This window comes from Podarcis bocagei, assembly GCF_964188305.1.
Source record: "Podarcis bocagei genome assembly, chromosome: 13".
Classification (NCBI taxonomy): Eukaryota; Metazoa; Chordata; class Lepidosauria; order Squamata; family Lacertidae; genus Podarcis; species Podarcis bocagei.
This window is the reverse complement of record NC_138138.1, coordinates 56,825,964-56,928,196: the sequence shown is the minus strand read 5'-3', so window position 1 is coordinate 56,928,196 and position 102,233 is coordinate 56,825,964. Positions and strand designations below refer to the sequence as shown.

At 50.3% G+C, this 102,233-nt stretch overlaps 5 protein-coding genes, 3 long non-coding RNA genes and 1 pseudogene across 10 annotated transcripts in view; 7 read left to right on the top strand and 2 right to left on the bottom strand.

Moving 5' to 3' along the window:
* The first annotated feature begins 4,690 nt into the window (after positions 1-4,690).
* On the top strand, positions 4,691-6,643 carry LOC308571600. Its single transcript, XR_014001547.1, has 2 exons — positions 4,691-5,559; positions 6,326-6,643. It is a non-coding gene; the product is annotated as an uncharacterized lncRNA (long non-coding RNA).
* Positions 6,644-15,186: 8,543 nt separating this feature from the next.
* On the top strand, positions 15,187-28,014 carry LOC308572142 (2-acylglycerol O-acyltransferase 3-like). 2 transcript variants are annotated; one of them, XM_081168069.1, is made up of 8 exons: positions 15,187-15,322; positions 15,549-15,644; positions 16,888-16,995; positions 21,556-21,626; positions 21,806-22,010; positions 23,396-23,567; positions 26,995-27,197; positions 27,732-28,014. In XM_081168069.1, the coding sequence occupies exons 2-8, from the start codon at positions 15,578-15,580 to the stop codon at positions 27,884-27,886; spliced, it is 981 nt and encodes a 326-aa protein (XP_081024195.1). In that variant the 5' UTR covers positions 15,187-15,322; positions 15,549-15,577; the 3' UTR covers positions 27,887-28,014. The 2 variants fall into 2 exon arrangements, with proteins under 2 accessions (XP_081024195.1, XP_081024194.1); XM_081168068.1 differs by having other exon boundaries at positions 16,801-16,995.
* A 1,913-nt stretch (positions 28,015-29,927) lies between these two features.
* LOC308572322 lies at positions 29,928-31,589 on the top strand. The gene is made up of 2 exons (XR_014001717.1): positions 29,928-30,323; positions 31,416-31,589. It is a non-coding gene; the product is annotated as an uncharacterized lncRNA (long non-coding RNA).
* LOC308572306 lies at positions 31,033-36,141 on the bottom strand. The gene is made up of 2 exons (XR_014001694.1): positions 36,059-36,141; positions 31,033-31,559 (listed from the first exon to the last, which is right to left on the bottom strand). It is a non-coding gene; the product is annotated as an uncharacterized lncRNA (long non-coding RNA).
* Positions 36,142-36,308: 167 nt separating this feature from the next.
* Positions 36,309-41,767, top strand: LOC308572167 (2-acylglycerol O-acyltransferase 3-like; annotated as a pseudogene). Its single transcript, XR_014013406.1, has 7 exons — positions 36,309-36,906; positions 37,217-37,324; positions 38,506-38,576; positions 38,767-38,971; positions 39,612-39,784; positions 40,784-40,986; positions 41,542-41,767. The product of XR_014013406.1 is annotated as a 2-acylglycerol O-acyltransferase 3-like (transcript).
* A 5,205-nt stretch (positions 41,768-46,972) lies between these two features.
* PSMB6 (proteasome 20S subunit beta 6) lies at positions 46,973-54,088 on the top strand. The gene is made up of 6 exons (XM_081168204.1): positions 46,973-47,124; positions 50,188-50,255; positions 51,498-51,629; positions 52,730-52,859; positions 53,035-53,179; positions 53,845-54,088. Exons 1-6 carry the CDS (start codon positions 47,041-47,043, stop codon positions 53,970-53,972), a joined length of 687 nt encoding a protein of 228 aa, XP_081024330.1. The 5' UTR covers positions 46,973-47,040; the 3' UTR covers positions 53,973-54,088.
* A 1,770-nt stretch (positions 54,089-55,858) lies between these two features.
* Positions 55,859-57,303, bottom strand: LOC308571634 (uncharacterized protein C17orf114 homolog). Its single transcript, XM_081167269.1, has 3 exons — positions 57,148-57,303; positions 56,713-56,808; positions 55,859-56,456 (listed from the first exon to the last, which is right to left on the bottom strand). Exons 2-3 carry the CDS (start codon positions 56,795-56,797, stop codon positions 56,284-56,286), a joined length of 258 nt encoding a protein of 85 aa, XP_081023395.1. The 5' UTR covers positions 56,798-56,808; positions 57,148-57,303; the 3' UTR covers positions 55,859-56,283.
* Positions 57,304-63,576: 6,273 nt separating this feature from the next.
* Positions 63,577-97,894, top strand: PLD2 (phospholipase D2; the record flags this gene model as incomplete). The annotated part of the gene is made up of 24 exons (XM_081167773.1): positions 63,577-63,931; positions 64,032-64,159; positions 71,889-72,031; positions 73,662-73,758; positions 75,163-75,228; positions 75,478-75,536; positions 77,176-77,268; positions 77,356-77,508; positions 79,211-79,360; positions 80,061-80,144; positions 81,630-81,708; positions 81,921-82,031; positions 83,577-83,756; positions 85,325-85,457; positions 86,125-86,243; positions 88,309-88,425; positions 89,680-89,784; positions 90,899-90,987; positions 92,559-92,672; positions 93,608-93,657; positions 95,029-95,163; positions 95,283-95,436; positions 96,711-96,822; positions 97,670-97,894. Exons 1-24 carry the CDS (start codon positions 63,592-63,594, stop codon positions 97,892-97,894), a joined length of 3,036 nt encoding a protein of 1,011 aa, XP_081023899.1. The 5' UTR covers positions 63,577-63,591.
* Positions 97,895-100,073: 2,179 nt separating this feature from the next.
* Positions 100,074-102,233, top strand: part of MINK1 (misshapen like kinase 1) — a 59,155-nt gene continuing 56,995 nt past the window's right edge. Inside the window, exon 1 of the mRNA XM_081165709.1 lies at positions 100,074-100,234. Coding sequence (XP_081021835.1) covers positions 100,178-100,234 — 57 coding nt within the window. The 5' untranslated portion in view covers positions 100,074-100,177. The remainder of the gene's footprint in view (positions 100,235-102,233) is intronic.

The following is a 102,233-nucleotide window of genomic DNA, read 5'->3' as shown; positions in this document are numbered from 1 at the left end:
TGAAATAAGGTATTAATTTGCTGTTTATTTTTATTGTAAAGAAAGCAGGGGATGGAGGACGTGGGGAAGTCCGGTTGATCATGAAAATTGATTTGAAAAAGTGAATTTTCTTCTATAATTTCTTCTTTTCTTTGTAAAACCGCTTTTGTTGTGTTACTGACGATGTATTCTGACCTTGGAAAAAAAGCAATAAAAAATTATTATTAAAAAAAATAAAAAAAAAATGAACAGTGGCTTCAGGCAACTAACTCCTCCGCCTCCTCCCCTCGCACCCTCCCCTCGCCCCCGCCCCTCGCCTCCTTCCCTCGCGCCCTCCCCTCGCCCCTCGCCTCCTTCCCTCGCGCCCTCCCCTCGCGCCTCCGCCCCGGAGCCGCAGCAAAGGCTTTAAAGAGCCGCATGCGGCTCTGGAGCCGCAGGTTGCCGACCCCCGGTCTATACATTCCTTAGTAAGAAAGTCAGCCAAATTCTCCTTCTCAAGTTCAGGTACAGCTCTGATTCTCAAATTGGTTTGTTTCTCCTTCAATTCAACCATGGAAAGCATCAAGCCGTAGCCGTCCAGTCGTCTGTGTATCGGTGGTATCTTCTCTTCAGTGGCAGTTGCTATCTCCTTTGCTTCCTCAGCAGTCTTTCGAATCTGAGTAGATTTTTGAAGCAATTTCTCAATAGCCTGTGTATTGGTATTCACCTGCTGTCCCAAGTTATTTATGCTTGTAGTATTCTGGTCGATTTTTGCCGATGCTTCAGCTACTTGTTTATTTGTTTCGGCCACCTGTATATTTGTTTCAGCTACTTGCCTGGTTAATTTTTCCAATGATTCATTAATTTTCCCTAATGCCAAAGCTAAAACCTCCTCAGACGACATTCCTTTTGACTGCTCTTCTTTGTGGTCCAATGTCTGTACGAATTCTGCCAGACCTCAATATTTTCTCTTGAGTCGAATCTAACTTTTCTTTCCCGTCTGCCATACCACTCCAGATAAGTCCAAGGTCGCTCCCACAGCTGGGCTTTGTTATGAAGTGGAAAATTCCCTGGCTCAATTATTTTTGTAACAATGTTCTACTTCCTCTAGGGGGACACAGTTGCAGCCAAACTTGTAACTTTAAAAAATATTTTTTTTAAGTCCCCCAGTTCATCAAAAAAGACTACTGTATCAATTCCAACTATTTTAAAGTTACTCTAAAACCAGGAGAAGTCAGCCAGAAACACTGTATCTTTTTTTTTGCAGAGTTAGCTGTCAAAAGCAGTTTATTGCGTGGCTTTCACAATGCGGCATTCATTTTCAAGGCAGTCCGTTCCCAGGATCTAAGCAGTGGATTTCCAATTCCTTTCCCCACTTTCTTTACAGGAAAATAAAGTTCAAATCTTTTCCCCTCCTTTCCTGCAATCCGGAGGGGAAATCTTCTGTCTGACGTTCGGATTTTGACCCTTTTAAAAGTTACTTTCAAAGCTCTAGCTCACAGTCTCTTTGCTTTGTTCTGTATACAAAAAAGGGGAAGCAGACTTCCTGTTTATACTTCCCCCGTTTCGGTGCCGAATTTGCTAATTTCCTTTATAATCCAATTTAATCCTACTCACAGGTAGTTGTTTCTTGCAGCCAAATTGTCCAGGAAAAAGTCAGCGCTCTCCGATAACGGCTGTGCGGCTTCGCTCCGCGGAAGAAGCAGTCGTCGCTCACAGCACCGCGCCACTCTCCCCGCTTTGCTCCGGAGCCCAAAAACAGGGTCCCTTCGCAATTTGGGGGGGCGCTAAGGGTGCCCGCTGAGTCCCACGCTCACAGGCTTCACCCGCCTGTGATTTTAAATGGGTCCCCGCTTCGCCGCAGCGGTCAGACCCGATCCCACGGAGCTGGTCCCTCAGAGATCAGAGGGAATCCGCCATTATCGCTGGCGCTAACCCGGAAGCCCCCCCATATGCAAGTTCTTTGTGATCTTGATGGTCTTCTGTCTAGGACCATCAGGGTTGGCATAGCAACTGGGCAGGGCTCCTGTGGATGTGCTGAAATGCTGAAGGGATTATGGCTGGCCTTATCAAACCTTCCCCATTTTGTAGTCCTTCCTTCATGGAGTCAAATAAAAGTGGAACAGTGCAAATCCGATGTATGGTTGGTTTTCTATGAATTTATAACAGAAGCGCAGCGTATGTAGTGTGTGAGTGTGTGTGTGAAGTTTGTACAAACTGAATGATTGGGGGGGTTCCTGCTACACTTTCAGGGTGTGTGGCAAAGGCCTCTGGGCGTGCTGAGAGGTACTCTGCTTTTAAAAACTTTTTAATACATGCAGAGAGCATTTTGCTCAGGGCCCTTCTCTTTCCCCAGCGAAATGCAGAGCTTGCCAGCAAAACTCCATAAAGGGAGCCCACTGACTGAATTCCTATATTAAATGCTCTAAGCTACTTTTTGGTATAAGTAATTCACAACAGACTACTTCATTTATTAGTGAAATGCTTGTTTTATGTTTAGGAAATACAACCGGACAGCTGTCGCTATTCAGTGTACAGTGGTACCTCGGGTTAAGTACTTAATTAAGTACTTAAAGCTGGAAGGGTATTGAGAGACTGTGCAGATCAACTAGCAGGAGTTTTCACTGGGATTTTAAATCGATCCCTAGCCCAGGCTATTGTTCCATCCTGCTTAAAGTCCTCTATTATCGTTCCAATAGCAAAAAATCTAACCCAGAAGATCTGAATGACTTTCGTCCAGTAGCACTCACACCTATAATCATGAAGTGCTTTGAAAAGCTGGTACGAAATTATGTCATTGCCTGCCTACCAGAGGGACTGGACACATTCCAATTTGCTTATAAAATGAAAAGATCGTCAGAGGACGCTGTGGCAATTGCCCTCCATGCCGTCCTTGCACATTTGGAGCAGCGGGGGGGTTATGCCAGACTGCTTTTTTTAGATTTCAGCTTGGCGTTTAATACCATTCTACCACAACGTCTGATGTCTAAACTGGAAGATCTGGGGCTTCCGTTATCACTTTGTGGTTGGATATTGGACTTTTTGTCAGACCGCCCCCAGAGGGTTCGGTTGGGCCCTTATACCTCTAGTATGCTTAAGACTAACACAGGAACACCACAGGGATGCGTACTCAGTCCGCTCCTTTATATTCTCTACACGTACGATTGTGTCGCTACTCACCCTAGTAATAGGGTTGTTAAATTTGCAGATGACACAACCGTGATTGGGCTCATCCCTGAAAGGGAGGGTGAAACGGACTATAGAGATGAGGTGGAGCGGCTGACAGAGTGGTGCAGAGCTAACAACTTGCTCATAAATACAAGGAAGACAAAGGAGCTTGTGGTGGACTTCAGGAGACAGAAGAGCAATGTCCAGCCACTTTCGATTGATGGGGTCTGTGTGGAGAGGGTAACAACGTTCAGATTTTTGGGCATTGAATTACAAGAGGATCTGTCCTGGAGTGTCAACACAAGGGGGCTTGTGAAGAAGGCGTAGCAGAGACTGTACTTTTTGAGAATACTAAGGAAAAACCATCTTCCGCAGAAACTGCTGCTTGCCTTCTATCACTGTGCCATTGAGAGCGTGCTCACTTGTGGCTTATGTGTGTGGTACGGAAGCTGTACTACCTGGGACAGGATGGGGTTGTGCAGAGTTGTTAAGGCAGCAGAGAGCATTGTTGGCTGCCCACTCTCCACCTTAGAGCAGATCTATGCCACAAGGTGCCATAGGAAGGCACTGGACATAGTAAAAGATCCATCGCATCCTGGTCACTGTCTCTTCGAGCTCCTGCCATCGGGACGGAGATACAGGACGATGAAGACAAGAATGAGTCGTCTTAAGAACAGCTTCTTCCCCAGAGCGATCTCGGCCCTGAATGGGAAGCCTGGACTTTGAAAGTCATCTAATCTTCCTTGCTGTACTATACTGTATTGTTTTAATTAGTGTTTTTATGGAGCTGTGAAGTAATTTCGTTGTCCCCGAAGGGGGCAATGACAATAAATATATTATTATTATTATTATTATTATTATTATTATTATTATTATTATTATTATTATTTCGTTCCGGAAGTCCGTACTTAACCTGAAACTGTTCTTAACCTGAAGCACCACTTTAGCTAATAGGGCCTCCTGCTGCTGCCGCGCTGCCGGAGCAGGATTTCTGTTCTTATCCTGAAGCAAAGTTCTTAACCTGGGTTAGCGGAGTCTGTAACCTGAAGCGTCTGTAACCTGAAGCGCGTGTAACCCGAGGTACCACTGTATCATTCTTCTTACTAAGGTGCAGGAAGAAAGCATGTTGGTGTCAGTGGATGTGAAAAATAAGCCAGTTTGGCTGACTTTGGTTAAACAGAGCACACACACAAGATTAAAGATTAAAGATTTGGTTAAACAGAGCACACACACACACCCTTTAGGCTTTCCCCATTTCCTTCCTCCTTGCGGAGGAATATTCGAGGTCAATTTGGGAGAGTCGAAATGGCTTCAGGATTGCTCTCCTGTACTATTTCAGACACCTGGTGTATATACTTAGGTAGGTGTTTGCCTTGTACGTTTATGTGCATTTAATTTATATTTGAGACCTTAGAATTCTTACAAGAATACCCTCGCCTTGAAACCCTAAAAGGGGCAGGAGGCTGTCCGTTCCCCCGCTCAGCCTCTCCTACAACCGCCCCCCCTCCATGGCAGCCATTTTGTGACCGGCACCCATGGCACACCCCCACCCCCTGGGGTGAAGGAAGGTGAGGACAGGTGACCTCACCTAGGCCCGAAGTCACCCCCCACCAAAGCAGGCTCAAAGCTGCTCAGAGCTTTTTAAAATCATTTTTCTCAGCAGCTAAAAGGCATTAGCTAAGCATCAGAAACATTCCACTTGCTGTAACTAAAAAGATTGCAACAAAGGTAGGGAACACAGTCCATTGTTTCTCAGGCCTTTCTCATGCCTTCTGGCCTTGCTAAAGAACCACATTGCAACTTACTTTCTGTCCGGGAACCGTGCCAGAACAAGAGATTGAAACATATCTGAACACTCTGAAACCCCTTTCCTGCCAAGAGTCCCAAGAGTCCCAAGACAGGAGCTTTCTGTTCATGCTCAGAGGACTCCTGAGGGAGGAGAAAGGAGGAGGGAACTGGAAAGGGGTATATATGCTTGTGCACATGACTGTGAACTTTGTGCATGCTTTTTGTGACTTATCACACTTGCTCCTTCTACTAGTTCATGGATGGTAGAAATAAAAGCCTTTTCTCCGAAACTATTCCTTGAGTGTCTGTTGACTCCCACTTCCCTTTCCCAGGCGCAATATTTTTCCCACCCGAGGGCAAAGCCTCATAAGGCTACATTTCTTGGTGCGTTGGCCGGGAAAAACTGATTCCCTGAGGATAAGGGATGTGGGTTCAAGGCGTCCCTGCAGTGAACAGCTCGGTTTGTGTCAGCAGTTCCAGTGCACATCCTGCCAAGTTCGTGGGAGGAATTGCCACCCATTCCTGAGTGGAGACACTGCAAGGACCGGAGAAAAAGCAACGGCCGAAAGAAGGTACCTCGAGGACAAGATAAGCTCCACAGGGATAGGTGGGAGCAAAGAGAGTTTGATCAGCTCCACCAGTAGGGTAGAAAAAGTGCCACTGGTTTTGGTGTTGCCCAGAAAAGCAGCAAAAAGGGTGCTGCTGGGCCCCGGTCGAAGTCTAAGCGCTGCCGGCTGTGGTTTTGGTGTTGGTAAAAAAGGGGATTGGGGGAGGTGCATGGGTTTTTCTGAATCACCATCCCAGCACATCCACAGGAGCCCTGCCCAGTTGCTATGCCAACCCTGATGGTCCTAGACAGAAGACCATCAAGATCACAAAGAACTTGCATATGGGAGTGGATTCAGCAGAGACTGGAACAAAGGACAATGATCAGATCTTCCCTGTGGGGGCAGGAAACTGCAAACTCCCCTCTGTCACCTGGAAAGTACTCATGGGGAGGGGGAAAGGGGGAACCAGCCAGGTGACAGGACACTCAGGTTACCTCCACAACCCCTCCCTCAACCCCTCCTTTCTGTGATGTAGTTGTGATGTAGTCTTAGGGGTGTAGTTTGGGGGATTAGTAACTAATAAAAGCTGGGGTCTTCTTTTGTTCTGGGCTTCCATTTTGCTTCATCTTGTTGCGGGTGGGAGTCCTGTTGCGACAGTTTCCAATAAAGGCCAAGCCTGTTCGTGTCAGCAGTTCCAGTGCACATCCTGCCAAGTTCGTGGGAGGAATTGCCACCCGTTCCTGAGTGGAGACACTGCAAGGACCGGAGAAAAAGCAACGGCCGAAAGAAGGTACCTCGAGGAACAAGGTAGGCTCCACAGGGTTAGGTGGGAGCAAAGAGAGTTTGATCAGCTCCGCCAGCAGGGTAGAAGAAGTGTCGCTGGTTTTGGTTTTGCCCAGAAGAAGCAGTAAAGGGTGCTGCTGGGCCCCGGTCGAAGTCTAAGCGCTGCTGGTTGTGGTTGGTTGTTGGTTTTGTGCCCAGAAGAAGCAGTAAAAAAAAGGTGCTCTTGGGCCCCGGTCGAAGTTGTGAAGCGCTGCCGGTTGTGGTTGTGGTTTTGGTTTTGGTAAAAAGGGGATTGAGGGAGGTGCATGGGTTTTTCTGAATGTGGGTGTGGGGACACTCCAGTGAATGTTTTGAGTGTGAGAGACGTTGAAAGCAACGTCTGGCCTGTGACTGAGTGAGAGAAATGACATTAGCAGGACGGGGTGTCCCAGTAGGGTCGAAGGGTCCCAGGGTCACGGAGAAAAAGCAGTAAAACAACTCCCACGACCCCCCTGCGATGTTTCCTGAACAAATTGGAAAGATGCCATGAAAGTAGATGATTGAGGATTTAAAACCTGATGAAAAATAGGCTCCAAACACTTATGTGAAGTTGCCTGACCGTCCCCCATGGCTTAGGAAAAGCAAAACTGTGATTAACCTAAGCCAAACTGTGCCCAGTGATACGGAAGGGGGGGGGCATGTCTTCTTCACCTTCTTCTTCGCTACAATATATCCATTTATTTCCAATTGTCAATGTCAAAAGGGACTAAAATCTATAAAATTCATAGAAAATCAACGTGCCAGTTTGCTCAATTTCTCTAGGACCCCATGACACCTCCCCTGTCCTCCATAATCCCTCAAGCAAGGTGGTCAAGACCCTAATCTGGTCAAATCGCTCTGCCAAGCCCTTCCTCCGGGCAATGCCAGGTGACAGACTATGCATACATGGACCATTGTCTTCTCAGGATGTGCTTATCTGCGCATATCTCCAGCTCTCTGCATATTCCCCCCTCCCTCCTCCATATGTTAATCCGGTGTAACCCAACCTCTTCCTAATGTATTCATGATGTAACTGGGATGTATTTTGCACTGTATTCTGGGATATGGAGGGAAATTTCAAAAGTTCATGTCACCCCTTTCTCGCTGTGCAATCTCGCCTTGAACCTGTTGCGCAATAAACTTGGATCTTCTGTAGTTTGCTCCTGCGTCCGGCTGAGCTCATTTTCTTCCGCAGGGACCCGCGGACTTAGTCCGATGAGCTGGGTGGCAGAGTAACCCCGCACCCAGATTTTTCCGTAACACCAGTATGGCAGCAAATACAAGGAAAAGAACCCCAGCAGTCTTGCCAGACCCAGAAGGTGAAGGAGGAATAATTACCCCCCCCCTCCACCCTATGCAGCAACTGCACCAGGGCTAATGAGGTTCCCCCTACCCAACCCCCAAAAGCGAAGAGACTGAGGAAGAAAGAGAAGAGGAAGTTGAGAATGGTGAAATTCAGAAGGAATCAGGTGAAATGGACAAGCCGACAGTCCCAAAGAGTATTTCAGTATGTGAATTGGCAGAAAGAAAAGAGGAGAAGATTTTAAAGAGCCGCGTGAGATAGAACCAGGAAGCAATCCAAAAGAGTGAGCTGGATGTGGCTTCTTGGTTCTAGAAGCAGCACAATGCAAGGATGTGAATTGGCAGAAAGAAACAGAGCAGAAGGCTTTGAGAGCCGCATAGGACAGAACTGTTAAAAAAGAGACAATTAAAACCCAAGGGATTTAAAACCCTAGGATTACAATTACTGATCATTGAGGAAATCTGCAAGATATATGCCCTCAGGGCAGCGGACAATACTGATGTTGCAATTGAGGCAGCTAAACCGCCACTTTGATGGCCCCACCCCACTGAGTGTACGACCCCCTGGAGTCATCTGATGCCCAGGACCACAGACCTCCACGCACCTTAAATCAGAATCCTTCTTTCGAAGAGGACCCAGCCAAAATAAGCTTTTCCCCCCCCCGCCGCCCTTGTGCCAGGGGCTTGGAGGTAGCTTCAGAGCGTTATCTCTTGGCTGCTATCCCAAGAGGAAAATGCTGCATTCTCACCAACCAGCTACCCTGAACCTCACACTGTCTGGATTTACAGTTAAGCGACAAAAACCCAGAATGCCAAAGGTTACCCACCCCCCTGCCCCAAGCACTAACCTGGAAAGTGACTTTCTTAAAAGCAAGTGAATGCTTTCTGTGAACTTTGTCAAGTTTTTCTTTTTAAGGTGCAATTTTACTCTGAAAAAGGAGCCGCAACATAACATAGGAATTTGAAACTTTGATACTTTTCCAGAAGCCAGGGAACACAGTGCCCCTCCTGCTTAACACTGGCAGTCTTTGGCAGATGAACTGAAATTTTGCAACATGTTTTACAGGCCGCAAAAGCTCTGAAAAAAATAGAGCAGAGGAAAAGACTTTTTAAAAATCTCAGCTGGCAAAACTTAACCCAAGGAACAGAACTGTTAACCCCTTGCGAAGTTTCCTGCCAAGCATACCCTTTTGAGTTAATATACCTTATGTGCAAATGTTATCTATCAATTTGTTCTGTGCAATCGCTGCCGTCTTTGTTATCTCTTCTCTTAACAGGTGAGCTTTTGCCAAAACGCCTTGTGCCTTGGTCGAGCCTCTGCATCCCTATGAACCAGATTGGACCCAGACGCCCAGACATCACTCCAGGCTTGTTGGAAGGGACCCAAGATGCCCAACGCCCACCAGACGCCCCGACGCCTGTGAGATGACCACCCTGCCTTCCTGCATCACCCCTGGCATTTTTGCACGGCTCAAGAATCCAGGATGGATTGAAAGAGGACATTTTCTCATTTTCTTTCCCTTTGCATAACTGAATTGTATAGAAGGTTGCAGGGCCCCTGGATAGCTTTACAACACCCCTGCAGAGAAGGGTATTTGTGTGGGAAGTTCAATCATGGAAATTATGCCCCAGCCGGCTTCCACCTGACTGAGCTCCACCCAGCGCCACCAGAACCTAACTGAAGCCCCCTTGAACCCGAAGCCCCCTTGAACCACAGCACCAACTTGGCAATGACCCTGTGCACAAATGGAATGAATTATCAGTTACAACCGCAATCATTCCATCACCGAATTACTGGCTGGCTTTGTGTCAATAAATCAAAGAGCGCCAGTGACAATCTGCAATCGTATCTTCTCAGCCCAAATCGTTACACCTGAGTCCACGCCAGGAACTTTTTCTGGCTGCAATGTGGGCTTCAGAAGGGGGGGGGGTATCTGCACGCATGCTTCGCCCCCAGATTATAGCGCTGGCCCAAGTATACCAGCCTGTACCTTCTTGGGACGAGCAGCCTGTGCCTTCCTGGGACGAGCCTTTTTAAGAAAAAGGCTGTCCAAAGATTAAGAGGGGGAATGAAGGAAGTTGAGGACAGGTGACCTCACCTAGGCCCGAAGTCACCCCCCACCAAAGCAGGCTCAAAGCTGCTCAGAGCTTTTCAAAATCCTCTTTCTCAGCAGCTAAAAGGCATTAGCTAAGCATCAGAAACATTCCACTTGCTGTAACTAAAAAGATTGCAACAAAGGTAGGGAACACAGTCCATTGTTTCTCAGGCCTTTCTCATGCCTTCTGGCCTTGCTAAAGAACCACATTGCAACTTACTTTCTGTCCGGGAACCGTGCCAGAACAAGAGATTGAAACATATCTGAACACTCTGAAACCCCTTTCCTGCCAAGAGTCCCAATAGTCCCAAGACAGGAGCTTTCTGTTCATGCTCAGAGGACTCCTGAGGGAGGAGAAAGGAGGAGGGAACTGGAAAGGGGTATATATGTTTGTGCACATGATTGTGAACTTGTGCATGCTTTTTGTGACTTATCACACTTGCTCCTTCTACCAGTTCATGGATGGTATGTGGGAAAATGATTGCTTGTACATAAGAGCATGAGCAGAGTTCTTATTATTGCAGGGTGATTTTCATAGCTAAAAGCATCCTTGGAGCATGAACAGCGCGTGAATAGCTCGTGCTGTCCCAAATGATTGGTCAACTAGCATGGCCTGATCACTTGCGTGGTCTAGTGTGATGGCCCTTATCTGCTGGCTGAGAATAAGTTGCTTTGCTTGTATTTTGTATCATTCTGACTTCACACAATAAAGGCTGTGCTGCAGTAGCTCTAAAGGAGCCAGGAGCCAAGGGCCAGAGGAGCCAAGGAGCCAGAGCAGCCATATTTCTTCAACCTATCTTGGTGTGAGACTGATTTTCTTACTGATGTCGAGCAGGCTCTCGACAATGGTAGAAATAAAAGCCTTTTCTCCGAAACTATTCCTTGAGTGTCTGCTGACTCCCACTTCCCTTTCCCAAGCGCAATGTTTTTCCCACCCGAGGGCAAAGCCTCATAAGGCTACAGGGGGACCTACCTGGACCCCACCTCGCCAGCCGGGAGCATATGGGGCAATGGCACTGAGAGACTTACTAGGATAGACCGGGCCCAAAAAAAACAGGTTCCCATGAGGTCAACATTGTAACAGGGAACACTGGGTCCTCATGAATCCGTAGATAACCCCCTGGGCATGGCTAGAAATATACCCATGTTTGTGAAACCCAAACCATTTGCTAATCCCATAGCTGCTAGACAGTATCCCATCCCACGCCTAGCGGCAGAAGGGGTCTGGTTCCAGATTCTTCTTTGCGTTCCCCTTCGTTAACAAACAAACACAGTGCCCCCCCCCGCCACTGTCCCAGAAACTGGATAATCCTTTGCTGAATGGTTGGTAATACTTTGTCTCAAGGAAGACTATGGGCTTCTGTGTGGGAAGACTATGGCCCTGATCCAACAATGGTTGTTCAGCATACGGAATAAGGTTTCTACAAATGATTCAATCTCATCTGTTCTTGCTAAAGGCTGTTGCAGCAACAGCACAGCACGGCTTGGATCTAAAGGCAGTACAGATTCATGCAAGTAGGACATCAGTTTTGCACGCTTATCTCTTGGCTGCTATGTCATCATCCTGAACTGCTGGTCATACTGCCTGGAGCTAATTAGGAGCTACAGTCCCACAACATAAACCCAGAAGGCCAAAGTTTACCCACCCCATGCTCTAAGCAAGGACCTCAAGAGTAACTTCTTTTAAAAAAAAGCAAGTGAATTTTTTTGGGAACTTTGTCAAAGTTTTTTTTTCAGGTGCTTTTTCACTCTGGAAGCGTTGTAATCGCACCTTCCCAGCCCAGACAACCGTGACTGAGTCCGCACTAGGAACTCTTTCTGGCTGTAATCTAGGTGGTGTCTCTGCTCAAGAACATGATGTGTATTGGGTGTGTGGAAAGCTGGCTTATCATATCCTGCCAAAGGGATGGTGTGGAGTGTGCTTTCCAGCCTCTTTAATTCCTCCCATGTGGATTTATGAGCCGATTGCCACTGCACCCCGTTGGAGGAGACGCTCGGTTGACCTAGTAGCAGTTGGAGGAGGCAGCTCCCAAAATTGGGGCAAGGATCAGTGGCCTCCAGAAATCGCCCATTACGATCCGGCCTCATGGAATCGGGGAGAAAAAATCACAGGGGCAAGGGGGCCAATTTATAATTTAAACTGCATAATAAGACTCCAAGCGGTAGTAGAGATGGTCGCCAATGCCACAGCCACAGCCCTCTGGTTAATCGCCACCCAGTCCTTCAGCTCCGCTTAGGGCTGGACTTTCTCCTGGCACGACAGGGCGGGTTTTGTGTTGCGTTAAATTTGACGGGTGGGGCCTGTTGCTTTAACATCTCTGACCATGCTGAAGCTATTCAAAATTTGGCAGCAGAAATTGAAAAAGTGGCCCATGTCCCTGTCCCTACTTGGAATGGATGGGACATGTCCTGGTGGACTGATTGACTTACAAATGATGTTACTAGGCCCATTGATAATTTTGCTTCTTTTCTGCTCCAGTGTACCTTGCTTCTTGCAATGCTTGAAGAAGAAGAAGAAGAAGAAGAGCTTGGATTTGATATCCCGCCTTTCACTCCCCTTCAGGAGTCTCAAAGCGGCTAACATTCTCCTTTCCCTTCCTCCCCCACAACAAACACTCTGTGAGGTGAGTGGGGCTGAGAGACTTCAGAGAAGTGTGACTGGCCCAAGGTCACTCAGCAGCTGCAGGTGGAGGAGCGGAGACACGAACCCGGTTTCCCAGATTACGTGACTACCGCTCTTAACCACTACACCACACTGGCTCTCACAAAATATGATGCATAAAATGGTGTCACGAATGGTTCGGCCCCAGATTATAGCACTAGCCCGAGAATATCAGCCAGTGCCTCCTTGGGACGAGCTGGAAGGCTGTCCAAAATAAAAGGGGGGGGGATGAAGGGACAGGATACCCAAATCCTGACTGTGTGGTCACCCCAATTAGTGTGTAGTCACCCCAACTAGGCCTCAAGACTTCCCTAGGCCTCAAGACTTCCCAAATTCTTTCTTTGAAGATGCAAACCTAAAATGCATTAGCTCTGCTGTATAACACAGAGTAGCTGAAAGGAACAAAGCTTTCTCCCCTTCTCAGGAAAAGATGACCCAGCCGCCAGCAGCGCATCCACCTGATCAGCCTTCTCGCAACTTTCTTGGCTCGCCAATGCAAAAATCCTGAGGATCCATGTGGATCTGTGCTTTGTAACCACGTTTTTGCTGCATTGCAGCCCCACAAAACAGTGGGTGGGTGATTTTTTAGGTGCAGGCTGTCGTCATGGACATGCTATGTGATCTGGTGGTGAATTTGGGGTGACCCAGTGCAAAAATCCTGAGGATCCGTGGGCTTTTACCTCCCCCCTCCCAGGCAGCCTCCTTTACCTCTAGCCTCCCTTATCTCTCCCCCCGATCGCTTGCCGATCAGCTGCTTCCTTTCAACACCCCCTTCCCTCTTTCAAAAAAAGAAGCATGACCTGCTTTTCGCCCCTGGGCAATTCGGCTCCAGGGACCACGCATTTGCTCTGTAAGACGCATAGACATTTCCCCTTACTTTTTAGGAAGAAAAAAGTGCGTCTTATGGAGCGAAAAATATGGTAGGTGGGAATCCGTCTTCCCCCTCTCCTCCCCCCCTCCTTAAAAACCCTGCTCTTCCTGGCTGGGGTCTCTTTCCTCTCTCTCCCCACCCCCAGCCAACCCACCTCCCCATTCCTGGGTTATGGGTTCGGGCCCCACGCTGGGCCAGATATTCCTGCATTGCCCGTGGGAGGGTAGACTAATGACCCCCCCCTTCCAGCTCTGCTATTCTATTATTGTATATATGGGCAACTTATGAACACTGATAGGATTGTAGAGCTGGAAGGGAACCCTGGGGGTCATCTAGTCCAAACCCCCCTGCACTGCAGGATTCGTTGGAAGAATCAGGAGCCAGGAAGAATCAAATTTCAATAAAGAATGGGGAGAGTTTAAAATGCATTTGAAAAATTTTATTGTAAACAACTACAATCCTTTGTAGGTTTGACAGAAAACGTGTAGTAAATATTCAAATCATGGATTGGAGTAAGGACTTATAATAACTGGAGTCAGGGAAGAGATGCAGAACAAAAATTGTAACCTAAGGATCCACAAAGGGGGGGGGAGAGTCAAAGGAAATATGATGCTTGTATTTTGATTCTTTGTAAAATTGAAAATGAAAAAGAGGAACCTTTGGCCCAGCATGGGCTCGAACCCACGACCTTGAGATGAAGAGTTTCCTGCCATACCTTCCAAGTGTCTTGATTTTCCAGGGACAGGCCCAGAATTCCGAAGGCCCACCAGGCTTCTGATCTTTATTTGTGTATTTTAATTGTGGGTGTTCATGTTTTCATTGGATTGTTTTGATTTCTTGATATATATTTTTTTGTAAACCAGTGTTTTACCTTCTGTGGCTAATGTGCCAATAGATTGTAAACTACGTCTTATACAACCAAAAATAATATTGGGCTCCGAAACATGAGTATAGAAAGGGATGATCTACAAGGACGTCTTGCTGGAGGGGCCAAAATGAGAATGCCTCTTTGAAGCGTCTCCTTATGCAATGTCTGATGCTTACAGATTTCTGGAGGAAAGTATTTGGATATATAAATGCTAATTTGTAGAGAGGCTGCCCTGCCCTGAGGCAGGAAGCAATGTCATTGCCAGGAAAGGTTTGCATAATTTCTACCTTTGCCCCCCCCCCCCCGGTCAAGTCATATTGGACCTCACTGCCCTGCCTGGCAGGAGACGGAGGAGGAGGAGGAGGGGGCAACCTTTGAACTGCACCCAACACCCCCACCCACAGGCTGCTTCAGAAATCCCAGTGATTTCTCACCCTGTCTTTCTTCCAGGGGCACCTAAAGGCCATCAGGAGGAGCTGTGCTTGATCCCTTTGAAAGGGAGGCAGCTGCAGCTGTGGATCCTCAGAGCACTCTTCACCTGCTCAGAGGCACTCTTTCTTCCCTAGAGCTACAGTACCACCAAAGCTGCGATTCCTGCCTTGCAAGGGGCTGGGCTGGATGACCCCTGGGGGTCCCTTCCAACTATACCGCTTTATGGTTCTACCAGAAGTCCCACTGTTTTTGAAATGCGTCTGTTGTTTTGAAAACGGTTCTTCTCTGCTTTTTATGGCATTTTATGCTGCTCTGACCCCGGCTTTGGCTGGGGAGGGGGGGATATAAATAAAATTTGATGATGATGATGATGATGATGATGATGATGATGATTATCTCCTCGAGAGCAGCTTCCTCCATTCTTCGTGGTTTGGAGAAGGGAGACAGGCAGATGGGGCAATCGATCCTGGCACCCCAACCTTTGTCTTGTGGGCCAAGAGGGCGGGGCGGCCCTGGAATGAGGGCCAAGGGGAGGGAGCCGAGGGCCAGCAAGGCAGGTGCCAGGCAGGGCTGCGAGTCAAAAGAAACGAATCTGAAGGTCCTCTGGGCACGCCCAGTTTGGGAGCCACTGGGCTTAACCTTTATAAGGTCAGGAATGAAATGACACACCTTGTCTCCTTTCGGAGGAGAGCTCAGCCAGGTCCCCTTTGCCTCACCTGAGTGCCAGCAGCATCCTTATTGCCAACTCACCTGGCTACCAAAGTGCAGGCGGCAGAGAGAGACTTGTGAATTGCAGCCGCGGGCAAGACAACATCTTCTCCTGGACAAGTGAGCCTCTTTCCTCCTCCTCCTCCTCCTGCCCCACATGCTGCCCCCTTCCTGAGGGCACGGCTGAAGGGGAGCAGCTGGGCTTTGGGATGCAGGTCAGAGGCCACCTGTGCTGAACACACCTGCGTCTTCACGCTCTCCCTTCTGCCAAGGCAGGGGCCCCTCCTGGCTGGAGTCCTGCTGCAGATCCGCCCCACAACCCCCCCTGTGGATTCCCCCCCCCCAGGATCTCTTCCTGAGACCCAGGGTCAGAAGATGGCTCTGAAGAAACACCTGGAGGCTCTTAGCGTCTTCCAGTGGGTCCTCACCTTCCTCTTCTTTGGTAAGTTGGGAGCTGGGGTGGGAGGGAGGGAGGGGCAGGGGGAGATCAGGGAAGAGGGGCAGCTTGGCCTCCTCCTCTTCCTGGGGCCATGGCCCTTGGGAGGTCCTCTGGCAGGCCAGGCCCCTGTAAGAAACGTAAATCTGCCCGTATTTCCTTATGGGGGACACAAGAGCCCTTATGGAGTCCTTTGCAGGTTCTCCATCGGTCGGAGAAAAGAACAGAGGCCAAGCAGAGAATATTGAGAAGCAAAGCAACTAGTAAGTCTGATCTTTATTGATCTGTTGCAACAGGGTGCCCCCTTCACACGCAGGAGGAGGAGGAGGACCCCGAACCAAGGTGTGCCCGACTTTATATATTCATTTTAAATTGGCCACCCTGGAGTCCAAGACCACCCCCAGAAACATCACACCTACATCACAGAAAGAGCGGTCTACAGCAGAAATCTGAGTGCGTTGTTTACCTCCTGTCTGGCAGGTTACCTGTTAATGCTCACTTGATTGGATACCCTGGGGAGCCTGGCCAGTCTTTTGTGGTGACAAATGCTTCGTTCCTGAGCCAGGTCACAGGCTCACCCTATTCATACACAGACATACCCTTAAGGCAGGATTTGTGAAGGAAAAGACAATGGGGAGGCTTTTCCATTTTCCTTCGACCTTGCAGAGAAATTGTTTGGTCAGTTTGGGGGTCAAAATGGTTTCCGGGCTGTTTTCCTGTGCAGCTTCAGACATGTGGTTTATATATTTATGTACGTGTTTGCTTGGTACATTTATGAACATGTATTATATATATATAAGACCTATTTTTTTTTATTTCACCCCCCTCCCCCAAAAGCCAACTCCCCTCTTCTTTTCAAAGCACCTTTCCGCCAGGTGTGCCTGGACTAGGGAGTCAGCACCGCAGGGGGTTGGGCTAGATGACCCTGGGGTGCCCCTTCCAACCTAAAATGTTCTTCTAGGTTTAGGGGGGCTTCAGATCACATCCTCGGGGGGTCCCGTGAAATCGGGGTTGTGGTCCCAGGCAGGGCTCTGAATCCGAGCGCTGCTTGTGGGTAGTGTTGGGCGATATATTGATATATCATCCACAACCAGTTTGAAGTCCACATTGTGATATTGGTTTCGGTTTTTAAAAAAATTATTTATTTGGTTTTTCAAATCAGAATTTTGCAATCACATATGCAGAATACAACATAAAAACAAGATTCCACAGAATCTCCTGGACTTCTTCCCTCTCCCCCCCTCTCCAGGTGTCTCCTTCTCCGTTCTCCCGGTCTACCTGCTCTTCACCTCCTTCTGGCCTATCAGCGTCCTGTATTTCGCCTGGTGGATCTTCGACTGGGACACGCCACAGAGAGGTGAGTTTGATTCCCCCCAACCAGGGCCAGATTGGGGTTTGATGAGGCCCTAAGCTACTGAAGGTGATGGGGCCCTTTATATGTCCAGCTGTCCTTTGTCCACAACAAATTGTCGCTGTTTTTTGTGCTGAATATATGCTATAAGGTAATTGATGGACCTCATAGGTATCTAAAGCCATGCAAACAGTCCATGCAGATCGTAAGGTAAAGGGACCCCTGATCATTAGGTCCAGTCGCATGACTCTGGGGTTGTGGCGCTCATCTCGCTTTATTGGATGAGGGAGCCGGCGTGCAGCTTCCGGGTCATGTGGCCAGCAGGACTAAGCCACTTCTGGTGAACCAGAGCAGCGAACAGAAATGCCGTTTACCTTCCTGCTGGAGCGGTACCTATTGATCTACTTGCACTTTGACGTGCTTTTGAACTGCTAAGTTGGCAGGAGCAGGGACTGAGCAACGGGAGCTCACCCCGTCACGGGGATTTGAACCGTGACATTCTGATCGGCAAGTCCTAGGCTCTGTGGTTTAACCCCCAGTGCCACCCGCGTCCCAGATGCAGATCGTAGGTACCCTATATATTGAAATGAGCAAACCAGGGATATTTTAGGGAACAGGCTAGCATGTGGGGCCCATGACTTACATCACAGGAGCCTACACAACACAAAACACTGTTCCTGTAGGTAGGCTTTATTTTATTTGTTTTTTATCTTATATTTCGGATATGTGCATCCAGCTTTTTTTCCTTTAATTTTTTTGGGGGCCCCCAAGCGACTGGGGCCCTAAACTATAGCCTGTTTAGCTTATAGGTAAATCTGTCACTGCCCCCAACCCTACCCAGAGGCCAGGTGAAAGGCGCCTCTCCTTGTCTGAGAAGGGTGCTGAGCCCCACACCCAGACCCACACAGCTGGAGCTGCTGCCTCGACCTGCCCCTCTTCCTCCAACTCACCCCTTTCCCCTGGGGCAACTTGCAACCATCCCAAACCTGTTTTCCTCACTGCTTTTTACTGTTATCTACCGTATTTTTCGCCCCATAGGATGCACCAGCCCATAGGATGCACCTAGGTTTTTTTTTGGGGGGGGGAATAAAGAAAAAAAATTATTTCCCCCCAGGCGCTTGTGGAGCCAGCAGCGGGCAGAAGCGCTCTTCTCCCCACCGCCATAGGCGCCGACTCCATGGGGCTTGAGGGGGCCCGAGCCCCCTCAAAAATTCGTTTGGCGGGGCTCAGCCCCCCCAATAATCTCGGGCGGCGGTGGGCGCGTCCGCGGCTTTTATAGGGCGCCCGGCGCGCACCAGCTCGATAACGGGCACCGGCGCGGCGGGGGGCGCCGGGCCGGGGGAGGAGGGCGGCCAGCCTGTCTCCTTGGCAACCCCATTGAGCAGCGCCGGCTCCCCCGGGAGGGCCATCCCCCCGCGCCGCCGATCGCCAACACCGCCGACGCTGTGGCTGCCCGAGCCCGAGCCTGAGCCTGAGCCCGACCCGGAGCCCGAGCCCGAGCCCGGAGCCCGAGCCTGAGCCTGAGCCCGACCCGGAGCCCGAGCCCGAGCCCAAGCCCGTCAATCAGTCAGTCAGGAAGGAAGGAGAAATGGGGAGGGAGACGAGGGAGGAAAATTGCGCGCAGGGTGAAGAAAGGAGAAGGGCGAACGAGACGAGCTTCCAACCCAAAAAAGGGCTGGAAGACTGGGAGGATGAAGGATCGGGAAAGAAAGCGACGCCTTCCCCGCCCGCGACGTCGCCCGCTTGTCATTGGCAGCGCAGCGGGCGCCCAGAGGGGCTGGGCACCGGCGCAGGGCCGCTCCACAGCCGCGGAGGACAGCTGCGCGGCTAGCAAGGTGTGCCGCGTAGAGCGCGGCCCTTGTGTGGCCCGGTGGCCAGGCAAGCTCGGGCGGGGACCCCCATGCAAATCTAAGACGGGAGAAGAGGGCAGAGCAAAGGGGGTCCCTTCCCCAACCTCCGGCTCTGAGACTTCCCTGAGCCCCAGAAAAGCGAAAGGATTTTCTCTTCTTCTTTTTTTATAAATATTTTATTAAGGTTTCAAATACAAAGTTAGAAACATACACTGAAGAAAAAAGTAAAAGAACAAGAAAAAGAAAAAAAGAAAAAGAAGAAAAGAAAACCAACCATTCAACACATTTTTTATATAACTAACTGGACTTCCTCGCATCTCCCTTACCCTGCATTCTTTATAATAAAGATATCAGCAAATTATTACCTTGTTTCGTACCTTATTTTGTACTTTTCAAATACTATACCTCTAAATTTAACATACTTTTCATCAGTTACTTATATCTTAAATTAAACATAGTATTACCTTAGATTTTGACCTTTTCTTACTTAAAATATAATTTCCTGTTTCCCAAATCTAATTGCTGAAGCTATAGTTTCCGAATCGTGTAAATTTTTAACATTCATACAACTTATATTGTTTTTGTAAATAGTCCTTAAATTTTTCCCAGTCCTCTTCCGTTGTTTCTTCTCCCAAATCTCGGATTCTGCCAGTCATTTCAGCCAGTTCCATGTAGTCCATCAATTGCGTCTGCCACTCTTCCAGTGTGGGCAAATCTTGTGTCTTCCAATATTTTGCGATAAGTATTCTTGCTGCTGTAGTTGCATACATAAAGAAAGTTCTATCCTTCTTTAACACTTTCTGGCCAACAATGCCCAAGAGGAAGGCCTCTGGTTTCTTGGGAAAGGTATACTTAAATACCTTTTTTAACTCATTATAGATCATTTCCCAGAAGGCCTTCACTTTTGGACAAGTCCACCAGAGGTGAAAGAATGTCCCTTCAGCCTCCTTACATTTCCAACATTTATTATCAGACAGGTGATATATTTTTGCAAGCTTGACTGGGGTCATGTACCACCTATAAATCATTTTCATAATATTTTCCTTCAAGGCATTACATGCCGTGAATTTCATTCCGGTGGTCCATAACCTTTCCCAGTCCTCAAACATGATGTTATACCCAATATCCTGAGCCCATTTTATCATGGCTGATTTGACTGTCTCATCCTGAGTGATTTTCTCTTCAACCTGCCCTCCATCCTCTTGCAGAAAACTCTTTGTCTGCCCTGCCCGTATCTCGTTTTTGCTTTTTAATTCCACACACGCACCCTTCGGACTTCGTGGCAATCGGGCGCGCGGGTGCGTTTCCTAAGAGAGTGAGGACCCCCGCCTCCTCCCCACCTGCTCCCTCGCCAGCCAGCCAGCCGCGCGCCCTAGCCGGAGAGCCCCGGCCGTCCCCGTCGTGCAATCGGCTGGATCTCCCTTCAGCAGGCCGTGCTCACAACTCGGCCCAGGGACCCCCAGCAGCGGATCTCCGGCTCAGCTGAAGAATCCGGCAACAAGCCCCCTCCTCCCCAATCGCTCCGCCGAAATACGCTCCAAAACCCCCCAGATAGGCCGCCGGCCGCCAAGTCTAGTGGCGCCCTGAGCGAGGGTCTCTCCCCAACACCGCCACCTCGAACTGCGTTCTCCCAGCTACCCGAGCGAACCAGCGGCAGGACCCCGGTATGGGCCCCCCCAATATTTTTTATAAGTCGGCGCCCCTGCCCACCGCCAGCCTCCAAACCACGTCGGGAGACAGTGGGATGGCGCGCTGCGCCTCCCCGCTGTCCCCGGAGCTTGTGGGGCTGGCGCTGGGGCTCTCCAGGCGTCCTCCGGAGGGCGTCCCGTGCTTCAGGCTGCAGGCTGCTGCCCGTAAGCCTTGTGAGCCCGTGGGAACTCCCGCCGGGCTTGCAAGGCTTGCGGATAGTTTCCTGAAGCCTGGAGAGCGAGAGGGGTCGGTGCGCACCGATGCCTCTCGCTTTCCAGGCTTCAGCGAAAGCCTGCATTCGCCCCATAGGACGCACACACATTTCCCCTTCAATTTTGGAGGGGGAAAAGTGCGTCCTATAGGGCGAAAAATACAGTATTTTCCAAGACAGTTTCCAATAAATGACACAATGGCAGAAGGCATTTCATTTCTCTCTCTCTCTCTGTATGGAGGGCAGAAAAATCAGCTGCATTTATTTATGTATTTATCATTATTTATTAAATTTTGCTATAAAAACACACACGAAATCCTGTAATTGACACGAATCAAAAGAACCCTCCCCAAAATATAACATGGAATCAGAGTTGGAAGGGACCCCAAGGAGCATCTTGCTCCTCATGATTGATTAATTGATTGATTATAATTTTATTTATACCCTGCCCATCTGGGTGGGCTGCCCCAGCCACTCTGGGCAGCTTCCAACACACACACACAATAATAATAAAACATCAAGTATTAATAGTAACAATCAGATCCTACATAACAAGTCACAATAACTTTAAAATAACTTACACCAAGTAAAGCAATATGCAATAATCCATTAGAATCTAATAATAAACGCTAAAATTAAACACCAGCAAGTCATAATTAAATGAATTTTTAAGCAGAGGTTGGGTGGTCACCTGCCAGGGATTCCTCAGCTGCGATTCCTACATTGCAGGGGGTTGGGCTGGATGACCCCTGGGGGTCCCCTTCCAACCCCACAGTTCTCTGACTCCGTCCCCTGCCTGAACCCTTGTCTTCGCAGGTGGGCGCCGCAGCGACTGGAAGAGGCGCTGGAGAGTCTGGGAGCTCCACCGGGATTATTTCCCTATCAAGGTATGAGAAGGGGGCTGGCAGGGCTCCTGAAGGATGCCCAGGGTCTCTGGAACCCCCGGAGACCAGATCACAGAGAAGGAGGAGGTGGCAGCCGTCAAAGGCTGCTGGCCATGGAATCTGCGCACTGACATTCATGTGGGGGTCCAAATGCCAAAGGCCTCGCCCCTCTTGCCTTGCAGCTGGTGAAAACGGCCGAGCTGCCCCCGACGCGGAACTACGTCCTGGGCTCCCACCCCCACGGGATCATCTGCGCGGGGGCTTTTTCCGCCTTCTGCACCGAGGCCACGGGCTTCTCCCGCGCCTTCCCTGGCCTCCGCCCCAGCCTGGCCACCCTCGCAGGGCTCTTCCACATGCCCGTCTACCGGGAGTACCTGATGAGCTCAGGTGAGGCCAATGGGGCGAGGAATGGTGGGGGTGGGGAAGTGGGGTGGCCCCTCCCCTAAGGACCATCTTCAAGAACCCTGCCTGGCCCATCCAATGGGAGGAACCACCCCAGTCTCAGGAATGCCCTCCCAGAGCCCCTCGGAATAGAATTCCCCAGCAAGAACGTCTGTTTTTCCTCCCATTCTTCGCTCCTGTGCAAATGAAAAGGGGCGTTTGTTTGTGCAAATGATGATGATGATAATTAGTATTATTTATACCCCGCCCATCTGGCTGAGTTTTCCCAGTCACTCTGGGTGGCTTCCAACAGAGAATTAAAAACATGATAAAACACCAAACATTAAAAACTTCCCTCAACCTTCAGATGTCTCCTAAAAGTCAGATACCATAGATTCTGGCATATAAGACGACTTTTTAACACCGGAAAATTCTCTAAAATGTCAGAGGTCATCTTATACGCTGGGTATGGGTTCGCTGGGCAGCGGCAGCAAGTGGCAGGCTCTACGCTGGGAGGAAGCTGCCCAGCAACGCTAAGCTCACTTTGCTGGGCGGCTTCCTCCTGGTGTGGTGTGGAGCCCACCGCCCACTGTTGCTGCCCAGCAAAGCTGCCGCGTATAAGACTGGGCCTATAAGTCAACCCCCCGAATTGGCAGCTGCCCAGTCGCCTAATACACCATAATCTACGGTAATTGTTTTTCTCTTTGACATCTGATGGGTGGTCGTCCCACAGGGCTTTCAAGGTCAGCACCAACACTTTGAATTGTGTTCAGAAAAATACTGGGAGCCAATGTAGGTCTTTCAGGAAAGGTGGTATGTGGTCTCCCAGTCACCAGTCTGGCTGCTGCATTCTACATTAGTTGTAGTTTCTGGGTCACCTTCAAAGGTAGCCCCACATAGAGCGCATTGCAGTAGTCCAAGCGGGAGATAACCAGAGCATGCACCACTCTGGCGAGACAGTCCAGGGGCAGGTAGGGTCTCATCCTGCGTCCCAGATGGAGCTGGTAGAAAGCCGCCCTGGACACAGAACTGACCTGTGCCTCCAGGGACAGCTGTGAGTCCAAAATGACTCCCAGGCTGCGCACCTGGTCCTTCAGGGGCACAGTTGCCCCATTCAGGACCAAGGAGTCCCCCACACCTGCCCGCCCCCTTTGCCCCCCAAAACAGTACTTCTGTCTTGTTCAACCTCAATCGGTTAGCCACCATCTCTCCTCCAACCACTTCCAGACGCACTGATCCTTTGCCAGCGACCCTTTTGCCCTTGAATAGACTCGCATAATTTCAGAGTTGGAGGAGAATCGCGAGGGTCCTCTAGTCCAACCCTCTGCAAAGCAGGGAACCCCTGGAAATGTTTCACACCCACAAGAATGTTTGCTTTCTCCCACTTCCAGGGTTGGTCCCGGTCAACAAAAGGTCCCTTGACTTCCTCCTGAGTGGCCCCCCCGGGCACGCGGTGGTCATCGTGGTGGGGGGCGCGTCCGAGATGCTGTACACCACCCCCGGAGAGCAGCGCATACTCCTTCACGGGAGGAAGGGCTTCGTGCGCCTGGCGCTGCAACACGGGTAGGGGCACCAAGGGGGCAAGCGGGGGTCCGGGGGGGCGTGTTGGGTGCAGGTCAGCAATATCTCGGGCCTCGTGAGCATGGCAGTGCTTCCTGGTGGATTTTGCCCCAATGAGCAATTGCGAGGACTGAAGATCCCTGCCCTTCCTTGCTGTGTAATTTTTTATTACATTTCCCCTCCGTTTTCAGATTTACTAAGCCTGTCTGGACACTCTGACATACATTTTGGAAACGTATGTCTAAATGTTTAGTCCTGGACTTGAACTGTCCAGACTCTGCCAACGTCAAACAGGGACTCCTGTGCCGGCTGAGATTCCTCCGGATCGCTCTCAGACTCGGAATCCCAGGCCATCACAGTTCTCATCCTGAAGCAAATGGTGATGGGCAAGCAACACTCCCCACAGATCTCTTGGACCAAACACTTGTAGAACTCTAGTTCCCTACAAAGCTCTGACAACGCACTGAATTCAGCTTCTGTAGAGGAAAGCGCAATGAGACTTTGCTTTCAGGACTTCCACCCAACTAGAGATTCTCCAAACTTCACTACCAACCCAGACACTGATTTCCTGTCCCCAAGATTTGCCCAATCACTGTCAGTCCAGCATGTGAGCAGTGTGTCACCCTCAGCTGACAATTTAAGGCAGAAACCTTTGGTATCCTGCAGATACCACAGCACTCTCTTTATGCCATTCCAGGCAGTCACGCTTGGCTTTGTAGCTTCCCTGCTGAGCAGATTTGTAGCAAACGCTATGTCTGGTCTGCTCCATTGGGAAAAGATACAACAAACTCCCTAGAGCTGACTGAAGGATCTCAGCGTTTTCGAACTCAGAACATTCCCCGAGCTGACTGTCTTTCACATAGCTCGTTTCCATGGGTGTTCTGATCCCTGCACACTCAGCCATCTTGAACTTCTCAAGCAACTGCTCAATCTTGCGTTTCTGACTGAGAAAGAAACTTTCGTGCTCGGTTCTATCTACCTGGACGCCTAGGTACACCTTTACCAGTCCTAGGTTCTTGAGTTTAAAATGCTTTTCAAGTTCTTTGGCAAAACCTTGCACCTGTTTACCAGTCTTAGCCACATGTATGGTGTCATCAACAAACACCAACACTAGCTCCTCTGTCTCTCCTGAACCCTTCAGGTTGTTGTTGTTGTTTAGTCGTTTAGTCGTGTCTGCCTCTTCATGACCCCCTGGACCAGAGCATGCCAGGCCCTCCTGTCTTCCACTGCCTCCCGCAGTTTGGTCAAACTCATGCTGGTAGCTTCGAGAACACTGTCCCACCATCTCGTCCTCTGTCGTCCCCTTCTCCTTGTGCCCTCCATCTTTCCCAACATCAAGGTCTTTTCCAGGGAGTCTTCTCTTCTCCTGAGGTGGCCAAAGTCTTGGAGCCTCAGCTTCAGGATCTGTCCTTCCAGGGAGCACTCAGGGCTGATTTCCTTCAGAACGGAGAGGTTTGATCTTCTCGCAGTCCATGGGACTCTCAAGAGTCTCCTCCAGCACCATACTTCAAAAGCATCAATTCTTTGGCAATCAGCCTTCTTTATGGTCCACCTCTCACTTCCATACATCACTACTGGGAAAATAATAGCTTTAACTATACGGACCTTTGTTGGCAAGGTGATGTCTCTGCTTTTTAAGATGCTGTCTAGGTTTGTTATTGCTTTTCACCCAATACCCCTTCAGGTACAGGCAGCTATCTGCAAGACTCTTCCGGAAACTCATACTTTCCAAAGTTTCATTCAGACACAAATTCCAGTTTCTGGCCGATTGCTTGAGGCCATAGATGGATTTTTGTAACTTCCGCACTACATCTGGCTTATTGCCCTTGAACCCTGGAGGAGGTAGCATGTACAGATCGTCCTTCAGATCAGAGTTCAAATAAGCAACATCCACATCAATATGATGTACCTGACAACCCCTCTGGGCAGCAACTGCTAGTAGCAGGCACAGAGTTTCACTCCTAGAAGTTGGAGCATACACTTCAGTGTAATGCAGCGCTTTTCTCTTAATGAAACCTCTAGCTACTAGCCTAGCTTTGTACTGTGGTGCTCCTGTTGCTATGGGTTTAATTCTGTAAACCCAATGACAGCTCATGGCCTGTTTACCTGCTGGCAGTGTTGTGGTGGAGAACACACCTAGAGACTTCATTGAGTTCAACTCGTTCTCCATTGCCTCATGCCATTTCCTGGCTTCTGCCTGAGGCAACTGTTGCACTTCCTCAAAACTTTCTGGTTCACATTGAGCCAAACCAACCCACATGCTAGTGACTGAGAACCTTTTGGGTGGCTTCCCTTTTGTAGTGCGTGTAGAACACCTTGGCACTACATCAGATGCCCCCTCTTACCCTGAGGTACTGGGACCAGCACGTGTGTCCTTGTCCTCAGCAGACTCCCCCTCTGACTTACTGCGTCTTCTGAACTTAGCTGGACTGGTAGGAACTGGAGATGGCCATTCCTCTCCTGCTCCTGGTCAGGGACCTGATGCTCAGCAGGTTCAGTTACTAACTCTCCCTCTTCAGCAGAGTCAAGCAAACTCTGAGAGAATGTCAGGATTCCCATGGATGCCTGTCCACCCACTTTGCTCACAAAACTCAGCACTCCTGCTGACTAGAACCTGTGACTGGTTGCCCTCTGGATAAGCGAATCTCCACCCCTTTGTCCCTGGCTCATTCCCACAAAAGATCATTTTCTGGTACCTGGGGCCACCCTTCCTGCATTAGCTTTCGGCACAAGAACCAAAGCCTCACACCCAAACACACGAAAGAAATATACCTTTGGTGTCTTACCATGCAAGAGAAAATAGGGTGCGCCCCCTACAACAGAGTTGTAGGAACAATTCAGAGTGAAATTCTCCATTTTCCAAGCTTCTGCCCAGAAGCGTTGTGGTAAGCCTGAGTCGAAAAGCATCGCTTCCACCGCTTCCTGGAGCGTTCTGTTCCGCCTTTCTGCCACCCCGTTTTCCTGTGGTGAGTGCAGAACCGTCAACCTGTGATGTATCCCTTTCTGGCGAAAGTAATTCTGCAAGGCAGTGAACTCCCCACTGTGGTCTGACTGGAAACTGGAAACCCTCAGTGAGAATTGGAGCTCCACTACAGTGACCCACTCCCTCAGCATGGTGGCAGCTTCACCCTTGTCCTTCAGAGGTATCACCCAGCTGTTTCTGGAGGAATCATCTGTCAAGGTTAAAACCTATTTAGCCGCACCCAGACTAGCAAAAAGGCATAAGGCCAAAATATCTGCATGAACCAACTCAAAAGGTTTCTTGGTTATGCTGTCAGACCTAGGATAACATACGCAGCTCCTTCTAATCTAAGAAGCGATTTATTGTACAGCAGCAAAATAAATCAACGACCCGGGAGAGGGCACCGACATGCTGTCTCTCCCTCTCTCAAAACAGAAAGTAAATTCTTCCTCCTCTTCCTCCTCGCAGGGCTGACCTGGTGCCCGTTTACACCTTTGGGGAGAATGACATTTACCGACTGATCCGGTTCTCCGAGGGCAGCTTCGCTCGCCGCTTCCAGCTCGGTTTCAAGCAGCTGATCGGCTTCACCCCTTGCCTCTTCAGCGGGAGGGGCCTCTTCTCCAGCACCTCTTGGGGGCTCCTGCCCATGGCTGCCCCCCTCACGGTGGTGGGTAAGGACCCACAAGGCTCCCCATCCCTTCCTTAGCCTTCGCCCTGCACCCCAAAATCCCCCCCAACTCACCAACCTGATTGCAAAGAGCCATAAACTCTTCAGCATCGTACAAAACAGCATGTTCTGGTGCATCTCCCTTTTGCCCTCTCTTCGAACTGAATCGGAGACCTGTGGAGTTGAATGGGACCCCCAAGGGTCATCTAGCCCAACCCCTCTGCAATGCAGAAATCAAACGAGCCGCCTCGTTTTATGGGGCTTGCTATGGAGGGAGCTGCAATTGTGTGTGTGCATGCACACACACACCGACTTCTCCCCTTCCTTGGAGGTTTCTAAGCAGAGGTTGGCTGGCCATTAATCAAGGGGTTGGGCTAAATGACCCTTGGGGTCCCCTCCATTCCTGCACTTAAGCCACCCCTGAAACCCAAGGCCAGAGTGCAAAGCTGCTGGGGTGGGGAGGCCCTGGCTGCCATGGGGTGGGGGCGAGGGGCAGAGCAGACCCCCCAACTGTCCATGCTTCTTCTCCTTCCTGCAGTGGGGGAGCCTATCCCGGTCCCGCTCCGCCCGCGCCCCACCGAGGACGAGGTGAACAGCTTCCACGCTCTCTACGTCGAGGCCCTGAAGAAGCTCTTTGATGCCCATAAAGAATCCTGCGGCCTCCCGGCCTCCCAGCAGCTCCTCATCACCTAGAGGGACCCAGACTTGACCCGAAGCAGCATCAGGGGACACAGGGTTGTGATGGAGGGAGACATGCGGGAGTCTTTGTTCCCCCATCCCCATCTGTACACACCGTTTCCAAGAAAAGGCGCCGTGCCTGATGTCTGATCTTGGGTCCTTGGTGCCCGAACCCCCTTTTTGTGCCCGCCTGCGAAGCCCAAGGCTGGTTGTCTCATTCACACATGCATTATGAAGGCAAGGTCTGCAGGGCCCGGCAGCCAGAGAAGCAGGCCGTGACCCTGTTAGAATTCCTGCTCCATGACTGCAGTCATGGGATTGTTGTCTTTTACATGACGGTGTATGTTTTGACTCCACAGAGTGGGAAGTGACGGAGACAGGATGTTTGTGTTCTGTGAAGTGGGACTATTGTCCTTTGTTCTTCCTCTTTGCTGTCTGATGCTAGAAAGAGAGGGAGCCATGTTGCAGTGCTCCGTGTGTTTATATGTAAATAAAGTAGATTAGCCAAAATGCTGAGTTCTGTTACGCATGATGTGCATACTCTGTGGATCCAGACATGCAAAGGAACTTCTATTGTACTTTTGGGTGGTGGGTACTTAAGACATACCGTATTTTTCGCTCTATAACACGCAGATTTTTTCTCCTAAAAAGGAAGGGGAAATGTCTGTGCGTGTTATGCAGCGAATGTGTGGTCCCTGGAGCCGAAAAATGAGGCAAAAATCAAACCGCGCTTCAGGGAGAAGGGAGCTCCGTGAGAGAGGAAGTGGCAGCATTCCTGCATTCTGCCTCAGGGTCTTACTGCCCACCCTCTCTGTTTCGTTACTGTGTTTGCTCAAACGGAACAAAGAGCAGGGAAAGCCCCTCCCCTCCAGGCAAGAAGAGAGGAAAGGAAAGGAGCGTCCCTCCTTCTATCCTCTCCCTGCTCCGGAGGGAACAATGTTTGTGAAGGGAAGAGAGATTACAGGTTCGGCTTAAAATTCTGATTTGACTTCCTGCTTTTTGTTTTTGGAGACACACAGCATTCAAATATGCTTTCTTCCATTTAAAAGGATGAAATCCTTAAACAGTGTTTTGCCTGTAAATTCATGCGATCTGGAAGATTACAGTGTCTGTACCTCTTAAGGGATGGCAAAGCTTAGGTTTCGCTGCTAAATAGTTCTTAATGCAGTTAAAATGCTTTCTTCTGTCATGCTGGTGGGAGGGAGAGGGAGGGAGGGAGGGAGAGAGAGAGAGAGAGAGAGAGAGAGCGCACGCTTGCTGGCTTGGGTGGGTGGGTGGGGGGAAACTTTTGCCTTCCTTTCCTCACGTTATAGCCCTCTCCTGCATTCTTAGCCTTCTGTGTTTTTCCTTCCCTCCCCACTTAAAATGTGGTTACAAAGCATGGATCCACATGGATCCTCAGGATCTTTGCATTGGGTCACCCCAAATTCACCATCAGAGCACACAGCATGTCCATGGCTACAGCCTGCCCCCCCAAAATCACACACCCATTGTTGCCTGGGGCTGCAATGGTGCAAAAACGTGGTTACAAAGCATGGATCCACATGGATCCTCAGGATCTTTGCATTGGGTCAGCCAAAATTCACCATCAGAGCACATAGCATGTCCATGGCTACAGCCTGTCCCCCCCCAAAAAAAAATCACGCACCCACTGTTGCCTGGGGCTGCAATGGTGCAAAAACGTGGTTAAAAAGTATGGGTCCACATGGATCCTCAGGATCTTTGCATTGGGTCAGCCAAAATTCACCATCAGAGCACATAGCATGTCCATGGCTACAGCCTGCCCCCCCAAAAAAAATCACGCACCCACTGTTGCCTGGGGCTGCAATGGTGCAAAAACGTGGTTACAAAGCATGGATCCACAGGGATTCTCAGGATTTTTGCATTGGGTCACCCCAAATTCACCATCAGATCACATGTCTGTGGCCACAGCATGAAGCACAAAAATGATACGTCCACTGTTTCATTCAGAATATTTTTTCCCTTGTTTTCCTCCTCTAAAAACGATGTGCGTGTTATGGTCAGGTGCGTGTTATAGAGCGAAAAATACGGTATTTGTCTATGCTAGTCTTATACCTGAGTCTTGCCCTGCCATGTCTGCTTATGCTAATCTTGTACCAAGGACTTGTCTGGCATGTTTGCCAAGGTTAACCCCTCCCCTTTTGTGACATGTCAGTGATGTAGCAATGATGCTGTACGAACTGTATTCTGGGATATGGTGGGAAAGTTTTAAAAGTCTTTGTCACCCCATCCTCGGGGTTCAAAATTTGCTCTTTGAAACTACTGTGCAATAAACTTTGGTCTACAGCTATTTGCCCCGGTTGGCTGGACTCCTTCCTTTATTCCGCAGGGACCCGCGGGCTCTGCCCGACGGGCTGGGGGACTGAGCAGCCTCTCACCCAGATTTTTCCTTAACAGGGGCCCTGCTCTTTGGCCAGGAAAAAGAGGGAGGGTAAGCTGGGCTTACTGCCCACCTAGCAGTTCGAAAGCACGTCAAAGTGCAAGTAGATAAATAGGTACCACTCCGGCGGGAAGGTAAACGGCGTTTCCGTGCGCTGCTCTGGTTCGCCAGAAGCGGCTTAGTCATGCTGGCCACATGACCCAGAAGCTGTACGCCGGCTCCCTCAGCCAGTAAAGCGAGATGAGCGCCACAACCCCAGAGTCGGCCACGACTGGACCTAATGGTCAGGGGTCCCTTAACCTTTAAGCTGGGCTTGGGGATCTGTTTTCCCAAGGGGCTCGAGGACCCTTCTCTGACTGCAGGAGCAATGCAGGACATGCCTGGGTCAGGTGGAGGAAGGGCAGGGGGTGCCAGGAGTCTCAGGCCAAAGGGGGATGGGAGAGAGGGACCGCAGTTCAGCATTCCCCTTTGCCCACCCACCGTGTGCACTCTGTGCATGCCCGAAGGCAACTCCCAGTTTGCACCCTGGTTTGAGTGGAAATCTGGGTACTGTTATCCCCAGAGGTCAGAGAAATAAATGCCAGCAACTGTTATCCCCTCACGCAGGTCAGAGAAATAAATGCCAGCAAAAAGCGGCTATTCAGCCCCATCGTCCTTTCGTGGTTGCCAAGGTGACTTGAAATCTGGGTATCCCTGGTTGCAGTGCGCCCCGTGAGGTCCTTTCCCCAGTCAGGATAAATCAAGAGACCGCACCCAGATATAGGAAAGCAAGAAGCAGCTATTAAGCCTTGTCTTTATTGTTGCAATAAGGTTTCAACCTCTAAACCAGGAAAGAATAAGCCCCAAACAAAGGCATGTAACTCCTTTTAGAAGTTACATTTCCCCTCCACAATTCATTTCAGAGAAGCTTCATTCAAACTTCATGCCCTGCCATAAAACAGGTGGAGTGACAGACAGACCTTTGAGGCCATGACCTGTCACCTGTCAGTCAAGGTGTCAGTGTATTGTCTGCCTTTTCCTCTCGGAGCAAATATTTTACGTTCCTTTTGGAATTACAGTTATGTCAGCTCAATTCTGCTCATCCAGTCTCTTGTGCCAATATTATGAGTATACAGTATTATTTTTCTGTCTGTCCTTTATCAGGTCTTGTGTTGCCCATTGACAGCTGAGAGGAAAAGGTCCGAGTTGGTGCTCTTCTGCTTCTGGGATTATGGCCACCCCTGCTCTGCCCAGCACTGCGGCTCAGAAACACTTTATTTATGCTTTTGTATTTCTCGTTTTACCCTCCTGTACAAAATAAAACAGTTTGTTTGGATATTTACAGTGTTTTTCCATTGCTTTCCATTCATACAACAGGGTTTTATTGACTTAATTGATGATTTCCACCAAACCTCGGAAAGCTCAGTCGGTAGAGAACGACGTTAAATAAATTGGAGTTCTTGTTATTAAATATACCAAGAAAAAAGCGCACCAAGAACTCTGGCCAGTATAAGTTTCAGTAGTGGGAGTGGTCCCTACTCGCAAATCAATAGTCACTTGTAACAAAAACTAATCCGTTCAAAAGTATGTATTCTGACAAGGATTACAAACTCAAATAGAGATTACAAACTGAAACAAAGATTACAAACTCAAACTCATAACGATATGTATAACACAATAATTCGTTGCAGTATTAGAGATAAGAGTTCATGAGTAGAGAAAAGTTCATGTTAGTCCATAGTCAGATTCGACGTGAAGGTCTGAGTTTCAATCACTGAACAGAAGTCAGAAGTCAATTATGGATCAGAAACCAGAACAGGGCCCTGTTTCAACGTATTCATCTTCATCAGCTAATTTTTAAAGGGTTGTGTAAGTTTGAAGAATTCGTGTACAGTGGTGCCTCGCAAGACGAAATTAATTCGTTCCGCAAGTTTTTTCTTCTTGTGAGTTTTTCGTCTTGCGAAGCACGGTTTCCCATAGGAATGCATTGAAAATCAATTAATGCGTTCCTATGGAAACCGCTTGCCAGGCTGGCGGTGCGGAGAAGGGCTTTTCTCCCCACCGCAAGCCTTCAGGACAGGTACGGGAACAGAGGGGAAGGCGCGCAGCGCTTCTCCTCTGTTCCCGGGGCTTGCGGTGGGAGGAGGGTTTTTCCTCCCCACCGCCAACATTCAGAACAGCATTCTGAATGTTGGCGGTGGGAAGGAAAACCCTCCTCCCACCGCAAGTCTTCAGGAAAGCCATCCGAAGGCTGGCGTGGGGAGAAGGGCTTTCCACCCCACCGCCAGCCTTCAGAGGAGCCTTCCGAAGGCTGGCGGCGGGAGGTCTCTCCGCCCCACCGCCAGCCTTCGGAGGAGGTCCGAGGACAGTGGGGAAGACGCGCTGCGCTTCCCCGCTGTCCCGGAGATTTCCCTATGGGCTTTCGTCTTGCAAAGGAAGCCCATAGGGAAATTCGTTTTGCGAAGCGCCTCCAAAACGGAAAACCCTTTCGTCTAGCGGGTTTTCCATCTTGCGAGGCGTTCGTCTTGCGGGGCACCACTGTAAATATATCCTGTTATTTTCTACGTTTCTCAGAGATAACAACTAAGTGTGGGTAGATCAACGTGTATCTTGAGCTTTTCTGTAAAGCAAAAGATTCCTGTGTTGCACCGGGTTGGACTAGATGACCCTCGTGGTCCCTTCCACCTCTACAGTTCTATGATTTCATGCTTCTGTTTTAAGCCCTGCTGTTTGATGGGTGACCTGCTCTTTGCAGAGGGTTTTTCTGAGCGCTGCACAGTTTGTCTGCTATTTGCCCAGCTCTTCTTATAAAGGCCATTGTCCATTAAGGGGTTTGAAGTTTAAGGGGCTGCCAGCGCTGTTTCTGATTGGGTGGCTGTCAAACGAAGCGGCTCCTGATTGGTCAGTTTTCAGGTTACAGGGGAAATGGAGATTTCTCGCCATATTTTGGCATGTTGTGTATTGCCAGAGGCTTAGTGCTGTCCAGCTGGCCATAGATAAGACTCCGGGCTCCCAGCCAGTTCCAAACAATTGATTTATTTGACAAAGTTCAAACGTACATCTCCAGCATTTCCATTAACCTCCTTCCTCTTGAGAGCCAGTGTGGTGCAGTGGTTAAGAGCGGTAGTCACGAAATCTGGGTAACCGGGTTCGCGTCTCCGCTCCTCCACATGCAGCTACTGGGTGACCTTGGGCCAGTCACACTTCCCTGAAGTCTCTCAGCCCCACTCACCTCACAGAGTGTGTGTTGTGGGGGAGGAAGGGAAAGGAGATTGCTAGCTGCTTTGAGACTCCTGAAGGGGAGTGAAAGGCGGGATATCAAATCCAAACTCTTCTTCTTCTCTTGTGCGCAGTTGCTCCCACTAGTTATTTCCTTCTTTTTTTTACCTAGCATGCAAACCTGCGAAGACTCCTCCCCTTACTTCCTCTGTGTACAGCATGACTAGTCCCAGGCTCACACTCCTCCTCCCCCTCTTCTTCAGACTGACTCTCTGACTGGCTGCTGATAATCTCTCTAGGCTCCCTATAACTGCTGATTTCTGTCCTTTCCTCTTTTCCCGTTTGCCTCTCCCTGACATCCACCCCCTCCTCAAAGGCCCCCTCCCGCTCACGAGACCCGACTACGTCCCCTTCTCTTTCCTCAGAGGTGGTCGGGGAGAACCCCTCAAAACTACCCTCTTCCTCATCTGTCTCTTCGAACACACTCATCCAACCCCCAAGTCCGGGTGTTCCCCAGTCTACGCCTTCGTCTTCTTCCTCCTCATCCGGCGCTGGGAAACCTTCGAATTCCTCTTCGTCATCTGTTGTTTCGAACACCTCTTGTAAGGACCTCACCTTGCCTTTTGGTTTGTCCGGAAAGAAATTGCTCCTCTACCAGCTCATTGTTAGACATACTATCTTCCGGGACCCAGGTATTCTCCGATGCCGGGGCCCCTTCCCAAGCCACCAAATATTCCACCCTTCCCCCTCTCCAACGAGAGTCCAGTATTTCCGTGACCTCGTTGCACTGCTCCCTTTCCTCCATTTCGGGTGGTGAGCCTTCCACTCCCCCACTACCCGCTCTCCTTCCCACCTCCCTGTAGGGGAACAGCAGTGACCTATGGAACACCGGGTGGATTCTCATGCTTTCCGGCAACCTGAGCTTAAACGCCACCGGATTTATTTGCTGGATAACCTCAAAGGGCCCCACCTTCCTGGGCTTGAGTTTCTTACAGCCCCCTTTCCAAGGCAATCCTTGCGTGGTGATACGGACCGCAAAGGGGGGGGGTACCCCCTTTTCCCTTCTTCCTGAACAGCCGGGGCGATGACCTCGAGGGTGCCCGCGGTGCACCCACCCTCAGTCCCCTCACTGTTGCACAAGCACCACACTTCTCCCGTAACCCCTTTCTACTCCTTCCTTTCACGGGCGAAATAAGCTCGCTTATAAATATCTGCTCCTATCTTCCCCTATACCTGCTTACGCTCCATACTTAGAACGAATAGACCGGGTGTCCCTGTTTTCCCCCGTCTATTCCTATGCCTGCGCTTTAGCCAATCACAGCCATGCATTCATCCTGCAGAGGTGAGCTCAGGGAACCCTTGCACGCCTCATTTAACCTCCTGACGAGCTGCTGACGGCCCCCCACGGCGAGAACAATGGGACTGAAACTCCTGATCTCGTAAAACTGTCAAACCCTTGTTACAATGTATCCAGTTTTACAAGAATGGATACATTCTGCTTCCGCTTTTGATCTAGGCTACGGAATAGGCTGAAAGTCATCGGAACCTTTCTAAAATCATATAAAATCAACTACAGCTCCGCTTTTCTTGCTCTTGGTGTCATTCGACTCAGTTTCCCCAGGACTCCATGATGCTGCCCAGACTCCATAATCCCCAAGACGGCAAGTCACGTACACAGGAACTCTTTAATCCCGTCATATCGTTCTGCCCAGCCCTTCCTGCGGGCAATACCAGGTGGCAGACGGTGCATATCAGTAACCCATTGTCCACCGGTACTCAGGAAATGTATATTCGTGTACGACCCTTCTCTGCATATTCCACCCCTCCCTTCCCTCAAATGTTAATTAGTGTAACCCCACCTTTTCCTGAGATATTCATGACGTGTGTAATATATTCATGATGTAACCCATGAAACCAAACCTTCCCATAATGTATTCGTGACGTTTCGTGCACTGTATTCTGGGACTTGGAGGGAACTTTTAAAAGTTTATGTCGCCCCATTCTCGGGGTTCAATTCCACTTTGAACCTGTTGCGCAATAAACTTGGATCTTCGCATTTGCTCCTGCGTCCGGCTGAGCTTCCTTTTCTCCGCTAGAATCCACGGACTTGGTCCGATTGGCTGGGTGGCAGGGTAAATACGCACCCAGATTTTCCGTAACAGTGGACAACCACACCTTGTCCCCAATCTTGATGACCTCCCCTGCTCGTTGATGTTTGTCGGCTTCCTTCTTGTATAACTCCTTAGCCCTTTCCAAATTCAACTGCAGCTGTCTGTGGATCGCTTCCATTTCCTCCACAAACTGTTCGGCCGCTGGAACATTCCACGACTCCTCCCCCCTCCCCGGGAAGGCCCTTGGATGACGCCCGTGATTGGCAAAGAACGGTGTCATTCCTGTGGATACATTCTCTGCATTGTTGTCTCGGGGATTTGAACCACGACCTTCTGATTGGCAAGTCCTAGGCTCTGTGGTTTAACCCACAGCGCCACTCACGTCCCACTGTCAGCTGGGGGCCCATAAATCTGCCTAGCCAGCCCTCCCCCTGGGCTCACACCTACTGAAGGACCGTAGCAGGTAGGGGCACCTACCTGGCACGCAGAAGGGCCCAGCTGCCAAGCCCCCAGGGCAGCATCTCCCAGCGAGGCAGGGAATTCATGCTTCTGGAGAGGCACAGATGCCGCTGCCAGGCACAAGGTGGATGGGCAAAGGTCTCCATCTGAGGCAGCTTGGAGAAGGGAGGCGGGCAGACAGGCCAATCGATCCTGGCACCCCAACCTTTGTCTCATGGGCCAAGAGGGCAGGGCAGAACTGGGACGAGGGCCAAGGGGAAGGAACCGAGGGCCAGCAAGGCAGCTACTGGTTGTTGGGGATGGAGCGACTGGCTCTAGTGCCCTGGCTGGGGGTCAAAATAAATGAATCTGAGGGTGCCTCTGGGCACACAGAGTTTGGGAGCCGCTGGGCTTGACTTTTTAAGTTTCCTGGAGCCCGGAGGAGGAGAGCTCAGCCAGGTCCCCATTGCCTCACCTGAGTGACAGCAGCGTCCTTATTGCCAACTCACCTGGGGACCAAAGTGCAGGCGGCAGAGAGTGACTTGTGCATTGCAGCCGCGGGCAAGACAACATCTTCTCCTGGACAAGTGAGCCTCTTTCCTCCTCCTCCTCCTCCTGCCCCACATGCTGCCCCCTTCCTGAGGGCACGGCTGAAGGGGAGCAGCTGGGCTTTGGGATGCAGGTCAGAGGCCACCTGTGCTGAACACACCTGCGTCTTCACGCTCTCCCTTCTGCCAAGGCTGCAGAGGCCCCCCCAACTCCCCCCCCCCCGTGGATTTTCTCCCCAGGATCTCTTCCTCTTCCACTTCCTGCGACCAAGATGGCTCTGCAGAAACACCTGGAGGTCCTTAGCGTCTTCCAGTGGGTCCTCAGCTACCTCTTCTTTGGTAAGTTGGGAGCTGGGGTGGGTGGGAGGGAGGGGCAGGGGGTGCTCAGGGAAGAGGGGCAGCTTGGCTTCCTCCCACAGCTGTCAACTTTCCCCTTTTCTTGCGAGGAATCCTTTTCGGAATAAGGGAATTTCCCTTTAAAAAAGGGAAACGTTGGCAGCTATGCCTCCCCCTCCTCCTGGGACCTAGAGGGCCGAGGTTGAGGAAGCCTGTCTTAGATCGACCCCTTCAGACCCCTCCCCGCCACCCAGGGAGCTTTCAGCCTGGAGGGCCGGCCTGCCCCTCACCTGCCTCTGGCCTCCCCCCCCAGGTGCCTTCTTCTCCATTCTCCTGGTCTACCTGCTCTTCACCTCCTACTGGTCTATCAGCGTCCTGTATTTCGCTTGGTGGATCTACGACTGGGACACAACAGAGAGAGGTGAGTTCGATTCCCCCCAACCCTACCTGGAGGGCAGGTGAAAGGCGCCTCTCCTTGTCTGAGAAGGGTGCTGAGCCCCACACCCAGACCCACACAATTGGAGCTGCTGCCTCGCCCTGCCCCTCCTCCTCCAGCTCACCCCCTTCCCCTGGGGCAGCTTGCGACCATCCCAAACCCGTTTTCCTCACTGCTATTTACTATTATCTATTTTCCAAGACAGCCTCCAATAAATGACACAATGGCAGAAAACATTTCATTTCTCTCTCTCTCTCTCTCTGTATGGAGGGCAGAAAAATCAGCTGCATGTATTTATGTATTTATCATTGTTTATTAAATTTTACTATAAAAAACACATGATATCCTGTAATTGACACGAATCAAACGAACCCTCCCCAAAATATAACATAGAATCAGAGTTGGAAGGGACCCCAAGCATCATCTTGCTCCTCATTGTTGATTGATTGATTGATTGATTGATTGATTATAATTTTATTTATACCCTGCCCATCTGGCTGGGCTGCCCCAGCCACTCTGGGTGGCTTCCAACACTAACAACAACAACAACAACAACAACAACAACAACAACAACAACAATAATAATAATAATAATAATAATAATAATAATAATAATAATAATAATAATAATTTAAGTATTTGAAATACAAAAATGTCTCCGTGACTTACATTCCAAGCGGTGTACAAACTCGTAAAATCCAAGAACTTAAAACTGCATTGCTGTTCCTAAAAATAAAATAAAATACACACATTTGGACAACAACAATGCCAAGGCTTTTGTAGGAAGGAAGGTCTGGCGGGGGGGGGGGGTCCAGCCTCAGCCAGACCTCCTTCCTTCAAGGGCACCACAGGACCATGGAAGGTGGAGCTAGCAGGTCTCCTGCGGCTCCAGAGGGCAGGATCTGAACACATGACTTCACTTGGCAAGAAAGAAGATTCCGACTCCACATCAGGAAGTACTTTTTGAGGGTTAGGGCTGTTCCTCAGTGGAGCGGACTCCCTCGGAAGGCTGCAGGCTCTCCTTCTTGGGAGGTTTTTAAGCAGAGATCGGGTGGTCACCTGCCAGGGATTCCTCAGCTGCGATTCCTGCATTGCAGAGGGTTGGGCTGGATGACCCCTGGGGGTCCCCTTCCAACCCCACAGTTCTCTGACTCTTGTCTTCGCAGGTGGGCGCCGCAGCGACTGGATGAGGCGCTGGAGAGTCTGGGAGCTCCACCGGGATTATTTCCCCATCAAGGTATGAGAAAGGGGCTGGCAGGGCGAAGGAGGGTCCACCTTCCTCAGAAGGATGCCCAGGGTCTCTGGAACCCCTGGAGACCAGATCACGGACAAGGAGGAGGCGGCGGCTGTCAAAGGCTGCTGGCCTCTGAATGTGACATTCAGGTGGGGGTCCAAATGCCAAAGGCCTCGCCCCTCTTGCCTTGCAGCTGGTGAAGACAGCCGAGCTGCCCCCAACGCGGAACTACGTCCTGGGCTCCCACCCCCACGGGATCATCTGCGCGGGGGCCTTTTCCGCCTTCTGCACCGAGGCCACGGGCTTCCCCCGCGCCTTCCCTGGCCTCCGCCCCAGCCTGGCCGCTCACACAGGGATGTTCTGCATGCCCGTCTACCGGGACTACCTGATGAGCTTAGGTGAGGCCAACGGGGCGAGGAATGGAGAAGGATGGGGGCAAGGGAAGTCCTTAGGAACATGACACATGGAGTGCACAGGCGGCCAAGACGTCCTCTTGTGCTTCTAGCCGGTCGGGGTGGGGAAGTGGGGTGGCCCCTCCCCTAAGGACCATCTTCAAGAACCTGCCTGGCCCATCCAATGGGAGGAACCACCCCCAGACTCAGGAATGCCTTCCCTGAGCCCCTGGGAATAGAATTCCCCAGCAAGAATGCCTGTTTTTCCTGTCATTCTTTGCTCCTGTGCAAAAGAAAAGGGGCGTTTGGTTGCGCAAATAATACACAGAATTGACCTGCGCCTCCATGGACAGCTGTGAGTCCAGAATGACTCCCAGGTTGCGCACCTGGTCCTTCGTGGGCACAGGACCAGGGAGTCCTCCACACCTGCCCACCTCCTGTCCCCCCAAAACTGTACTTCTGTCTTGTCGGGATTTAGTCTCAACCTGTTAGCTGCCCTCCAACCGCTTCCAGACGTGCTGATCCTTTGCCAGCCACACTTCTGCCCTTTAATACTCACAGAATTTCAGAGTTGGAGGAGAATTGCGAGGGTCCTCTAGTCCAACCCCCTGAAAAGCAAGGAACCTTTGCTTCCTCCCACTTCCAGGGGGTGTCCCGGTCAACAAAAGGTCCCTGGACTTCCTCCTGAGTGGCCCCCCCCGGGCACGCGGTGGCCATCGTGGTGGGGGGTGAGTCCGAGATGCTGGACAGTTTCCCCGGAGAGCAGCACATCCGCCTTCACGGGAGAAAGGGATTTGTGCGCTTGGCGCTGCAACACGGGTAGGGGCACCGAGGGGGTGTCTGAGGGGGTGTTGGGTGCAGGTCAGCAATATCTCGGCCTAGTGAGCATGGCAGTGCTTCCTGGTGGATTTTGCCCCAATGAAGCAATTTGCGAGAACGGAAGGTCCCTGCCCTTCCTTGCCGTATAATTTTTTATTACCAAATCTTTCATACATTTTCACAGTAACCTTCCTAACAAATAATTCCGCTGACTTTCCACCTACACAGTGTTTTTTACTCAAAGCTACTGTGCTGTATCTTCATCTATTACAAAAAAATTAGTACAATTATTTTGTCATTTTTCTTCTTCTGCTTTTATCTTGAGTCCGGTTCGCGATTTCATTTGACTGTAATGTTTTTTAAGTAATCCACAAACGGCCTCCGTCCTTCTGTAGAAAGTTCATCATTCTGATCTCTTAATTTTGCTGTGAGCTTTGCTATTTCTGCCTAGTCCATTTCCTTCAAAGGCCACTCCTCCTTCGTTGGGACCTTCTCTTTTCCCCAATTATTATTATTTATTATATTATAAGAAATATTATAATTTAATATAATTCTGTGAATATAATATTCTAGCTGCTGTTGTCACAAAAATAAATAGGTTAGTCATCTTCTATGCTACATTTCTCCCTATTATGCCTATAAGAAAAGCTCCTGGTCTTTTGGGAACGGACCACTTAAACATTTTCTCCATTTCATTATATATCTTTCCCCAAAAGCCTTTCGCTTTCCTAGGTCTCCACCACATATGGAAGAAAGACCCATCTAACTATTTCTAGCATTTACTTGACACATTTTTATAAATCTTGGTCAGTTTATCTGCCATTAAATACCACGAGTACAGCATTTTAAGATAGTTTTCTCTTAATGTATAACAGGCCGTGAATTCCATATGCTAAGGTCCCTGCCTTCCCCCGGCCTAGCCTCCCTCGCAAGGTTCTTGGTTGGGTTAAAGGCTCTCCCTGACCCGGCATTCCTTCTTCCTCCTCTTCCTCCTCGCAGGGCTGACCTGGTGCCCGTTTACACCTTTGGGGAGAACGACATTTTCCGACAGATCCGCTTCCCCGAGGGCAGCTTTGTTCGCCGCTTCCAGCTCGGTTTCAAGCAGCTGATCGGCTTCGCCCCTTGCCTCTTCAGCGGGAGGGGTCTCTTCTCCAGCACCTCTTGGGGGCTCCTGCCCATGGCTGTCCCCCTCACGGTGGTGGGTAAGGACCCAGCAGGCTCCCCATCCCTTGCTTAGCCTTCGCCCTGCACCCCAAAATCCCAACCCACCAACCTGCTTGCAAAGAGCCACAAACTCTTCTGCATCGTACAAAACGGCAGGTTGTGGTGCTTTCGCCCTCTCATCGAACTGAATCGGAGACCTGTGGAGTTGAATGGGACCCCCAAGGGTCATCGAGCCCAACCCCTCTGCAGGAATCAAATGAGCAGGCTTGTTTTATGGGGCTTGCTGTGGAGGAAGCTGCGATTGCGCGTGCGCACACACACACACACACACACACACAAACAAACACTTCCTTCTCCCCTTCCTTGGAGGTTTCTAAGCAAAGGTTGGTTGGCCACTAATCACGAATTCCTGCATTGCAGAGGGTTGGGCTGGATGACCCTCGAGGGTCCATTCAATTCCTGCAATGAACCCACCCCTGAATCCCAAGCCAGGGTGCAAAGCTGCCGGGGTGCAGAGGCCCTGGCTGCCATGGGGTGGGGGCAAGGGGCAGAGCAGAACCCCCAACTGTCCATGCTTCCTCTCCTTCCTGCAGTGGGGAAGCCTATCCCGGTCCCGCGCCGCCTGCGCCCCACCGAGGACGAGGTGAACAGCTTCCACGCTCTCTACGTCGAGGCCCTGAAGGAGCTCTTTGACGCCCATAAAGAATCCTGCGGCCTCCCGGCCTCCCAGCAGCTCCTCATCACCTAGAGGGACCCAGACTTGACCCGAAGCAGCATCAGGGGACACAAGGTTGTGATGGGGGGAGACACGCGGGAGTCTGTCCCATTAAACTTTAATTAGTTTAATGCTAAGCAAATGTCCAGTGCGCTTCCAATGCCACAATGTCCCATTACAGCAGAGCATTTCGCACAGCGGCTCAAGAAGGGCTGGAGAGTCAGCATCTTTTCAATAAAGGAATCTTGGAGCAAGCGGTTTGGAACTCAAATAAAAGGTTTATTTACACAAAACAAAAAAAACCCTGGTGAAGGATCACACATTTCAGCAAACACGCCCCAAAAGAAAAGAAAGGGGAAAAGGGGGAGAGGGGCAAACACACGAGTGAGCTGACTATTTATACAAACTCACATTCCTGGAAGCTTAATGACCTCCAGCTGCTCAGTGATTAGAGCGTCTTGATTAGAGCCTCTTAACCCTTTAATACCAACACCCCCTCTCGCTCGTAACACTGAGCTGTACCAACCTTAATTCAAATTTAAACCTGAACAGAAGCATTTATGAGATTGCGGACTCAAAGCTTTTGTAAAACCGTCTGCGATATTTTCTTTGCTTGGACAATACTTTAGTTCAATTAAACCTTGTTTTACACTTTGGCATACATTTTGATAACGGATATCCAAGTGTTTTGTGTGTGCCTTGAATTGACCTGATTTAGCTAGTTTAATACAAGGTTGATTGTCTTCCCACACTCTGATAGGTAGGGAACATTCTCCAAACAATTCTTGTACCAGTTGCTTATAAAATTCCAGTTCTCTACATACATCTGATAATGCATTGAACTCAGATTCAGTTGAACTTAAAGCTATAAGTGATTGCTTTCTTGATCTCCAACCAATTAGTGCATTTCCAAATTTTATCGCCATTCCTGACACTGATTTTCTATCTGGTCCAGCATCTGCCCAACTGCTGTCGGCCCAACATTCAAGTTGTGTGCTGCCCTCTGCTGGTAGTTTTAATCCAGGGGTCTGCAACCTTTAAGACAAAAAGAGCCACTTGGACCCGTTTCCGAAGGGGGGGAAAAACTGGGAGCCGCAAAACTCGTCATTATAAAAATAACTTTTTTGTCACTTTTTTATTATTTCTTTGTTTGACCCCTCAGAATTACTCCTCCTCATAGAAATAAACGTTAAATTAACAAGTTACCTTTATTTGTGTGTGTGTTCTTCACTCCCCTTCAAAACAGTGACCAGAATACATGCCCCCTTTCAATGCAGTGACCAGCGTACATGCCCCTTACAATGTAGCGGGCAGTTGGGCAGGAAGGCGACGTCGGGACAGTGCGTGACTAACGCACGCACCACCCCCATGCGACGTCACAGCCAGTACAGCGCCCGCCAGAGTGGGGAGTGTCGGGGCGCACAATGCGCCTCCTCCCCTCGCTAGTATCCGCCCCGGAGCCGCAGCAAAGGTGTAAAAGAGCCACATGCGGCTCCGGAGCCGCGGGTTGCAGACCCCTGCTCTAAGCAATCCTACCTGATCACTACAGGAACAGGCTTGTTTTCCGCTGCTCTGGAGAGCAGGACTCACATGGCTTCAAATTGCAAGAAAGGAGATTCTGACCTCCACTCAACTGCCCCGTTTTAAGTGGGACATTCTGGAATTACAGAAGCCAAACCCGGCTTCTGAAGCGATGCCAGAACGTCCAGCGTTCTTGGTCTGGCACTCTGTTGTTGTGGTTTTTTTAATAAATTTTTTATTAGGGTTTTTACAATATTACAAAATAGAAAAAGGAAAAAGAAAAAATACAAATAAAAACAGTTAAAATCAGTCAATCTTTTCATCACTTATTTTTCAATTACTTGTTTCCTGGACCTCCTCATACCTCCCTTTTTTGTATTCCAGTTGTATTTATTAGTTCAGCAATTTCTTTCCCTCTTTATTTTAACCTGATCTTTAATCTTAAATTATTATAACCTTGAATTTTTACTTATAAAAAACCATTTTTTCATATTCTTTTATACCATTATAGCTAGAAACCACTTAATTTCAATCTAACATCATTCTAACATTCATTAATTTTACAATATCTCTGTAAATAGTCCTTAAATTTCTTCCAATCTTCTTCCACCGACTCTTCTCCCTGGTCTCGGATTCTGCCGGTCATTTCCGCCAATTCCATGTAATCCATCACCTTCATCTGCCATTCTTCCAGGGTGGGTAGATCTTGTGTCTTCCAAAACTTTGCAATAAGTATTCTTGCTGCTGTTGTAGCGTACATGAAGAAAGTTCTGTCCTTCTTTAACACCGATTGGCCGACTATGCCCAGGAGAAAGGCCTCTGGTTTCTTCAGGAAGGTATATTTAAATACCTTTTTCAATTCATTATAGATCATCTCCCAGAAAGCCTTAATCCTTGGGCACGTCCACCAAAGGTGAAAGAATGTACCTTCAGTTTCTTTACATTTCCAACATTTATTATCGGGCAAATGGTAGATTTTGGCAAGCTTGACTGGGGTCATGTACCACCTGTAGATCATTTTCATAATATTCTCTTTTAAGGCGCTACATGCCGTAAACTTGGTCTGACACTCTGGCTTATACCAGAACGCTGGACCGAAACACGGTCCTTTTTCAGTCTAGTGCTCTGGCAGGAGTTTGGTGGGTTGCTTCAGAGCGCCGGAAAAACGAGCATCTCCCCCCCCCCCTTCACACAAAAACTCAGGGGATTTTGCTCCCCAGGATGTTGGAGGGTCTGCAGCCACTGGCAAAAAGGGCAAGGGATGAATCCCACCCCTCCATTTTAAAGCAAGGTTTAAAATCAAAGACTTAATGGTCCTGCAGCTCCACCCCCAATAGTGCAATAAAACTGCTGGCACATTTGCAGAGCTAAGCAGTGTGATAAACGAAAATCTGCCCGTATTCCCTTATGGGGGACACAAGAGCCCTTATAGAGTCCTTTGCAGGTTCTCCATTGGTCAAAGAACATAACAGAGGCCAAGCAGAGACTATTGAGAAGCAAAGCAGCTCGTAAGCCTGATCTTTATTGATCTGTTGCAACAGGGTGCCCCCTTCACACGCAGGAGAAGAAGGAAGACCCAGAACCAAGGTGTGCCCACCCTCATATAGACATTTTAAATTCCCTGCCCTGGAGTCCAAGACCACCCCCCAGAAACATCATACCTACATCACAGGAAAGGTGTTCTACAGCAGAAATCTGAATGTGTTGTTTACCTCCTGTCTGGCAGGTTACCTGTTAATGCTCACTTGATTGGATACCCTGGGGAGCCTGGCCAGCCTTTTGTAATGACAAATACTTAGTTCCTGAGGTTCCAGTTACAGATAGGTGTAAATAAAAAAATTCCTTCCAGTAGCACCTTAAAGACCAACTAAGTTAGTTCTTGGTATGAGCTTTCGTGTGCATGCACACTTCTTCAGATACACTGAAACAGAAGTTGCCAGATCCTTCTATATAGTGAGAAGGTGGGGAGGGGTATTACTCAGAAGGGTGGTGGGAATGGGAGATTGGCAGATAGCTGAGAGAGCCTGTTGACGACTCTTAACGACTGTAATAGGTCTTACAGGAAAAGGCAAGGGGTGAGAAGGTGAAAAATGGCTTAGTCATGTATAATGAGATAAGAATCCAATGTCTTTGTTCAGCCCAGGTCTTTTCATGGTTTTAAGTTTGGTAATGAGTTGCAATTCAGCAGCTTCTCTTTCCAGTCTATTTCTGAAATTCCTTTGTAGTAAAACAGCTACTTTGAGATCTTGTATAGAATGTCCTGGGAGATTGAAGTGTTCTCCTACTGGTTTCTCTGTTCTGTGATTCTTGATGTCAGATTTATGTCCGTTTATTCTTTGGCGTAAGGTTTGGCCTGTTTGTCCAATATAGAGAGCTGAAGGACACTGTTGGCATTTGATGGCATACACAATGTTAGACGATGAGCAATTAAATAGTCCCGAGATGGTATGTGTGATGTTGTTGGGGCCAGTAATGGTGTTGTCCGGGTGTATGTGGCAGCAAAGTTGGCATCTGGGTTTATTGCAGGCTCTGGTGCCAGTGTCTGTGTTAAGTCTGGTTGTAGTATTATTGTGGGTTAGGAGTTGTTTAAGATTGGGTGGCTGTCTGTAGGCAATGAAAGGTCTTCCTCCCAGAGCTTGAGAAAGAGAACTGTCATTGTCCAGGAGAGGTTGTAGATCTCGGATGATGCGTTGTACTGTTTTAACTTGGGAGCTGTATGTGATGACTAGAGGTGTTCTGTTGTTTTCTTTTTTGGGTCTGTCTTGCAGCAAGTTCTCTCCGGGTATCAGTCTGGCTCTGTTGATCCCCACCTTCTCACTATATAGAAGGATCTGGCAACTTCTGTTTCAGTGTATCTGAAGAAGTGTGCATGCACACGAAAGCTCATACCAAGAACTAACTTAGTTGGTCTTTAAGGTGCTACTGGAAGGAATTTTTTTTGTTTAGTTCCTGAGGACTACGCGAAATATGGCAGAGAAAAGAATAAAGGGAATTATTAGTGAAGGACTGTTAAAAGCAATAGTGAAATTAATGAAATACAGATTAAGTGTTAAAGATTAAATAATAATAATAATAATAATAATAATAATAATAATAATAATAATAATAATTTATTATTCGTACCCCGCCCATCTGGCTGTGTTTCCCCAGCCACTCTGGGTGGCTTCCACAGAGACCAAAAACACACTAAAATGTCATACATTAAAAGCTTCCCTAAACAGGGCTGCCTTCAGATGTCTTCTAAAAGTCTGGTAGTTGTTTATTGCTTTGACATCTGGTGGGAGGGCGTTCCACAGGGTGGGCGCCACCACCGAGAAGGCCCTCCGCCTGGTTCCCTGTAACTTCACTTCTCGCAGGGAGGGAACCGCCAGAAGGCCCTTGGGAGAGGGACCCCGGTGTCCGGGGTGGAGACGCTCCTTCAGATATACTGGGCCTTTGAGGCCGTTTAGGGCTTTCAAGGTCAGCACCAACACTTTGAATTGTGCTCTGTAATGTCCTGGGAGCCAATGTAGGTCTTTCAGGACTGGTGTTATGTGGTCTTCAGATGTGGTTGATGGAAGCCCAAAATATTGTATAAGATAAGAAAATGTGATGTTCTTTGGAAACTTTTGGTAAAAATTAAAAGAAAGCGAGAGAAGACATAAAACCCGGAGACTCGGCGCAGGCGCCCCCTCTATAATTTGTATCTCTGCGGCGCGACCCCTCCCCATCAATCGGGACCCGGAAACTGGCCGCAGAGGCCGCCCCTCTTCGCCCGCTCGCAGCTCTGGGTGCGCGGCTCTCCCTCCTGCGCCGCAAAGCGCGCCGCGCGCCATGGCTGGGCAGTTTCGCGACAGTGCCGTCGCTCAGATCCAAGATGGCGGCGCCGGCGATGCTGAGGCCGAGCGTCGGAATGGAGGCGCGCTGCCCGGACTGGACCCAGCAGGCCGTCACCACCGGGGTGAGTCCGGGAGGGAGGGGGGGCTCCCCTCGCCGCCTCCGCCCCCCCCGCCCCACAACAACCCCGCCAGGGAGGCCCAGGCCTGGGGGGGGAGCAGGTCCTGCCTCCTTTTCTCGTGGGTGGGGGGGAGAAGGAGGGGGTCAGGGGGCCCGGGGCCCTGCCCCGAAGAGGCTGCCCCCCCCCTCTGTGCTGCCTGGCTGGCCTGGGAGTCAGCGCCTCGTGTCCCCCCCCAGGGTGGCCCCCCTGCCCTGTGTAATGCGGGATAGCCCCCCCTTTCGATGCCAAAGAGGCCTTTGGTCTGGACTCAGTCTGACCCCGAGGTTTCCCTCCCCTTATGGTTTGGATCCGTGGGCTACTTTTTAAAAGGAGGCTGCATTTTATTTTATTTTAATATAATTACAGTGGTACCTCAGGTTACAGACGCTTCAGGTTACGCACTCCGCTAACCCAGAAATAGTACCTCGGGTTAAGAACTTTGCTTCAGGATGAGAACAGAAATCGTGCTCCAGCGGCACGGCAGCAGCGGGAGGCCCCATTAGCTTAAGTGGTGCTTCAGGTTAAGAGCACTTTCAGGTTAAGAACAGACCTCCGGAACAAATTAAGTTCTTAACCCGAGGTACCACTGTATTGTTATTATTATTATTAATAATAATGATAATTATTTATACCCCGCCCATCTGGCTGGGTTTCCCCAGCCACTCTGGGTGGCTCCCAACAGAATATGAAAATACAATAACCTATTAAACATTAAAAACTTCCCTGAACAGGGCTGCCTTCAGATGTCTTCTAAAAGTCTGGTAGTTGTTTTTCTCTTTGACATCTGGTGGGAGGGCGTTCCACAGGGCGGGTGCCACCACCGAGAAGGCCCTGTGCCTGGTTCCCTGTAGCCTCACTTCTCACAGTGAGGGTACCACCGAGAAGGCCCTCGGCACTGGACTTCAGTGTCCGGGCTGAACGATGGGGGTGGAGACGCTCCTTCAGGTATACTAAGTTTTCTGTATTTCATTACATATCAAAAATCAAAGAAAAATAGAATCCCTAACTTAAAGCATTGCTTAAATAAAGCATCAACTTCCTTCCCTCCCTCTAACAGACTTCCACACACCTTGACCAATTTCTTCGCATACCTGTATCCACTTTTTTTACCTTATGTCAATCTTTTAGCAATCACCTTCTTACATGTGAATCAGCTCCTTAATTTCCCATTACAAAACACTTCAACTCAAACCTACAAGCGTTTTCAACTGTCTACAATTTTCTTTCATATAAAGTATAAATTTACCCCAGTCTTTTTGAAACAGTTCATCACACCATCACACCGATTCCGAATCTTTCCCGGCATCTTAGCCAGCTCTGCATATTCAACCATTAAAATGAGGCTGCATTTTAAATTGCATTTTAACCTGTATTTTAAATTGTTTCCCCCCCATTATGGTTTTACTGTAATTTTACTGGTGTCAGCTGCCCTGAGCCCGGGGAAGGTGGGGTATAAATAAAATTTATTTTTATTATTACTATTATTATTATAAGGCTTCGTCGTGCTGCCTTGGAGGAGCTTCGTCCCGCATTTCGGGTTTCTTATCTCCCTCTCGATGGCCATTTAGGGACCGCCCCCCAATGTCCGTGTCTAAGCTCTGCATAGCCAAGCACAGACACATTCACAAATTCTTGTGCCTGTGTGTGTGATAGAGGGAGACAGATCACAGAGGCTGCAGTAGTTTGTAATGGATTGCTTTGAAGTCCCTTCAGAACTAGATTAAGAATAAAAAGCACCCCCCACACACACACTGTATTTTGCCAGAACAAAGGTGGCAACCCTCTCTCTCCACCCCGCACAGGCAGGCTTGCTCCCTGGTAGACTCACAGAGGACAACTTACCAGTTATTTATTATTACTGTCCTATTGTTATTTATTAAATTTGTATGCTGCGTGAGTGTACAAGCTGAGAATGTAAAATACATAATAAAAATAAGAAGAAAACAATGCTCCCCCCAAAAAGCACATTTAAAAATACATAGGATGGTAGTCAGCCCAAGGCCTGGTGGAAGAGGAATGTTTTCGCCCCCTAAAGCAGGCATCCCCAAACTTGGCCCTCCAGATGTTTTGGGACTACAATTCCTATCATCCCTGACCGCTGGTCCTGTTAGCTAGGGATGATGGGAGTTGTAGTCTCAAAACAGCTGGAGGACCAAGTTTGGGGGTGCCTGCCCTAAAGGTATGTAAGGAAGGCCCCTTCGCTGCGTTTTATATCCTGCCCTTTTTTTCCTCCAAAGACCTCAAGGCAGCATATACACATGGGTCTCTCTACCGCCGTCTTCTATTTTATCCTCACAACAGCTTTGCTGTGTGGGTTGGGCTGAGAGAGAGGCAGCGACTGGCCCCAGGAGACCTCCCTCCACAAGCGAGATTCATGGCAGGGTGCAGGAGTCGAACCCTGGTCTCTCCCAGAAGCCCTGCTCCATCACTGCCCCTGCGGCTGTCATCGTTTACCTGTTGAATTTGTCAGCCGCTTTTCCTTGCCCAGGGCAGCAGCCAAACATATTTGCAACTAAATGCTGTCACAATTAAGGGGGGGGGGGCGAGAATAGTGTTGGTTGGTTTGTGTATACCCGAAGCCATCACAAAGCAAGATGTGTAAAGCAAAATAAAATAAATCACACTGTGAAAATAATAACCAGAGCTTTGCACTCTGCCACATAAAAAAAACCAGCCTCTTAGAAACCAGCAGGCAGAATCTGAGCACAATAACTGAGTTATTCACAGCAATTCAGAAGCATTGAGGCCTCCAACCTCAAGAGCTCTCTTTTCCACCATTAATTCACCCAATCCTTTTTTAAAGCTCTGCGTGACATCGCCCTTCCTTTTCCCAACCCAGACGGCAGCAGTGGAAGAAGCTGCAGCTGGTGGGATTTCCTCCTCCCTTCTTGCATTGCGGGGGTTAGGCTGGATGACCCTTTGGAGCCCTTGCAGCTCTGCAAATCTATGATTCCAGCAAGCCCTCGAGATCTGGGCTTGGCCCCACGGTCCTTGCTTGTTCCTCACCCTCTTCCTCCCCTTCCTCAGACAACCATCATGGCTGTGGAGTTTGACGGTGGGGTCGTCATCGGTGCTGACTCCAGGACCACCACGGGGTGAGTGGGGGAAGGGGGGTGGCTGTGTGAAGGGCCTCCCAGCACCCTCTCAGAAAACCAACTCCACATTGCTTTCCCTGGGAGGCATTCCCCTCTGTTCTCAGGTGGCTGGGAGCAGAATGCCATCCCGGGAAGAATAATAAGAGGAATTGCAACAGCAAGAAGATGGCACTATTTTGTGAAGGGCCATAGCTCAGCAGTCGAGCACCTGTCCTGCATGCAGAAGGCCTTAGCTTCATGGGTAGGGCTGGGAATGGCACCTTGCCTGAAACCCTGGAAAGCCATTGCTTAAATAAAAAAAGAGAGTTTCAAAGCTTTACTGCAAGCAGCCTTAGCCTAAAGGTAAAGGGGCGCAATTAGTACAAGGGCTAGGTAAAGGTAAAGAGACCCTGACCATTAGGTCCAGTTGTGGCCGACTCTGGGGTTGCAGCGCTCATCTCGCTTTACTGGCCAAGGGAGCCAGCGTACAGCTTCCAGGTCATGTGGCCAGCATGACTAAGCCACTTCTGGCGAACCAGAGCAGCGCACGGAAACGCCGTTTACCTTCCCGCCAGAGAGGTACCTATTTATATACATGCACTTTGAGGTGCTTCCGAACTGCTAGGTTGGCAGGAGCAGGGACCGAGCAACGGGAGCTCACCCCGTCATTGCGGGGATTCGAACCGCCAACCTTCAGATCGGCAAGTCCCAGGCTCTGTGGTTTAACCCACAGCGCCACCCGCGTCCCTTTTAGCCTTAGCCTAGTTACATAACAAGCACTGCAAAATGCAAAGCAACTCATTGCTCTTAAACAAATCAGCAATGCAGTGAGCCATTTCTGCCGGGCATTGAGGTCTGAGTTAATGTGAAGCTGCTTTCTGGAGCCCTTTTCAATTCTGCGCTTTCTCCAGAGCAACGAGGACTGGAATCTTCCTCTGACTCTGAGGGAGGGGGCATCAGAGCCCCTTCATTGCACGCAGGAGGCCCCAGAGGCCCCAGCAGTATCCCTGTGTGGGGCTGGGAGAGAGACCACTTTCTTGAGACCCTTGAGAGGCAGGTCAGGGGGGACGCTGGCTGAGCGAGGTGGGTCGTGAGGAGGGGCGCGAGACGCTGTAATAGGACAGCTTCCAACGTGTGATTTCCCCTTCCGGCTCGGGAGGTTATGGGCGGCTTCTGGGCCCCTCGGACGCAGCCGCCCTGAAATCCTTTGTGGGCCGTGAACTCCCAACGCTGATGCCCCCCCCCCCCGCCTCCCTCTTGCAGTTCATACATCGCCAACCGCGTCACAGACAAGCTGACGCAGATCCACGACCACATTTTCTGCTGCCGTTCGGGCTCCGCTGCCGACACCCAGGCCATCGCGGACGCCGTTACATACCAGCTGGGCTTCCACAGGTACGGAGGGTGGGGGCGCTGGGGGCAGGGGAGGTAGGTGGGGGGGCAGCACATTTCTGGCCCCCCTGAGCCTGCAGACCTGCCGGGGCTCCACGGACCCACACTCTTTTTCACTTGGTGACAAAACTCGGCTCTGGAAGAAGGATAGGCCTGTTAACGTATGATCTTGCAGTTCTTGGGGAACGTTCTTCCCACCTGGAGATTCTGCCAAGTCAGGAGTTCTCATGGGGCAGGGCTTGAAGAATCCAGAGACATGGATCTAATGCTTTAACTTTGGGGAATTGTAGAACCGTCAAGCGGGAAGGGACGCCCAAGGGCCCTCTACTCCAGCTTACGAACGAAGGCCACAGGAGAATAATTGTTGTTGTTTAGTCGTGTCCAACTCTTCGTGACCCCATGGACCAGAGCACACCAGGATAATAATAATAATAATAATAATAATAATAATAATAATAATAATAATAATAATAATAAAACCGGGCTCAGGGTGGCTAACAACAAATTTAAAACAATTATAAAATTATAAAAACATGAATAACAATAAAATTCAAAAATGAATTTAGGGGAAATAAACATTAGATAATCGCCAGGACTAGCTGGCTGAATTAGTCCTACTTGGGCCAGCGAGGAGCCCAGGGGAGAATTCGCTGTGGGATCCCAGAGCGGGTTATCTTCGTAAAAAGGGGAGAAGGAGGGAAGGAAGGGGAATAAAAGATCAGGCTGAATTCAAATTGAAAGCCAGGCGGAATAGCTCTGTCTTACAGGCCAGGCGGAAGGAGGTTAAATCCTGCAGGGCCCTGGTCTCATGGAACAGAGCGTTCCACCAGGTCGAAGCCACCACTGAGAAGGCCCTGGCCCTGGGGGAGGACAGTCTGACTTCCTTAGGGCCTGGACCTCTAAACTATGCATGGACCTTAAGGTCCTCTGTGGGGCAGACCAGGAGAGGTGGTCCCGAAGATTTCTGGGGAACTCAGAAGAAGCCTTTTCTACACCCTAGAGTTGGTGGTGTGGGGCCTGCGTGGGTGCCAGTCTCCGCCCTGCTTGCTCTGTGCATGACCCGTTTCTCTTCTCCCCCCCCCCCAAAAAAAAATTCTGCACAGCATTGAACTGGACGAGCGCCCACTGGTGCACACAGCTGCCAGCCTCTTCAAGGAGATGTGCTACCGCTACCGAGAGGACCTCACGGCCGGGATCCTGGTGGCCGGCTGGGACAAGCGTAAAGGGGGACAGGTGAGATGGGGGGGCTGCCCCCCTAGCAAGCACGCAGGCTGTGGGCCCACCCACAGGGCCAGGCCTGGATCCCCGGCACGGGCAGCCTATGCTTGACTCTCTGAGCCCTGATGGGAGGCGGGGGCTGTATCCTCTGGACTGGCTCATAACTGTGTCTCCCCCCCCCCCTTCCCAGGTGTACTCTGTCCCCATGGGGGGCATGATGGTCCGCCAGCCCTTCTCCATCGGGGGCTCGGGCAGCTCCTACATCTACGGCTTCGTCGACGCCACTTACAAGCCGGGGATGAGCAAGGAGGAGTGTCTGAGCTTTGCAGCCAACGGTAAGGATGCAGAACGGGGGCCCCTCAAATTGGGGTGGGGGGGTCTCCCAGTCCTCCTGGGGGTGTCCTGCCTCACTCTCATCTCTTCCTTTTTTTAAAAAAATAATTTTTGTTGATTTTAACATATAAATTATAAAGTGTACCACAAAACATATCACTTATACAGTCTTTTTAGACTTCCATCAGCACCTCTGATGATCCACCATTTTCACCACTTCTTACGCATTTCTTAACTTTATATTGCCTTTACATCTCTTAACAAATCATCCTTCTCCATTTTTGCAATACTTCCAATAATACTCCTCACAAAACTTCTTGGAAACCTACAAACGTCGTCTGATCTTCACAAATACTTTTCAAATAGTCTGTAAATTTACTCCAGTCTTCCGTGAATTTCCGGTCCCGCCGGTTTCGAATCCTTCCTGTTAGTTTATCTTATTCTGCATAGTCCATTAACTTCATCCTCCATTCTTCGATCGTCGGTAATTCTTCTTCCTTCCATTTTTGGGCCAGTAATATTCTTGCTGCTGTTATTGGTATAAAAATAGCTTACATTCCTTTCTGTTTATATCATTCCCAACAATGCCCAGTAAAAATGCTTCTGGTTTCTTTATAAATGTATATTTCAACATTTTTTTCATCTCATTCACTCTCCTCTCTTCCAGCCCTCGCCCTGGCCATGGACCGCGACGGCTCCAGCGGGGGGGTCATCCGCCTGGCGGCCATCACCAAGGACGGCGTGGAGCGCAAGGTCATCCTGGGAAACGACTTGCCCCGCTTCTCCACCCTCTGAAAAGCGGCGGGTTGGGGGGGCCTCAGGCAGGAAGCGGAGGGGTTCGGGGAGTCCGTATTTTGTTCTGCTGTCAGATTGGTTTGATGCCGCATTAAAATGTGGGAGTCGGAAACAAAGCCCCTTTGACGGTTCCTCTCAAACGCCCAGGTTTTGTCGGGATGGAATGGGGGGGTCAGAATTACCGTTGTGTTTATATCCCCCTTTTTCCCTGCAAGGAGCTCAAGGTAGCGAACGCAGTAGAAAACAGACCGAGAAATCGCGCAAAACAAAATGAAATGCCGTGAAAATCCCTGAAATGAGAAGGAATCGACTAGAAATATTATCTTATAGAAATAAACTAAAGAATAAAAATCAAAAAGTTTTATAGCTCGACCTAGGTGAAGGATTACAATACTTCAGAATTTTTGGGAGTTTTACCCCCCTTTTTTGAATTTTGGTCATTTAAGATTTATGATTTTTCTATTTCCTTCCGAGGAAACGGAATAGTTCAGTGAAGCGAGGTTTGCAGCCGGCATCCCGTTAAGGCCTTGTTCAATTTTAGGTTTTTCTAATTTTTTCCCTTAAGCTTTTTGATTTGTATTATTTAGTTTATTTCCATAAGATAATATTTCTAGTCGATTCCTTCTCGTTCCAGGGATTTTCACGGTATTTCATTTTAAGGTAGCGTACATGGTTCTCTCTCTGCTCCTTCAATAACTCACACGTCTTCTGCATTTTCAGCTTTTTCCTCGGCAAGCCGCCTCGAGTCTTGTCAGGGGGAAAGGCAGGGTAGCAAGGAATATATAACCATCCCCACCACGAGCCTGCGAGGTAGGTTGGGCTGAGAGGCCCTGTGACCCAGGCAGCTTCAGGGCCCAGTGGGGAGGAGTAATAATAATAATTTTATTATTTATGCCCCGTCCATCTGGCTGGGGTGCCGGATATGAACCCTGGACCTCGTCCATCCCTCCCTCCCTTCCGCACCACACTGACTCTCAGGTTTGATCTGCCCTGGCTTGGCATTGCTGGACTCGTAGTTTTGTGACACAGTTAATCTGCGGAACTCCCTCCCACAGGACGGCTTTGTGAAAACAGGATGTTGGACCTGATCCCTGTCTGACGGCTTCCTGGAAAGGGAGGGGTGTGACCTTTCTCTGTCCCTTTGAGGCTCCTGGCGCAGGAACCGCGTAAGAGCCCAGCACCTTCTCCCTGTGCCCCCCCAGGTGCCAGCAGGGGGCGCTGGTGCCCCCCCTCCCCTGTGAGGGTGGCTGACTCTGCATTGCTAGCTTTCTCCCTCCCTCTAATCCCGATTGAGGTTTCTCCATCCTGCCGCAATTGTTCCCAGGCTGTGATTACCCTGGTGAGATAAGGGGTTACGCCCAGCCGAGGAGGAGGAAGAAGGTGCCGCAAGCCTGCCCCGGCCCCCCTCTCCCAAACCCCACTTTTTGGGGGGCGGAGAAGGCGCCGTGCGGAAAACAAGGACCCTCGAACCACTATTTCTGGGCCCGACGTCCTTTAATTTCCACTTTTAACGGCCCGACATGTTTTCTTCTCCTCCGCCTGCCTGTTTTGGTGGGTGGGGTGTCTGGTTTCGCACTCGGCCCTTCCCTCTTTCCTGCTCCAGCCTGCCTTCTGCTTGGACCGGGCGGGCGGGCGGATTGGGCCCAGCGCCAGCGCCGGAGGAGAGGCGTTGACACGCAAGCAGCTCACAACACTGCCTGGGCCCCCTGCCCAGCAGCTCAACGTGGCAGAAAGAATTGGGGCCTGCCCCACTCCCCTCTCTTTGGAGACCCACCTGCCGCGTGTGAGCTGGGCCTGGTTTGAGAAGCGCTGGGGTCTTGGAAGGGCCCACCAAAGGTCATCCAGCCCAACCCTGACTCAAAAAAACCACACACCTGAAACGAGGGTGGGGGAGTAACACCTTTTATTGCTCTATATCCGCTGCTGGGGCTCTGGGATCGGGACCCAAGCCTGCAAACCTGTCTGTTTCAGGTTGCACCCATCTGGGCCCCACAACTAGTCCGCTCCAGTTTGGGGTCGCTGCCCATATCCTGGCTTTTCACACAGCTCTGCTTGGGTCTGACCCCTCACTTATTTGACCTCGGATCATTTTGGGGGGTGGGGGCTGGGAAGCAGCCACACCCCTCTTCTCATCCCAGTAGCTTCCAACACGCAGGCTGCGCTCGCTGTCAATGAGTTTGCTGGGGGGGGAGTGGGGGGCTTGCACTGACCCCCCACCCTATATTGCCGGGAGTCTCCTGTGGGGCCCAAGCTCAGTCTTCCTGCTCCAGGGGCACCTGTGGGGGGGCGAGGAGTGTCCCTCTGGGGGAGCTCAGCTGGTTACTTCCCTCTCGGAGTCCAGCTGGTGGCGGAAGGAGACCCTGGCCTTTCCGCTGAAGTAAGCCCTTCCACTCTGGGAGTCTGTCTCGCTGCTGGTGGACGGCGTGGAGCGTGTCCGCGGCGCTGCGGCTTCGGGGGCGTCCGAGGAGGAGGAGGAAGCGGCTGCTGCAGGTGGAGAAGGAAGAGGAGAGGCTCAAGCAGAGTTTGCAACCCCTGCTCTCCAGGGGGTTGGTTTGGATGACCGCCTGGGGTCCCAACTCTACAATTTGGTGATTCTCCCAAAAGGGAAACCTGGGATGGAGGGGCCAGGTCAGCTCACTGGCAAAGGGGCAAGGGATCCCCATGCCCCTGCCCTGGGGGGTGGGCTGCATCTAGGGCAGGGAGAAGTTGCCCAAGGGACTTGGGGGGGGGGTCTCCTTACCTGCGGGGGGCTCCTTCTGCTCCGTCTTGCTGTGGCGCCTGGAGCGCCTTCCCCGGGGGAAGCAGCTGGGAAACTTTGACCCCATCCTGTCCGATCCTGAGGCAGAAAGAGAGACGTGAGGGGGGGCATGTGGAATAGGGGGGGTGCTCTCCCTGCCCCCCATTGTCACCCCCCTGCAAACACAGAGGAGAATCAGGTAGGGGCCACAGAGAAAACCTCAAAAGCCTCAAAGCATGCCTGCTCTGTCTCCCCCCCCCCAATTTTTTTTTACAAAACCCCTTTCACATTTGCAAAGGGCGGGGTTCTGCCTCCAGGGCTCTGCCCCCCCCCTTGCTGGTCTCTTTCTCCCCCACCCCAAAGTAGAGACCCCCACCCCACCCCCGGTTTTCCTTCCCTTTGGGCCCGGGCTGGGGTCTCCCCTGGGTCCCTGCTCACCTGCCCGCGCCTCTCTCGCTCTCCCGGGGCTCCCGGAGTGTCAAGACGGGGAGTTCCCCGCCCCCCCCCCCGCCCTGGGTGGGCCAGGCCAGGGGAGACGCCCCCCTCCCGCCTCCTCTGGCAAACAGCGCCCGGCGCCGCCTCCCGAACTGCCTCCCTCCCTCCCTCCGACCAGCTGGAGCCTGCGGGGGGGGGGAGCACCCCAAATATACCTGCTCCTCTCCAGCACCCCCGGCAGGGCGGCGGGGAGTCCCCCAAAGGCGCGAGACACCCCCTTCTAAGTCTTTTTCGGGGGGCAGAGGATCCACACCTGGGCCAAACGTGGATCGCCGCCCGTTGCACTGCGCGGGGTCGGGCTGGATGGCCTCGGGGGGTCCCTTCTTCCAACTCTCCAGTTCTGCCACGAACTCGGGAGAAACAGGCGCAGGAAGGGAGCTTGGTAAGCGCCTAAAACAAACCGGGGCCCCTTTTTTTGATGGGGGTGGGTGGCATTCCAAAATCCAAAGTGGCCCTTTGAACCCCCAACCCCTGGCCGGGGTTGCTCTAGATGACCCTGCGGGGTCCCATCCGACAGCAGAAAAGCGCGTCTCGGGTTCCGGGGAGCGAAGGCGCTCTGTGCATGCTCGAGAGATGCCTCGGCCCCAGCCCCCCTTTTGGGGCGAGGGCAGTGGGGGGGGCCTCATCCTGCCTCGCCTCGGCTGGGGATTGGGCGGAAGGGCAGGGGCGGCGCCGGCGGCTCTCTGCACATGGCTCGGGGCCCTCTGGGCGGGGCTTCTTCCCCGCCCCCCCCCCGCGGCCGGTTTTCCCAGCTGCAGCAGCAGCGACGGCGCCCTGCTCGCCCCCCCCCCGGACCCTGCAGGTGAGACCCCCCCCCACACACACACCTGGCCTCCCTCCCCATCTGTAAATTTCCACCAGGTCCTGCGCGCCTGCCCCCCTCCCTCCCCACCCCACGGAAAATCCCAGTATCCCGACCCCCCCCTTGCAGATCAGAAGGGCTCCTGCTTCGGAAAGACCCCCTTCCCCACCCTGGAAAATCCCGAGGCCCCGCCCCCTTTCTCTTGCCCCCCCCCCCGTCCTTATGACTCAAAATCTCCGCTACTCGGAGAGGAATTTGGCAAGCTGGGGGGGGGGGCGGTACTTCCTTCTCCTCCTCGGAAACGGGGGCCGGGTGTGGGGGGGGGAGCACCGCGCATTGGTGGGACAGGGGCCCGGACGCCGGGGTTCTTTTTCTGGGGAGGAGCGAGGTGGGGGCGCCCCCCTCTCTCTCTCTGCGCCCCAGGAATGGGGGCGAGCGGATAGGTGCAGGGGCTCCAGCGGGGGGGGGGGGAGGAAGGGACGGGACGGGTCTGGGTCTGCTTTCGCCCCCTTTGCAGGGCTTTGGGGCGTCCCCACACCGCTCAGAGACACGTGTCTAACTGTCTAGCTTCCTGCTCCTTTTTTTAGGGGGGGGGCGTCCTGAGTCTATTGATCCATCCCTGGACTCCGGGGCTGGAGTCTCTGTTAGCTCCGGAAAGTGCTCTTCATTTATTGATTTATTGCGGGGGTCGGATGCGGCCCAATTGCCTTCTAAACGGAATCAGCGTGTTTTCACAGGAGTAGAATGTGTCCTTTTATTTAAAATGCATCTCTGGGTTATTTGCGGGGCATAGGAATTCGTTCATTCCACCCCCCCCAAAAAAAAAATATAGTCTGGCCCCCCACAAGCCCCCTGCTGAAAAAGTTTACTGACCGCTGATATATTGATATATTGCCCATTTTACCCCCTCCCCTCGTTTGATCTCCGGAACCACAACCCTGCAAGGAAGGTTAGATTGAAAGAGGCAGGGACTGGCCCCCAAACTCCCCCCCCCCGGACTCTCTCAGAGGCTAGCTCTAACCACTGCACCACGCTGCCTCTCTAGTCAGAGCCCCAGGGCAGCTACCTGAGCTGCTCTTGTTTGTTTGTTTTTATAAAATATTTATTGAGATTTTCAAAAAATTACAAAACAAAAAGAAAAAAGAAAAATACAAAATAAAAATGGTTAAAAACAATTCAATCTTTCCGTCACATATTTTTCATTTGCTTATTTCCCGGACCTCCTCCCGCCTCCCTTTTCTGTATTCCAGTTCAGATTGTTAGTTCAGCAAATCCCTCCCCTCTTTATTCATCTTAGACTTCAATTTTAAAATATTGTGACATTAAATTTTTACCTATTAATAACCATTTTCTCTTATTCCCTTATAACATTACAGCTAAAGACCACTTAGTTTCTATCCAACATCGTACTAACATTCATTAATTTTACAATATTTCTGTAGATAATCTTTAAATTTCTTCCAGTCTTCTTCCACCGACTCTTCTCCCTGGTCTCGGATTCTGCCAGTCATTTCCGCCAATTCCATGTAGTCCATCACCTTCATCTGCCATTCTTCCAGAGTGGGTAGATCTTGTGTCTTCCCTACCTGAGCTGCTCTTGGAGCTGCAAGCGGACCACCCTCGCTGCCTACTTCCGAGTAGACCGAGAGCATATCTCTGAGTCCTTGCAGGAATTGTAGAACTGTAGTGTCGGAAGGGACCCTCCAGCAGTCATCTAGCCCAACCCGCCTGCAAATAGGACAGAAGCAGCTGAGGTTTCGGAAGTCCTGGGCTGCTTTTGGCTTTCAGCCGTTCTGTTGGGCCTTAATGAAGTTTCACAACTGGACTTGCAGAGTCAGGGCTTGGGGATCCCCCAACGGGCCTACGAGATCCCTTTCGGGTTCCTGCATTTGGGGCCTATGATCCTGAGTGGTTCAAGTCAGATTTCCCCCTTTTTCTTGGGGAGAGGCAGGGACTCCCAGAGGTCATCTAGGGGTTGCCAACTCCCAAGAGACTGCCATCTACTCACAGAGTTAAAAACTGGCAGTGATCTGCTCCCCTTTTTTGGGGTTCAGGCCAAAGTTGTTCAGGTTTTTTTAGGGAGGGGGAAAGTCACATTTTTGGGGGGTGCAGGAAGCAAAAATGTTTTTTTTAGTTGAGCCAAACTTGTTGAGCTTCTTTTGGGAGGGCAGTGATCTACCAGTGATCTATCCCAGACGTCCAGTGATCTACCAATAGATCACAGGACGATCTCAGCAAAAGAATCCCACCCAAACTCTCTTTAAAAACCTCCAACGAAAAAGAAGGCCAGTCCCCTTCCAAGGCCACAGTCTTTGAATGGTAGAGCTGCAAGGGGGACCCCTAGCGGTCATCTAGTCCAACCCTCCCTGAAATGCAGTAATCTCCAGTTCCCCCCTTTTCTGGGCCTGGAAGAGACCCACATCCTCCAGGCAAGACCCGGAGGCAAAAGAACAGGGGTAGGCAAACTAAGGCCCGGGGACTGGATCCAGCCCAATCGGCTTCTAAATCCGACCTGTGGACGGTCCAGGAATCAGCGTGTTTTTACATGAGTAGAATGTGCTCTTTTATTTAAAATTAGTTCATTTATTTTATTCTTCAAAATCTAGTCCGGCCCCCACAAGGTCTGAGGGACAGTGGACCGGCCCCCTGCTGAAACAGTTTGCTGACCCCTGCAAAAGAGGAAGCCCTGCCTGAGGCTGTAGTAATTCTGGGATTCCCGGTTTCAGTTCAGGTCAAGAGGGGGGAAATCCTCTTTTAATCTTCCGGTGTGGGGATGTGTCGCTTGGAGGGCGCAGTGCCAACCAGGGGTGCAGGCAAGTGTCATTTTGGCTGGGCTTGCATGCTCCTGAGGTTGCCCGGCTGAGCTCCCAATTTGGGGGTGGACATGGGGCAGAAGATCAAGCGAGGTTCAATGCATTAAAGGGGGTTGGACTGGATGACCGTGCGGGGTCCCAACGCAAAATTCTGTGACCCTTATAGAGAGGGTGAGAGCAGACGCCATGCAGAGCTGAGACCTGCTCCCCTGGCCTTCCTCTTTCCCCCTCCGAGGGCTGCCCCTCCCAGCTGCCCTTCACCCCATAGAATTCCTGGGCGGTGGGAGTTTATCATGGCAGCAAAACCAATCTTCCCGCAAAAGACCCAAACCGTTGCATTGCTCCCAGAGAATTAAAGCAAGTCACTTTACTGGAGCGAAAGGATTTCGGGCATATTATTTGGCCTTCTCCAAGAGGATTTCGGGCAGCCAAGTGGGCTGATCATTGGGAGATTGTAGATTTGGGTCCCAAGTCATTCGTTCATTCGTTTAATTGCATTATCCTACCTTCCTTCTCCGCCCCCCATCTCAGGTGATGCCCTACAACAGCCCTGTTGGGTAGGTCAGGCTGAGAGAAGGCAGGGACTCGCCCCAAACGCTGCCGAGTGGGGGGATTTGAACCCTCGTCTCTCCCCGGTCCTAGCCTGACACTAACCACTACACCGCTTTGCCTCTGTCATATAGAGGTTTACGAACTCACACCAGCGCCTTGTCTTAGGTAGCCAGTGCGAATCCTGCAATATTGGTGTTCGGTTTCCTTGCACTCTCACGGGACCGTCTTCAAGGGTAGCCCCATACCCAGTGCGTTGCACTAGTCCAGCCAGAAGGTTAGCAGGACATGACTTGGTGAACCTAGTCTAGGAGCTGGCAAACCACTGGAGCTCACCCCCCCCCCACTGCTCCAAGGCAGCCCCACCTGTGCCCCTCCTCCAGCCCCACAGAGCAAAGGCTGTCCAAATATTATGCAGATATGGTGCCTCTTCCTCTAGTATCCCACCCACCGATTTGCAGAGTCCTCTGGCATCGGAGAGAGCCGCCTTGTTGAACCAGGCCCATTTCACCCCATAATGTCTGCACAGGCAGACAGCAGCGCTCCGGGGTCCCTGGATGGTTTTAAAAGAGGACAGGACAAATTCCTTGAGGAGGAAGCAGGGAATGCTTCTGAACACCAGAGGGGAGAGTGTTCCTCTTGCGACCGGATTCTGCCGGGGGGGGGGGGGGCTTCCCTTGGGGGTATTCCACGATGCCAGGCTAAGGTGAGGACCCCCTTTGGCCTCGCCTCTTCCAGCAGCCGTCCCTTCTGCCGTCCTTTTTTATTTCTTCAAAAATTCATTAGTTTTCCAAAAAAAAATTTAAACAAACAGACATATATCTCAACTGTATTTAAACCAAACTTTGTAGCATTGTTAAGTGACTTCCTCGTATCCCTCTGGTTGGATTTCACTGTATATCATTTTAACGGTTTTCCACAACCTAAGTTCTTTAAAAATTGACTTACTCACTTAACATCTTTCTTTCTTTACATTTCAACTTTGAACATATTAATTCATCACATTACACATTTAAATCCTAAGCCTATCGGGTACTTGCAGGCAGTCCAATTAATTTAATTTAACATATTTAACTAAACAGTCTTTGAATTTCCTCCATTCCTCCTGATACTCCTCCTCCTTCTGGTCACGGACTCTTCCGGTCAGGTCGGCCAGCTCCGAAAAGTCCATCATCTTCATCTGCGAATCTTCCACTGTTGGAACTTATTGTGTTTTCCAATTCTTAGCTAATAAGATTTGAGCAGCAGTTGTGGCATACAAAAATAATTTAAGATCTTTCTTGGGCAATTCCAAACCTGCTATTCCAAGAAGAAAGGCCTCTGGTTTCTTAATAAATCTATATTTCAACATTTTTTTCAATTCATTCTAAATCTTCTCCCAGAAGTCTTTCACCTTGGGGCAGGTCCACAACATATGATAAAAGGTACCTTCTATTTATTTGCATTTCCAGCATAGATTATCACTGTTGTGATACATCTTTGCAAATTTTACTGGGGTTAGTAAAGGTAAAGGGTCCCCTGACCATTAGGTCCAGTTGTGGCCAACTCTGGGGTTGTGGTGCTCATCTCGCTTTACTGGCCAAGGGAGCCGGCGTACAGCTTCCAGGTCATGTGGCCGGCATGACTAAGCCGCTTCTGGCGAACCAGAGCAGCGCATGGAAACGCCGTTTACCTTCCCGCCGGAGTGGTACCTATTTATCTACTTGCACTTTGACGTGCTTTCGAACTACAGTACTAGGTTGGCAGGAGCAGGGACCGAGCAACGGGAGCTCACCCCGTCACGGGGATTCGAACCGCCAACCTTCTGATCGGCAAGCCCTAGGCTCAGTGGTTTAACCCACAGCGCCACCCGTGTCCCACCTATACATTGTTTTCATAATATTTTCCTTTAAAACCGTACATGCAGTGAACTTGAACCCTTTCTTCCGCAGTCTTTCCCAATCTTCCAACATATTATGTCCCACATCTCTTGCCCACCCTCCTGCCGTCCTTAATTGAGCCTCCTGGCACAGAGGCAGTTTACCTCGCTCTCTAAGTCCTTGGGGACATTTAGCCGCGGGGGGGGGGCAGGAGGCTGGACCAAGAGATGGGGACCCCCTTTGGCCTCGCCCCGCGGGGACCCTCGGACGCCCTGGGCGAGGCCAGCCTGCGCTTCCTGCCCAACACGTCTGTCCGGCATCCAGACCCGCCTGGGACCAGCGGGGGGTGGGGTGGCAGGGAGGGATGCCCCCCCTTTCCCGGAGCGTGAGTCAGGCGGACCAGGCAGGGTGGGGCAGGAACTGGCTGCCTGGAGAGACCGGCTGCTGCCTGCGCGTAAAAATTTCCAGCGGAATCGGGGAAAGAGAGAGAGAACGAATTTCCTGTGCCGAAGTTTTTGGAGATCTCCGGGCCCGGCATGAGGGCTCGGACTCCTGGGTTCTTTTTGCTCCTCCTCCTCCCGCACCCCAGCAGGACGGCCCCATGCTGAGCTTGGAGAGACCCCACCCCGGCGGGGAGACCCCGGACGACTCGGACCTGGAAGCGGAGGACGAGAGAGATGGTCTCCGCCGGGACGAGGCGCCAGGTCAGTCGATGCAGGGACGCCCCACTTTTTGTAGGTTGTGGGTTGATTAGGGGCAGGAGTTTGGGGTCCCCTAACCGGTCCTGCCTCCCTCCCTCCCCAGGTGACCTCAGCCCCTTCCTGGCCATCTACGAGCGGAAGCCCCTCCGGTCTCAGGGACCCCTTTTTCTTAGGGGCGTCCCCGTCACTGCGCGCGTGGAGAGCGCAGAGAGATATGCCAGCGGTTCCAAGGTAAGGGGGCGCCTAAGGGGGGCGGGGGGGCGGAAATCGAAGGGGCACCCAAGGCTCATCTAGCCCGCCCCCAAGCGATGCGGAAATCACAGCAATTAAATTCACAGAGTCAAATGATATATATTATTTTCCGAAGGCAAGCTGGACTTCCTCATTCAGCGCATCCGCTGCAGAGTTGCATATAACTTTTATTTTAATTTTTTTCCGTGGGAATGAAAAACAGGACAGTAGGTACGGGGCTTTGCCAGCCGGGCAACCTTTGGTTTTGGGGAGGGGGGGCGCCGCTGCCTCTCCTCGCCCTCCCGGTTCTGCTCCGGGGAGGATCCTGCAGCCCTGAGCAGGCAAGTCAGAGCGGGGCTTTGGTGTCCTCAGAGTCTCAGGTTACAAAGAGACAAAGAGAATCCGGAGAGGGAGGGAAGGAGCTCTCTTTGCAAATCCAATTAGCAAAAAAAACCAGACCTTTCTCAATCACTGAGAGAGCAGCAGCAGCAGGATCAGGCCCAGGGGGGGGTGCCCAGCTAGCCCCGCCCCCTGTCCTCACAGGTGCCTCAGCGGGAAACCGTGAACAGGATTCAGGCGCAAACAGGATTCCCGAACTGCAGTGGGTTGGTATGGATGACCCCTTGGGGTCCCTGGTCCAACTCTGCATTTATACAGTTCTGTGAAATGCTCCCTGGCCACTGAGTCAGGAGTTGGCCAGGTGGCCTTATTTTCTCTCTTTGCTCGCTTATTGCATTGATAATCCCAAATTTTCCTCCCATGAGCTCATGGTGATCTATACCCCGTTTAATTCCCCATTCCTCGTTTAATCCCTGCAACAACCCTGTGAGGTGGTCCAGGCTTCGTGGCTGAGTGCAGGGATTCGAACCCTGTTCTCTCCCAGGAACTCGTCCCACACTCTAACCACTACCCCACACAGTTGCTCCACCCCCCCAATCCTTTTTATGAATCCATGAGCGCTTTAACTCCCAATTAGCTTAGGCTGAGAGGCAGGGACTGGCCCCCAAACTCACACCCGGTGGGTCCTCACTCCAAGGTCCTGGTCCTCAAGGAATCCCAGCAACAACCCCGTGAGGTGGGCCAGGCTGAGAGGTGAGTCCAGTGAGAGCTTTGTGCTCAAGTCGCGGGATCTGAACCCGGGTCTCTCCCAGGCCCTCAAATTACACTCCCCTCCGTGTAAACGGTGGTGGCAGACTTCCCTTCCTTGGAGGTTTTTAAGCAGAGATGGGGTGACCTTGGGTCATGGGTGCTTTAGCTGAGATTCCTTCGTTGCAGGGGGTTGGTATGGATGACCTCTGGGGGTCCCTGCCAACTGCACAATGCTATGTTTCCAAAGCAGGTCTTGTGCGGCTGAGCCTGGCATAGGAAAACTCAGCCCTCCAGATGTTTTGGGACTACAACTCCCATCATCCCTAGCTAACAGGTCCAGCGGTCAGGGATGATGGGATTTGTAGTCCCAAACCATCTGGAGGGCCGAATTTGCCTATGCCAGGCTGAGCCGTGGGCATCTCCTCTTGTCTGGCAACAGTATGCAAATAGTATGCAAATAGGTTCCCCCTCCACGTCCGTTACGCAAATGAGGTGTGGCTTTTGTTGACAAGCTGTTTCTCAACTAAACCGAAAGCGCTGCACAGATTTCTTAATCGGTCAACACCGAGAGACTCAGCTGAATGTTGGAGGATTCGGGGCAGAGGGAGAAAGTAAAGGGCTTCTTCGCTGCAGAGTTAGACTGTGGAACTCTCTCCCACTGGAGGCAGAGATGCTTCTCAACGCCAGTTTCTGGAAACCCCACGTCTGCTTGCTGGTTCCCCACCATGGGCCCTTGGCCGGCCCCCGTGAGAGTGCTGGCCAGGAGGGGCCACGGGGCCAGACCCTGCAAGTCTCTTCTGATTCTTGCAAATCGGTTGTCTCTCAGCCAAACAGCCATGCAGATTCCCTCCCCAAAAAACCTACCGTCTCAAAATCCTTTGCCTGCCGTGGATCTGGGCCATTGTGGGGCACTCTGCCCAGATCTCTGGACTGATCCTGCACCCAGACCTTTCCCCCCAACGCCTCCCCTTCTGCTCCCGCTGCCGCCAGCCGTTGCTTCTCCCATTATTGTTTTTTAAATGTGATTTTTATTGTGTTTGTCATCGTATCTACTAAAATGAGGCTGCATTTTAATGTTGTATTTTAATCCTGTTTTTAAGTTGTATTTCAATCAATTGTTTCTATACCTGGTGATAGCCGCCCTGAGCCTGGTCTTGGCTGGGGAGGGCGGGGTATAAATAAATAAATTTATACACACACACACACATACACAGGGTTTTATATATGCGCATATATATATATATATATATATTTGCTTTCGTAGATTTTCACGGGTACAGGAATGTAGGTTTTGGTGTCTTCGGGTGTCTTCCCGTGTAAGAGTTGGGGTGTCTAGGCGACGTTTCGACGAGGTCTCACTCGTCATCTTCAGGCTGGTGCTTTCGGCTTCTTGTTACTGGAACAGAGCAGGATCTCAGTGTTTGAGTTCCTATAAATACTGTTGAGGGGGTGTGGTGTATAGCCTCCAACGTTCTGGGCAGAGAGGAAGTTCCCAGGTTAGTGTGTCTTTTCTTCTTTTGTTCATTAATTACTTGAGGGATATCTTGAGTGATTTCTTGAGTGATATTCTGAGTACCACTTAGGAGGGTCATTAGGTGTGGATTAGTTGCTAAAGCTTTCGTGTCTTGACCTCTTGACCTTGTGAAGAGTTTTTTCTGAGAAGATGGCTGTACTGCACTTAGTTGTGCTCTGGCTTGGCTTCGTGTATAGGGGCGAGCTGTGGTTTTGTGCCCTGTGCCAGCCAGATCTGTGTAGGGATTGCAGGGGGGTGCAGCATCCGGAGGTGCCACTATGGTTTGGCTACTGGATGGTGTCTGTAATTTATCTGTGGAGAGGGTCTGGGTTTGGGTCTGGTGTGGTTGATTGGAGATGGCGTTCTGTGTGCCTCTGGTTCTGGTGTCGGTTTTTGTGGGGAGGGCTAATTTCCAGATGTCTGGCAGGCGGGACGTGTCGTCACGCTTGTTCATGTTGTGAGGGTGTTTCTCTATCTCGATGGCTTCCATGATTATTCTCTTGTGGTGGTGTTCCATGTTAAAGAGCAATTTGGAATCTGAAAAATTAATTTCGTGTCCTGTTTCTTTCATGTGTTGGTAAAGAGAGGAAGTTTTTTCTTCTTTTTTGACGGCATTCTTGTGTTCTGCGATACGTGCATTTATTCGTCTGTTTGTTTGTCCAATGTACGTGGCTGGGCAGACTTTGCAGGGTATTTCATAGACCCCTTGGTTTTCTAACTGGATTTTATCTTTGGGGTTTCTGAGGATATTGGCTATTTTTTGGTTGGTGCAAAAGGCTGTTTTGATATTGTGTTTATGGAGGATTTTGCTAATTTTATCTGTAGTGCCCTTGATATAAGGAAGGAGGGCCATGCCATTGTTTTCTTCTGTGTCTTGGTTTTTGGGGGGTGTTTCTTTTTGGATTAGCTTCGTAACCCTGTTTTGCTGGTATCCGTTGGCGATTAACACATTTGAAAGATTCTGTAACTCAGTTGTCAAGTGGTCTTTGTCAGCCAGGCGTTTGGTTCTGGAGATGAGAGTCTTGGCTACGGAGTTTATTTGGGCAGGGTGGTGGTGTGATTGTGCATGTAAGTAGCGGTTGGTGTGTGTTTTTTTCCGGTAGATAGTGTGTCCTAGGGAGCCATCAGGTTTTTTGTAGATTAGGACGTCAAGGAAGGGAAGTTGGTTGTTGGCTTCTATTTCCATAGTGAATTGTATTTTGGGGTGTAGGCTGTTGAGATGTGTGAGGAAGCTATCTAGTTTTTTCTTCCCGTGTGGCCAAATTACAAAGGTGTCGTCAACATACCTGAGCCAAAGTTTGGGTTTGTGTTCTGACTTGTCTAAAGCATTGGTTTCAAAGTGTTCCATGTACAGATTTGCGATGACCGGTGAGAGGGGTGATCCCATAGGTGCTCCTTCTATCTGTTTGTATCTGTTTGTATAAAATATACTGTATACATAGTTTCTTCTGGACTTCCCATCCACCCTTTCCTGATGTTTGCTTGTTTCTTCCTTTTTTCTTAGCTGTCTCATATCACATATGTTTGAATTATCTAAGCCCCGATATCGATTGCTGTTGTTTCTCCTTTCCGGAGCTCAAGCTGCTCTCCGGCTCCTCAAGTGGCAGGGAGTTCCGCGGGTGCCCTTTGCAAGCAGGCTCTGCCTCTCCGCCAGGCCACTGGGTCCCCTTTGAGGAGGGAGAGGGAGGCCTCTAATAATAATAATAATAATAATAATAATTTATTTATACCCCGCCCTTCCTGGTTTAGAAAACCAGGCTTAGGGCAGCTAACAACAAATTTAAAAACACTTCATTTAAAACCTCCTCTTCTTCCTTCTCTTCCTCTTCCTCCTTTTCCGGCTCCTCGTGACACTGAGCAGAGGCAGCAGCTTGTTTTGCAGACAACAAACCGGCCGGCTCTGAATGCACCACGAAATAAAGGGGATTGCAAGGGGAAGAGGAAAAAGAAACTGAACCTTTTTAGGGGTTGGGGGGCGGATGAGAAGGAAGCCCCCTTTCTGCTCCACGCAGATCTGACCTGTTGCAGGAGGGGAAAGCGGCTATGGGGGTTGTGTCCCCCTTGCAGGTTCGCCTCCTTGGCCGGATCCAGCAAGATACACCTTCAAGCTTGGTTTTTCGTAGAATCGTGGCGCCAGGGGGGCCCTCCAAAGGTCATTTAGTCCAACCCCGCTACCGCCACCTGTTTTGGGTTTCCGAACACAGAATGTCTCGGAATTGGGGGGTGGGAGGCGTGTAAAGGGGAGGGCAAACGGGAAGGGTCCCAAGGGCCATAGTTGGGGGGTGGGCTAGCCAGTTTTTTGCCCCCGGCGAAGCCCCCAGGAGAGCCAGGCTGGCGCATGAGGCCAATGGGGGGCCCCCTAGTCCAGCCGCCTCCTCTTCCCACGGGACCAGCCAGATTGCCATCCCGGGACCCGAGTGCGAGAGGAATGCTCTCCCTTCCCGTGGTTTCCTGCAACCCGGCATTCAGAAGCATCGCTGCCTCCGTCAGTGGAGAGGCCTTTCCTCCTCCATCCATTTCTCAAGCTCCCCAAGTTGGCCTCCTGTGGCAGGGAGTTCCACAGGTTATCCAAGAGAAGGGTTTTATTTTTGCATGTCACGAATCCCCCGCTGTTCAGCTTCATTGGGCGATGGTTCGTGAGAGAGAATTGCTGTTTTCTTTTGCATTTTGTCTTCTCCTTTTTACTCTTTGGCCTTTTCTGCGTCCCTCCCCTGAAGACTATAATCTCCTGGTTTCATAAGAAGTCTAGCAGCTCAATATCCGCTTTTCTCAAGGTGCCCGGAGCCCGTTGGCCAAGGCATCCTCTCTGGCCTTTCGCAGTTCCTCCGTAACCTTACAGCAGCCATCCATCTCTCTCTCTTTTTTTCCTTTCAATTTTTTGTATTGATTTTCCAAAATTTTTAAACAAACAAACAAACAAACAAACATCTTAACTGTGCTTGATCGAATCTTGGTAACATTGTTACCGTATTTTTCGTCCCATAGGACGCTCCGTCCCATAGGACGCACCTAGTTTTTTGGGGGGGAAATAAAGGGGGGGAAATTCCTTTATTTCCCCCCAAAAAGCAGGTCGGGGAAACAGAACCAGGTCGAGGAACAGCGGGATGGCGGCGCTGTGCCTCCCTGCTGTCCCCCGAGCTTGTGGGGCTTGCCGATGTTTGCCCGGCGCGGGGGGCGCGCTGCTTCAGGGCGCCTCACCCGCCGGGCGGCAGGCTGCTATCCGCAGCCTAGACATCCCTGTGGGACCTCCCGCAGGGCTGCCTAGGCTTCGGATGTGTTCCTGAAGCCTGGGGAGCGAGAGGAGTCGGTGCGCACCGACCCCTCTCGCTCTCCAAGCTTCAGCAAAAGCCTGCATTCGCCCCATAGGACGCACCCAGATTTCCCCTTCATTTTTGGAGGGGGGAAAGTGCGTCCTATAGGGCGAAAAATGCGGTAAGTGACTTCCTCAAATCCCCCTGGCTGAATTTCAGTGTATGTCATTGTAACAGTTTTCCAAAACCAATTTTCTCATAAAATTAACTTAGTCACTTAACATCTTTCTTTGTTGCTTATGGTGTTGTTGTTTTTTACAAATGTCATTTTAAACATTTTCATCCAGTCTGTCCCTTTTCCTTTTTTAAAAAAAATATTTTTATTAAGAATTTAAACAAAACATATTATCTTAGTACATATCATCTTTGATTCCCCCCATTTCCCCCCCATAAAATAACCCCCCTCCCTGCCCCCCCGACTTCCCTCAGTTCCAACCTCTGGTTTCTCTACAAATGCTATTCTCCTCATGTTACATAACTGTATAGATCCTTAATTTATCTGACTGATTATTGTCGATAAAGAGTTTGTGAGTGTTTAGTCAAAACCTGCCAAGGAGTCCAGTTCACTTTGTTGTTTCTTTAAATACTTTGTAAAAGGTTCCCATTCATCTTTAAAATCGCAGTTATCCTTGTCCCGTAGTTTATGTCTCAATTTTGCCAGTTCTGCATAGTCCATCAATTTCTCTTGCCATGATTCTTTAGTCGGTGTTTCCTCGTTCTTCCATCCTTGTGCTATCAAGACTCTCGCCACCGTTGTCACATAAATGAAGATATTTTTCAGTTTCCTTGGCAGGTCTTTTCCTACGATCCCTAACAAAAATGCTTCAGGTTTCTTTACAAATGTTAGATGGGACATTTTATTCAATTCATTGTATATCATTTCCCAAAACTTTTAAATTTCATTCCATTCCCACCACATAGGGTAGAATGTCCCCTCCTTTTCCTTACACTTCCAACACATATTTGAACTGGTTTTATACATTTTTCCTAACTGCACTGGAGTCATATACCATCTATACATCATCTCCATATAATATTCTTTCAGCAAAGAACAATCTGTAAATTCTAAATCAGTTTTCCATAACCTTTCCCAATCTTCTCACCTGATATCAGATGCACAGCCACCCTGCAAAGGGGGACCTTCATATCACAATTGCCCCCATTCCCGGTGGAATCATATAAGTGCAGAGTTGGAACGGGCCCTCCAGCGGCCATCTAGTCCAACCCCCTGCAATGCAGGGTTGGGGGGGGGAGAGGAGAGTTTGTCTGCCCCCACAAAGGGCTCATTGTGGTGATTTCAGCGGCCGGCTTCTCTCTCCTGAAAAATTGCACAAAGCAAAGCACAGTAATAAAGGACTAAGGACTCGAAAGTACAGTTTCTAATACTGAATTTACAAAAAAAAGTTTGAAAACCTAAATAGCAAGTTTTAAAACTTTGCTTTACCTCGGTCGAGCTAGGATCATAATACGTCAGAATTTTTAGGGTTCTACCCTTGTTTGAATTTTAAAGTTTATGATTTTTCTATTTCCTTCTGAGGAAACTGCGGAGATGTCTCCTGTGGGGGGCAGAAGGTCGGGGGGGGTCAGGTGAAACGAGGTTTGTAGGCGTCCCCCCGTTAAGGCTTTGTTCTGTTTTTTGTTTTCCTATTTTTTTTCCGTAAGCTTTTTGATTTTTATGATTTAGTTGATTTCCACAAGGTAATATTTCTAGTTGATTCCTTCTTGTTTCAGGGATTTTCGTGATATTTCATTTATTTTGTGCAATGTCTCAGCTCCGTGATTGTGTTTTTCCTTCTGGCCTCTCTCACCTGGGCAGGTGCGGCCAAACACTGTGTACTCCTTGCGCCTGACGCACGGCGAGTTCACCTGGACGATGAAGAAGAAATTCAAGCATTTCCAGGAATTACACAGGGATCTCATGAGGCACCGGATCCTGATGAGTTTCCTGCCTCTGACACGGTGAGGAGAGAACCTGCACAGTCAAGGGGTTTTTAATTTTATTTGTCTATTTCTTCCATAAATCACACACTGCGCTCACTCGCTCGCTTGTTTCCCCCCCAAAAAAACCATCAGAACAGTTTACAAAACGATAATGTTATCAGTAACAGCAGCATTCAAAAGATAAAATCAGCAATAAAGGAAAAAGCAGATTAAAATGTACCCTGGCAGCCTGCGTGTCTGGGCAGGCTATGTGTCAACAAGGGATGTTTTTAGCAGGCGCGGGGGAAACAGAACAGGGCTGGGTCTCAAGTGGCAGGGAGTTCCAAAGGTCAGGCGCTGCCACACAAGTTCTTAGAAAGGCGGAACGGGTCTTGTGTGGCGCCTGTATATTTATTTATTTATTGAATTTATATAGTGCCAATTCTGACCAGTGGGGTCAGGAAGAGCAAGGGAAGCCCCACAGAGAGTGCATTGCAGTAGTGCAGCCTTGAAGTCACCGACGCATTTCAGGGGGTTGGACTAGATGACCCTTGGGTCCCTTAACTCTACAATTCTTGGATTTTAGGAACCAAGCTTTCCCTGTCCAGGAACCACCGTTGGTCCATCTCTTAGTGGATCTGCTGTCTCTCTTTGTTGTGGCTGGACTTGGCAGCCTAGTGATCTTTCTCAGTAGCCCAAGCTGAGAAGCCAGGTCACAGGTGTTTTTTCAGCAAAGATATTCCGTTGCAGGAGAAGGATGTGAGAGACTCGAGCCCAGGATTTGTCTCGGGTGATGGGCGTGTCAAAACGGTTTTAACCTGCGGTGGATTCCACAGTTGTGGTTGTTTAATTGCACGCATAAATTTTTATTATTGCTATTAATTTGCAAACCAAAGTGCAAACATAACAGAAAGGAAGGAAGGAAGGAAGGAGGAAGTAGTGAAGGAGGCAGAGTTGGCCCTCAAACTGGATAGCTTTCAAAAAGGACTGGACCTCCTTTCTATTATTTATTATTATTATTATTATTATTATTATTATTATTATTATTATACTATTTTACTTTCAACAGACACCTGAAGGCAGCCCTTTTAGGGATGTTTTTAATGTCTGACGCTGTATTGTTTTTAATATTCAGTTGGAAGCCGCCCAGAGTGGCTGGGGAAACCCAGCCAGATGGGCGGGGTATAAAGAATAAAACATTATTTATTTATTATTATTATTATTCTACGATAAGCAAAATTCCCCCTTGCCAGTGGGGCTTTCCTTCTTCCAAGGAGAACCGAGGGGACGCTGAGCAGTGGCCACATCCCTCCGGCAGCCCCAGAGTCCTTCGTCAGGCAGCTGAGGAGGTTGAGCTGCGTTAGACTATGGAACTCCCTGTCACAGGAAACCTCCAACTCAGATGGCTTCCAAGATTTGAGGCAGATTCCGGGAGGAGGAAGAGGAGGAGGAGGAGGAGAAGAGGGTGCCAGCCCCCGGGGCTACGCTCTGCCCCAGCAGCAAACGTTGCTGAATCCCAGCTGCTGGAGAACAGCTCTTGTGTTCGAATCCTGATTACCGGTTTCCCACAATAGGCACTTAGTTGACCCCTTTGAGAACAGGATGCTGGCCTCATCCAGCCAATGTTCTAGAGCATCATTTGTCTCCTCTCTCTCTCTCTCTCGCCCAGGTTTGCCGCCCTGGGTTCTCGGTCCGACGGAACCGTCCTGGGGTTGCCCTCTCTGCCCCACGGCGGGGAGGTCTCCCGGCGCCCCTCCAGCAAGCAGGTTTGTGGCCACGCCGTGGGTCTGTGTGCATGTGGGGCTGGAGAGAGGGAGGCGGCCTATAGGAAGGAAGTTGAGATAATTGTGAGATTATTGTGGATTTTAGGAAATGTAAATTGAATATTCAGGCCCTTATTATTGAGGGGAAGTGCGTGGAACAGGTCCCAGTGTTTCGATTTCTGGGAATGGAGTTGAGAGATGACCTAACTTGGGGAGAAAACAGCAAAGACCTGATGAAGAGAGCAGAATCTCTCAAAGGACTTGTTGATGGCATTTTACCATTGCACTGTGGAGAGTGTATTAACTTATGGTCTGTGTGTGTGGTGTGGGAGCTGCACCGTCAGGGAAAAAACAATGCTGTCCAGGGTTGTCAAGACTGCGGAGAGAATAATTGGGTGCCCTCTTCCCACCTTGGATCAAATCTACGCTTCCAGGTGTCACAAGAAAGCTGCAGAGATAGCGCAGGATAGTGTGCACCCCGGAAATGATCTCTTTCAGCTTCTGCCTTCTGGAAGAAGGTCCAGGGTTATTGAGACTAGGACTAGCCGCCTGAGAAACAGTTTCTACCCAAGTGCGATTTTGATTTTAAACACAGTGTAAGGTAGTCTCTGGACGCAGGTGGCGCTGTGGGTTAAACCACAGAGCCTAGGACTTGCCGATCGGAAGGTTGGCGGTTCGAATCCCCGTGACAGGTTGAGTTCCCATTGCTCAGTCCCTGCTCCTGCCCACCTAGCAGTTCGAAAGCATGTCAAGTGCAGGTAGATAAATAGGTACCACTCCAGCGGGAAGGTAAACGGCGTTTCCGTGCGCTGCTCTGGTTCGCCAGAAGCGGCTTAGTCCTGCTGGCCACATGACCCGGAAGCCGTACGCTGGCTCCCTCGGCCAGTAAAGCGAGATGAGCGCCACAACCCCAGAGTCGCTCATGACTAGATCTAATGGTCAGGGGTCCCTTTACCTTTTACCTTTAAGGTAGTCTCTATGGGAGTATATTGTATTTAATTATGGGGTATCAGAGATTTTAGGGGGCTAACCAGGCTGGGATGGCTGGGATAGCAGGCTTGTTGGTTTTGAATGTCTGGTGTAGATTTTTTTCAATTTCGTTGTTCTGTATGGGACAATGACAATAAAGAGTATTGTATCATGTCGAAGGAGGAGCGGAGAGAAAGAAGTGTGTTCGGTGGAGCAGGAAAGCAAAGCAGCAGCGCCACCTGCTGGCCAGCTCCAGGAGTCGCCGCACAACGCCCTTCAATGCGCTTGAGAGCTTTCCAATTAACTCCAAGGCCCTTAGTTTGCAAACAGCGGAAAGGAAGAGGAGGAAAGCGTCGCCGTGGCTGCTAAGGGGGTGAGCTGGGGTTGCGATATCCCAAACAACCCAAGGCAATGTCTCTTCTCGCTTGTCCCTTTCAGAAGCAGCTGGAGAATTACCTCAACACTTTGCTGGAGATGAGCGTCTACCGCGACTACCATGCCATGGTGATGCCCCTTTTCTCTGCCACCCGCCCGTGCCAGGAGGGAGGGTGCCCTGTTTTCCCTTGGGGGGCAGAGGGGCCCTTCCCCTGGGCTCTCCCTTTCCCTCTGCTCGCCTCCCAGAGCTGCGCATTCGCCCGATACGCCAGTCGCCTTCTTCCTAGAAAGGGTCCCGGAGGGTCATCCATCCCAACCCCCCGCAATGCGATTCCTGGCGCTGACGGACGCTTTTCCCAATTTCCTTCTCTTGGGCAGGCAGAGTTCCTGGATGTGAGTTCGCTCTCCTTCATTCCGGACCTGGGAGCGAAAGGCCTGTGAGTGAAGTGGGGTCCTGGTTATGGGTCTGGGTGTGTTGCTGCCTGCCCCCTGGGCATGATCCTGCAAGGGGGCAGAGAGCTTTCCTCCGGTGCCTGCAAGGACCCCTGGCAGGGGAGAGGTTTGGGGGCTCCTCTGGCGTTCAGCCCAGCTGTTTGTGAATGGGTGGCGCTGTGGTCTAAACCATGGGTAGGCAAACTAAGGCCTGCAGTCCAGATCCGGCCCAATCCCCTTCTAAATCCGGCCTGCGGATGGTCCGGAAATCAACGTGTTTTTACATGAGTAGAATGTGTCCTTTTATTTAAAATGCATCTCTGGGTTATTTGTGGGGCATAGGAATTCGGTCATTCCCCCCCCCCAAAAAAAAATATAGTCTGGCTCCCGACAAAGTCAGGAGTGCTCTGATGGTGTTTCCTGCTTGGCAGGGGGTTGGACTCGATGGCCCTTGTGGTCTCTTCCAACTCTATGATTCTATGATTCTATGAAAGTCTCAGGGATAGGCCGCCCCCCTGCTGAAAAAGTTTCCTGACCCCTGGTCTAAACCACTGAGCCTCTTGGACTTGCCGATCAGAAGGTCGGCGGTTCAAATCCCCACGACGGGGTGAGCTCCCGTTGCTCGGTCCCTGCTCCTGCCAACCTAGCAGTTCTGAAGCACGCCAGCACAAGTAGATAAATAGGTATCACTCCGGCTGGAAGGTAAACGGTGTTTCTGTGTGCTCTGGCACTCGCCACAGTCCTCCATGCGCCAGTAGCCATTTGGTCATGCTGGTCACCTGACCCGGAAAGCTGTCTGCGGACAGACGCTGGCTCCCTTGGCATGAAAGCGAGATGAGTGCCGCAACCCCATAGTCGCCTTTGACTGAACTTAACCATCCAGGGGTCCTTTACCAATGGATATATGGCGCTTACGTGGCTAAACGGCTTCTGAGAAGCTTACAAAATGAACGTACGGAAGGGAGCAACCACATCAAAGCACGAAACCACCCGTAACTCAAATACAGTGGGACCTCGGGTTACATACGCTTCAGGTTACAGACTCCGCTAACCCAGAAATAGTGCTTCAGGTTAAGAACTTTGCTTCAGGGTGAGAACAGAAATTGCACGGCAGCACCATTAGCTAAAGTGGTGCTTCAGGTTAAGAACGGACCTCCGGAAAGAATGAAGTACTTAACCCGAGGTACCACTGCATAGTTTTTTATATATATAAAATTTTATTATAAATTTTATTAGTATTTTCCACACAACAACAACAACAACACGAAAAATATCAAAAAATAATAATACAGTGGTACCTCTGGTTACGTACTTAATTCGTTCTGGAGGTCCATTCTTAACCTGAAATTCAAGGTGATTATGGAAGGAAGAGTCCAACGCCATCTTTCAGAGGGGGCAATAAGCCACCCCTCAAGGGATAGATAGAAAGTTGCCTTTCCTATTGGCTTTGGTCCCCGAAAGGCAGCGGGTTCGGATGGATGACCCCCTGGGGTCCCTTCCAGCTCTGCAGTTCTTTAAAGCGGGTCCCCCGCTCTGGACCGCATTTTGCATTCCCTCTGCCTGCACCCAGCACAGAAAGCGAGGCAGGTGGGGTGGGCCCTGATCCGTAACTCTTGCTGCGTTCCCCTCCCTCTCTTTCTCCAGGGAGGGCATGATCCTGAAGCGGTCTGGGGGCCACCGCTTGCAGGGCCTCAACTGCGCGGGGCGCCATCAGTTCTGCTACCGCTGGTCGAAGAGGTGAGTCTCCCAAGGGTGCTGCTGTGGGGAGAGGGGTGGGGGCTTCTCTCTCTCGTCCCCCTTTACACCTCTGGGACCCCTTTCCAGGTGGCTGGTGGTGAAAGACTCCTTCCTGCTCTACCTGAAGCCCGAGTCGGGCGCCATCTCCTTCGTGCTGCTCTTCGACACCGGCTTCAACATCCAGGTGGGCAAGAAGCCCACCGAGACCAAGCACGGCGTGCGCATCGACAACACCTGCAGGTGAGGACGCCGGGGGAGACCGGGGAGGGCGGGGGTCCCAGCCGAGAGAGGCAGGATCCGAGCCAAGACGAAGGAATCACTCAAGGGAGCAGAAGGGCTTGGCTGTTTACCTGCCTCTTGGCTCAAGAGTCTCCAGGGAGAGAGCGGTTTCTGCCCTGCCCCTCCCAGGAATGAGCGGAAGGAGAATGGGAGAATCTCAGGATCATAGATTGAAGGGGCACCCTGGGTCATCTAGCCCAACCCCCTGCAAGGCTGGAATAATATTCTATATTATATATTATATATTATATATTATATATTATATATTATATATTATATATTATATATTATATATTATATATTATATATTATATATTATATATTGTGTACTGAAGTTCTCACCCTGGGCCAGCAGGGGGATACTATAGATAGTTATGCAAATAAAGGATCGAAAAGTGACGTTCAGTGATTGGATAGTTTGTATGCAAATGAAGGATCGAAAGTGACGTTCAGTGATTGGATAGTTTTAGAAAGTTGTTACAGTAACAAGGTACTGGAGCTCTATATAAGCAGGCTGACTAAGCTCTTCAGTTCCGTTCTGTTCCAGTTTACAAATAAAGAGCTGCTTTGGAAGAATCGCTGTGTCGTCTGATATGTTTGCCCCCAACTTAACATTATATATTATATGTTGTTGTTGTTTAGTCATGTCTGACTCTTCGTGACCCTCTGGACCAGAGCACGCCAGGCATATAATATAATATAATATAATATAATATAATATAATATAATATAATATAATATAATATAATATAATATAATATATACCCTGCCCATCTGGCTGGGTTTCCTCCCAACAGAATTATTATTATTATTATTATTATTATTATTATTATTATTATTATTATTTACCCTGTTCCGAGATGGCGGCACGTTCATACGCTGCGGCTCTGAGTTCCCAATACTTCACCTACTCACGCACAAAACTGGTAAACATCAGGCTTGCAAGAAAAATAGGGGTTTTGTGTGTAATCTCACTGTAGACAAGTTGTACAAGTGTCAATATAGTATTTCAATTGGGAAAAGGAATTATCTGTGGGGCTGAATGTAGGAATGTTAGAATATTCTTAAGGATTGTATGAAATGTATGTTTGTATATTCGTAATATGTGTGTATTAATGCTGAATTATTTTAACAATAAAAACTTTTATAATAATAATAATAATAATAATAATAATAATAATAATAATAATAATAATAATAATATCTCAGCTACAGCATCCGTGACAGACGGCCACCCCACCTCTGCTTTAAAAACTCCAAGGGATTCTTATCCCCTTTTGAGGGAGTCTGTTCCACAGTTGAGCAGCTCTTACTGTTAGAAAGTTCTTTATAATATTTAGTCGGAGTCTCCTTTCTCGCAACTTGAAGCCGCGGATTCGAGTCCTACCTTGCTTGCTCCGTCTTCCATGTGGCAGCGATTTGAAGATGGCTCTCTTATCTCTCCCAGTGTCCTCTTATGGAACCTCCATGTCCGGAGGCAGTCCATCTCAATTCTGAGATCAGGGGCCCCTGCGGGGACCGGACGCCGGTCTTCCTGGGCCCCCTTTGGCCTGACTGGCCGCCGGACTCATACGCTGCCCTCCCCAAAGTGGCTGGGGAAACCCAGCCAGATGGGCTGGGTATAAAGATGAAATTATTATTATTATTTTTATCCCCAACCCAGGTCTCTCATCCTGAAGTGCAGCAGCTACCGCCAGGCCTGCTGGTGGTGCCAGGAGATCACCGAACTGGCCGAGGGCAAGGGCAGAGATTTCCTGCGGCTCCATCGCCACCAGGGCTTTGTGCCCCCTCGCAAGGAGACCCCTGCCCGCTGGTGAGCCCTGGGGGTCCTTCCTCAGCCCCCCAAGGTCTCTCTCTCTTTCCCCCATCACCCTCTCTTTCTCTCTTTTTTTAATAATAATTTTTATTAATTTTAACATATGAACTATAATACATACCCCAAAACCTCACCACTTGTACAAACTTTTTATGGAACTCCCATCAGCACCTCTGATGATACCCCCGTTTTGACCACTTCTTATGCATTTCTTAAATTCATATTGCCTTTAATTATCTTCACTAATCACCCTCCCCTTTATCCATTTTTGCAATAATTCCAATAATTCACCTCACAAAACTTCTTGCAAAACTACAAACGTAGTTTGATCATCACTATTACTTTTCAAATAGTCTGTAAATTTACACCAGTCTTCTGTGAATTTCTGGTCCCGCAGATTTCGAATGCTTCCTGTTATTTTATCTAATTCTGCGTAGCCCATCAATTTCATCCTCCATTCTTCTTTTGTCGGTAATTCTTCTTGCTTCCATTTTTTTGCTGCTAATATTCTTGCTGCCATCGTTGCATATAAAAACAGTTTACATTATTTTCTATTTATATCGCTTCCTACCATGCCCAGTAAAAATGCCTCTGGTTTCTTTATGAATGTATATTTCAACATTTTTTTCATCTCATTATATATCATTTCCCAGAAGCTTTTCAACACCCTCTCTTTTCTCTTTTTCTCCACTTTCAGGTTTGTGAACGGTGCCGGGTATTTTGCGGCGGTGGCTGACGCCGTGGCGCAGGCAAAAGAGGAGATCTTCATCACGGACTGGTGGTCAGTGCTGGGGGGGCGGGTCTTGGGTTGGGGGCCGCCCGGCCTCGGGAGTGGGCAGGGGAGGTGCCGAGCTTCCCAAAGTGTCCCCTCCTCAATCTCCATATTTTTGAAGTTGTTCAACTGCCAACGGAGATCTATGGGTGCTATACAAATGTAATTAATCATCGTAATAAATAGGTTCTCTCCTTTTTTTGGAAAAAAATGTATTCCTGGTCCCAAAATAGGGGGGCCAGAAATGGACGCCGCGATCCCCTCCCCGCTCTCCTCTCCGCAAGGCCGGCCTGTGGCAGACCTGGGTGCGAGGTTTCCGTGCCCGGCCAGAGGGCAGCATCTACCGTATTTTTCGCCCCATAAGACGCACCGGCCCATAAGACGCACCTAGATTTTAGGGGGGGAAATGAAGGAAAAATTTTTTATTTCCCCCCCAGGTGCGCTGCGCTACACCAGGAGCTTGGGGCGTGCGGAGCTCAGCGCGCCCCAAGCTTCTGCATGCCGGCAAGCAGTCCGCTGCCGCCCCAAGCCTTGCGCACCCGGCGGAACCTCCTGCCGGGTGCGGGAGGCTTGGGGCGGCAGCGGACTGCTTGCCGGCATGCAGAAGCTTGGGGCGCGCTGACCTCAGCACGCCCCAAGCTTCTAGGTGCGCGCAAGCAGTCCGCTGCCGCCCCAAGCCTCGCACACCCGGCGGGACCTCCTGCTGGGTGCGGGAGGCTTGGGGCGGCAGCGGACTGCTTGCCGGCATGCAGAAGCTTGGGGCACGCTGACCTCAGCCCGCCCCAAGCTTCTAGGTGCGCGCAAGCAGTCCGCTGCCGCCCCAAGCCTCGCGCACCCGGTGGGACCTCCTGCCGGGTGCGCGAGGCTTGCAGACACTCGCACGAAGCAGGGGGAGCCCTCCAGAGGGCTCCCCGTGCTTCGGGCGACAGGCTGCCGCCCCAAGCCTCGCGCACCCGGTGGGACCTCCTGCCGGGCGCGCGAGGCTTGCAGGCATTCGCCCCATAAGACGCACCCCGATTTCCCCTTCATTTTTGGAGGGGAAAAAGTGTGTCTTATGGGGCGAAAAATACGGTAATATTATTTATTAAATTTATATTCCACCCTTCAGCTCACAGGACGGCTCACAACGCAGCTTCTGTGCTAATCCCAATTGAATGGGCAACGGGGCAAATAATAATAATAATAATAATAATAATAATAATAATAATAATAATAATAATAATATTTTATTTATATCCCACCCTCCCCAGCCGAAGCCGGGCTCAGAGCGGCGAACAACAGTAAAACAATAACAGCATTCTAAATTCAATTCGTTATAAAATCAGTTCAAATGATCTGGGGGTGGCTGTTGCTTTTAAATGCAGCCAGTGCGGACATGCTAAATGCGGGACGGAGCCCCCAGCCCCACTCTTTTTGCTCCCTGCCTTGCAGCGGGCTGGACTAGATGAGCTCCGGGGGTCCCTTCCAACACCACGATTATTCTGTCATTCGCAGGCTCAGCCCGGAGATCTACATGAAGCGCCCGGCCCAGTCGGACGAGTGGAGACTGGACCTCCTTTTGAAACACAAAGCGGTGAGACCCCCCCCCCCCGCCTGAGGTTTGGGGTTGGGTGGGGGCAGCTTTATTTCTTCCTCCCCCCCGCCCCCTGCCCCGCCTGCCTGTTGTCTTCCTGCACCCCCTCCATCTTTTCCCCCTTGCCTCTTGAGCTGTGCGTCCTGCTTCGCCGCGGGGATGGGCTGGATGACCGCTGGGTGTCCCCCTCTCAATTTCTGTGATGCTTTCAGGAGCAAGGGGTGCGCATCTGTGTGCTGCTCTTCAAGGAGGTGGGCTTGGCGTTGGGCATCAACAGCGACTACAGCAAACGGGCCCTTATGTTGCTGCACCCCAACATCAAGGTAAGGGGGGACCCCCCCCACTTTTGCACAACCGGCCGGTGCAAATTCGCACCGGGGGTTTGGCCCTCTTCCCGCTGTTCTCTCTCTGTGTCTCCCAAATGGCCGTAGCCCCACAGACCCATTTGTGCCAAACTGGCAGGCCTCCAAGGTCAGACTTGAACCCGGGTCGCTGCAAGTTTCTAGTCCTCATTTAATCCACACAACAGTGAAGATGATCTGGGAACCAAGCCTGATGAGGATCGGTTGAAGGAGCTGGGTATGTTTAGCCTGGAGAGGAGGAGACTGAGAGGAGTAATAATAATAATAATAATAATAATAATAATAATAATAATAATAATAATATTTTATTATTTATACCCCGCCCATCTGGCTGGGCTTCCGTAATACATCAAACATTAAAAGCTTCCCTAAACAGGGCTGCCTTCAGACGCCTTCAGATATGAGAGGCATCTTCAGGTATCTCAAGGGCATGGAAGATGGAGCAAGCTGGTTTCCTGCTGCTCCAGAGGGGAGGACTTGAACTCATGGCTTCCAGTTACAACTTGGAGATTTTTAAGCAGAAGTCTGGCTGAGATTCCTGCATTCATCTTCTTCTTCTTCTTTTTGCATGACACCACAATGGCAGATCTTTTAACTGCCGGAAGTGCAACAGCAGGGATCATTCAGTTTGTAACTTAAGAGTTAATTCTATTAACATTTATTTATTTGTTTGTTTGTTTGTTTGTTTGACATATTTTTTATTAAGAATTCCAGCATAACAATTTATCAAAGACATATCATCCTCATTTCCCTGCCCCCTATTTTTCCCTCACCCCCCCAAGAAAAATCTACCCTCCCATCCCCACCCAGACTTCCCCCAGCTCCTCTCTCTGGCTTTTCAGCACGTGTTATTCTCCGCATACTATATATATATTTTTCAAAAATTTTATCAGTTTTCACAATATTATAAACAAACAAATAAACACACAAGACAAACAAACAAAAATCATAGCCTTATTGAAAATTACACTTATTATCATTCCCCTCGCTTCCCCTTGGTTGAATTTCATTGCATGTCCTTTAACGGTTTTCCAAATCCCAATTCTTATGAAATTTAACTTAAACATCCTTAAATCTTCACCTTATGGAATTAAGCATATTAATTCATCACTTAACATAAATAAAATCCTAAGCCAATTAAGTCTCTGCAAGCTATTTTCAGTTAATTTAACTTAACAAATTTAACTAGATAATCATTAAATGTAATCCACTCTTCCTGATACTCCTCCTCCTTCTGGTCGCGGACTCTTCTCCGCATATTATAAAATCCTTAAATTATCTGTCTGTATGTTACCAAATTATTCTATTATTCTAACCCTGTGAAGTCTGAGAGGCAGGGACTGGCCACCCCCAGAGAGCTTCGCGGCCGAGGGTGTGTCTCCCAGGTCCAACCCTCTAACCACTACACCACACTGCCTCGGGGCAAGAGGCTGGGTGGGTGGGCTTCTCAGACCCCCACACAGGACTGAGCCACCCTGAAATGTCTCTCTCTGCCCCCCACTGCAGGTGATGCGCCACCCCGACCACGTCTCCTCCATCATCTTCCTGTGGGCCCACCATGAGAAACTGGTGGTGGTGGACCAGTCCGTGGCCTTCCTGGGCGGCCTGGATCTGGCCTACGGGCGCTGGGACACCCACGAGTACCGCCTGGCGGATCTGGAGGGCGACGACTGCCGGGCCCCCAAGGTAACATTGGGGGGGTGGAGGGTCCCTCTCCTTGCTGCCCCCTTTTTCCGCAGACCCCCAGTCTCATTCCCCCCCTCTCAATATCTTCCTCTCCGCTCTTGGCTCTCTCTGAGCCCCCAAATGCGTTGGCCAAGCACCAAATTCTCTGCATCTCTCCAAAAATTTCCCTTCAGGCCTTATTCCCTGTGGGCCATAAAGATGATGCCCTTGGCTCATGAGCTGGGTGCGAGTTCCGACGCTCTTTTTCCTCTACAACTGCTGTTCTGATTCGTTTGCATTCCGTGACATCACAGCCATGCTCGGCCAATGGCTGGCAAGCAGGTTCAGAGCAGGCAAATAGGCGCCACCTAGTGGCGGCCAAGCCCAGGAAGACTTCCATCACCCTCTTTTTGATTTCCTCTTCCAAGTTCCGCCACTCTTTTCCCTCTTGCTTTCCTCTGCAACTGCTGTCCTCCAACTCCCCAAAAGTTTCCCTTCAGGCCTTATTCGTTGTGTGTGTTAGCAGAGAAATCTGAGGGCTCCCTTGGGCAGAAAACAAGGACCCCAGCCAGGAATACCAGAGCAAAACAGCAGCCAGTAGGCTTGGTCTTGATTGAAGACTGTCGCCACAGGACTCCCACCTGCCACCAGGTGGAACAAGATGGAAGCCCCAAACAAGGGAACCCAAACTTTTATTAGCTGCTAATCCCCATGTTACACCCCCCCAAACTACATCACTCATACATCATGAAAGGGGAGGTCTGGTGGCCGTAATCTGAGCATCCTGGACCCTGCCCCATGGTTCCCCTTGCCCTCCGCCAAACACCCATCAAGTGGAACAAAAAAGATATTCACATTTCCCTGTTTCCCAGCCAAGTGAATCACACCCTTTTGTCTTCATCTGGGTTTGTTATTTCTGGAATGGCTACCTGTCTGGCACTCAGGTATCAGGATGCCAGGGATTATCCCTCAGGCAGAGGGGCTGCTGAGGAGCTGAGCTCACAGGTCTAGAGGAATTTCTGAAGTTTTCCCAGTGAGCCAGTATATAGATCCATTGATCAGTGAATTCTTACATTTGGTATTGTGCAGCAAAGGCCCTTTGAATAGACAGGAAGAAACTGTGACGAAGTGTTTTGTGGGGACAAATCACAAAAAGTCACAAAAGCGATTGTGCTGGTTTTGGTAGTGGGCTGCATGTGCATGATATCTGCTGGAGGGGAAACACCCCCCAACCTAGACATAAATTTCTGCAACAAGGCCCTTGGCTCATGAGCTGGGTGCGAGTTCCCATGCTCTTTCCCCTCTTTCTTTCCTCTGCAACTGCTGTTCTGATTCGGCTGCATTCCGTGACATCACAGCCACGCTCGGCCAATGGCTGGCTGGCAAGCAGGCACGTGGGCGCCACCTAGTGGCCGCCAACCCAGGAATGCCCTATTTTTGCTTTCCTCTTTCTCCCTCTCATCTGTTTCTGACTCGTTCCTCCTCTCCTCTTCTTCTCCTCCTCTTCTTCCCTCTCCCTCTTTCTCCCCCCTCCCCACAGGGACGCTGGTAGCCGCCTGCTCCCCCCGCTGACCCCCTCTCTCTCTCAGGGCGGAGGGGCTGCCCTTCCTGGGGGGGACGAAGCCCCCGTTGACCTGGCAACCAACCAGCGCCTCTGGATGGGCAAGGACTACAGCAACCTCATTGCGAAGGACTGGGTGCAGCTGGACAGACCCTTCGAAGGTGGGTGAGGTGTTGAACCCAGGTAAAGCGGGGGTGCCCCAAAACCACATTTCCCTTCTCCCCCGCCCCCAAACTGGGAGCTGCCATGGGGGCCCGTTGCAGTAGAAAAAAGATAGTCGCGGAACCAAGAACTTACACAAAACAAATGAAATATTGTGGGAATCCCCAAAATGAGAAGGAATCGGCTGGAAATATTATCTTGTAGAATTCAACCAAATAACAAAAATCAACAAGTTTAAGGAAAACCTAGAATCGAACAAAGCCTTAATGGGATGCCAGCTACAAACCTCGTTTCACTGAACTGTTCAGCTTCCGCAGAAGGAAATAGAGAAATCATAAACCTTAAATGATTTTAAACAAACTCAAGAACAGGGTTAGGAGAGAGGGAAGAAAACTTTCTCTCTATCCTACTACACCGTGAATATTCCCTTCTCCCCAAAACAAAGCCCCACGGTCCATCACTGGGTCTGGTATGTGGGGAAGCCCCCAGAGGCAGTTTTGGGAGGGAGGAGGTGGTTTTGCCAGCCTCTGCGGTGTCTCCACTTTGCAACGCCCCTTAAGCCTGGCTGCTGGATCGGGCCCAAGGGGGCCTGACGGTGGGGGCTTCCAGGGCCCCAGCCCCTCCCTGATCCTGCTGCCTGGGGGGCTAACGGCAGGTGTGGGTCAGATTTCATTGACAGGTGCGAGACTCCGCGGATGCCGTGGAGGGATGTTGGGGTGGCCGTTCACGGCCTGGCCGCGCGGGACGTTGCGCGACACTTCATCCAGCGATGGAACTTCACCAAGGTGAGTCGCGGAATTGCAGACATGTAGAGAATTGCAGAATTGTCCCTTCTTGCAGTTTGGATCCTGCCCTCCGAAACCACTGTATTTTTCACTCCATAAGGCCATAAGATGCACCTAGTTTTTAAAGGAGGAAAGGGGGAAAGCCCCAGTTTTTTGAGGATCAGCTCAAAGTTTTGCAGCTTACTTTGCAAAGGGGAAAATCCTGTTTTTATGGGGTTCAACTCACAGCTCTGCAGCTTCTTTGGGAAAGGAAAGGGAGCTGTTTCTACAGTTTCCAGACAGATAATAGTCACATATCGCTGGGGAAACAAACAGCCTCCGTCTGCAGAACATTCAACAATGGAGGCCTGGGCGAGGGGCCGGAAAGGGAGCCAGCAACCGACCTCACATTTGTCCCATAAGACACACAGACATTTCCCCTTACTTTTTAGGAGGAAAAAAGTGTGTCTTATGGAGCGAAAAATACGGTAGCTTGTTCCATCTTCCGTGGGGCAGCCCTTCAGGTGTTTGCAGGTTCATGTTGAGAGGAAGGGGGTGAACAGTACCCCCACCCCCAGATCTGCTAGCAGAGCCGACAAATATCTCTTCTGCCCCCCCCCCAGCCAATAACCCCCCCTTCCAGGGTTTAGACTGTCTGAGTGCAGCAGATTCAGGACTCCACGGCTGCCTCTGCTGGGCAGAAGAAGAAGAAGAAGAAGAAGAGTTTGGATTTGATATCCCGCCTTTCACTCCCCTTCAGGAGTCTCAAAGCGGCTCACATTCTCCTTTCCCTTCCTCCCCCACAACAAACACTCTGTGAGGTGAGTGGGGCTGAGAGACTTCACAGAAGTGTGACTGGCCCAAGGTCACCCAGCAGCTGCATGTGGAGGAGCGGAGACACGAACCCGGTTTCCCAGATTACGTGACTACCGCTCTTAACCACTACACCACACTGGCAAAGGTCTTCTGGGGGGTGTCTCCCCCCTCCTCCTGATTTTCCTTTCTTTTCCTTTCTTTTTTTATTCATTTTATAACACAGCTAAGCAACACAAACAGAAAAACAAACAATACAAACCAATTCTTGGCTTATCCTTATTTTTTCTAAACATTGTTAGGTGGGCTCCCTAAGTCCCCCCCATCTGATTTTCACTTTACCTCATCTTTAGCAATAATAATAATAATAATAATAATAATAATAATAATAATTTATTTATACCCCACCCATCTGACTGGGCTTCCCCAGCCACTCTGGGCGGCTTCCCAAAAAAATATTAAAATACTGTACTACATCAAACATTAAAAGCTTCCCTAAACAGAGCTGCCTTCAGAGGTCTTCTAAAAGTCTGGTAGTTGTTGTTCTCTTTGACATCTGATGGGAGGGCGTTCCGCAGGGCAGGCGCCACCACCGAGAAGGCCCTCTGCCTGGTTCCCTGTCGCTTTGCTTCTCACAGGGAGGGAACCGCCAGAAGGTCCTCGGAGCTAGACCTCAGTGTCCGGGTAGAACGATGGGGGTGGAGACATGGGATAAAGCATCCCCTGCCACTCTCTGGAAACCATTTGGATCCATTAAGTGGCGGGGGCGGACCACCCAAATTGGTCCCACCTCCCTGCAGAGGAGAAGGGTCATGGAGAAGTCCAGTTGCACCAGGAAGTGATCTGACCATGGCACTTCTTTGGTTTCACTATTACTTAGTGTCAGATCACCAACATCCATAGAGGTGAACACCAGGTCCAAGACATGTCCGCAGCTATGGGTTGGGCCAGACTTATTCAGGGACAGCCCCATGGAGGCCATGCTTTCCACAAAGTCCCTCTTTTAAAATACACTGTCTTCTACTTTTAACCCTACAGCCTATATCCACTTCCAAAGCTATTCTAAGATTTAAATATTAACATATTTTTTCAAATATTCTTTAAATTTCTTCTTCCATCCTCTCTTCTCTCTGGTCTCAGAGTCTCCCGGTCAGTCCGTCATCTTCATCTGCCATTCTTCGATAGTTGGTAGATCTTGTTCTTCCAATTCTTCGCTCGTAATATTCTTGCAGCTGTTGTGGCAAACCCTCCTCTTGCTTTTCTCCCTCTCCAGACCGTGAAGCCCAAGTACAAAGGACAGGACTACCCCTACCTGCTCCCCAAGTCCTCTCGAGCGACGCCACTGCAGGTCCCGTTCGTCGTGCCCGGGGCTCAGACCGCCAACGTTCAGGTGAGAGGCTGGGTGGCGCTCTCTGGGTGGGCAGATTTCCCATCTTGGGCACCTGGCTGGTAATAATAATAATAATAATAATAATAATAATAATAATAATAATAATAATAATAATAATTTATACCCTGCCCATCTGGCTGGGTTTCCCCAGCCACTCTGGGCAGCTTCCAACAAAACACTAAAATACAATAACCTATTAAACATTAAAAGCTTCCCTAAACAGGGCTGCCTTCAGATGTCTTCTAAAAGTTTGGTAGTTATTTTTCTCTTTGACATCTGCTGGGAGGGCGTTCCACAGGGCGGGTGCCACCACCGAGAAGGCCCTCTGTCTGGTTCCCTGTGACTTGGCTTCTCGCAGTGAGGGAACCGCCAGAAGGCCCTCGGAGCTGGACCTCAGTGTCCAGGCTGAACAAAGGGGGTGGAGATGCTCCTTCAGGTCTACTGGGCCTTTGAGGCCATTTAGGGCTTTCAAGGTCAGCACCAACACTTTGAATTGTGCTTGGAAACATACTGGGAGCCAGTTTAGGTCTTTCAAGACTGGTGTTATGTGGTCTCGGCAGCCGCTCACAGTCCCCAGTCTAGCTGCCGCATTCTGGATTAGTTGTAGTTTCTGGGTCACCTTCAAAGGTAGCCCCACGTAGAGCGCATGGCAGTAGTCCAAGCGGGAGATAACTAGAGCATGCACCACTCTGGCCAGACAGTCCGCAGGCAGGGAGGGTCTCATCCTGCGTACCAGATGGAGCTGACAGACATCTGCCCTGGACACAGAACTGACCTGCGCCTCCAAGGACAGCTGTGAGTCCAGAATGACTCCCAGGCTGCGCACCTGGTCCTTCAGGGGCACAGTTACCCCATTCAGGAACAGGGAGTCCTCCACACCTGCCTGTCTCCTGGCAACCGCTGGGACAGGATCCTAGACCGGATGGTCGCCCCTTTGCCATGATCCAGCAAGATATTCTCGCAGCCCTATCGGATTTTGAGCTCGGTTTTTCCTAGAGTTGGAAGGGGCCCTCCCCAGGTCATTTAGTCCAACCCGGGCAAGACCTGTTTTTGGTTTTCAGACACAGAATGTCTGGGAATTGCGAGGGGTGCGTGGAAAGGTGAGGGCAAACAGGAAGGGCCCCAGGTCAGCCGGGCCGGGCTCTCTCTTGCACCTTCTCCTGCTTGGCCTGCCCCGCCTCGCAGGGCTGTCGTTCTGTAGGAGAAGAAACAGTAAAAAAGGAGCTTTTTTTGGCCTCTGTCCGTTTCCTGCAGGTGTTGCGCTCTGTGGACCGCTGGTCGGCCGGCCTCCATGAACACTCGATCTACAACGCCTACCTGAGCGTCATCAAGGAGAGCCAGCATTACCTGTACATTGAGGTAGGTCTTGGGACAGGTGAGGGGAAGGGGGGGCTATATGGGGTGGGGGGTGAGACTGAGACCCTGAGGCTGTTTGGAGACACTCCTCTTCCTCTTCCTCTTCCTCTTCCTTTGGGTCCAAAGGAGGATGGGGGAAATGGGAGTCGGGGGGGAGTCAAATTTGTGGGTGGGGCAGTAGAGGAATGTGTCGTTATTTCCGTGACTGTGAGTTGCTTTGAGCTGCTTTTATTTTAGTATATTGTATTTTACTTTGCCAAACCTTTATCAGGCATTACAAATATAGGTCGTCATAAAACATCCATATATAAAATATATACAGACAAACAGCCATGCAAAAATATGTAATAACGAGGATTTTCACTGGAATTTCTTCCCACTAAACCCAGAAAAAGTAGGATTCTCTGACAAATCCAAATTGTGCGGATTTGCTAATTTTCACATATTTTGCACCATGTGGGCTGTTTCGTATATTTGTTGGAGCTTTGCAGGGCAAAGGAACCATATTGCTTGCTGAGATTTTGACATGCACATCGCCTTGCCCAGTTCATTCTGCATGCAACCCAGGAACTCACTTCGCTTTGAACTGCTTTTAAGGTGGCAACCCACCTTGGAACCGTAGAGTGGAGTGCAGATGATGTTAAGTTGTGGGTGAACATATCAGACGACACAGCGATTCTTCAAACAGCTCTTGTTTATTCACAGGCCCAGAACAGAACTGGGCTAAAGGGTTCAGCCAACCTGCTTATATAGCGCTCAACTACAACGCAACAGTAACAACTTTCTGTAACTATCCAATCACTGAACGTCACTTTCAATTCCTTATTTGCATATGTGGACCTGAGTGGAAACTATCTACAGTATCCCCCTGCTGGCCCAGGGTGAGAACTTCAGTACATAACAGATGAGCAAGAAGGTCTCTGAGGAAGGGCAGAGTGCTGCTTTTCATTAATGCAACACATGTCCCCAGGCAGCTAAGAGGAGCCCCGGTTTTGGGAGGTAAAAGCCGGGGGTTTCTGTTTGTCTTTTGCAGCACAGACACCTCTCTCTCTCTCTCTCTCTCTCTCTCTCTCTCTCACCTCCCTCTCCCATGCACCCTCTTTTCTTCCTGCCCCAGAACCAGTTCTTCATAAGCTGCGCAGACGGGCGTTCGGTGATCAACACCGTGGGAGACGCCATTGTTGACCGAGTGCTGCTTGCCCACAGGTCTGTCTCATCAGCCACTGTTTTGGCCCAAATTGAGATTGGCTGCACTGGTTCATTAGCAGGGGGTGGGGTAAGCACTCTGCGTATGCTCAGTGGGGCACAACTCTTCCCTTTCCAGGGCTGCATTGCACACTCCAGCCTCCGGGTTCAACTTGCCCCCTTCCCTAACTTGGCTCGGAGGCGCTCCCATAAAATCAAAACACGAATGCCAGCCTGGCAAAAAAACATGTGCATTGATTATTCCTTTTATAAACGGCTAGAGATCTGATAGATCGGTTCAACTAGCTATAACATTGTTTGGCTTTTTTAAAAAAAGGAAAAATAGGATCAGATGGAGAAGGGTTAAATGAATTAAGAAAAATGAAATGTGGATCTAATTATTGGAGCCCTTTGTTTTGATTACAGTGGCACCTTGGCTCTCAAACTTAATCCTTTCCGGAAGTCCATTCGAAAACAAGACGTGCGTTCCCATAGAAAGCAATGCAAAACAGATTAATCTGTTCCAGACTTTTAAAAACAACCCCTAAAACAGCAATTTAACATGAATTTTACTATCTAACAAGACCATTTATCCATAAAATGAAAGCAATAATCAACGTACTGTACTTTAAAATAAGACAGCATTGTAGATGATAAAAATTAAAATGAATTTTTCTTCATATCTGCACTGATGATAGTCATTGTTTGGGTGGGGGGCTTTTATCAATCTCCGCAGTCACACAATCAGTCAATCAATCAGTAGCTGAACACAGTTTTTGTGAACACAATCACAAAAACAAATTCCACACAGTCACAAAAACAAATTAACTGAAAAAGCCTCAAAAACGCAAAATAAATAGCAAAAACAAAAGCACCAAACTTAATCCATTCCGGAAGTCAGTTTGATTTCCGAAATGTTCAAAAACCAGGGCGCGGCTTCTGATTGGTGCAGGCTTGCCGGAAACAATAGCCGACACCCGCATCGGACTTCGGCTTCGGAAAAATGTTCGAAAACCGGAACACTTACTTCCGGGTTTTTGGTGTTTGCGAACCAAGGTGTTTGAGAACAAAGGTACCACTGTATAGATAATTGTAGAGTCGGAAGGGACGCCCCCCCCCCCCGGGTAATCTACTCAACCCCCTGCAATGCCACCTGAATCCTGAAATGCTGTTCATGGTGGGAGCAGGTATAATTTGTGCTTATAGTGTGGCAGCCCCTACACTCTGGAACTCCCTGCCGATTGATGTCAGCCTTCAGCTGTATACTGAATTTAAAAACATTCTTGCTTCAACAAACCTGTCCTGGATGCTTAGAAAACCAGTGTGAATTTTAACCAGCATTCAGTACTTGAACCTTTACATGTTTTGCTGGTTTTATTGTTTTTTGTAAAAGGACTGTTGTTGCTGGCTTCCTCTTTTTCCCTAATTGATATTTACTTCTGTAACAACGGTTTTGGTATGGGGGGGGGACAATTTTAAAAATGGGGGAAACAAAAAACCAAGCAATTCCAGAGGCAGGGGACTCAGGGGCCAGGAAGTGCTTCCGGGGGCCACAGCCACTAACCACGGTGGGGTTTCCCCTGCACTTGCAGTGAGAAGAAGCCCTTCCGGGTCTTTGTCCTGCTCCCGCTGCTGCCTGGGTTTGAGGGAGACATCGCCCAGGGCGGAGGAAACTCCATCCAGGCCATTCTTCACTTTACCTACAGGTGAGTTTGGAAAGCAGGGCCGGGGCAGGGGGGGAGCAGGTGCAGGACACAGCAATGGGGCTGGGGGCAAAGGCAGGGAGGCTGGCTGCGAGGGGTGCAGGATCACGTGCTCATTTACCAGTTTTGCGTTGTGTGCTTTTTTGACAACCGCATTTTTGCATCCTGCAAGTATAAACCAGAGCAAGGCGGAGGGCTTGAAAAAGCACTTTGGGCACCACATCCCTTTGGGGGTGCCTGGCACATAAAGCGTTTTTAAGCTGTCGGTTTTCCTCGAGGAGCAAGATCCCCCCAGGATCTTGTGCAAGCTTCCCAGATCCCTGTGGGATCTCACACCACCTTCTCAGATTCCCATGAGATTTCGTGCAAGCATCACAGATCCCCCCAGATCTTTCAGAGCTTCCCAGACCCAGCACACTGCCCCCCAATAAAGGAAGAGAGCTTAAGAACTCTCTTTTTTCAGCAGGGCTACTTGAAAAGCGCTTTCCTGCTCTCTCTCCACCTTGCTTGGGGGCAAGGCCCGCTCAACACTAGGTTGGGAGAGTACTGGGTCCCCCACAAACCTCTCTCACCCCCTAGCCATGGGGCACCTCCAAGGATGTGGGTGTCCAGGATTTTCGGAATCCTTGGAAGCAAACCCCTGCGCAAGATGCGATTGCACTGTAGATTATTCCCCCCCCCCGCCTCTGCCATTTCCCATTTCCCCTAAGGTGTTGTTTCACAAGGTTCTTGCTTTGCACCCCACCCTATCTCAAGGTGTCAAGGAGGGTCCCCAAGACAGGCTGGGAGGGTCTGTCCACATCCCCCATTCTCAGCAGGGTGCTTTGGGCTGATATCTAGAGCTGGGGGGGCAACAGGGTGGTGGGGAAGGAGGTCATTGGGGGGGGGAACACCCTAAGTGACTCCACTGTCTAATTTCCCCCTGTTCTCTTTCCCAGGACGCTGTGCCGCGGGGAGGCATCCATCGTCAGCCGGCTCAAGGCAGTCAGTAAGTGGGGAAGGGTGTGTGGCAAGATAAGCCTTCTTCTGCCCCCTCCCAGCCCCAAACATACTGGGGAAAGCTCAGAACTCTTCGTCTGAGACTGCATGGGGCAGGGTGTCTCTCTGCCAACCGTAGTCAGAAGAAGGACTCCTAAGGGGGCTTGTGGTTCTGCTGTGGGGCTGTGCCATGCTGCCCCTAGCTAAAAATCCCTCTCCTACAATCCCAGGTACTATCTGGGCTAAGACATAGAATCGTGGTGGCACCCTGAGGGCCATCAATTCCGACCCCATGCAATTCAAGAATCAGGTTCCACAGTGCCGAGGGGTGTAGCGTTCCCAAAGCAAGGAAGGATTGGACAAAGCAAGGAAGGATTACCATATTTTTCGCCCCATAAGACGCACCGGCCCATAAGATGCACCTAGTATTTGGGGGGGAAATAAAGGAAAAAATTTTTTATTTCCCCCCCAGGTGCGCTGCGCTAATCCCGAAGCTTGGGGCGTGCGGAGCTCAGCGCGCCCCAAGCTTCTGGGTGCAGGCAAGCTCTCCGCTAGCCCTGGGAGAGCTGGGTCTCCCACAGCTAGCGGATAGCTTCCTGAAGCCTGGAGAGCGAGAGGGGTCGGTGCGTATCGACCCCCCTCGCTCTCCAGGCTTCAGCGAAAGCCTGCATTCGCCCCATAAGACGCACCCACATTTCCCCTTCATTTTTGGAGGGGAAAAAGTGCGTCTTATAGGGAGAAAAATACGGTAATAGAATACCCACGAGGCTTGACCAGCAAGACTCTGGGAGGAGGGGCCAATAATAATCCCTTCTCCACCCCTCGGCCCAGGTCGTTTTATTCACAAAAGAACTTTTTACATGGTGTTCGTAAGAACCAATCAGATTTCCTCTGAGCATTTCAAAAAAAACCACACGGGACAAAGTCAAATAAGAAGAAATTCTTTTAACTACAGTGGTGCCTTGGGTTAAGTACTTAATTCATTCCGGAGGTCCGTTCTTAACCTGAAACGGTTCTTAACCTGAAACACCACTTTAGTTAATGGGGCCTCCCACTGCCGCCGCGCGATTTCTGTTCTCAGCAAAGTTCTTAACCCGAAGTACTATTTCTGGGTTAGCTGAGTCTGTAACCTGAAGCGTATGTAACCCGAGGTACCACTGTATTTCATAATTCCTCACAGCAATCCCACCTGAGCCCCACATTCTGGATATCTGCACTCCTACAGAGGGGAAAGGCACTTTACACATGCTCTGAAGCGCCCGTTTCCGTGCTCTTTCCAAGCTCCAGAGTTTACCCCCTGGAACCGGAAAGGGAAGCCCCCACAGGCTGGGCACAACGCTGTCCCGCTAACACCCACCTCTCTCCCTCTTTCTTCGAAAAGTGGGGGACGACTGGAAGAGCTACATCTCCTTCTGCGGGCTGAGGACCCACGGGGAGCTGCGGGGGAAACTCCTGACAGAGCTGGTCTACATTCACAGCAAGATGCTCATAGCGGACGACCGGCGCGTTATCATCGGTGAGGAGGGGGGCCCTGGGAACGCCTCTCCCCGCAGGAGGCCACTTGCAGCATCCAGCGTGGGCTGCTTCCCCCCCCCCATTTCCCTTAATGGCTCCCTTGCTTTCTCCTGCCCCAAGGCTCAGCCAACATCAATGACCGGAGTCTCCTGGGGAAGAGGGACAGTGAGCTGGCCGTCCTGGTCGAGGACACAGATCTGGTGCCGTCCGTCATGGGCGGGCAGGAGTACCAGGCGGGGAAGTTTGCCCTGAGCCTGCGCCTCGACTGCTTCAGGTGTGTGCTGGCAGGGTTGTTTTTGTCGTCTTCTTTTGCTAAACATGATCAGAAGGGACCGTTTGATCAAAGGCATACAGGTCGGAGCCAAACAGTACAAACTGAAAGCTTTTGCAGATGACTTAGTATTGACGTTACAGGAGCCAGAATCTAGTACTAAAAGAGTATTAGAATTGATTCAGGAATTTGGTCATGTGGCAGGATTCAAGTTGAATAAGTTAAAAACTAAGGTGCATGAGAAAAATTTAACACCGATTGAGAAAGAGAGGTTTCAGAAGGAGACAGGTTTAACATTGGTTAAGAAAGTAAAATACCTGGGGGTTAATATGACCGCTAAGAACTTAAATCTATTTAAAGACAATTATGAGAAATGTTGGTCAGAAGTGAAAAAGGACTTAGAGATATGGTCAAATTTGAAGCTTTCCTTGTTAGGTCAAATTGCTGTTATAAAGATGAATGTATTGCCAAGAATGTTATTTCTGTTTCAATCATTGCAAATTCTGGACAAAATGGACTGTTTCAAGAAGTGGCAGTGAGACATTTCTAGATTTGTCTGGCAGGGCAAGAAGCCCAGAAGCAAGAAGCATCATTCTAATTTAGTCATTACATACATATACACACATTGACTTCCTTTGTTCTGAGACCTCGACATTTTTACTCTTTCAAAGTTGTTGTGTCTAATGTAGATTACCTCTATCTTTATAGTTTTTATACCATTTTTCACTTTCTTTAACCCTGCAAAGCATCATTCATTACATACCGATAGGCTTACTCCAGAACAATGTTTTTTTCATATACTCTATAGCACAGGGTTGTCTTCTAGGGGTAAGGGAGGAACCGAGTCAGGGATCAGAGCCATGGGGCCTAAAGACCCCCCCCCCACCCCACTGCGGGAGTCTGGCTGGACAGCAGTGCAGGTGAGAAGGAACTCGGTGTCTCTATCTTCTTTGAAAGCCATCCTGGTCAGTGCTTTGCTGCCTCCTGCAGCGGTGAGTTCCATAGTTCAACGAGGGGCTGCGTGAAGAAGGACTTTATCTTTCTGCATCTCCCAACATTCACCCTCTTTAGTTGCCCTCAACATCTGCTGCTATTTTGACAGAGGGAGCAAAACTGCCCTCTTTCCAGTTTCTCCCTGCCTTGCCTCTCTTTATCGGCGGCTATCGTGTCGCCTCTTCTCGAAATTAAACCCTCCAGAACAAATAGCCTCCCGGAGCTAAAGCGGCTTTGTGTGTCGCTGACCTGGGCAAAACCCCTTTCTCCTACCCCGCCGACAGGTGCGTTTTAGGGGTGGCCTCTGACCTGGACATTCAAGACCCGCTCAGCGACCGCTTCTTCTGGGACGTCTGGCAAGCCACAGCTTCGTCCAACACCAGCATCTACGACAAGGTGTGTAGCGGACCCCCAGGGGTCATCCAGTCCAGCCCCAGGCAGTGCGGGAATACGACAGGAAGCGCCCTGGAGAGGCAGCCACCTGACCTCTACTTAAAATCCTCCCGGGAAGGAGAGTCTTAGGTTCCCCATTGCTGCCCCATAGCTTTCCCTTGGAGCAGGATCTTGCTTGGGGACAGCACCCTGACACCCAACAGGTGTTTGTACCTCCTTGAACAACAACTTCGTATTTACAGGACCGCCTCTCCTGGTCTGCCCCGCAGAGGATCTTAAGGTCCACGAATAATAATAGCTTAAAGGTCCCGGGCCCTAAAGAAGCCAGATTATCCTCCACCAGGGCCAGGGCCTTTTCAGTGATGGCTCCAACCTGGTGGAACCCATGAGACCAGGGCCCTGCAGGATTTAACTTCCTTCCAGAGGGCCTGTAAGACAGAGCTGTTCCATCTGGGTTTCAACTTGAGCTTAGCCTGATCTTTTATTCCTCTTCCTTCCCTTTTTATGAAGATTACCTGCTCTGGGATCCCACAGCTAATTCTCCCCTGGTCTCCTCGCTGGCCCAAATAGGACTCATTTAGCCAGCCAGCCCTGGTGATAATCTGTTTATTGGATGGATTTCCCCCCTTAATTGATTTTTGAATTCTGAATTTATTGTTATTCACGTTTTATACTGTATTTTATGCTGGGGTTTTTTTGTTGTTGCATCAATTAAGTGTTTTAAATTTGTTGTTAGCCGCCCTGAGCCCGGTCTTCTGAACCGGGAAGGGCGGGGTATAAATAAAAAATTATCATTATTAATGTTGGCCATTTTGTTCTCTGTCTCCCCGCAATTCCTCCTCTCCGCCAGGTCTTCTCCTGCCTCCCCACCGACGCCGTCAAGTCCCGGAGGGACCTGCACCATCACGTCAGCAAGAAGAGCTTGGCCTCCGAGAGCCCCATCTTGGCCAGGGACCACCTTCAGAAGGTGCAGGGCCACCTGGTCCAATTTCCCCTGGAGTTCCTGGCCGAGGAGTATCTCCTGCCCCCTCTCAACAGCAAGGAGGGCATGATCCCCGTGGAGGTGTGGACTTGACGCAGCAGGCGGGGGGAGCCCCGAGGGGAAAACAGGAGGAGGCACGCAGAGAGCATTTGCACTCTGCACGTGACCCGTGAACCTCTCTCCCCCATTTGCAGCTCTGGCTTGTCTGGATTCTTCGGCAAGGAACGACTCTTGTCTTTGGCTAGAGCTGGGTGACGGGACACCACCCTCTGGGGCAACTTCCGCCATTGCGAATTAGTTTAAGGGCTTTCGCCAGCCTGGTTTAAAGCCACAAAACATTTTTCTTCCACCGGCACTAAAGCCACAAAACGTTTTTCTTCCACCGGCACTAATTTTTGTATTCCAAAGTGAGGAAGGTGCTGTCTCGTTTTCCAAAAACCCAAAAGCTTCCAGGAGGTTGGAAGGGAGCACCCCACCATTTTTTGCACCCATAGCTTCTCTCAACCTCCCTTGTTTCGGAACCACTTTCCGTTTAAATCCGGCGCCTTAAGTTGGGTGTGAAACCGGTTCGGCTGCAGCGGGAAACAGCAGGAACTGTGCAAAACATTACTCCGTCGCAGCAAGAAACGAACAATGCTGCTTCCTTGGTGCCTTAAGAAGAAACTCCATTTTAAAGCAATAATAAAGATTCCATTAGTCCTGAGACTTTCTGTCGCCATTTCTCCCAGTGGGATCCGGAGACGGCCGCCAACATCTTGGCCCGTTTCAAATCTGGCGCAACTGTGCTCTGTAAAGGCGAGAAATTGGCATATAGGAAAAAGCTTTGAAGGAAAACATGGTGGAGGTGGAACTGTTGAACTGAAAGTCAGTTTGTAAAAAAATTGGAAATCGAATAAAAAATCATCTTGGGGGGAAGGAGGGGAAATTGCTCTGGCCGTTCCTATGACAATAAGGCAGATGGGGGGCTCTTTGCCCCATAGTCCAGTGGCAGGGGGCCATGTGTCCTCTTTTCCCAAGAGAGATCCTCTTTTTCAGGGTAAAACTGGAGACAAATTGCATTTATTTGCTTGGAACGGCTGCCGTCGCGTCGTCGTCTTTGCTCTTCAAAATATGGCAACCCTCTAAGACTGGTGACGGGGCTGATCCGGATCGTTTGCATGGCCTACATTTGAGGAGAGGATCCGTAGCAAATTTTGCCTCTAAACGAAAACACAACACAACGTGTTGTTGCCCCTCTCAGATCTGAGAGGAGCTTCATGGCCCCTTCGTGGGAGGATTCGAACCCTGATCTCTCCCAGGTCTTCGTTTGGCGCTCTGTATTTAAAAGCATTGACAAACGGTTGGATATTTAAAACATAGCTGCCCGTCCCAGGCGCTGAATCGGCTCCGTCTCCCTCAGAGCAGCAACAGGGGCCCATCTTTATTTAAAGTTTAAACGAGATATCCAAAATGCTGGTGCATTTTTATTTTTTGCATTTATTAATGATTTTCTTGCCCTCTTCTTTCGGCAAACCTCTTTTGGGTTTGTTTTTGAAAAAACAATCCAATTTAATAAATAGCAATAACAAAGCGGCGTATTCATTTTACGAAGTAAAATAACAGTAAATGCCATCTTTATTTTGGGCCGTGTTGTTTGCGATGGCGCTGTGGTGATTTCTGAAGCGCCAAGAAGCCGCCTGTGAAGCGGGAGGGTGAAGATTACGCGAAGTAATCCAATTGAGGCATTAAAACGAGAGCGGCAGTTTTAATTCTTTCAGGCAGCGTCAGAAGGTGTTTTCTGTGGAAATAGAGAGCTCGACAGGGACAATGTCTGGGCGCCTCAGGTGTTTCTTCCCGCGGCGATTCTGTGGGGCTTTTTCACCTCACGAAAAACCGCCGCTAGAAAAAGGCGGGAAAAGGCGGCTCCCCGCGCCGCTCCACGGAGCATGCGCCTCGGAGCACGAGCGTCGCCCCTCCGACTTCCGCCACACTTCCCTCGAGCGTACACGACGTGCAAGTCCCCGCCTCCCGTACGTGCTTTCACGTCCCTTCCGGGAAGGCGGGGCGGACCCCCTCTCTCTGCGCCTGCGCCGCCCAGGCCCTCCCCGCGTCGTGACTTCCGCCGCTCCGCGCCTCTTCCGGGCCCTCCAGGCGCTTGCGCGGGAGCCGCCCCTCCCCGCCGCCGCGCCTGCGCGGAGCGGGAGAGCCTCCGCCCACTCGGCCCCCCGCGCCTGCGCAGTGCGGCGCTGCTTTTCCCTCCCTGGCGCCTGTCAGTCCGTCCGTCGCTCTGTGAGGGGGAAGAGGAAGAGCGAGGAAGAGGAAGAGGAAGAGGAAGATGGGGCCGCGGCAGCAGCAGCACTGAGGGGGGGGGGGACCAGCAGCCGCCGCCCGCCCGCCATGGCCGACCCGGCCCCCGCCCGCAGCCTCGACGACATCGACCTCTCCGCCCTCAGGGTGAGCGGGGGGGGGGGCAGGGAGGGGGGTCAAAGGTCAGGGGAGGGGGAGGGAACAGGAATGACACAGACTAACCCCCCCAAAAAAAAAAATTCTTCCGTGGGGCTGGGAGGGGTGAGGAGGGGGCTGCAGCTGTGACGCCCCCCCCCGTGTAGTCCGTGGGTTGGGGGGGGGCGCCAGGAGGGTGCCTGGGTTGGAAGGCGGCGGCGAGGAGCCTCCCGAGCCCCCCCCCCGCGCCTCTGCTGCAGGGGCGAACCTTGCCGTGTCATATCCCCCCCCTCTGGCAACCTGCAGCACCGGGGGGGGGCAGGGGGGCGGGCTCGCCTCTTCCTTCTCTCTCCTTCTGCCGCCCCCCCCCCACACGACGCAGCCCTTCTTCCCTCCTGGCTGCTGCAGTCGTTTTTGGTGGGTGGGGGTTGCCCTCTCTAGATCAGCTGCTGGGGGGGGGAGATTAGGGAGAGCCAGCCAGCCCCCCCCCCAGCGAAGGGATGGTGGGGTGAGCAAAGCAGGGGGTGGGGAGACACCTGCCTTCTCCCTGCCTGTGTTGCTTTCTGTCTCCCAATCGGAACACGCACATATTTTGGGGGGGGGCACAAGGGTGTGCTTTAAAAAGCCGGATTGTGCTAATGGGTCGGCAGACCTTCTCCCCCCCCTCTCCCCCCCCCGATTCCTTTCAAGGTTCTGTGTTTATAAAGCCTTCTGCCTGGGCCCTGCAATCTCCTTCCTGCTGATTTTTAAAAGGCTTGTTTAAGCCTTAAACTGGCCGGCAGCTCCCCGCCTTCGACTGGGCTGGTTCCGTGGTTGTTAGCTAGCCTGCGCAATCTAACTTGCTCTATGAATAGTCGTCATCCGTAATAACTCTTGCCACCTGAATTTGCTGAATTCGCTTTACCCCGGTAGAGTATCGCCCTGGTTATTCAGTGTCACTGTTACCAGGAAGAGTCCTGACAGTTTCGGGATAATTGTTGCCTTGCTATATTTCAGGCCCTCTTTTAAAAGTGTGCCTTTTGGTCTTCCGGAGCCCTTGGGGTCCCCACAGCTCAGTTCGGGTCACCATTCTTTCCTCTGTGGGTTCCTTGCTCAGAAACTGGAGGGGACAGGAGAAACTGGGATCACCTCTCCCTTTCCTTCCTCTGTTGCCTCCCACGGCAGTGGAAATGATTGATATACTGGAAGCTCCTTGCTGCAGGGACCTGCTTCTTGCTTACGAAGCCCCATTTAGTACCAGGCATAACTGCTTATAAATACCAATAACCTGACCAGCAGGCTCTTTGTAATGCTTTGCAAAATGACCCTTTTAAAGAGGAAGGTTTTACTGTCATTGCTTGCAAGGTGGCTCTGGGGACACAGCGATGGGAGAAGGAACTTTCCTCCTCCTTTCCTTTTAACCTTCATGGTGCGCCTGCTGCAGCTGATGGATTTGCCTAAAATGCCCCCCCCCTTTGCAGATGGCACCTGGGAGGGGCGCCTGTCTGAGGCCTGTTTGCCCTCTTGCTGAGTGTAGCAGTGGGCTTTCTCATTTGCGTGCGTGAGTGTGCTTGTGGCTCCTGTTTCTTGCAGTTAAAAGGGAACTTGGTGAGTCATGGTTGGTGATGTGCAGGGCTGGATTGTTGTGGCGAGATTTGCCACTGTGGGGTTTACGAGGTGGAGTTTTTCACCTGTTGCCTCCTCCCAAGTTGTTTTCCTCACAGGCTGGTGCGCATGCGTCATTTCTGTAGCAGGATGGGCTGCTTTCATCTGTGCGCTGTCAGCAGAATCGGGAGCCCTTTGGAACGCAGCCTGCCTTTCCCTTTCATTCAGGGAGGGAGCCTCTCAGTATTTGGAATCATCACCTCAGGAAGGTTGCACAAGCCGTGTCCTGACAGATGGGGAGCACGGCCTCCCTCGCCTCAGCTGATCCCATGTTTTCCCACTGTGGAAACATAAGAATATCCCTGCTGGATCAAACACCGTCTACTCCAACATCCTGTTCCCACAGTGCCACAAGCAAAATTTCAGC

Excerpts from the sequence above, each read along its gene's own strand:
- LOC308572142 (XM_081168068.1), top strand. The coding sequence starts at position 15,578 with ATGGCTCTGAAGAAACACCTGGAGGCTCTTAGCGTCTTCCAGTGGGTC. Across the intron at positions 16,996-21,555 it reads CTGGGACACGCCACAGAGAG|GTGGGCGCCGCAGCGACTGG; the intron begins GTGAGTTTGATT and ends TTGTCTTCGCAG. Across the intron at positions 23,568-26,994 it reads CGCCTGGCGCTGCAACACGG|GGCTGACCTGGTGCCCGTTT; the intron begins GTAGGGGCACCA and ends TCCTCCTCGCAG.
- PSMB6 (XM_081168204.1), top strand. The coding sequence starts at position 47,041 with ATGGCGGCGCCGGCGATGCTGAGGCCGAGCGTCGGAATGGAGGCGCGC. Across the intron at positions 47,125-50,187 it reads AGCAGGCCGTCACCACCGGG|ACAACCATCATGGCTGTGGA; the intron begins GTGAGTCCGGGA and ends CCCCTTCCTCAG. Across the intron at positions 50,256-51,497 it reads GACTCCAGGACCACCACGGG|TTCATACATCGCCAACCGCG; the intron begins GTGAGTGGGGGA and ends TCCCTCTTGCAG.
- LOC308571634 (XM_081167269.1), bottom strand. The coding sequence starts at position 56,797 with ATGGGGTCAAAGTTTCCCAGCTGCTTCCCCCGGGGAAGGCGCTCCAGG. Across the intron at positions 56,457-56,712 it reads GCAGAAGGAGCCCCCCGCAG|CAGCCGCTTCCTCCTCCTCC; the intron begins GTAAGGAGACCC and ends CTCCACCTGCAG.